Here is a 144,179-nt window from a genome sequence, read left to right as displayed (position 1 = left end):
AAGCTAGAAGCACAAGCATTTAGCTACACCCGCAATAACATCTGCTAAACACAAGGAATGTGAACAATGAAATTAGATTTTATTTGACCTCATTTTCAAATCAGGTGACCACATATGGGACCCGCGACCCATAGTGATCAGTAGTGACAACACCACACACAGAAATGGCCACAGTAATTCTATAGGGATTGAGCAGGCAATAATGTGTAGGCATTACGTAGTAATTCAATAGTTAACATGTTGGAATTGTGTTGGTTTTAGGTAATAGATACCCGAAAGCTCAGTAGTTACACAGTGGTCATTAAGGGAGAATTATGTACTGATTCGATTAGGAAATATGTGTTGTTCACCATTAGTGAAACATCCCAATTAGTAGTGATGAGTAGCAATTCTCTCTGTCTCTCTTTCTCAACACTGATGGACAGTTGCTTTTTGGCCTTCCTGTGACATCGGGTGCTGTAGGTGTCATGGAGGGCAGGTAGTGTGCCCCCGGTAATGCGTTGTGCAGACCGCACCACCCTCTGGAGAGCCTTGCAGTTGAGGGCGGTGCAGTTGCCGTATCAGGCTGTGATACAGCACAACAGGATGCCCTTGATTGTGCATCTGTAAAGGTTTGTCAGGGTTTTGAGTGACGTGACAAATTTCTTCAGCTTCCTGAGGTAGACGAGGTACTGTTGCGCCTTCTTCACCACACTGTCTGCGTGGGTGAACCATTTCAGTTTGTCTGTGATGTGTATGCCCAGGAACATAAAACTTTCCACCTTCTCAACTGCTGTCCCTTCGATGTGTATAGGTGGATGCTCCCTCTGCTGTTTCCTGAAGTCCACGATCATCTCCTTTGTTTTGTTGACATTGAGTGAGAGGTTGTTTTCCTGACACTACACTCTGAGTGCCCTCACGTCCTCCCTGTAGGCTGGCTCGTCATTGTTAGTGATCAAGCCCACTACTGTTGTGTCGTCTGCAAACTTGATAATTGAGTTGGAGGCGTGAATGGCCACGCAGTTGTGGGTGAACAGGGAGTACAGAACTAACATCAACAACATGCATGCCAGTCGTTCCTGGTTGAGAGTTGACGAGAGATTAACTGCTCCTCTTCGAGTTTTTATGAGCGATAAACCCCATTCAATACCAAGCTTCAAACCAGCTAAACAATTCCCAGCTAGCACATAACATTTTGAGAACCATATGTTTCTTAGAGTTTGGTTAGAACGTGGTTGCCCTATGGTTATTTTACATGCAACCTTCCCACAACTTTTTGGGAATGGTGCAGGAGAATTGCTTGGCTTTGGAACATTCTCAGCCCATTTTAAGGAACTTGACAAGTTTTCTTAGTATTTCATTACTTTAATTAACAGAAGGTTTCCTAAAAGTTCTAACATGGTTAAGTTTAATTTCAATGTTGGTAATGTTCTAGGAACGTTCTCCAACTTGTTTTACATTAGGAACATTCTTAAATAGTTCATTTAGAGCTTTTTATTCTCTATGTTGGTTAGGTCGGGGTGTGACTAGGGTGGGTCATCTAGGTAATTATATTTCTATGTTGGCCTGGTATGGTCCCCAATCAAAGGCAGCTGTTTACCGTTGTCTCTGATTGGGGATCATATTTAGGTAGCCATTTCCCCTTTGTGCTTTGTGGGATCTTGTTTTTGTGTAGTGCATGTGAGCACTGCATTTTCTTCACGTTTCGTTTATTTGTTTTGTTTTGAGTTTCACATAGTAATAAAAGATGTCGAACCAGATCACGCTGCGCTTTGGTCCAGTTATTATGACGATCGTGACAAACAGTGTTCTTCTGTGGGAATTTCAGTACTTCAGCATAACGTTTCCTACAGGTTTCCTTATGGTTCTATTTAAAATGTTGTTCTCGTTGTTCTGTAAACATTAAGAAAAGCTGAGAAAATGATGAAACACGTTGACGCACGTTTCTGATAATACTTCAGTTCGTCTGGGGCGCATATTTTATTTGGTTCAAATACTGTCTGCATGCATATCAGTGTCAAAGATAACACTTGCATTTTCTCAAGAGATGCTGAAAGAAATAATATTTCTCCACTTCTGTTTCCGAGCCAAAATTAACATTTGTTATTTTAATTTTACTGCAAGAAATGCATAATTCTGCAGGAGTTCATATTATATCGGCCTACAGTCAGTGTCCAGACTTCAGTTACTATTCCATTCAACCCATATTAATTTAAATTAGGAATATTCTGTTTATTCATGGAAACATGGACTCTCGTGAGCGATAGATCAAACGTGTATGTTAATAATTTATACTGAATAAGACCTTAAACAGGATATGAGCTGCTCTCCAGAATACTGTGTTCATGTCAATCTGGTCACTGACACACTCCACTGAGTCACAAAGCAGAGAGATGGGGAGCTTAGCCACAGAACTCTTCTGGAATAACCCTGAGAGAGAGGGAGAGAGAGAGAGAACTAGACTCTTTTGGTACTTTTCTCTGCATAAATTAATGGCATAAGTTGTGCACTCATCATTTATTTATATCACTGAGATAATAGTCTGATTTTAACTTGTTTTGTTTGTTCAAGGTGTGTTTGTATGAGTGTGTACAGTAAGTGTGTGTGTGTATACACTCAAATAAAACTCAGGAATCGGGGATGGATCGGGAACACCTTCAGAAAACCACCCACCAACATGACCAGACAAGTTCTATCCTGGAACCCACAGGGAAAAGGGAAACCAGGAAGACCCAGGAACAGCTGGAGAAGGTCTGTGGAGGCAGAATTTATACTGAAAAAATATATAAACGCAACATGCAACAATTTCAATGATTTTACTGAGTTACAGTTCATATAAGGAAATCATTCAATTGAAATATATTAAATAAACCCTAATCCATGGATTTCACATGACTGGGAATACAGGTCATGTGGGTCTGAGTATTAGTATGTGTTTGGGTTGGTATCACTGTTGACACTGTGGACAATCAGTCCAGTTGTCAAGCAGTAATTGCCTGATGATGACCTCAGCCTCACCCGACAGCAAGGCGTGACTGACACACACACAAGACCCCCTTACTGTCTCCCAAACACACGCAACACATGATCCCATGGTCCAGCCCTCCAGCAGAATGGAAGCCCAGGGCCCTCCGCTCCGTTATTCAATACCCCTAATCCCAGGGATTACACACCATCTAATCTACCCATCAAAAAACATTTGTGTCCCGGCATGGCTCACCAGGCCAGCCGAGCACACTCACACCGGCAGTCTCTCTCCACACACACACACACACACACGCACACACAAAAGGGCTGAAATGATGAATGTGGTATTTTCTTTGTCCCCTACTCTCTTTATGAGGGGGGTTGTTGGTAAATAATGAGAAACAAGTGGAACATGGAGAGATGCAGGGGGAGAGAGGTCCACGCAGAGATAGGTAGGGGAAAGAGGGACAAAGAGAGAGGGGGGCAGGGGGCAAAGAAAATGTGGGACAGGTGGATGGAGAGACAGAAAGAGCAGAGACGGAAGAGTGAGGCAGAGATTGAGGGAGAAATTGTGTAAAGATGAGAGAGAGAGAGACTATGTAGACATAATGACATTTGAAATGTCTTAATTATTTTGGAAATGTTGTGAGTGTAATGTTTACAGTTAATTTTTTATTGTTTATTTCAATTTTGTTGACCTATTTCACTTGCTTTGGCAATGTAAACATACGTTTCCCAATAAAACCCCTTACATTGACATTGAATTGAGAGAGAGACACACAAATACTAACTGCCACACTGATGAGGTCTGTAGGAATGCTGTCCAGCTGCCATCTGAATCCCACCCAATACCAGATAAAAAAAACTGCTCTGTTATTGTCCTGTTCTCGTTCTCTCGCTTCATCGTTCTGTACAGTTTGCACATTCCTCCTCTCCCTACTGTGGGTCCCGAGTCCCGGTAATGACGTGTGTGTGTGTGTGTGTGTGTGTGTGTGTGTGTGTGTGTGTGTGTGTGTGTGTGTGTGTGTGTGTGTGTGTGTGTGTGTGTGTGTGTGTGTGTGTGTGTGTGTGTGTGTGTGTGTGTGTGTGTGTGTGTGAAAAAAAGCATTCAACCTGCACACTTTGTATGACATGGACAGGAAACCGTTTTCATGATGTCTTGCACACATTCAAGGCCCCCAATACCAGAGGCAGCAAAGTGTCGCCACAGCACTATCGATCCTCCCCTTTGGAGGTTGTTGTTTTCTTTGAATGCTTCATTTGGTCGTTGGTAAACATTGGAATCCTGGGGAAAATGTTCTGTGGATTAATGAAACAAAATTAGAGCTCTTTGGCAGCACAGATCAGCGCTGTGTTTACAGACAACCAAGTGAAACATTCAGTGTAAAGAAGCCTCTCCCTACAATCAAACATGGGGGAGATTTGCTGCCTCCAATGTTCAAACCGGTGTCCAAAATCTGGGTCTTCATTGAAGGTTGTGAGTCTGCCAGCAGGACAATGACCCCAAACACACATCAAGAGGCACCCAGGAATGGTTCAAGAAGAAACGCTGAACTGTTCTGGAGTCCAGATCTGAATCACATCCAATACCTATAGCGAGATCTGAAAACAGCAGTTGGTGGAGGGCAAACCTTTAAACATTGAAGAATTAGAGCAATTTGCTACTGCAAAGTGGCCAAATTGCCAGTAGAAAGGTGCAGCAAGCTCACTGAGGGCTACAAGAAGCGTTTGTCAGCAGTTATCTTGGCCAAAGGCTGTGCAATCAAGTCTGCCTGCAACCTCCTCGCTGCCTGCCCCCAACCTACTCTCTGCCTGCCCCCAACCTACTCTCTGCTTGCCCCCAACCTACTCTCTGCTTGCCCCCAACCTACTCTCTGCTTGCCCCCAACCTCCTCGCTGCTTGCCCCCAACCTACTCTCTGCTTGCCCCCAACCTACTCTCTGCTTGCCCCCAACCTACTCTCTGCTCGCACAAGCTTTTTCAGTTCTGCCCACAAATGTTCTATGGAATTGAGGTCAGGGCTTTGTGATGGCCACTCCAATACCTTGACTTTGTTGTCCTTAAGCCATTTTGCCAACTTCGGAAGTATACTTGGGGTCATTGTCCATTTGGAAGACCCATTTGCGACCAAGCTTTATCTTCCTGACTGATGTCTTGAGATGTTGCTTCAATAAATCCACATAATTTTCCTCCCTCATGATGCCATCTATTTTGTGAAGTGCACCAGTCCCTCCTGCAGCAAAGCACCCCCACAACATAATCGGCTTGCAAGCCTTACCCTTGGTGTTTATACTTGTGTACTATTGTTTGTACAGATGAACGTGGTATCTTCAGGCGTTACAATTGTTTTTCTGAGGTCTTGGCTGATTTCTTTTGATTTTCCCATGATGTCAAGCAAAGATGCACTGAGTTTGAAGGTAGGCCTTGAAATACATCCACAGGTACACCTCCAATTGATTCAAATTATGTCAATTAGCCTATCAGAAGCCATGAGAAGCCATCAACTTAGTGTATGTAAACTTCTGACCCACTGGAATTGTGATACAGTGAATTATAAGTGAAATAATCTGTCTGTAAACAATTGTTAGAAAAATTACTTGTGTCATGCACAAAGTAGAAGTGCATGACCTAAAGTCCTAACCTACTTGCCGAAACTATAGTTTGTTAACAAGACATTTGTGGAGTGGTTGAAAAACGAGTTTTAATGACTCCAACATAAGTGTATGTAAACTTCAACTGTACGTCCTTCTTGTCTTCCATCCATCCAGCCATCCATCTGCTGATCTAACTGTCAGATTGATGTTAGCTGTCAGAGGGGTTAGTAGCAGGTCAGCAGTCTCCTGTGGGAATATGTAAAGTGGAACCTGTGGGCTGGAGGGATACAATGAAAGGAAAGAGTGATGCAGCAGGATATGGGAATGGAGTGTAAATGATGGGAGGGAAAGGGGGAGGGAAAGACACACACACAGAAAACCTAGTTGGATTGTGGATACAAAGGGTTAAATAGCAGTAAAACATCAGCATAGGATGTCTGGGAAACAATAGTCACCTTTTCCCATAATATTCCAAGTTGTGATCCCACAGGAGCTCCTGACACCACAGGTTCCCAGGCATGACCCTGAGCCGGACAGCAGTGCCAAGGCCAAGGTGACAACCGGCCTCTTCCCAGGGTCTTGCTCTGCTGCGTCTACCACTACCACCACTCCGAAATGTTCTGCTGCGGAATTCTAAACAGGAAATGGTATGTTCCATCCAGTGTTCTGCATGTGAATGTGTTTGTGTTTCTCTTTGTGTCTGCGTGTGCGTGTGTCTGTTGGGTTGGCACTCCTCCGAGTCATCTAGCTTGTTCTTACAGTAGCTGCCCACTACAAATCAACACGGAAGCAAAACATATAACACAGCTGACATTCTTATAGCAACACATTGTATAACACAACTGACATTCCTATAGCAACACATTGTATAACACAACTGACATTCTTATAGCAACACATTGTATAAAACAGCTGACATTCTTATAGCAACACATTGTAAAACACTCTAAATCATTATATCCTGACTCCCTATGGTCTTAAGGAAGAAGACAAACCAATGTTAACCAGTCTGTTACATAACAGGGGAGAGAGAGAACAGACTGAACAGGAAGATAAAAATAGCAAATAAACATCTAGCATAACAGATCTTGGACAAGCATTTCATTTGTTAATATGATTGTCTTTGACAGCCTGCGACTAGATGAGGAAGTGAACCAAACATATGACTGGGCAGGGGCGCAGCCATGGGTGGGCCTGGGAAGGCATGGGCCCACCCACTAGGGAGCCAGGTCCACCCACTGGGGAGCCAGGCCCAGCTAATCGTAATGAGTTTTTCCCAACAAAAGGGCTTTATTACAGACAGAAATACTCCTCAGCACCCCCCTCCCCCTCCTCAGACCATCCCGTAGGTGAAGAAGCCAGATGTGGAGGTCCTGAGCTGACATGGTTACACGTGGTCTGCGGTTTTGAGGCCGGTTGGATGTACTGCCTAATTCTCTAAAATTAAGTTGGTGGCGGCTTATGGTAGAGAAATTAACATTACATTCTCTGGCAACAGTTCTGTTGGACATTCCTGGAGTCAGCATGCCAATTGCATGCACCCTCAAAACTGGAGATGTCTGTGGCATTGTGTTGTGTGGAAAAACTGTACATTTTAGAGTGGCCGTTTATTGTCATTACCTGTGTAATGATCATGCTGTTTAATCAGCTTCTTGATATGCCATACCTGTCAGGTGGATGGATTATACTGTCAAAGGAGAAATGCTCACTAACAGGGGTGTAAACAAATTTAAGAGAAATAAGCTTTTTGTACATATGGAACATTTCCGGGATCTTTTTACTTCACCTCAAAAAACATGGGACCAACACTTTACATAATTTACACATATTTTTGCTCAGTATAGTTGAAAGTGGTTATGAGTAGATTAAATGAATTAAGAAGAGTTGATAAGGGAGGGGAAACGTAATCTGTAATACTATAGCTTTGTCAGTTTGTTTTGGCGAGATCTGTCCAGTTACAGCACTAGATTATGTTTAGTCTTCATAAAATAAAACCAACACCAGAAGTAAACACCTAGATCAAACAGACCAGTGTCATATTAATGGGCCGGCTCCTCTAGAAAACACACAAAGAACCTTTCCTCAGGTCACAAGTTTTCAAAAAACATATTATACATATTAACCATGTCCCATCCTCTACCCTCTGGTCACTTAATTAGAAGGTACACGTGTACGTGTGAATTGAAAATGTTTTGTTTTTTCATATACCTTAACTTCAGCTGAGAGCATGGTCCCAGCCAGGACCAGTCATTATCAACAGCCAAAGTGCAGATCAAAATATATTTTTTCACCTTGTCAGCTCTAGGATTTGAACTAGTGACCTTTTGTTTACTGGCCCAACGCTCTAACCGCTAGCCTAAATGCCGCTACTTCATTGCCTGTAGAACCCCTGGAAAAACAGACCCTTTCCTCTGACTTTGACCCGACACACACACACACACACACACACACACACACACACACACACACACACACACACACACACACACACACACACACAGAGAGAACACCCTGTGATGTGACTAAACAACCCACAGTTACCCAACAGCATTCATTAGCATTTGATAATTATGCTAAACAAGGTTCAGCGTGAACGACACAGAACAGCCACCCGTAATGAAGAATTCATATTCAGAGCCTCACTCTGTTTACGTGGCGACAGGGGACACAGGCTGCTCAGGGCATTGATATTCTTCACCATGGAGATGGTGCAACATAGGGACTAGGGATGAGGAGAGAGGATTTACAGTGCCTTCAGAAAGTATTCACAACCCTTGAATTTGTTTGTTTGTTGTGTGTTACAAAGTGGGATTAAAATGGATTTAAATTGTCATTTTTGGTCAACGATCTACACAAAATACTCTGTAATGTCAAAGTGAAAGAAAAATTCCAACATTTATAAAACATTTCTGAAAATAAAATGCTAATATATCTTCATTAGATAAGTATTCACCCCCTTGAGACAATACATGTTAGAAACACATTTGGCAGTGATTAGAGCTGTTCTTTAAAACATTATTCAAGCTCTGTCAAGTTCTGGCTAGAAAACCATTTTCAAGTCTTGTCATAGATTTTGAAACCCATTTAAGTCAAAACTGTAACTAGGCCACTCAGGAACATTCAATGTCGTCTTGGTATGCAACTGTAGATTTGTCCTTGTGATTTACAGTGAGGGGAAAAAAGTATATTTGATCCCCTGCTGATTTTGTACGTTTGCCCACTGACAAAGAAATGATCAGTCTATTATTTTAATGGTAGGTTTATTTGAACAGTGAGAGACAGAATAACAACAACAAAATCCAGAGAAACGCATGTCAAAAATTGTATAAATTGATTTGCATTTTAATGAGGGAAATAAGTATTTGACCCCTCTGCAAAACATGACTTAGCACTTGGTGGCAAAACCCTTGTTGGCAATCACAGAAGTCAGACGTTTCTTGTAGTCGGCCACCAGGTTTGCACACATCTAAGGAGGGATTTTGTCCCACTCCTCTTTGCAGATCTTCTCCAAGTCATTAAGGTTTTGAGGCTGACGTTTGGCCACTCGAACCTTCAGCTCCCCCCACAGATTTTCTATGGGATTAAGGTCTGGAGACTGGCTAGGCCACTCCAGGACCTTCATGTGCTTCTTCTTGAGCCACTCCTTTGTTGCCTTGGCCGTGTGTTTTGGGTCATTGTCATCCATGACCCATTTTCAATGCCCTGGCTGAGGGAAGGAGGTTCACACCCAAGATTTGATGGTACATGGCCCCGCCCATCGTCCCTTTGATGCGGTGAAGTTGTCCTGTCCCTTTTGCAGAAAAACACCCCCAAAGCATAATGTTTCCACCTCCATGTTTGACAGTGGAGATGAGGTTCTTGGGGTCATAGGCAGCATTCCTCCTCCTCCAAACACAGCGAGTTGAGTTGATGCCAAAGAGCTCCATTTTGGTCTCATCTGACCACAACACTTTCACCCAATTGTCCTCTGAATCATTCAGATGTTCATTGGCAAACTTCAGATGGCTTGTATATGTGCTTTCTTGAGCAGGGGGACCTTGCGGGCGCTGCAGGATTTCAGTCCTTCACGGCGTAGTGTGTTACCAATTGTTTTCTTGGTGACTATGGTCCCAGCTGTCTTGAGATCATTGACAAGATCCTCCTGTGTAGTTCTGGGCTGATTCCTCACCGTTCTCATGATCATTGCAACTCCACAAGGTGAGATGTTGCATGGAGCCCCAGGCCGAGGGAGAATGACAGTTATTTTGTGTTTCTTCCATTTGCAAATAATCGCACCAACTGTTGTCACCTTCTCACCAAGCTGCTTGGCGATGGTCTTGTAGCCCATTCTAGCCTTATGTAGGTCTACAATCTTGTCCCTGACATTCTTGGAGAGCTCTTTGGTCTTGGCCATGGTGGAGAGTTTGGAATCTGATTGATTGATTGCTTCTGTGGACAGATGTATTTTATACAGGTAACAAGCTGAGATTAGGAGCACTCCCTTTAAGAGTGTGCTCCTGATCTCAGCTCGTTATCTGTATAAAAGACACCTGGGAGCCAGAAATCTTTCTGATTGAAAGGGGGTCAAACACTTATTTCCCTCATTAAAATGCAAATCAATTTATAACATTTTTGACATGCGTTTTTCTGGATTTGTTTGTTGTTATTCTGTCTCTCACTGTTCAAATAACATCTACCATTAAAATTAGACTGATCATTTCTTTGTCAGTGGGCAAACATATGAAATCAGCAGGGGATCAAATACTTTTTTCCCTCACTGTAGGTAGTTGTCCTGCTGAAAGGTGAATTTGTAGCCAAACCCATGCTTGGAAATATGAAGAGTGGTACTCAGTGATTTGTTGTGTTGGATTTGCCCCAAAAATAACACTTTGTATTCTGGACAAAAAACAAATTGCTTTGCCACATTTATTTTGCAGTATTACTTTAGTACCTTGTTGCAAACAAGATGGATGTTTTGGAATATTTGTATTCTGTACAGACTTCCTTCTTTTCACTCTGTCATTTAGGTTAGTATTGTGGAGTAACTACAATGTTGTTGATCCATCCTCAGTTTTCATAACAGCCAATAAACTCTGTAACTGTTTTAAAGTCCCCATTGGTCTCATGGTAAAATCACAAAGCAGTTTCCTTCCTTTCTGGCAACTGTACACATGACAAGTGACACAGTAGCAAGGTCCCCATAGGTAGCCTCATACTGTGTCTGTGTGACATTAAATCCTGCTGATATTGGTGAAGGAAGGGGACAGCCTCCATGGCCTTTGAAGATGTCTCTATTTCTCCTATATTCGTATGGACACAAATACATTTGAGTAATTTAGCAGGCGCTCTTATCCAGAGCAACACGCAGTAGCGAGTGGAAGCATTTTCATACTTTTTTCGTACTGGTTCCCCGTGGGAATCAAACTAACAACCCTAGCTTTGCAAGCACCATACTCTACCAAATGAGCTACACAGGACCACACACACACACAGTGATATTGTATTCAATGTATACATTCAGAGAAAGTAGAACACAACAGTATACAGATCCAATGAAATGTGTTATGTTATAGTGAGCACAGCAGATTCATCATTGTATTACACGTTGTTACAGATTGAGCCTGGTGGCCTTGGTCCATAAATAAATCACAGTGAGGGCTGTATTTCTGCTCTAGCTGCATCAGGAGAGAGAGCGAGAGAGCGAGAGGCATGTGATGCACCACTGAAAGACCAGATAATGAGACAAAAGCCAGTCTACTGAGCCTCACCTTTATCAATTTAATGGGCTTTATTGGCATGGGAAGCATATGTTAACATTGCCAAAGCAAGAGAACTAGATAATAAACAAAAGTTAAATAAACAATACAAAACAGTAACAGTAAACATTATACTCACAAAAGTTCCAAAAGAGTTGTGGTATTTCACCCAATAGATATGGGAGTGTCACGAATATTACCTAAGGTGGCTCCCCTTCTTGTTCGGGTGGCGCTCGGCGGTCGTCGTCTTCGGTCTACTAGCTGCCACCGATCCTTTGTTCCGTGTTCGTTTGGTTTTGTCTATTTGGTTTCACCTGTTCATTGTTTGGTTGTTAAGATGGGGTTATTTAAGTTTGTTTAGCCCACTTCTGTTTGTGCGGGCTTGTTCTTCTGTATTTGTGAGAGGTGCTAGTGTTTTGTTGGGTTTTCTCGCTGCCCTGGTATTTTACCTAAGGGTACTTATTGTAGTAATAGTTACGCCTGTGTTGGGTATAACTATTTTGTTCTTTTTGATTTTGGACATTAAAGTGTGTTTTTTCCTGCATCCTTTGCTCTCTGCGCCTGACTCCTCACTCATTGAGCGTTACAGGAGTTTGTTTTCAAATTCTTTGTGGATCTGTGTAATCTGAGGGAAATATGGGTCTCTAATAGGGTCATACGTTTGGCATGAGGTTAGGAAGTTCAGCTCAGTTTCCACCTCATTTTGTGGGCAGTGTGCACATAGCCTGTGTTTCTCTTGAGAGCCAGGTCTGCCTACGGCGGCCTTTCTCAATAGCAAGGCTATGCTCACTGAGTCTGTACATAGTCAAAGCTTTCCTTAAGTTTGGGTCAGTCACAGTGGTCAGGTATTCTGCCACTGTGTACTCTCTCTTTAGGGCCAAATAGCATTCTAGTTTGCTCTGTTATTTGTTAATTATTTCCAATGTGTCTTGCAGGAATCAAGGTAAGACCCAGATACAGACACGTCAAGAAAACGAGAGACTGGAAAAAGCAGAAGCTGAAAACAAAAACGCTGGTTGACTTGACAAACAAGACGAACTGGCAACGGGCAAACAGAGAACACAGGTATCTAATTCTAATTCTTGTATAAATGTAACGGTCGTCGTCTGAAGGAGAAGAGGAGGACCAATACGCAGCCTGGTAAGTGTCCATATTTAATAGAACAAACTGAAAGCGACAAAAATAACAAAGTGAAATAACAAACCGAAACAGTTCCGTGTGGAAGACACAGGAAACAATCACCCACAACTCAAAAGTGAAACCAGGCTACCTAAGTATGGTTCTCAATCAGGGACAACGATTGACAGTTGCCTCTGATTGAGAACCATACCAGGCCAAACACAGAGTCCCAAATTATAGAAAAAGGAACATAGACTGCCCACCCCAACTCACGCCCTGACCATACTAAAACAAAGACAAAACAAAGGAACTAAGGTCAGAACGTGACAATAAAATGAATGAGTAAAGACGAAACTATTTGTGAAATGATGTAAGGTGATGTTAAACCTTTAATGAAAGACAATTGTATTCCCTTTAAAGTTTAACTAAGTCATTGGCTCGCCCCTGTGAGCAGAGACATGATCTGGCGTCATAGACCCGCCTTTAAAAAAAAAGAAGTTTTTTATTTATTTAATTTTACCCCCTTTTCTCCCCAATTTCGTGGTATCCAATTGTTAGTAGTTACTATCTTGTCTCATCGCTACAACTCCCGTACGGGCTCGGGAGAGACGAAGGTCGAAAGCCATGCACTAATTGCACTGTTTGTCTACATAACCTGGTTCAAGTATTCATGACATTGCCCTGAGGAAGACAGTGATGCCTAAAGTTTGGTAAATACCCATTAAATTGCTGGTAGTTTATATATGGAGTATGCAACTTGATTTATTTTGATAGTTAATATAGCACTGCGCCATGGTCTGTGTGGAAGATTAAGTTGATTATGTTCCCATTTTTATAGCAGTCAGCAAAAAGTGTCTCTTGATTTTCCAAAATGAGCTTATTTTTGTATTTTCGTGTCTTCTCAATTCTTACATCCAGAGGGTACTGTATTGTAATGACCTCTGAACCGCAGGAGGGGGCTTCAAAGGCCTCTGCATTTGGGTGGGGTCGGCTGTGAAACTCTCCTGACATTGTTGGTTTCAAGGGCTTTGACACCTCACTTCACACCTAATTAAAGTGTTATGTTCTGTCCTAGCAAGCTTGGTAGCCTTAACTTAGCATTCAGTCCTTATAAAGTAAAAAAAAAATGGTAATGTATTTTCTTCTTGGCTTTAAAAGTAGCTTCAGACTAAACATTACTCACTCAGTTCCAGGTTGGATGGTGTTTTCAGGTTTCTGTTTGTTTGCCAGAGAATTTGCTGTATAGCTTGGAAACAAGAAGCTTTGGTAGTAGGAATCCTTACAGGTAATTTTGTCCAAAATCAGGTTGTAGGTTTGGAGTTTTGGTTTGGAGTGAAGGTTGTCGTGGAGGGTAGTACCCTGTATTTGTCCTTGCCGAAAAATCTAAGTTTATATAACTCAAAATCTATCTTATTGTAAAAACATGCTAAACATCTCTCTCTGTGTGTGTGTGTGTGTGTGGACTGACCATTCATGCAAGCCGTAATCCTTGTGTATTCAAGCACACACACTTACCCAGCTGTTGGTCAGCACCATAGACTGCAGGGCCTGAGAATTACAGCCAGTGTAGGACATGAGGCGGGGAGGAAGGTGGAGCTGAACACACCATGCTGTGACACCTGTAGACCAGAAAATAACTTAGAGTAAAAACCTGGTTATTCTAACCACAATAAAGGATGGAGGTAAAAACGTGAGAATTAGCTTGAGAAGTGAGACAGAGGACAATATACAGAACGACTGCAGGGTTGCTACTTTGAAGAATCTCAAAAATAAAATAGATTTTGATTTGCTTAACACTTTTTTTTGGTTACTACATGATTCCATATGTGTTATTTCATAGTTTTGATGTTTTCACTATTATTCTACAATGTAGAAAATAGTAAAAATAGAGAAAAACCCTGGAATTAGTAGGTTTGTCTAAACTTTTGACTGGTATTGTACATTTTGATAAGGTGACAGGGATATCACAATAAAGTCAGACTTATTTCTATTGTGGTTCCTACATTCCATGGAGTAAGAACATGACAACATTAGGCTACATCGATACAGATACATTACATACAGATTTATAATTTTATTTTGTATTGCTCAATCATTAGCCGGCTTCTGACTTTCTTTTGAAATTAAATTCTGGTCGGCTTTGATTTGCTGGGGTAGTTTGTTCCACTCAACCGCGCCGGTATAATAGAATAGGGCAGATTGAGAGACAAATAACAAACAGCACTATTTATGGTCAGTGAATCCAAATACTTTAAATGACCATGAACTTAACATACTTGTTATCGGTAGCTTGTTTTGTAAACAAAAATCCCACCATCAGATTTCTAAATGGGCCATCTCTGTTGTCTCACCACTAATCCTAACCCAGGAAGCACCCATCATTAGGAGGCCACGATCAAGGGCAGGTGAAGTTTTGAATACTGAGCAGCAGCAGTGGTGTGCAAATATCGCCAGGTACTTCCTGCACAAGCTTGTCCTATCACCCCTTACACACCAGCTATTGTAGGTCTAGCTATGTAAACATGAAGCACAGTAGAGCTTTCTGAGGTAATGAATATGTAACCGGTGTGAAATGGCTAGCTATTTAGTGGTGCGAGCTAGTAGCGTTTCAATTGCACTGAAGCATGCACCAGAGCACCAGCATTTCTGGTTGACCGTGTGATAACGCTTTCGGTAGCCAATGTGAACAAAACCTTTAAACAGGTCAATATTCACAAAGCCGCTGGGTCAGACAGATTACCAGGACGTGTACTCAAAGCATGTGTGGACCAACTGTCAAGTGTCTTCTATGTGGTCACCTATGTGAGAATGCTGTTAATTGACAGCGTTCAACACCATAGTGCCCACGAAGCTCATCACTAAGCTAAGGACTCTGAGACTGGATCCTGGACTTCCTGTCAGCCCCCAGGTGGTAAGAGTAGGCAACAACATGTGTGCCATGCTGATCCTTAACACTGCGGCCCCTCAGGGGTGTGTACTTAGTCCCCTCCTGTATTCCCTGTTCACCCACGACTGCGTGGCAAAAGACATCTACAACACCATCATTAACTTTGCTGACGACACAACAGTGGTAGGCCTGATCACCGACAACGATGAGACGGCCTGTAGGGAGAAGGTCAGAGAACTGGCAGTGTGGTGCCAGAACAACAACCTCTCCCTCAATGTGAGCAAGACGAAAGAGCTGACCGTGGACCACAGGAAAAGGCGGGCCGAACATTGACAGGGCTGTAGTGGAGCAGGTCGAGAGTTTCAAGTTCCTTGGTGCCCACATCACCAACGAAAAATCATGGCCCAAACACACCAAGACTGTCATGAAGAGGGCACGACAAAACCTTTTCCCCCTCAGGAGACTGAAAAAATGTGTTATGGGTCCCCGGATCCTCAAAATCTTCTACAGCTGCACCATCGAGAGCATCCTGACCGGTTGCATCACCACCTTGTATGGCAACTGCTTGGCATCTGGGTGTAAGGCACTACAGAGGGTAGTGCGAACGGCCCAGTACATCAGTGGGGCCAAGCTTCCTGCTATCCAGCACTTATATTATAGGAGGTGTCAGAGGAAAGCCCATAAAATTGTCAGAGACTCCAGTCACCCAAGTTATAGACTGTTTTCTCTGCTACCGCACAGCAAGCGGTACCGGAGCGCCAAGTCAGGGACCAAAAGGCTCCTTAACAGCTTCTAACCCCAAGCCATTAGACTGCTGAACAATTCATAAAATCGCCACCGGACAATTTACATTGACCCCCCCCTCCCTTTTGTACACTGCTGCTACTTGCTGTTTGTTTGTTACCTATGCATAGTCACTTCGCCCCAACCTACATGTACAGATTATCTCAACTAGCCTGTACCCCCGCACACTGTCTCGGTACCGGTGCCCCCTGTACATAGCCTCATTATTCTTATTGTGTTACTTTTTATTTTAGTCTACTTGGTAAATATTTTCTTCTTCTTGAACTGCACTGTTGGTTAAGGGCTTGTAAGTAAGCATTTCACAGTAAAGTCTACACTGTTGGTTAAGGGCTTGCAAGTAAGCATTTCACAGTAAAGTCCACACTTGTTGTATTCGGCGCATGTGACAAATAAAGTTTGATTTGAATTGATGACTTCACTCGCTCTGACACAAGAGATCCGCATAACACGTTGAGCGCGATGAAACAACAGAAGCCTATTCATTTTCAATGTAGGAAGTGAAGTGGGTGGAGGGACCATTGGCCGATGCGAGCATGGGCGAGGGATGTGAACAGGGTGGTACCAAAGTTGGGGAAAGTTAAACTTTATGCAGATACTCTGCTACGTTGTGTCCTATCAAAGCTCAATATAGCTTCCAGCCCTTACTGGATTGGCTGCTGACACCTAGCACTATCTAGCCTGCTTGCTAGCACCAACATGTAGCGGAAGCAATTGTGGCTATCCGTATTTACTTAGTTAAAAGGATCTCGGCCGTCACCTTGAAAAATTTGTTCAAATCCTTACTTGCCGGTTCCTTCTCGACAATGCAACAACAATAAGAAATCATTCAAAAGAATACGAGCATAAAGTAAGTGTCTCAGTAGAATAGAATAAACACTTTAGCACAAGTATAATACAGGATGGCACAATATATTGTCCAATATTTAGCAAACAAAGTAATAATTAACGCAAAAATAGCCATAAAAAAGCAAAGTCGAGCAGGAACCAGCAAGCTGTGCGCCCTCCTAAGCGCCGCTGTAGCTACTAAAGGTCTTACTGTAGCCGACATTAGGAAGTGCTATATTGATGGCTCCGCTGTCAATCTGTCTCAGCTCACCTAGTAACAAACCAATGGTCGTTCAACATGATAGGCAACAGAGAAGAAATCAAGATATGCCAATGTAGGCCTAAAATTGTCTTGTGGTTTTGAGGGCAGGCAGGCATGTAGGAGTACATTAAATGCCATTTAAAAAATATATACACTACCGTTAAAAAGTTTGGGGTCAGCACATTTTTTGTCCATTAAAATAACATCAAATTGATCAGAAATACAGTGTAGACATTGTTAATGTTGTAAATGACTATTGTAGCTGGAAACTGCTGATTTTCTAAAATGGAATATCTACATAGGCATACAGAGGCCCATTTATCAGCAACCTTTCACTCCTGTGTTCCAATGGCACATTGTGTTAGCTAATCCAAGTTTATCATTTTAAAAGGCTAATTGATCATTAGAAAACCATTTTGCAATTATTTTAGCACAGCTGAAAACTGTTGATCTGATTAAAGAAGCAATAAATGTAAAGCTCGTCCTCTTCTTCTGAGGAGGAGTCGCAAGGATCGGACCAAAGCGCAGAACACTAAAACAAAAATAACAATGAGAATGATACGAAACGAAACAGTCCTGTCTGGTGACATACACAAAGACAGAAAATAAACACCCACGAAACACAAGTGGGAAAAGGCTACCTAAGTATGATTCTCAATCAGAGACAACTAACGACACCTGCCTCTGAGAACCATACCAGACCAAACGCAAAAACACAACATAGAAAACGGAACATAGACAACCCACCCAACTCACGCCCTGACCATACCAAAACAAAGACATAACAAAGGAACCAAGGTCAGAACTTGACAATAAAACTGCCCTTTATCTGGAGCATCAGCATTTGTGGGTTCGATTACAGGCTTAAAATGGCCAAAAACAAACCACTTTCTTCTGAAACTAGTTAGTCTATTTTTGTTCTGAGAAATTTAAGCTATTCCATGCAAGAAATTGCCAAGAAACTGAAGATCTGATACAACGCTGTGTACTAGTCCTTTCACAGAACAGCGCAAACTGACCCTAACCAGAATAGAAAGAGGAGTGGGAGGCCCTGGTGCACAAATGAGCAAGAGGACCAGTACATTAGTGTCTAGTTTGAGAAACAGACGCCTCACAAGTCCTCAACTGGCAGCTTCATTAAATAGTACCCGCAAAACACCAGTCTCAACGTGAATAGGCAACTCCGGGATGCTGGCCTTCTAGGCAGAGTTCCTCTGTCCAGTGTCTGTGTTCTTTTGCCCATCTTAATCTTTTCTTTTTATTGGCCAGTCTGAGATATGGCTTTTTCTTTGCAATTCTGCCTAGAAGGCCAGCATCCCGCGACCACAAAAAATGACAGAACCCGTGGGAAAAAGGGTGCGCGCTTCTTGAGCAACCATGAGCAAGCCTCCTATAGAATGCAGACATGCTAGAGCGGAGCTTCGAGAAGCCGCAGCCACTATATCTATGGCGGCACCAAAAACGAACAAACACAAAGTAAGCACTCTAAATAAATGCACAATCTGAAGGAAATAACTTAGAAAATGACATCAATAACTGGTAACGGCCAAATGAGGAGTATGTAATAGTCATAACCGAATCAGCACACAAGGCAGAGCAGGGCTTGTGCCATCACAGGGTGCGAATTCAAACCCAGACATGGGATACACTGGTGTGTTTCATTGATCCAGGGACTTGAACCTTATTCAGTTCGGTGGTCATATAGGCTGAAGTGCAGTCACAGCACTTGTGGCCTGAACTGTCTTGAAGTAATCTCACTTCAATGCATAGTCGAATGACCTTCCGACTTCCGCATCCCTCACCTCCATAATGCATACATGAGCAGTTCTGGAGTAGCAGGGGGGAGACGAGGGAGGCTCTGCTCAAGGCTGGAGGGGCTTTCTGGGCTCAAGGTGAAGTGGAAGTGGTGATGTGGAGGCACACACTGGTTCAAAGTTTAACTCTTTATTGACCCTATTTCTGACACACAGACCCCTTCTTCCAACCCCTCTTTCTCTCTCAGTGTGTGTGTGTGTGTGTGTGTGTGTTAAACTGTGGCCTTGGTCTAATGTATGTATCTAGGTCATATTTCTAAACCCCCTGTTTTAGGGTTAACTTCAGCCACAGGGTCAACACCAGAGGAATGCTATTGCACCATTACCTCTTAGCTACAGTTTCAGTTGGTTGACCTCTGAATGTACCGAGGGAATTATTAGCCTGCATGTGAATCTCTCTTTTGTGGAAAATTACAGGTAACAGTCAAAATAAAGGAAACACCAACATAATGTCTTAACAGGATGTTGGGCCACCACAAGCAGCCAGAACAGCTTCAATAACTGGGCTGAGTTCTGTTGACTGATGCACACTAACAGACACAGACAGACAGACAGACAGACAGACAGACAGACAGACAGACAGACAGACAGACAGACACTTTAAACCATCTATGCTCCTTTGAGACCCCCTTTTCCAAGTCACTGAAATCTCTTCTTCTAGCCATGGTAGCCATTTTTATACATGACCCTAAGCATGATGGGATGTTAGTTGTTTAATTAACTCAGGAACTACACCTTTGTGGAAGCATCTGCTTTTAATATACAGTGGGGCAAAAAAGTATTTAGTCAGCCACCAATTGTGCAAGTTCTCCCACTTAAAAAGATGAGAGAGGCCTGTAATGTTCATCTTAGGTAAACTTCAACTATGACAGACAAAATGAGAATAAAAAAAATCCAGAAAATCACATTGTAGGATTTTTAATTAATTTATTTGCAAATTATGGTGGAAAATAAGTATTTGGTCACCTACAAACAAGCAAGATTTCTGGCTCTCACAGACCTGTAACTTCTTCTCTAAGAGGCTCCTCTGTCCTCCACTCGTTACCTGTATTAATGGCACCTGTTTGAAGTTGTTATCAGTATAAAAGACACCTGTCCACAACCTCAAACAGTCACACTCAACTCCACTATGGCCAAGACCAAAGAGCCGTCAAAGGACACCAGAAACAAAATTGTAGACCTGCACCAGGCTGGGAAGACTGAATCTGCAATAGGTAAGCAGCTTGGTTTGAAGAAATCAACTGTGGGAGCAATTATTAGGAAATGGAAGACATACAAGACCACTGATAATCTCCCTCGATCTAGGGCTCCACGCAAGATCTCACCCCGTGGGGTCAAAAGAACGGTGAGCAAAAATTCCAGAACCACACGGGGGGACCTAGTGAATGACCTGCAGAGAGCTGGGACCAAAGTAACAAAGCATACCATCAGTAACACACTACGCCGCCAGGGACTCAAATCCTGCAGTGCCAGACGTGTCCCCCCTGCTTAAGCCAGTACATGTCCAGGCCCGTCTGAAGTTTGCTAGAGAGCATTTGGATGATCCAGAAGAAGATTGGGAGAATGTCATATGGTCAGATGAAACCAAAATATAACTTTTTGGTAAAAACTCAACTCGTCATGTTTGGAGGACAAAGAATGCTGAGTTGCATCCAAAGAACACCATACCTACTGTGAAGCATGGGGGTGGAAACATCATGCTTTGGGGCTGTTTTTCTGCAAAGGGACCAGGACGACTGATCCGTGTAAAGGAAAGAATGAATGGGGCCATGTATCGTGAGATTTTGAGTGAAAACCTCCTTCCAACAGCAAGGGCATTGAAGATGAAACGTGGCTGGGTCTTTCAGCATGACAATGATCCCAAACACACCGCCCGGGCAACGAAGGAGTGGCTTCGTAAGAAGCATTTCAAGGTCCTGCAGTGGCCTAGCCAGTCTCCAGATCTCAACCCCATAGAACATTTTGGGAGGGAGTTGAAAGTCTGTGTTGCCCAGCCCCTAAACATCACTGCTCTAGAGGAGATCTGCATGGAGGAATGGGCCAAAATACCAGCAACAGTGTGTGAAAACCTTGTGAAGACTTACAGAAAACGTTTGACCTCTGTCATTGCCAACAAAGGGTATATAACAAAGTAATGAGAAACTTTTGTTATTGACCAAATACTTATTTTCCACCATAATTTGCAAATAAATTAATTAAAAATCCTACAATGTGATTTTCTAGATTTTTTTTCTCATTTTGTCTGTCATAGTTGAAGTGTACCCATGATGAACATTACAGGCCTCTCTCATCTTTTTAAGTGGGAGAACTTGCACAATTGGTGGCTGACTAAATATTTTTTTGCCCCACTGTACTTTGTACCCCTCATTTACTCAAGTGCTTCCTTAATTTTTGGCAGTTACCACAGTGCCTTCAGAAAATATTCATACCCCTTATTGCACATTTTGTTGTGTTACAGCTTGAATTCAAAGTGGATTAAATATATTTTGTTTTTCACCCATCTACACACAATAGCCCATAACGGCAAAGTGAAAACATGTTTTTAGACATTTTTACACATTTATTGAAAATGAAATACAGAAATATATCTTATTTACATTAGTATTCACACCCCTGAGTTAAAACATGTTACGATCAGCTTTGGCAGCGATTACAGCTGTGAGTCTTTCTTGGCAAGTCTCTAAGAGTTTTGCACACATGGATTGTACAATATTTGCACATTACTCTTTCAAAACTCAAACTGGTTGTTAATCATTGCTAGGCAGTCATTTTCAAGTCTTGCCATATATTTTCAAGACGATTTAAGTCAAAACTGTAACCGCCCCTCAGGAACGTTCAATGTCACCTTGGTAAGCAACACCAGTGTATATTGGCCTTGTGTTTTAGATTATTGTCCTGCTGAAAGGTGAATTTTGTCTACCAGTAAATGCTGGAAAGCAGACTGAAACAGGTTTTCCTCTAGCATTTTGCCAGTGCTTAGCTCCATTCCATTTTTTTATCCTGAAAAAAAAAATCCCTAGTCCTTGACGATGACAAGCAGACCCTTAACAAGATGCAGCCACAACCATGCTTGAAAAGGTGAAAAGTGGTTGTCAGTGATACAGAATGTTGTGTTGGATTTGCCCCAAACATAATGCTTTGTATTCAGAATATAAAGTTGATTTCTTTGTCACATTTGTTGCAGTTTTACTTTAGTGCCTTGTGGCAAACAGGATGCATGTTATGGAATATTTTTCAACAGTACAGACTTCCTTCTTCCACTCTGTCATTTAGGTTAGTATTGTGGATTAACTACAATGTTGTTGATCCATCTTCAATTTTTCTCCTTTCACAGCCATTAAACTCTTAAAGTCACCATTGGTCTCATGGTGAAATCCCCGAGTGGTTTCCTTCCTCTCCGTCAACTGAGTTAGGAAGGACGCCTGTATCTTTGTAGTGACTGGGTGTATTGATACACCATCCAAATTGTACAGTGCCTTCAGAAAGTATTTCTTTACTTTTTCCACATTTTGTTGTGTTACAGCCTGAATTTAAAATGGATTAAATGTATTTATTTTTTGTCACAGGCCTACACGCAATACCCCATAATGTTAAAGTGGAATGATGTTTGAAGACATTTTTACAATTTAATAAAAATGAAAAGGTGGAGTCAATAAGTATTCAACCGCTTTCTTATGACAAGTCACTTAAGTTGCATGGGCTCACTCTGTGCAGCAATAGTCCATCGTCATGTCCAAATCATCCAAAAGCATTTCAAATTGATTGTGAAGCTCAACAAAGTCACATAGGTGATTTGAAAATGATGCGTGAAAATGTTTGTGCTACAAATGCGAAAACGTTAGCATGTGGAAACAGTAACAGGGAAACCAAACCAAAGCATGAATTGCTGTCCTATCTTGTCCATAGACTGGGTAAGATAAAAACCAGTGTCATTTTGTCATTTGGGTTAACTCTCCCTTTAATTTTCACACCCTTTCTGGGCTTTTAGACATCACACAAAAACAACGCTCCTAAAATAACGAGGGGTGATATACAACTAATCACTTATTTAAGAAAAGTAGAGAGTGATCATCTAGCCACATGTAGAGCAAACAGCTCCAACAAACTGTTTCCTCCATAGACACAGTTTGCTGTTGAAAGAAGAGCAGTGGGACTCTAAAAAGCTCATTAGAGATGTAGGATTTTAATTTGAGCCAGTTTACTGTGAACACTGAGGCTGTACCCACTTTAAATGACAGTTTTAACAGTGGCCTAGGAATGTAGGCCTACCATAATGTAGACCTACCAAAAACAATGGAGAGGACGTCCGCAGGGAGCTAGCATGTCAGGACACCACCCTCAGACTGGATGAACTCATTGACATGGCTATCCATCTCGACAACCTGCTGGCTGCCCACGGGCGTTCGGATCAGGTCCTGTCGTTTCCACTTCTCAGCCTACAGTAGCAGCCAATCTGTGGTGTTTAATGTAGGCGTACATTCCATGAGACTTGTTTTATTAACATCCAGGACTTGACATGAGTCTGTTGATCCACTTGTCCTTCACACAAGGAGGTGACTGAAAATGTTTTTGTGTTGTTTGATGCAAGAAACCACTTTACAAAATAAAATTCATATTTTTTCCCATACCATTATTACAGAGAATCAGACACGTTATGCTATCCTCTGCCTATTGGCTACTTGGCTTATTCAAGCCTGTCTCAAAATACAACAATGCCCCTCTTCAAGACAAAAAAAAAGCTCTTTACTTGATTCACTTTTCAAAGAAGTCTGGAAATGTACAGGTTTTGTGCTCTTATAGGAAGCAATCACTCCCCTATTGCTGGCTACAAATTATCTATAACTATTTGCATATAGGCCTACTGCAGCTCTGATTGGTTATGCCGCACTGATCTGTGTAGAGTGCAGGCTGAGTCTTGTACAATAGAATCCTACTCCGATGCGTTCTGCCTACAACAAAATCTCTTGCATAGTTTGTTTTGATTCGGTATGCTGCAATACAAGTGGCTAATATTGCATTGATTCGATCACAATTGCCATAGTAAAGGGAAACATTGATAGTGTTAACTAACAGGGTAAACTCTAGAAAGTTGAGTGCTTCTCTCTGTGGGCTGATAGTTCTTCTGTGCAGCAATCCCAGGTGAGCTTCGCAGCAGTCCTGGGGCTACTGCGTGCCCGTGTGCAGTTTAGAGAGAACATTGGCCAATGGGCTGATGATGATAATTATTATTGTAGACTAAATAACCGGTCGATATGGTTCTCTGGGGTCGTTCCGGGTCTAATACATCTCAATCACCATTTTACCACTTCATAAGGGCATTGAAGAGAATGATTGTGTCATCTAGGAGGGTGTGTTAGAGGTGTGCTGATTTTATGTTGACGATACTGTGCAGTTTTATCCTGAAGTACAGTATTGAGTGTGAGCTGTGGTTCTGTTGTACTCCCAGTATATTGCAGCCTTTTCAGAGATGGGTGTAGGTGGGGGGGGGGGGGTATTGGTTGGGGGATGATCGTTCATAACATTTTCTCTCTGCACGTGGCCCGAATCTTAGGGGATGACCTCTGACCCTTTCCGAGAATCACTCAAGGAAAACATACCCCTACTGTGTGTGAGTAAAAGGAAGAGAGTTGGTTAGCCCGTACGTAGCCTGTTGGGTAAACGTGTGGACAGTTTTCACATCAGGGCCTGTATTCACAAAGCTTCTCTGAAAATATCTTAGAAACCCTGTTGAAACCTGTTTTAAAGCTAGAACCCTTAATTGGAACAATAACAAAGTGGACACCCTGCCTTTGTTTTAGTAAAACATCTGAGGGATGGGCCTGGAGAAATGGAACCACTCTCAAACTCATGGACAGAGCTCTGGATGGAGAAATGTAACCACTCTCAAACTCATGGACAGAGCTCTGGATGGAGAAATGGAACCACTCTCAAACTCATGGACAGAGCTCTGGATGGAGAAATGGAACCACTCTCAAACTCATGGACAGAGCTCTGGATGGAGAAATGGAACCACTCTCAAATTCATGGACAGAGCTCTGGATGGAGAAATGTAACCACTCTCAAACTCATGGACAGAGCTCTGGATGGAGAAATGTAACCACTCTCAAATTCATGGACAGAGCTCTGGATGGAGAAATGGAACCACTCTTAAATTCATGGACAGAGCTCTGGATGGAGAAATGGAACCACTCTCAAACTCATGGACAGAGCTCTGGATGGAGAAATGTAACCACTCTCAAATTCATGGACAGAGCTCTGGATGGAGAAATGTAACCACTCTCAAATTCATAGACAGAGCTCTGGATGGAGAAATGTAACCACTCTCAAATTCATGGACAGAGCTCTGGATGCAAGGACTTACCATTCATGATATAAAAAAGTATAGTTATAACCATTTTTGAGTGTTTGTTTTTCAGTGTTTGTTTACATTTACATTGTTTACAAACACTGGAGTAAATTAAGATTATATTTTGTGTTCTGATGAGGTGTGACAGTTGAACTAAGATCATTAAACATTTAGAAGTTATATTCTTCAAGAATCAATGGGTATACAGTATATAATTAATTAAAGTCCAAAAAGATTTGAGCTTTAAAACAAAGAATTATTAAGGATGATTATGGTTAAGACAGTCTGAGCAAGGGTTAAAATATACTCAGTTGGTAATCACAACAGTTTGAGGTAGCACAAAAGGAAAAATGTAGTGACTCAGTGACATTGATGGATTTTGATTAAGCTGAACCGGGGTGCACTGGGCTCTGGCCCGTGACATGTATGAGCAAAAGCATTGAATGTTTCCATGAATTAAACATACACTACTGTTCAAAAGTTTGGGGGTCACTTAGACATTTTTTGTCCATTAAAATATCATAAAATTGATCAGAAATACAGTGCAGACATTGTTAATGTTGTAAATGACTATTGTAGCTGGAAACGGCTGATTTCTTTATGGAATATCTACATAGAAGTACAGAGACCCATTATCAGCAACCATCACTCCTGTGTTCCAATGACACGTTGTGTTATCAAGTTTATCAAGTTTATCATTTTAATCAGCAGTTTCCAGCTACAATAGTCATTTACAACATTAACAATGTCTACACTGTATTTCTGATCAATTTTATGATAATTTAATGGACAAAAAAAATATGTTTTCTTTCAAAAACAAGGACATTTCTAATTTACCCCAAACTTTTGTACGGTAGTGTATGTTTGAATTTTCAAACTACTTTTCATAGGGAAGATGTAACACGTTTTATCAAAAGCAATCACTTTTGCATGTAAAAACACAGAATCCTTTTCATTACTCCACGTGCTTAACCTATGTCACTTTTGTTTTCAGCCGACTTCACTGTCGGCCAAGAAAGGCACCCGGTTCTTGCCCGGGAGGAAGGCTAAGGCCGGTTTTGTGATAGTGATGATTTGTCAGCACAGATGGTTTGTTTACATAACAGGTTATGATAATAGGGGGGTAAAGTTGGTCTGACATTGGATTGCATATGGGGTTAGTTAGGGATGTCAATAAATTACAATATTTTCATGTTGCACATCTTTCAGTTGTCTGATTAAATGCTTTCAATATTTGTATATGAATTTCTACAATTTATAGTTGGCTAGAGGTTTTTAAGTCATTTTAATGTGGAGCTATTGACATTTTAAAATATTGTCCCCTGTACATTGTGTAATTTACTGATGGTCCCTAACGAGCCCCATAAGGATATCGAATGTCAAACCAAATTGACTATGGGCATTACGATCTGTTCACATGCAGCTGTGCTCCGAATGAATGATGACTTAGGTGCTGCCAGATGTGGACAGGATTGAAATAAACCCATTAGTGAACTACATGTAGTTCAACTAGTAATGAAACTACATTTTGCAGTAGCTTTGTGGTAGTTCAACTAAATTCCAATCTTGGTGGTGTTTTCAGTATTTAATGTTGTTTTTGTTGCCATGCAGTGGTGTAGCTAGCTACTGGAACTACACACTACTTTTGGGGGGGAAAAAACAAAACAAATATGGGTGAAGTAGGCAATCATTTCCTTTCTTTTTTGTCATCAGACCTGTTTTAATTCTCATTTGAAACGTAGTTATTGTGTTTAATAGGATAAATTACACATTCGGTTGACATCTGACAACAGAGTAATATGTTCTTGCGATTTGTATTCTATAGCATTTCAGATTTAGATTGGATAATTATTAACAAAGTAGTTTGGATAGTGAACTACAGTACTATTTCAAAGTAACTTTAGTTAAGTAAACTTCATTTTTTCTTAATAGTAGCTTTAGTGTAGTTTAACTTCTTTCACTTGGTAGCTTGGTAAACTATATTTTCAGAGCAGCTTCCCTATCATCACGTTTTCAAAACAAGTTGCTTTTTAGGGGACAGTCACTCTTTAAGGGAATACTATGAAATATGCCACATTCACATGCTATCAGAGCTTTTGGACGCTCCTAGTTCCTAATGGGAAATTTCACTTGAATGACCGTTCAAGTTGGAATTGCAAGTTGGAGACTCAGAGAAAAGGTTATTACCCAAGTTGTAGAGTTTCAGACCTTTTCAAACAAAAGATGACGACAAATCAGTTTTTGACAACTCTGACCTTTAGGCTTTCAATATGGATAATATAGCTAGTGGTATGACCAAATTGTGATCGTTAAGCAAGCTAGCAAACTGTATTATTAGCAATGTTACACAAGCTTATCAAGCTAGCTAAAATCGTATTGTTTTAATAATTTCTCCAACTCCAAAAGCACTTTAACACATTGATTTATATACAAACTCAGGGTTTCCCAACCCACTCCTAGACCCCCCCAAACATTTCTAATTTTTGTTTTAACCCTAAACTGGAACACCTGATTCAATTAATTAACTAATCATAAAGCCTTTGACTAATTGAATCAGGTGTGCCAGTTTAGGATTAAAACAAAAGTGGGACATCTCTGGGGGGGGGGGGGAGTCAACCCTAATTCATGACTGATTGAAACCACCGTGCCTCCATCTTGGAACTCCTACACCATTGTAAAACATATTTTGGAAGCTATACAAATCCTTTTATTAATATCTACATTTGTTTTTTCCACATTTTATATTACATACACATTAATGCATACTTTTCAATTATATTGTTAGCCAAATACATGGAATTATGTCCTTGAAACATTTACTTGAAATACTGTTGAATTCCATCCATTCCTTTCGAGGACTGCTCCTATTTGGGAGTGCCAATATGGCCAACCAGTGCCTTCAAAGTCTCTCAATGGCCAATACACAGTGCTTGAATTGGGCAGGAGCTCACTGGAGCTAAGTACCGGCACCTCAAATGCTCTACTGCTTGAGCTCCTGTTCCTCACATACTGCTTTTTTTGTTACGGTATTTTGCCTGTAACAAAAAAAATAAGCAACATTTATGACCCCCTTACAAACAGGCAAATTTTTACCACATTCTTCCTTGCATATTCTTATTTGTTTGTCATGTGTTGCTGCCATGCTATGTTTTTACCTTAGGTCTCTCTTTATGTTACCTTTATTTAACCAGGCAAGTCAGTTAAGAACAATTTCTTATTTCCAATGACGGCCTAGGAACAGTGGGTTAACTGCCTTGTTCAGGGGCAGAACGACAGATTTGTTAACTTTGTCAGCTTGGGGATTAGATCTTGCAACCTTTCGGTTACTAGTCCAACGCTCTACCCACTAGGCTGCCTGTTGTGTTGTGTTGTCTCGCTTGTCGTGATGTGTGTTTTGTCCTATATTTTTATTTAATTTATTTGTATTTTTAATCCCATCATTTTTAATCCCATCCTCGGCAGGAGGCCTTTTGCCTTTTGGTAGACCGTCATTGTAAATAACAATTTATTCTTAACTGACTTGCCTAGTTAAATAAATGTTAAATAAATGTTAAATCAATGTTAAATAAATGTTAAATAAATGTTAAATAAATTAAAATATATGCCTTTTATACCTCCCGTGCGCAAAAAATTGCATATACACCTGAATATAAACAGTACCAGCATCTATTTCAGTCCAAGTCAAGCACTGCCAATACATACTATAAGCAATCCAGGGCTTATAGAGATCATTGTTTGAACACAATCATGTCGAACTTCCCAGTTCAATCAAATTTATTTATTAAGCCCTTCTTACATCAGCTGATGTCACAAAGTGCTGTACAGACACCCAGCCTAAAACCTGATTTCAAGCAATGCAGGTGTAGAAGCAGTTTCCCACAAGCATTTGAAGCCAGCAACACACTACAAGTGATTGTCAAAAGATGAATATGTTTACTATTAGCACTATATTAGCACACTCCTCTTCACTCCTCAGCAGCTCTAACTAGCTTTGGCACAGCAGCTAGGCATCAAGCCACTTGCGATAATGTTGAGAAAAAAAAAATGTTTCATAGGTTTATCATTTTTAATGATCACAATCAAAAGTTAATAAAGATGCCCAATTTATATGCATTTCCAATTTAGGAATATTTTTTTAATAATGTGATATTTAGCTCCAAAAGGATAACTTGAAATAACATGATGTAAATTAAGTAAGCTCTTTCCTGCAGTCAAATGACTTGACCATTTTATTACTACCAAGAAACACTCTGTGTGACCCTGATATAGCCCACTGCAGTAAAAAGTTATAAATAAAAAAATTATTTTATTAGCTTAGTGGTTGTAAGTAGGCTATTTAGGCATATCGTGTGAAATTGGCCTTGTGAAATAATCGTCAAAAGTTTAAGAGACACTGTTGAATGACCAATGTTCTATTCTGAGCTGCTTTGTGGATATGACCCCTGACCTCAAGGGGACAAGGCACGTTAGAACCATGGGAAGCCCTTTAGAAAACCTGTTCATATGCAGTGAGGACCATTTGCTCGTAGACCATAGCCAAATAACCACTACTTTAAAAGAAAATAGGCAGGGAGCAGAGAGAGAGAGCTTGGAGAAAGGGGAGATGAGAAGAGACATTGGGAACAGATATCATTTCAATGTGTAGTTTTCATTTAATTTTGGTTAGTTGTCAACTAACGTGCATTCAGTGTGAAATCAACCAAACATTTCACCATGTCATGGGATTTAGGTATTAAGTTGGGTGGAAATAAATATGAAATTCCCCTACGTTAATAACCTTTTCAAACCCAATCAGTTTTCCCCGTTGTTTCAACGCCATCATATTTCATGTTTTTGTTGAAATTACATGGAAACAACACCGATTCAACCCGTCTTTGCCCATTGGGAGGATTGAGGTAGAGGAAAGAGAGCATGCAAGTTGGCTACTTTTAATTCATCTAATGACGACACGTCTGCTCTTATGTTAATATAAGCACCTACATCTGAGTGAGGCATTAAAATGTCTGGTCGCCATGGCGATTACTGAGATAGAGAGCCAAATTACTGGTGCATAGTAGAATTAAGCACCACTTACACTCATTTTGGTAAAAGCTTCAGTAAGTGTACCAACAACAAAAAAAGAACAGGGATTTAGCTGAATTGTGTGAGCCAAATAGAACATCAACTTTGTGTGTGTGTGTGTGTGTGTGTGTGTGTGTGTGTGTGTGTGTTTGCCCTTTTGGCTTACGCCCATTAGAGAGAGAAGACAGAGATGGAGGAACAAACGTAAAGGGACTCTGTGTACCTCTAAAGAGGCCTAACACTCATGTCTTGCACCCGGCTGGGTGCATCGGGGGTAACTGGGGCCTCGCATCAGCCTTAAAGGTAAAGAGTGGAGGCAGACTTGAGGGGTGTACTAGCAGAGTGGTTTGAGGAGTTAGCGAGGTAACTTTGGTCAACCGAGATCCAACTCTGGATAACCGGTACCATGAAAGTGGCTCACCTTTTAGTCAGGTTAATTTATATGGCTATGAATGCTTCAGAACTGGCCTGCTCCGGGGTAGGCTACTCAAGGTTAACTACATTTATCCTGAATGAAGTATCTGAGCTGCGAGTTGAGAATCAATGAAATCAGATTCCCTCCCACTCGCAAACTTTGCTTCATCACCGTTTTCATTTGAGGAAGACGACCGATTTAAATATTTTATTAATCATATTTAGCAGTGACAGAATCTATTGACGTTATACAATTATTTTATTGATAGAATTAGGGAAAAGGGTGCTGTGTGCATTGATAAGAACACAAAAGCACATTACTGATATATAATAAAAGAAAGACAGCACTTCTTATTTCAGCATTTTCTCAATGAAGAGTTCGGCGTTCGACTAGCCACGCGCAGTTACAAGCCTGCTAGAGTTAGGTTAGCGGCAGGCGAAGGAGCAATATCCACAGTTGTAGTACGGATGAAGCCTGAGCTGGAATGTGAAGCGAACTGAAGCTAGCTAATTTCAGAAAAGCCTGGGCAAATCTAGCTTCAGAAAGTATTCACACCGCTTCACTTTTCCCACATTTTGTTGTGTTACAGCCTGAATTTAAAATGGATTCAATTGAGATGTCTTTGTCACTGGCCTACACACAATACCCCAAAATGTCAAAGTGAAAATATGTTTAATTTAAATTTGTACATATTAATAAAAAATGAAAAGCTGAAGAGTCAATAAGTATATAAAATCAAATCAAATTGTATTGGTCACATGCACATGTTTAGCAGATGTTATTGAGAGTGTAGCAAAATGCTTATTTAATAACCCTTTGTTATGGCAAGCCTAAATAAGTTCAGGAGAAAAGATGGTCTTAACAAGTCACATAATAAGTTGCATGGACTCACTCTGTGTGCAATATAATTGTTTAACATGATTTTTGAATGAATACCTAATCTCTGTACCCCATGCATACAATTACTTATACGGTCCCTTAGTCGAGCATTGAATTCCAGACACAGATTTAACCACAAATACCAGGGAGGTTTTACAATGTCTCGCAAAGAACAGGTTTCAAAAGAAAAGTTGACACTGAATATCCCTCTGAATATGGTGAAGTTATTAATTACACTTTGGATGGTGTATCAATAAACCCAGTCACTACAGCGATACAGGCGTCCTTCCTACCTCAGTTGCCGGAGAGGAAGGAAACCTCTCAGGGATTTCATCATGATGAAGACAATGGTGACTTTAAAACAGTTACAGAGTTTAATGGCCGTGATAGGAGAAAAGTGAGGATGGATCAACAACTTTGTAGTTGCTCCACAATATTAATCTAATTGACAGAGTGAAAAGAAGGAAGCCAGTACAGATAGAAATATTCCAAAACGTGCATCCTGCAACAAGGCACTAAAATAATACTGCAGAAACTGTGACAAAGCAATACATGTTATGTCCTGCATACGAAGCGTTATGTTTGGGGCAAATCCAACACATCACTGAGTACCACTCTCAACATTTTCATGCATAGTGGTGGCTGCATCATCTTACGGGTATGCTTGTAATCGTTACGAACTAGGGAGTATTTCAGGATTCAAAAAAAAAACGGAATGGAGCTAAGCACAGGCAATATCTTAGAGGAAAACCTGCTTCAGTTTGCTCTCCACCAGATACTGGGAAATTAATTCACCTTTCAGCAGGTCAACCTAAAATACAAAGCCAAATCTACACTGGAGTTGCTTTCCAAGTTAACCTACATCTGCTTGAAAATCCATGGTAAGACTTGAAAATGGTTGTCTAGCAATGATCAACAACCAATTTGACAGAGCTTGAAGAATTTAGAAAATAATAAATGGGCAAATATTGTACAATCCAAGTGTGCAAAGCTCTTAGAGACTCACCCAGAAAGACTCACAGCTGTAATCACTGACAAATGTGATTTTAACATGTATTAACTCAGGGGTGTGAAAACTAATGTAAATGAGATTTATGTATTTCATTCACAATAAATGTGCATATTTCTCAACAACAACAAGATTTCCCTTAGTCATTACGGGGTATTGGGTGTAGATGGGTGAGAAAAAACATATTTAATCAATTTGGAATTCAGGCTGTAACACAACAAATGTGGAATACCCCTTCGGATCAATAATTTAGCCAGCTAACTTTGATACATAGCCAGAAATAATTGTGGATTTTCCGGTTCATTAAGAAAGCAAAATTTAGATATGTGTTTTTGGTTGTTGAGTCAATTAGAGAATGCCCATTTCAAGCTTATCTTTCGAAAAAATGTAAAGTTACATCACGATATTTAGGCTAGTTAGCTGGCTAACTCCTTGATCCTGCTTTGTACTATACCCCTCAGGTCACAGTAGTTATAGTATCAACAGACAAATCAGGGATTGTTTATCTTTAGCCTGTATCCCCATGCTATTCACATGACTACTGGGCTTCTCATGCTGCTCACGTCCACTCGGACCCCTGCTACCAATCACAATGGACTATTACTATGTCCTAAGTCATCTATAGATTTGTCAATAAACTTTACCCAATACCTGGGAAAGACCATATAAGTTCTGACTCTGGGTAAATGGAGGACTAGTCTAGCAGGCTGATAGTCTACACAGTATCTCAGGTCAGGGGGATAAGGGGAGGTCTTGACACCCCCCCCTCCCCCAGTCACAGTTCCACTTTTAGTTCCTCTGTAAAAACCCATTCACCTCTCAGTCACTCAGGCAGTGAGGAATGCACACTCCACTCCAGCTTCACTGGTAAGTGAGATGCTTGGTAAATGTTAATACAGTCATTATTAGGCATACAAATTGATTGTGAGCTTAGAGATGTATGAGCTTGGAAGACCGTTCGTTCCAACTGAGCACTGAAGAAAATAAGGAATGTGCATGGTGAGGATGATTTTATTTAAACAGAAACCTGAAAGACCAGCCTTGCTTGGAACTATAATATTTAGTTCAGTGGAAAGGAAGGGAGGTTCCATAACAAAGAACCAGCTATGAAAGAGGAACACTCAATTCAGGAACAAACTGGTATCTGTCATCACACTGTCATCAGGGCACTCAGTCACACTGACTTTTGGACTATAGAAGATAAAGCTTTACTTATTAAATAGTACAAATATGAATAGAATATCTGAAATATTTCACTAAATATAAAAGTGGACGGAAGAAGAAGAGTCTGAGACTTCTGTGACAGAGCCACAATGGTTTAACAGCTACACCATTAAAATGGACACTGTTAAATTAATGAACACGTTGATGGAGCAACAGACACCATTGTGCCACGGACACAGTTTCGCTAGCCAGTTAACAGACACATTCGAATTGTGTCGCTGCTGATTGAATCACCAGGGCGGAAAATAGGATAGGATGAACTGTAATGTTCAATGATTATTATTATGTCTACAAAATGGTAAATGGTTATTTTGTCTAAAATCAATAGTTTTCGACAAGACTTTGGCTCAGTGAAGTGGACACAATGTTTTCAGTTTGGGTCTATTAACTTTAATGGTACAGTGCTTCAATGGCCTAGAGTCCTATGTAAAACTTCCACCTGTGAGATATTTTGGGTTCAAAGTTGACATAAGGTACTATACAATTGAGAAAAATCTATATGACCTGGCAGCACTTCTTGCACTATAATATTTATCTCTCTGACCCTCTGGACCCTTTCAGCAAACACAATTTGAACACAGAAAAAATGATGTCATTCCTACTCTGGAGCAATGAACAGAGAAAGATACACAATCCCACTGCCTCACATTCGCCCTCACATTCGTCAAGGTCATACGGTGCATTAGTCATGAGTGAGAGTTTGTCACAGTTTATCAGTTTGTTATCAGAACACCATGTGACTTGGCTCTTATGACACCATTCTCATATTCCATTCCATTAATCCAGGCACAAACCAGTTTAAAAAAACCTAGACCCCAGTTCTAGAATACATTAGCTCATTCTGGTCATTTAACATTACATTCCCCCTATTTTTTTCCTAACCCTACCACCCCTCCCCTGATTGGAGTAAACTAACATTTATCTTCGAGCACATATATAGTACACTCTGATCTTAACTCCAACCCTTAGATGTCCACAGACTAATCCATCGTTCATAGTACACTACCATTTTACAATTTCCTTTTGCAATACATCCTTTTATTTAACTGTGGATTCTTACGAGGGTCGTGAACCTCTCTATTTGTACCAATTCTACCAAGATTGCCCTAAAAATTTATATTTTACCTAAGAGTATAATCATATTTCCCATTAATTGATCAAGATTTTTCAGATCTCCTAACAGTGCTGTTTGTCAGTCCATCTGAACACAGACTGTTATGACTTCACAACCCCTCCTGGACCTGACTCCAAAATACCATGTGTTGTCCTGTGTGGCTCAGTTGGAAGAGAATGGTGCTTGAAATGCCAGGGTTGTGGGTTCAATTCACATGAGGGGGACCCAAACAAAAATCTATGCAGTCACTCTGGAAAAGTGACTACTAAATTGTAACAGTGAACCACTGAAGGACAGTACCAAAAAAGATGATCTCTTTCCTTGTGGCAGTCTGCACAGGGTTTACTGTTCAATGCCCCATATATTGATAATTATTTTTGTGGCAGGAATTGTATATAATAGTTTAAATTGAAAATAATTGTTTTGTATATCAGTTCATAAACCCAATGCTACAGTATTGGGACATCAACAATCTGTTCCCAATTATCTTAGTTCCCAAACCTCTCAAACTTGAGTTAAACTGAAACATTTAATGATTTATACTAGTCATTTTAATCCATGCATGGTTTTTCATTGGAGGCAGGCAAACCAATACATTCCTTTCTCTTTTGAGTAATTGCCTCTTCCATTTTTGTGGCTGAACTGCAATGAGTTGGTTATACTTTTGCATTAAGCATACCTCTCTATAGACCTTTGTTAATTGCTTGTGTTACATAATTTTACAGTCTTTATTTACAATTCATAAACAAGATACCTTACTTATACTTTTTTTAGCCATATAATTTGCTCAAATATTTGTTTAGCCTCTTCTGGAGGATGGCATTGGACTTGTAACCAAATCTATGTGGCTTCATTTAAAAGGGGGGGGATAATTTAAAACAAGGTTCCATTGTCAATTCATCCGAAATGATTGGTTTTAAGATGTATAACAACAAAAAGCCCCCTTTTGAACATTGGATGTGCCTCTCTTAGTAGCCTGCTGGAAAACCAGTTTGGATTTTGATATCATTTTGGTATAATGAAGGCTTTAAGAGAGAGGTTTAATGCCTTAATAGTTCATATTTTTAACCCTCCAAACTCATGTTTGTTATATAAATAAAATGCAATATTTTTCTCTCATGATTTGAAAAAAAGGATTCTTCTGGAGTCGGTAGAAAAGGTTTCTCAAACTTGGTCCTTCGCACCCCAAGGGGTGCACAGCTGGTTCAAAACATCAAGCTTTGATCATTTGAATCTGCTTGTAGTGTCAGGGGTCCCGAGGACAGAATTTGTGAAACGCTGAGGTAGTGCATCTCAGTGCATTAGAACAAATTATTATTTACAATGACGGGACTCCCAATCACGGCCGGATGTGATACAGCCTGGAATCAAACCAGGGACTGTAGTGACACCTTTAGCACTGAGATGCAGTGCCCTAGACCGCTGCAACACTCGGGAGCCCAATATAATGTCCCATGTTTGCAATTAAAAAATATATATATTACCAGTTGGAAAAAAACATTTTGCATAATGCAATATACTCTGCAAGGGTGATTGATACAGCAGCACCGTGCTATCACTAGAGATGAGAACTTTGTGACTAACTTAGTGACTAGTGACTCACTACTTGATCGAAAGGCCCACCCACCTCAGAATGTATTGATTAAATGCCAAGACACATGTTGCGTCCAGGGCCAGGCTGCCCGCCACTGTGCCTGGTGTTCAGATCAGGGTATGTCTTCCGCTGCAGTAAGTCTTAATCAGAAAATGCCAGCAGCACAGCCATCAGCACCTGCCACGTGCCAGAACGAGACATAGCTGAAATATTCATACGGCTCTTGTCAAGGCTCATATGTGAAGCCCCACTGAACCTTTTGGGGGCCACTGAGATCTGGTGTTGCTGGTGTTGCTGCCGGAGAGAGAGGAGGGGAGCTGCGTTGCTTGATTATGCTACAGGCAGTCTAAAGTAACATTCCAATTCTCCACTAAAGTGCAGGTTCACATTCCCTAGAAGATTTAAAAAGCATTGGGTATATGATAGACAAGACTCTATGTACAGTACATCAATGCCAGGTCGCAGTTGTAAATGAGAACTTGTTCTCAACTGGCCTACCTGGTTAAATAAAGGTCAAATATTTTTTTTAAACTGCAAACCTTTAATTAATCACAGAGGGTGAACGAGTACACACTTCAAGGAGGGGGGAGGGTTGGAATTTAACCTATGGCTGTAGGATAGGATTAGGTGTGCTTGCGTGTGCAGGAGAAAGTGAATAGTGCTTATAGTGGGTCTGAGACTGATTCAAGCTGAGGCTGCTGGCTGGGCTTGTTCAGCTGTTGTCAGCACACCTCTCCCTGACTGAGGCCATGTGATGTCACCACTGGCTCTCAGCCTCTCTCTGGGGAGACAAAGTGCTGCCAAGGAAACCTCATTCACCTCCATCAAAACTTGAAAAGTGTCCTCTGCTGTAGCAGTACTTTTGATCTGCTGTGAGGGGAATCTTTAAGGTGGCGAAGGAAACAAGTTACAGTGCCTTGCGAAAGTATTCGGCCCCCTTGAACTTTGCGACCTTTTGCCACATTTCAGGCTTCAAACATAAAGATATAAAACTGTATTTTTTTGTGAAGAATCAACAACAAGTGGGACACAATCTTGAAGTGGAACGACATTTATTGGATATTTCAAACTTTTTTAACAAATCAAAAACTGAAAAATTGGGCGTGCAAAATTATTCAGCCCCCTTAAGTTAATACTTTGTAGCGCCACCTTTTGCTGCGATTACAGCTGTAAGTCGCTTGGGGTATGTCTCTATCAGTTTTGCACATCGAGAGACTGAAATTTTTTCCCAAGCAACACAGCGCATCACCCTGAACACACCATCCCCACTGTCAAACATGGTGGTGGCAGCATCATGGTTTGGGCCTGCTTTTCTTCAGCAGGGACAGGGAAGATGGTTAAAATTGATGGGAAGATGGATGGAGCCAAATACAGGACCATTCTGGAAGAAAACCTGATGGAGTCTGCAAAAGACCTGAGACAGCGACGCAGATTTGTCTTCCAACAAGACAATGATCCAAAACATAAAGCAAAATCTACAATGGAATGGTTCAAAAATAAACATATCCAGGTGTTAGAATGGCCAAGTCAAAGTCCAGACCTGAATCCAATCGAGAATCTGTGGAAAGAACTGAAAACTGCTGTTCACAAATGCTCTCCATCCAACCTCACTGAGCTCGAGCTGTTTTGCAAGTAGGAATGGGAAAAAATGTCAGTCTCTCGATGTGCAAAACTGATAGAGACATACCCCAAGCGACTTACAGCTGTAATCGCAGCAAAAGGTGGCGCTACAAAGTATTAACTTAAGGGGGCTGAATAATTTTGCACGCCCAATTTTTCAGTTTTTGATTTGTTAAAAAAGTTTGAAATATCCAATAAATGTCGTTCCACTTCATGATTGTGTCCCACTTGTTGTTGATTCTTCACAAAAAAATACAGTTTTATATCTTTATGTTTGAAGCCTGAAATGTGGCAAAAGGTCGCAAAGTTCAAGGGGGCCGAATACTTTCGCAAGGCACTGTATCTGCAAGTAATGACACTCACCTCAGGAGTATGTGTGTGTGTGTATATATATATATATATATATATATATATATATATATATATATATATATATATATATATATATATACACACACACAGCACCAGTCTAAAGTTTGAACACATCTACTTATTCAAGGGCTTCTCTTTATTTGTACTATTTTCTACATTGTAGAATAATAGTGAAGACATCAAAACTATGAAATATCACATATGGAATCATGTAGTACCGCAAAAAATATAAAAACAAATCCAAAATGTTGATTCTTCAAAGTAGCTACCCTTTGCCTTGATGACAGCATTGCACACTCTTGGCATTCTCTCAACCAGCTTGCATCAACTGGAATGCATGTGCCTTGTTAAAAGTTCATTTGTGGAATTTCTTTCCCACTTAATGCATTTGAGCCACAAGGTAGGAGTGGTATACAGAAGATAAGAAGATAAATTACAGCTGCCTCTGATTGGGAACCACACTCGGCCAGAAACAAAGAAATAAAGAACATAGAATGCCCACCCAAATCAGTCCCACTTGTTGTTGATTCTTCACAAAAAAATACAGTTTTATATCTTTATGTTTGAAGCCTGAAATGTGGCAAAAGGTCGCAAAGTTCAAGGTGAGGAATCCGGCCGCAAAACTTGAACCTATAGGGGAGGGTCTGGGTGGGCATCTATCCGCGGTGGCGGCTCTGGTGCGGGACGTAGACCCCGCTCCACCTCTGGCTCACCCCACTTTGGTGGCGCCTCTGGTGCGGGGACCCTCGTCGCTGGAGGCTCCGGACCGGGGACCGTCGCTGGAGGCTCCGGACCGGGGACCGTCTCTGGAGGCTTCGTGCCATGGAGCTTCACTGGAGGCTTTGTGCCATGGATCATCACTGGAGGCTTTGTGCCATGGATCATCACTGGAGGCTTTGTGCCATGGATCATCACTGGAGGCTTTGTGCCATGGATCATCACTGGAGGCTTCGTGCCATGGATCATCACTGGAGGCTTCGTGCCATGGATCATCACTGGAGGCTTCGTGCCATGGACCACCACTGGAGGCTTCGTGCCATGGATCACCACTGGAGGCTTCGTGCCATGGATCATCACTGGAGGCTTCGTGCCATGGATCATCACTGGAGGCTTCGTGCCATGGATCACCACTGGAGGCTTCGTGCCATGGATCACCACTGGAGGCTTCGTGCCATGGATCACCACTGGAGGCTTCGTGCCATGGATCACCACTGGAGGCTTCGTGCCATGGATCATCACTGGAGGCTTCGTTCGTGGAGCAGGTACAACCCGTCCTGGCTGGATACCCACTTCAGCCCTGCACGTTCGAGGCGCTGACGGTGCCTGCCCGGTCACTCTCTCCCCACGGCAAGCACGGGGAGTTGGCTCAGGTCTATCACCTGACTTCCTGCCAATCTCCTAGTGTGCCTCCCCCCAAAAAATGATGTGGCTGCCTCTCGTGCACACCTCGTTCAGGCAACTCCTTGTAGCGTCGCCGTTCCGGCTTTGCTGCTTCCAGCTCCTCCTTAGGACGGCGATATTCACCAGCCTGTGCCCAGGGTCCCTTGCCTTCCAGTATCTCCTCCCATGTCCATTCCTCCAGGAAACGCTGATTGGTCTTTTTGTGGTGGGATCTTCTGTAACGGGTGTCGTCGGAAGGATGAGACCAAGGCACAGCGTTCTTTGAGTTCCACATAATTTATTAACGAAGTGAAACTTTAGAAAAGACAAAAGAATACAACGACCGAACAGCTTCGTTGTGCAAACTACCTGCACACAAACAAAAAACAAGATCCCACACAGGAGGGAAAGGGCTGCCTAAGTATGATCCCCAATCAGAGACAACGATAGACAGCTGCCTCTGATTGGGAACCACACTCGACCAGAAACAAAGAAATAAAGAACATAGAATGCCCACCCAAATCCCACCCTGACCAAACCAAAAGAGAGACCTAAAAAGGCTCTCTAAGGTCAGGGCATGACACATTAACTGTTCAGAGGAGACTGCATGAATCAGGCCTTCATAGTCGAATTGCTGCAAAGAAACCACAACTACAAGACACCAATAATAAGAAGAGACTTGATTGGGCCAAGAAACAAGAGCAATGGACATTAGATTGGTGGAAGTCTGTCCTTTGATCTGATGAGTCCAAATTAGAGATTTTTGGTTCCAATCGCCGTGTCTTTATGAGACACAGAGTAGGTGAACGGATGATGTCCGCATGTGTGGTTCCCACCGTGAAACATGGAGGAGGAGGTGTGATGGTGCTTTGCTGGTGACACTGTCTGTGATTTATTTAGAATTCAAGATGCACTTAAACAGCATGGCTACCACAGCATTCTGCAGCGATACACCATCCCGTCTGGTTTGCGCTTAGTGCGACTATCATTTGTTTTTCAACAGGACAATGACCCAAAACACACCTCCAGGCTGTGTAAGGGCTATTTGACCATGAAGGAGAGTGATGGAGTGCTGCATCAGATGGCTTGGCTTCCAACAATCACCCAACCTCAACCCAATTGAGATGGTTTGAGATGAGTTGGACCACAGAGTGAAGGAAAAGCAGCCAACAAGTGTTCAGCATATGTGGGAACTCCTTCAAGACTGTTAATAAAATCATTCCTCATGAAGCTGGTTGAGAGAATAAGAGTGTGCAAAGCTGTCATCAAGGCAAAGGGTGGCTACTTTGAAGAATCTAAAATATATTTTCATTTGTTTAACACTTTTTTGGTTACTACATTATTCCACATATGTTATTTCATAGTTTTAATGTCTTCACTATTATTCTACAATGTAGAAAATAGTAAAAATAAAGAAAAACCATTGAATGAGAAGTGTGTGTCCAAACTTTTGATTGGTATTGAATATGGTTCTTAATTTCAAACCACATTCAAACCTTTGAAAATAGTTAAAAACTAAGTTCAACTAAGAAATTCTAAATATACATGTTCTCTATCATGATTGTGTGGCAGGTTTGTTTTGTTTTGCTTTGAGCATCCTGGCAGGTGTCTTCACTGACATTTTCAACATGTCCCTGAATGAGTCTGTAATACCAACATGTTTCAAGCAGACCACCATAGTCCCTGTGCCCAAGAACACGAAGGCAACCTGCCTAAATGACTACAGACCCGTAGCACTCACGTCCGTAGCCATATGAAGAGCATTGAAAGGCTGGTAATGGTTCACATCAACACCATTATCCCAGAAACCCTAAACCCACTCCAATTTGCATACCGCCAAAACAGATCCACAGATGATGCAATCTCTATTGCACTCCACACTGCCCTTTCCCACCTGGACAAAAGGAACACCTATGTGAGAATGCTATTCATTGACTACAGCTCAGCCTTCAACACCATAGTACCCTCAAAGTTCATCACTAAGCGAAGGATCCTGGGACTAAACACCTCCCTCTGCAACTGGATCCTGGACTTCTTGACGGGCCGCCCCCAGGTGGTGAAGGTAGGTAGCAACACATCTGCCACGCTGATCCACAACACTGGAGCCCCTCATGGGTGTGTGCTCAGTCCCCTCCTGTACTTCCTGTTTACCCACGACTGCATGGCCAGGCACGACTCCAACACCATCATTAAGTTTGCAGACGACACAACAGTGGTAGGCCTGATCACTGATAACGACGAGACAGCCTATAGGGAGGAGGTCAGAGACCTGGCCGGGTGGTGCCAGAATAACAACCTATCCCTCAACGTAACCAAGACTAAGAAAATGATTGTGGACTACAGGAAAAGGAGGACCGAGCACACCCCCATTCTCATCGACGGGCTGTAGTGGAGCAGGTTGAGAGGTTCAAGTTCCTTGGTTTCCACATCAACAACAAACTAGATTGGTCCAAACACACCAAGACAGTTGTGAAGAGGGCACAACAAAGCCTATTCCCCGGCAGGTAACTAAAAAGATTTGGCATGGGTCCTCAGATCCTCAAAAAGTTCTATAGGTGCAACACTGCATCACAGCTTGGTATGGCAATTGCTCGGCCTCCGACCGCAAGGCACTACAGAGGTTACATCACTGGGGCTAAGCTGCCTGCCATCCAGGACCTCTACACCAGGCGGTGTCAGTGGAAGGCCCTAAAAATTGTCAAAGACCCCGGCCACCCCAGTCATAGACTGCTCTCTCAACTACCACATGGCAAGCGGTACCGGAGTGCCAAGTCTAGGACAAAAAGGCTTCTCAACAGTTTTTACCCCCAAACCATAAGACTCCTGAACAGGTAATCAAATGGCTACCTGGACTATTTACATTGTGTACCCCCCCCCCCCCCCCCCCCAACCCCTCTTTTACACTGCTGCTACTCTCTGTTTATCATATATGCATAATCACTTTAACTATAGATTCATGTACATACTATCTCAATTGGCGCGACCAACCAGTGCCCCCGCACATTGGCTAACCGGGCTATCTGCATTGTGTCCCGCCACCCACCACCCGCCAACCCCTCTTTTATGCTACTTCTACTCTCTGTTCATCATATATGCATCGTCACTTTAACAATATGTACATACTACCTCAATCAGGCCGAATAAACGGTGCCGGTATATAGCCTCGCTACTGTATGTAGCCTCGCTACTGTATATAGCCTCGCTACTGTATGTAGCCTCGCTACTGTATGTAGCCTCGCTACTGTTATTTTTCACTGTTTTTTACTGTTGTTTTTATATATTACTTACCTATTGTTCACCTAATACCTTTTTTTGCACTGTTGGTTAGAGCCTGTAAGTTATAGTGAAATGCTAAGGTTGTATTCAGCGCACGTGACAAATAAACTTTGATTTGATTTGACGATGAGTTTGGGTCTTCTGTCTTGTAAATGTCAAGTGTGTCCCTCCCTGCCAAAGTCAGGACATTATGCATACACACAAAAGGGTAAGGAACCAGGTGATATCTTATGCAGGCGGACATTGTTTGTCAGCGATAAACAGAGAACGCTGAGCAGACTGCCTAGCAACAGGTCCTCCATTTCAAAGCCTCTGTAAAGAGCATGACCAAATCAAACACACATTGGCTGAGTCCTGAATAAGACCGTTTTAATACACTATAGGCTCTCACTCAGTCAGGAATGTGACATCTCCCTACGTTGGTAATAGCCAGCGTGACAATGACGATGTCCCCATGCCTAAATACCAACCTGCACCAACCACCACTGTTCTGTTTTGCCATGATCCCTTGATTCATCCCACTCAGACACCATACACCACTGTTTTGACAAATTTGATCTGTGTGTTGACTACCCACCTGGGTTTGGTTGTTAGGCTAGCCCTCTGGTCTTACATACAAAGGACAGGCAGAGCTCTTCTACAGTAGGGCTTTGGCTCAAATCTATTGTGCCATTACTGTCACTGAATCAGTGGGCGGGAGGAGCCAGGTTACAGAACGCTGCAGGGCTGGCACAGACTAACTAGCATGAGGCTCATGTGGCTACAGTTTGTGATCCCTTAATCTGATCTAATCACTGTAGAGTACAGTAGACTAGTATAAGGTCTTAGCAACCATGCAGGGATCTATCTGAAGGTATGCCTTCCTGATGATGATGATGTCTGTAGGGGATAGCGGCTCTCAGGGACAGGATCTCCTATCATCTCATGATGCCTCATCAGGAGAGGAACAACAAGGTACTCATAGGAGAGTCGGGCTCAGGTCTAGCAGATCTAGCCTATATCTAGTCAGTATACAAGACTAATCCCCATCGGTAGGCAGTATACAGTAGGCTTGTCCCGATTTGTGATGATGCTGTAACACAATTACATTGAAGAAGAAAAAACGACCGTTGTCTGTCACGAATGTTGAATCAAAATAGACTTGAACTTACTCTGCTGGTTGTCTGTCTGGTTGGTCCTTCAGCTGGTCTAAATTTGAGACAAAATATCCACAGTATTATTAAACCAACTTCAAAACGTTGGTCTCTGTGAGTGACAATCAAGTAAATTGCTCATGACTTAAGCACAGAAGTACTTGTACGCAATGTATGCATACTTACGGATGTCGTGCAGGCGTTTACATGGTTTTGCGCATGTCCCAGGTGACCTTTAAACGGCAGTACCAGCGATCTAAAAAGTGTGTAATAATACTTCCCTGTGCATATTTTGTCTAAAATCTGACCAGCTGAAGGACCTAACGCACATACAACCCCGTAGAGTAAGTTCAAATGTATTTTTATTCAACATCTGGCTTGTAAGTAAGCTTTCCACGTTTTTGCAGTGCTTTGTTTGATAGTATACCAATAATTGGTATAATAGCCTGATTTATAAGGCAAGCAATAGGCCTGCTATCAAATCAGTCCAAATCAGTAGCAGTATGTCCTATGACTTAATCAAAGTCTAAAGTAAAATTATTAAATTAAATTATACTTTCCGGCAGATACAGAAGAAGTTGGGAGAAATATAGGCCTGTTTTAGACATCTATCTATTCATTGCACAACTACTTGCCGCCCCGCCTGGATGTACGTACTTTTTCGCAGGCGGGCCTAGACGTTGCAACGTCACCGGCAGGGTGGCACTTGACAGTGTTTTTTTGAACGCGTTAGAGCAACCCAGACACTGCTCATTCAACTTGCCTGTGCTTCAGTCACATTGGAGAGCCAGAGGGACAGAGCGAGAGGGACCTGAGAAAACTGAACCGTGCCAACTGCATCGTATTTGCTGTACCCACACAGACAACTCTGAATTTACATTAAATATGTCTATCACCATCTGCTGTCAAAAGCCCCAGGTAAGCAATTATTTCTGCAAAATATAGCTAGAGGATTGTCATTGTAGGCTACATCGTGTACTGTACGTAGGCTACATCGTGTACTGTACGTAGGCTACTGGAGGAAATGGTTGCAAACGACGTGGTCATGGCTAACAGGGATCCAGCTTTTGTAAAATGAACGTCAGATTTGACTTTTTATAGCAGGTTAGGATTTACGCAGCAGGTTAGGCGAAGGTGGTTTACTTGGTTTTATACGCTGACCTCTGTGAGGTCGTTGTTCTAGATCTAAAATAGAGTCTTTACTTGACTGTCGATGTTTTAACCTGAATCGGCGATGGTTGTTACATTGTTGTTACATTGCATCTTCCCGCCTTATAGCGGGAGAACGCGGAACGGATGGACACGAGCGTGTCGTTGGTAACACAGCGGTTAGTGCAATGACAATTTATCAGAAATACATCCGTTGTTATTATGCTGCACCGCATACCAATTGTTTGTCTTTCTTGCAAAAACCTGCCATCTGTACATATTGATTTGTGAATTCGCTTGTCCGGACACGTTCTCACTGGCTGGCAAAATGGGGGGGGGGGGGGGGGGCTCTGCAAAGTTTACCGGGCAGACCTACCACAAAAGAGCTAATGTTAACTAGTATCGTTCCGTTTTCCTCTTTTGTAATACACACTAGTCGCATCGTGTTATTTTTTTTTGTGTGCGTAGTTAGTAGTGTAAAGTCAAGCTGATGAGATTTTGGCTCCACTGACCTACATTCGGATAGTAGGGGACCGGTGGGTAGACAAAGACAGGCTAGTCATAATGCCGGGGGCTGTGGTCTGCTCTCTCTCTCTATGGCGGGCACAATATGATGCAAGCATGCGCCAATGTGCGTTATGCGCGCGCCCAGACCAATGCGCGCGAGCCAGCCAATAGAACTGCTTCAGAATGGACCTATCATCTCAGAGGGACGGTTGTTACGCTCTCTGGGACTGCCCACCGACTGTTGGCAGCGTGGCAACACATGGGTACAATTTGTCCTTTTCCGCTTTCGAGATTGATACATTGTACCACTATTTTATTCCCTGTTGCTCTTGTCATTATTTAAAGGAAAGGTTCTCCCATTTTGAATGGTATATTGTTTTTGTGCATCTCTGAGTGATGTTCTATCGATTCCCTGGGTCATTTCATGTTTTCTTGTGTATCTGGGTTATTGTGGTTCAAGCAAGCAGAAATCCGTCCGGTATGACGCAAAAAACGTTTTAAAATAATGTCAGATTTAAATACTGGCTGATGTCATAACTCCAGGAGAATGTCTCCTCTCAAACGAGCCATTGATCATATTTTTGTGATATTCCTACCCCGAGCAATGTATAATTTAAAGGAGGGTCTAGCACATGTGTCCTATTTGTCTGCCTCTTTAGGCTAGGGTGCATTGCATGGTGCAGTTGCCAAATATATTATAGAGAGGAGATGGGAATCCAATGAATGAAGGAACGTATAACGCAGCACCCAGCAGTGTCGACCAATCGTGTTCACGATGTCATGCTTCTTCACCCGGTTGCTAAGCTAACAGTCACGCAATCCCTTCTCAAAGTCAGTGTATACGTGGAAAAAAATGGCCTATTTTCCTCAGAAGTACGTAATGTCACCATTCCAAAGCTATACGATATTACAGATTTCTTGGGGTTTTGAGCTAGCGCCCCATAGACTCCCATTCACTCCTTTTAGGAGAGCGCTCCTTGTTCCATGATCGCCCAGAATGCACCACGTGGCCCATTCACGTAGAATGGACACGGTTTCCCATCTCAAAAGTATTTCTGAGGTTGCGAACAGGGTGAGATGGTAGATTCCTAGATTGATACCGTGGTTTTATGCGATTTACGTAGCTAGCCAGACAAAAGAGAGCATTGCATATTGTAGATTTTGTATTTGACTTGAGCTGCAACAGATTTCCACAACGATTTTCCATGTTGTTACTAACCTTAGTATATAGTCAAAATGAAACATTTGTTCACAAAAAAATATTGTTCTCACATAGTGTTATGTAAGAGTGTAAATTAAAGGAATGAGTTGTTTGGGGTGGAATTTTCCTTTAATGCCACAGATTGAAAATAAATTTGCATTTACCTATCAATTTTTGGATTTGTTGGTATTTTGGGCCATTAATGAGTATTTCCAAAAAGCTAATATAAAAATGTCAAACTTAATGAAAATGTATATTTAGTTTAGTTTATCATACTACTGTCATCAATATTACAATAAATATTAACCACTTTAAAATGAACATACATCAATAATTTCAAAGCTCATTACATAAAATTGTCCATTTTAAAAGCCGATTTTATAGTGTTACAAAGTGGACTATATTTAGTAACTTACTTTAAAGATGGTGATGGGGTCTAAATGGGCATTATTCTAAATTCAGTGTAGTTGTCTTTAACTGCCATTTCTTAGATATGTTCTCCAGACTTGCTCAGAGGGAATTGTTGATACGTTGTATAAAAAAAACAAAAATTCATTTTTACGTACATGTCTTTAGTATTTTACAGATAGAAAGAAGAAAAAAGTATTTATCTGCAATCTGCTGTGGACAAGTCTGGTCTTGGAGTATCTTAACAAAATGAAACCAAAATATTTAAGACTGACTTCATCCAATGTCCAGAAAAATTGATTTATGTGATATGCAAATATGTGCATATTTAATGATCTTACCTAATTTTCATATTTTTATACCATTTTTCAAAAACATTGTAATACAAAAAAGTTGTACATTTGTGTCTACATTCAACTGGTAAAACGTTATTGTGATATAATTTTCAGGGACATTTTTTTCCCCCTATGAGGGTGTGTTGCCTGGCCTTAAAGATACTCCAGTCTCTCTAGCACCTCACATCGCAATAGGTGGTCTAAGTATCTTCATGACATCCATGATATCCAATGCTCTGGTTTCTGTGAAAATAAAACCTCAAGGATTGATTTTTACACCCCGGCTTAGCTTGCTGTATTTGTAATTTATATAATGGGTGGAAATACTAGAATGTGAAAACGTGGGCGTGGCAATCTGCAATACTAGCCTACTGCTCGGGATGTCATTATGTTCCACTGTGGCCTGGCTTTAGCATTCTGGGGACTTCTAATTGTTGTCTGTTTTCTGCACCATTGTGATTTAACAGTCAGATGGAAACCGAGAGAAAAAACGTTTAGAAAACTAGTAACCCTCTATGGCAGTATCTCTTTCTTTCTCTACCAGCCTGTCTGTCTGTACCTCAATCTAACTGTTCTCGCTCGTCTCTCCCAGTCGGTCTCGCTTATCGACACCCTCCTTGTCTTCCCAAAGATTCGGCCTGGTGTGATCAAGTCGTCCCCTTGACTGCTGTGATTTCCCAAAACGAACAGTCTAGTTCATGTGAAAGTGCTTACCAGTGTCTACTCTTATTAATGTATATTTCCTCTAGTCTCTACACTCTCCTTACTACAGTCTCCAGTTAGTGTACTGTACTCTAGCAGGGGCATGAAGGTTGAGTTTATCGTTCAGCCTCTGTGCCCAACCAACACAATGTATAGAGCCAGCTGGACAGAAGATTGATCTGTATTCTACTCCTGGTCACCTTATCTTAAAGGTTAAAACAAATGTCTAAAGGGAAGGAACAGGGCTAGCTAATTTTGCTTATCATTCACGCATAATCAACCCCTGAAATGTAGACAGACTAACAGGGTTGGCATGCTGAATGTTTGTGGTCTATAACTCACTGTGCTTTATGAAGACTTTATACAATACCAGTAAAAAGTTTGGACACACCTACACATTCAAGGGGTTTTCTTTATTTATACTATTTTCTACATTGTAGAATAATAGTGAAGACATCAAAAGTATGAAATTACACATATGGAATCATGTAGTAACCAAAAAAGTGCTAAACAAATTAAATATATTTTACATTTGAGATTCTTCAACCCTTTGCCTTGAAGACAGATTTTCAGACTCTTGGCATTCTCTCAACCAGCTTCACCTGGAATGCTTTTCCAAAAGTCTTGAAGGAGCTCTCACATATTTTGAGCACTTGTTGGCTGCTTTTCCTTCACTTTGCGGTCCAACTCATCCCAAACCATCTCAATTGGGTTGAGGTCACGTGATTATGGAGGCCAGGTCATCTGATGCAGCACTCCATCACTCTCCTTGGTCAAATAGCTCTTACATAGCCTGGAGGTGTGTTGGGTCATTGTCCTGTTGAAAAACAAATTATAGTCCCACTAAGAGCAATCCAGCGGGGTTGGCGTATTGCTGCAGAATACTGTGGTAGCCATGCTGGTTAAGTGCCTTGCATTCTAAATAAATCACAGACAGTGTCACCAGCAAATCACCATCACACCTCCTCCTCCATGCTTCACGGTTGGAACCACATACGCGGAGATCATCCGTTCACCTACTCTGCGTCTCACAAAGAGACGGCGGTTGGAACCAAAAATCGCAGATTTGGACTCATCAGACCAAAGGACAGATGTGGCAGTCCTCATGAGAGCCAGTTTCATCATACTTGATGGTTTTTGCGACTGCACTTGAAGAAACTTTAAAAGTTCTTGAAATGTTACTGATTGACAGAACTTCGTGATGGACTGTCATTTCTCTTGCTTATTTTAGCTGTAATATGAATTTGGTCTCTTACCAAATAGGGCTATCTTCTGTATACCACCCCTTCCTTGTCACAACACAACTGATTGGCTCAAACGTATTAAGAAGGAAATAAATTCCACAAATGAACTTTTAACAAGGCCCACGTGTTCATTCCAGGTGACTACCTCATGAAGCTGGTTGAGAGAATGCCAAGAGTGTGCACAGCTGTCATCAAGGCAAAGGGTAGCTACTTTGAAGAATCTTACGTATAAAATGTATTTTGACTTGTACAGCACTTTTTTGGGTTACTACGTGATTCCGTATCTGTTATTTCATAGTTTTGGTGTCTTCACTATTATTCTACAATGTAGAAAATAGTAAAAATAAAGAAAAACCCTTGAATTAGTTTGTGTGTCCAAACTCTTGACTGGTACTGTATGTCGACCCCCCCCCCCCCCCCCCCCCCCCCCCCCAGAATGTTTATCGGAATCCTGGGAGTGATTGAGAAAGAAAGGTGGAGAGCTGTGGAAGGAGAAGAGAGCGAGGTGGGGAAGTGAGGTATAGGGGGAGAAAGAGGAGAGTGATTTAGGAGAATGAGGCAGGCAGGAGATAGGGAGGGATCAGAGGGCGGGGGAGTGAATGGAGAGAAGAGAGTGGGAGGAGGAGGGAATAAAGGGGAGGGGACAGGAAAGGAGCAGAGAGGCTGTGGTGCATTCAGGAGTCTCCTGACAGATGTTGCACAACTGTTGGTGGGCCGACCAACCCACATCTGTACAGACGGGGGGCTGTGCCCTCACTGACCTACAACACACACTGTACATACTGTAAACTGGTGTACAAACAGACCCTTGATTCAACTATTGCTAACTTGCTCAGACACGGACATATACACACACACACACATTCCATTTTATAACCAGTCTGGCTCACTCTTGTCACTTCATTCTGCATGCAAGCTATGGCACATCCACCATTCTAACACACAAACACACACACACACACACCGAGAGTTGGTGGGAGACACCACCAGGTTAAAAAACATACAAGATGTTCTGGACCGTGCCTCACAATGGTGTAAGTCATGTGACATGCTGTTATTTTCCACAGCAATGCAATGCACCAGATGTAGACTGTGCCTCAGTCTGGTGCAAGTCATGTGACATGCTGTTCTTTTCCACAGCAATGCAATGCATTTTTCATAGTTTCTTTTCTTCCTCGCCCTGTACTCCTGACATGCAAGCACCACCCCAACATCAACATATGTGAAAATTGCACGTGTCTACAAAACAGTAGAAACAGTAGTAAAAAAAATATATATAAAGGAAGATGTGTTTCCAATGACATTATCGACCAATTGGTAGGCAATACCGACTCAGATTTGGTTGAAGTCACATGATGCACACCAATGATGTCATTGGAAATCCTCATATTCTCTCTTTTACCACAAGACATGGCACTGTATGTGAAAATTGTTATTTCTCAAAGTATTCAAACCCCTTGACTTTTTTCAAATTTTGTTATGTTACAGCCTTATTTTAAAATTGATTTAAATTGTTGATTAGATAGACATAGGCTAGTGCTTTTGCTTTTCGTTACACAAAAGGTAAATGTGGACAGTTCTCCTAACATCGTCAATGTGCACCTCTGAATTTGATAAGAAGGACGCGCATTGTTGCATCCCTGGTGTGTCGGTCTTTCCTAGAAGCCTACTTCAGAGCTGCGATGCCCTTGAGAATTGAGATATCTGAGAGAGACGTGAGTAAGAGGTGCTTCGGAGCAGGGCGACTGGCATCCGGGGGGAAGGGAATTATAATTACTATATTCAGCCCATAGGCGCAGCTGCCAATTTGACTGCAAGGCATGGATTTTGTTTAGGGGGAATCGACGGCCATGGAGGGAAATTCAAGGCCTGGCGACAAGGTTCGAGACACTATTTTTTTTTCAGTGCCAAGTAAGGCCACAGAGATGGTAGCCTATGATTAAAACAGTAAGCCATTTCAGCTAACATATCCAGGGAATGCATATTGACCTTTATGCTATATTATATATTAAGAAGTGAGAAATGCATTATACAGTTGAAATCGGAAGTTTACATACACTTAGTTTGGAGTCATTAAAACCACTCCACAAATTTCTTGTTAACAAACTATAGTTTTGACAAGTCGGTTAGGACATCTACTTTGTGCATGACACAAGTAAATTTTACACCGATTGTTTACAGACAGATTATTTCACTTATAATTCACTGTGTCACAATTCCAGTGGTTCAGAAGTTTACATGCACTAAGCTGACTGTGCCTTTAAACAGCGTGGAAAATTCCAGAAAATGATGTCATGGCTTTAGAAGCTTCTGATAGGCTAATTGGCATAATTTGAGTCAATTGGAGGTGTACCTGTGGATGTATTTCAAGGCCTACCTCCAAACTCAGTGCCTCTTTGCTTGACATCATGGGAAAATCAAAATTAATCAGCCAAGACCTCAAATTGTAGACCTCCACTAGTCTGGCTCATCCTTGGGAGCAATTTCCAAACGCCTGAAGGTACCATGTTCATCTGTACAAACAATAGTACGCAAATATAAACACCATGGGACCATGCAGCCGTCATACTGCTAAGGAGGGAGACGCGTTCTGTCTCCTAGAGATGAACGTACTTTGGTGCAAAAAGTGCAAATCAATCCCAGAACAACAGCAAAGGACCTTGTGAAGATGCTGTAGGAAACGGGTACAAAAGTACCGATAGTAAAACAAGTTCTATATCGACATAACCTGAAAGGCTGGTCAGCAAGGAAGAAGCCACTGCTCCAAAACCGCCATAAAAAGCCAGACTATGGTTTGCAACTGCACACGGGGACAAAGATTGTACTTTTTGGAGAAATGTCCTCTGGTCTGATGGCCATAATGACCATCATATGTTTGGAGGAAAAAAGGGGAGGCTTGCAAGCTGAAGAACACCATCCCAACCGTGAAGCACTGGGGTGGCAGCATCATGTTGTGGGGGTGCTTTTCTGCAGGAGGGACTGGTGCACTTCACAAAATAGATGGCATCATGAGGATGGAAAATGATGTGGATATATTGAAGCAACATCTCAAGATATCAGTCAGGAAGATAAAGCTTGGTCGCAAATGGGTCTTCCAAATGGACAGTAACCCCAGGCATACTTCCAAAGTTGTGGCAAAATGGCTTAAGGACAACAAAGTCAAGGTATTGGAGTGGCCATCACAAAATCCTGACCTCAATTTTATTGAAAATTTGTGGGCAGAACTGAAAAAGCGTGTTCGAGCAAGGAGGCCTACAAATCTGACTCAGTTACACCAGCTCTGTCAGGAGGAATGCCCCAAAATTCACCCAATTTATTGTGGGAAGCTTGGGGAAGGCTACCCGCAACGTTTGACCCAAGTTAAACAATTTAAAGGCAATGCTACCAGATACTAATTGAGTGTATGTAAACTTCTGACCCACTGGGAATGTGATGTAAGGAATAAAAGCTGAAATAAATAATTATCTCTACTATTATTCTGAAATTTCACATAATTCAAATAAAGTGGTGATCCTAACTGACCTAAGACAGGGAATTTTTACTTGGATTAAATGTCAGGAATTGTGAAAAACTGAGTTTAAATGTATTTGACTAAGGTGTATGTAAACTTCCGACTTCAACTGTATACTCACAGAACGCTGTGACTCTCCTCTCTGTAACTAGAACAATAGTAGTTGCTTTGAAAACAACTGTATTTTTCCCACAATTGCATTCTGAGGAATGTTTGTGCTTCTCAGAATGCATCTCTCTCACCTCTGTGCACACAGTGGGGAGAGGGAGTGAGAGTGGATCGCTCACACAGCAGCAGACAGGGAAACAGGGACAGGCAGATACTTTCATAGCAGGAATCATCATAATGCATAGGCTATTACTGTCGAACAAATAATGGTTTTAGAACGATCTACAGGAACGTACCGACATGTGCATAATGCTTCAGGAAGAGGAAGGTCTTTCTTAGTAGCTCTAAAACGCCATCATGAAATCTGTTTATTTGACCTGATTCCATTTAGTTCTTCCCCAAATTCAGTTTTCTCCAGTTTTGTTTTTCCAGGTTTTAGTTTTTCCTAGTTTGTTTTTCAGGTTTTCGCTTTCAATCACCACATTTGTAATAGGAAAACCACAAAGTTAGATGTTCTAAGTCTACAACAATTCTTAAACCACACCAGGAGACCACTTTTGAGGTCTGGGGCAGTCACCCTTTAATTCAAGTGCACACCCGCCAGAAACGGTTTGGTTAGCGATGTTTCTGTGGCGCTCATTTGATTGCAGAGTTTGTGAAACAAATGGCTACTGGATTGATGTAAATAATCATGATATCATTCTGCCAGGTAGACATGAGCTACTTTGTAGTTAGCATTTCATTGAGAAGGTTTTTGGAAAGCCTTTCCATCAATCAGAAAATGGTTGTCATTGCATTAGCATCATCGCTAAAGGCTACACAAAGTAGCAGACAAACGTGAAAACCACACAGACAGGGCATTTCGTTGCCTCTTCGGAAAGTTTAAGGAAAATATGAATCACTGATGCGTTTTGTTCATGTCTTCTGATAATCTTGGGTAAATTAAAGGTCCAATGCAGCTGGTTTTATCTCCATCAAAACAGGCAGACATTTTAAGTGGTCTTTTTAAAAACTCTTACACTAAAAGGGCATGATCAATTTCACAGTATTATTCCATCCTCCTCATAGTGTTGAAATATATATAAAACACAGAAAAATCACGCTTTTTCCTGCACTGGGCCTTTAATGAATGTTCTAATAAAGTTCAATACTTTTAGTTGATTTTCATTTTGGAATATTGTTGAATTCCTTTTTAATGTCTGAATTCTGTGATTCCGTCCTCGTTTTATAGGGCGCTAGGCAAGTGATAGCAGATATTGCTGGTAATCAGCTAACCAAGTGGACCACACAGCCACAGGCAGACACAGGTCATAAAGCTGATCCAACCAGGTCTTCCCAGTACGATCATCTATCATTTACCTCCCTGTGCTCTGTTGCCAAGAAACCAACAGATTAAGCCTGTTGTTTTTTTTTGCCCTATGGTTTAGTTACACTCAAAAGCGGCTTTGTTGAATGAAGGCCCAGTGTGATAGGAGAGTCGGATAGGATTCACCACAAGGCTGACTGGCTACTTCTATAAATCTCAGGTCTAAGATTAGATTCTGGGACTGGGAGCTCAGCTCAGCTCCATCCGTCTAGCCAGAGCAGAGAAGCGCAGAATAAGGCGTTTATGTTTAACATAAAGGATTATTCCATTCCCCCGAGTGTGATCGTTTTAAGCCCTATCGACTCAAATGGCCATGGCTGGCTTGTGGCTACACCGCCGATGTCGACCCAGAGGCTTTTACGGCTTTTCTTCGGTCTGCCATGATAGTGGGAATCAATGGTGCATCTTCACTGATAACTGGTGTCACATACAACTGTTGTCTGCTGTGGTGGTTCCTGGAGAGGAGGAAAGTCTCACACACAACCAGCTGAGGCTTCAGAAAAGGCTTTCACACATGGTCTTAATGGCGGTTTTAAGTGTGAAGTGGTGGTTCCTGAAGAGGTGGACAGTCAGACACACAACACTCAACGCGACTTGTTGAGCACCATAGTTGTCAGCACCAGTGACAGCAGTTAGGTTAGATTGGCTATAACATTACAGTTAGGTTGGCTATAACATTACAGTTAGGTTGGCTATAACATTACAGTTAGGTTGGCTATAACATTACAGTTAGGTTGGCCATAACATTACACTTAGGTTGGCTATAACATTACAGTTGGGTTGGCCATAACATTACACTTGGGTTGGCTATAACATTACAGTTAGGTTGGCTATAACATTACACTTAGGTTGGCTATAACATTACACTTAGGTTGGCTATAACATTACACTTAGGTTGGCTATAACATTACACTTAGGTTGGCTATAACATTACAGTTAGGTTGGCTATAACATTACAGTTAGGTTGGCTATAACATTACAGTTAGGTTGGCTATAACATTACAGTTAGGTTGGCCATAACATTACACTTAGGTTGGCTATAACATTACAGTTGGGTTGGCCATAACATTACACTTGGGTTGGCTATAACATTACAGTTAGGTTGGCTATAACATTACACTTAGGTTGGCTATAACATTACACTTAGGTTGGCTATAACATTACACTTAGGTTGGCTATAACATTACACTTAGGTTGGCTATAACATTACACTTAGGTTGGCTATAACATTACAGTTAGGTTGGCTATAACATTACAGTTAGGTTGGCCATAACATTACAGTTAGGTTGGCCATAACATTACAGTTAGGTTGGCCATAACATTACAGTTAGGTTGGCTATAACATTACAGTTAGGTTGGCTATAACATTGCATGCACTCCGTTAAAATAGAAAGTGCAGTTCCATGTTGCCTAATGAATCTCACATACCCCACACATATCCAGATTCCCTGGAATGGTGACTGGTTCTTCCTAATATGGGCATTTTGACATATTTTTTTGACTGTTCCGAGTACTCACATGATTTTTATTTCTCTTTAGGCCTGTGCCGACTGCACAACAATGATAAATGTATCATTACCATTACAGATAACAGATCCTAATAGCTAAAATGGCCCATATACACTGAGTGTAGGAAACATTAGGGACTCTTTCTATGACATAGACTGACCAGGTGAATCCAGGTGAAAGCTGTGATCCCTCATTGATGTCACTTGTTAAATCCACTTCAGTCAGTGTAGATGAAGGGGAGGAGACAGGTTAAATAAGTATTTTTAAGACTTGAGACATGGATGGTGTATGTGTGCCATTCAGAGGGTGAATGCAGCAACACAAAATATTTAAGTCACTTTGAAGGGGGTATGCTAATAGGTGTCTTGCGCACCGGTTTGAGTGTGTCAAGAACTGCAACGCTACTGGGTTGTTCGAGCTCAACAGTTTCCTGTGTATCATGAATGGTCCACCACCCAAAGGACATCCAGCTAACTTGACACAACTGTGGGAAGCATTGGGGTCAACATGGGCCAGCATCCCTGTGGAACGCTTTCGACACCTTGTGGAGTCCATGCCCCCAATGAACTGAGGCTGTTCTGGTGGTAAAAGGGTGTGTTCCCAATGTTTTGTACACTCAGTGAATATTCAGTCAATTAAAAAGCAAGTGCCATTGGAGATTAATTTATTGAAATCATAACATCGCTGGGTTATATTTTATCGTAGAACACAATCTTTAAAAAGACAGTAACCTCAGCAGTGGCTTGTAGAAGCCTTTTGCTGCATAGCCTTGTTTTGGTCATTTAGCAGACGAGATGCTGACGCTGATTTCCAGAGCCCTTATCGCACTCAAGACACCTATTTTATAGTAGGCTACGCAGACGCGAGTGTGGGTGCAATGATTGAATAATATGTATGTGTACATTTATTTTGCAACGCGAGTGGTGTGGTCAGCATGTAAGCAAAACATTGACTGGACACAATTATTCTAAAACTGAAGCTTGTTGTTGGAACACATATTTTTCTACTTCAATAAACCAGTCCATTTTGAGTTTGTGATAAAACTGTTGTCATTTGGCAAGGAAGGTAGCTTGTGTGTGCACTCAGCACTAGCACTCATGACCAGCCCTCGTTCTCCCTTCTCCTGCTGTTGTGTGTGGTTTCAATTAGAGGTTGACCGATTAATCTTAATGGCCGATTTAATTAGGGCCGATTTCAAATTTTCATAGCAATCGGTATTTTTGGACACCACAATTTGCCGATTAAAAAAAATATATATATTTTTTCACCTTTATTTAACTAGGCAAGTCAGTTAAGAACACGTTCTTATTTTCAATGACGGCCTTATTTTCAATGCCTTTCTTTAAAATCAATACACAAGTATATATTTTTAAACCTGCATATTTAGTTAATATTGCTTGCTAACATTGATTTATTATAATTAGGGCAAATGTGTCCATTTATTCCTAACAAAGGCCGTAATTAATTTGCCAGAATTGTACATAATTATGACTTAACATTGAAGGTTGTACAATGTAACAGCAATATTTAAACTTAGGGATGCCATACGTTAGATAAAATACGGAACGGTTCCGTATTTCACCGAAAGAATAAACGTTTTGTTTTCGAAATTATAGTTTCCGGGTTCTACCATTTATTTTAATGACCAAAGTCTCGTATTTCTGTGTGTTTATTATGTTATAATTAAGTCTATGATTTGATAGAGCAGTCTGACTGAGTGATGGTATGCACCAGCAGGCTCGTAAGCATTCATTCAAACAGCACTTTCGTGTGTTTGTCAGCAGCTCTTCGCAATGCTTCAAGCATTACGCTGTTTATGACTTCAAGCCTATCAACTCCCGAGATTAAGCTGGTGTAACCGATGTGAAATGGCTAGCTAGTTAGCGGGATGCGCGCTAATAGAGTTTCAATCGGTGACGTCACTCGCTCTGAGACTTGAAGTAGTTGTTCCCCTTGCTCTGCATGGGTAACGCTGCTTCGAGGGTGGCTGTTGTCATTGTGTTCCTGGTTCGAGCCCAGGTAGGAGCGAGGAGAGGGACGGAAGCTATACTGTTACACTGGCAATACTAAAGTGCCTATAAGAACATCCAATAGTCAAAGGTTAATGAAATACAAATGATATAGAGAGAAATAGTCCTATAATTCCCATAATAACTACAACCTAAAACTTCTTACCTTGGAATATTGAAGACTCATGTTAAAAGGAACCACCAGCTTTCATATGTTCTCATGTTCTGAGCAAGGAACTTAAACGTTAGCTTTTTTACATGGCACATATTGCACTTTTACTTTCTTCTCCAACACTGTGTTTTTGCATTATTTAAACCAAATTGAACATGTTTCAATATTTATTTGAGGCTAAATTGATTTTATTGATGTATTATATTAAGTTAAAATAAGTGTTAATTCAGTGTTGTTGTAATTGTCATTCTTACAAATACATTTTTACAAATCGTCCGATTAATCGGTATCGGCTTTTTGGGGTCCTCCAATAATCGGTATTAGCGTTGAAAAATCATAATCGGTCGACCTCTAATTTTAATATGTAGCAGCTTCTACGCTCCCTCCCCTTCCACGTCTCCACTGTGATAAAACCATTAGAATTCCTGTGATCTATCGTCTAGGACACCCAGGACCGAGTTTGGGAAACCCTTGATTAATTCATACTGAGAGGTGGAATAACAGCTTGGTAGTCCGCCTCAGCTGTATGTCTCCAGTCCACTCAATAGCATAGCTGTTGTAATGCAAAGGCATGAACACCCGACAAATGCGTGTAGATGTCTATTTCACCAGCCACATTGGCGGGTGGTCACTTGGCAGGGCTCTACAATCAGAGCGTTATATTTGTGAATAATAGTATGTGAGTTAAGGTTAGAAGAGTGCTACATGTTGTATGTTGTTTTCAAAGTATTTCTGCTGTTTTGTTTCATGGCTGCTAATCGCACAAAGAAATATGAATCTTATATCCCACCTCGCGCAGAAGCACTGCCTAGTGGGAAGCTGTGCGCAATGAATGAAGTGCTGATGGATTTATTTTTGGAGGAGCTGTAAACAGGCATTAAAGTTGGTCTAATTTACTCAAAAGTCTACAAAGTGAGACATTGTCCTCATGTTTCTTGGCTATGCACATTGTTTTTGTTCACAAGCTCTGTTGTGTTTCAACATTAGTTTGGGTCTGCTGCTTCAACTGATAGTGACAGGCCATAGTCAGATGCCAAATCTCACACACAGTGACAGGGTTCCAGTGGCACGGTTACCACGGTAACCTCCCGCCCTTAAAGGGGCAGCTGAAAATGTTTTCATCTGATATTTTGATTAAAAGACTCAGGTCACTAAAAATTAAATGTAGCGATATACCACGGTACGTCTTACTAATACATTTCTTGTTTTCGAAACATTACAAAGCATCCGTTGTTTTTTTTCTGTAAGCGTGGCCCAAAAATATTTTGTCTGGTAAAAAAAAAAATCTGAGTGGCTGGTGGACCCAAAAGTAAATTTTAGGCCCTGCATAAAATGGAGGACAGTTAATGGTTTGGGTTGTGGTCTTGTGGGTGTGGCCTTAATGATGGATTTTGATTGGTGAGGGTCCTGCAGCGGGAGTTTGTGGATCCGAAGGCGTGCCAGCTAGGTGAGAACTGTAACAGGGTCAAGACATGTCTTAAGACATTGGGTATGCTTGGAAGAGGGCTAGTTTGAGTCTGATTAGGAGCTGGTGGCTGGGCTGGTTGGCACGTAGTAGAGGGGGCAGGGCAGGGATCTGAGGGGCAGTTTGAGACTGATTAGGAGCTGGTGGCTGGGCTGGGCTGGTGGGCACGTAGTAGAGGGGGCATGGCAGGGATCTGAGGGGGCAGGCCTTACTACAAAAGGCCACATGCCTGGAAAAGACTTGAGAGAGGGACACTGAAGGAGTGGGAAAGGGGAGGGAGGGGCTTAATGCTACTGAGGGACTATTTTAGTGACTGGACTGTCAGTGTGCTGCTTGACTGCGAGGGTCAGTCTGCCTGCCTAGTGGAGATGCCATGAGGCCGGTTTCAACACGTGGGTTGACTTCAGACCTTCGTGCTCTGATCATACTTTATTTTTGAATTCAAGTAATTAAATGTTAGTTTAATTTCAAGCCAGTGGTTGCTATTCTATCTCTCTGTGTGCACTGCAGTTTTGTGTAATCTAGTTGACAAATGTATTCTCGGTCCTCCTCTCTCTCCTCCTGTCCCTCTTCTCTTGTCCCTACTCTCTCTCCTCTCTCTCTCTCTCTCTCTCCTGTCTCTCTTCTCTTGTCCCTACTCTCTCTCCTCTTGTCTCTCCTCTCTTTCTTTCCTCTCTCTCTCCTCCTGTCCCTCCTCTTCTCTTGTCCCTACTCTCTCTCCTCTCTCTCTCTCTCTCTCTCTCTCTCTCTTGTCTCTCCTCTCTTTCTTTCCTCTCTCTCCTCTCCTGTCCCTCCTCTCTCTCTCCTCTGTTGTCACTACTCTCTCTTCTCCAGGTTATAATGCACGACCAACACAGAAAAAGTTTGACTCTATAGCCAACGGGATCCTGAGGACTTGATTACAGTCGCTTCAAGCCTGATAGTTTGCATCGGTGCGGCTCCCCCCGGCTCACACCCCTCTGGACGACTGGCATTGCCCCCACCCCTCCTCCTCCGCTGGTAGAGAAGACTTGGGTTCCCTTGTGGTCTCTGTCTACTTTGTCTTTGTCTTCTCTCCCATCGTCCCCTGTTGGTCTACTGGTACCAGTAACAGTCCCCGGAGTTACGTCATTCTGTATTAGGTAAGGCAATTATTACTAATGCATGAGGCAGATTACACACACACAATGCACATGTGCCTAATCCAAATCCTCATTGTGATTATGAATTAATTAAACAAGTTATTATGAACAATGCCAGCATCGTTGGTCGTTGTGGGGGGAGGGTGTAAGGGGAGACTCAGGGGATTGATGGGTGGGCAACATTGCTGGGTGGGATGGGAAGGGGTGGGAGGCATACTTTAGGGGGAAAGAAAATGACAAAACAAAATAAAAAAAAGTTGGTCACAATAAAACTAAATGTAGATGTTACTGTGATGTCCTCCTCCCCTCCTCCTCCATCCCTCACTCGTCAGGCTCTGCCCCCAACATTAAGCAGTAAAGATGATTTCCAACGGTTATCTGATCTTTGAAGATGAGACTTTCCTGGATTCCACTGTGGCCAAAATGAACGCCCTGAGAAAGAGCGGACAGTTCTGTGACGTGCGACTGCAGGTACGTGAAGATCTCTCTCTGTCTTTTCATCCTCCTTGGCAAAGGCTCACATGAAAACGAGATCTAAATGTCAATGTGACTTTCTGGTTAAATGAAGGATATTCAAATAAAAAATGCAAATCATAATCAGAGCACCTGTGACACCTGTGAGTGTGAAGGAGAGGGAGAGTGGGAGTGTGAAGGGGAGGGAGAGTGAAGGGGAGGGAGAGTGAAGGGGAGGGGGAGTGTGAAGGAGCGGGAGAGTGAAGGAGAGGAGAGGGGGAGTGTGAAGGAGAGGGAGAGTGAAGGAGAGGAGAGGGGGAGTGTGAGGGAGAGTGAAGGAGAGGAGAGGGGGAGTGTGAAGGAGCGGGAGAGTGAAGGAGAGGAGAGGGGGAGTGTGAAGGAGCGGGAGAGTGAAGGGGAGGGGGAGTGTGAAGGAGCGGGAGAGTGAAGGAGAGGAGAGGGGGAGTGTGAAGGGGAGGGGGAGTGTGAAGGAGAGGAGGAGTGTGAAGGAGAGGAGAGGGGGAGTGTGAAGGAGCGGGAGAGTGAAGGGGAGGGGGAGTGTGAAGGAGCGGGAGAGTGAAGGAGAGGAGAGGGGGAGTGTGAAGGAGAGGGAGAGTGAAGGAGAGGAGAGGGGGAGTGTGAAGGAGAGGGAGAGTGAAGGAGAGGAGAGGGGGAGTGTGAAGGAGCGGGAGAGTGAAGGAGAGGAGAGGGGGAGTGTGAAGGAGAGGGAGAGTGAAGGGGAGGGGGAGTGTGAAGGAGCGGGAGAGTGAAGGAGAGGAGAGGGGGAGTGTGAAGGGGAGGGGGTGTGTGAAGGAGAGGAGGAGTGTGAAGGAGAGGAGAGGGGGAGTGTGAAGGAGCGGGAGAGTGAAGGAGAGGAGAGGGGGAGTGTGAAGGAGCGGGAGAGTGAAGGAGAGGAGAGGGGGAGTGTGAAGGAGCGGGAGAGTGAAGGAGAGGAGAGGGGGAGTGTGAAGGAGCGGGAGAGTGAAGGGGAGGGGGAGTGTGAAGGAGAGGAGAGGGGGAGTGTGAAGGGGAGGGGGAGTGTGAAGGAGAGGAGGAGTGTGAAGGAGAGGAGAGGGGGAGTGTGAAGGAGCGGGAGAGTGAAGGAGAGGAGAGGGGGAGTGTGAAGGAGAGGGAGAGTGAAGGAGAGGAGAGGGGGAGTGTGAAGGAGCGGGAGAGTGAAGGAGAGGAGAGGGGGAGTGTGAAGGGGAGGAGAGGGGGAGTGTGAAGGAGCGGGAGAGTGAAGGGGAGGGGGAGTGTGAAGGAGCGGGAGAGTGAAGGAGAGGAGAGGGGGAGTGTGAAGGGGAGGGGGAGTGTGAAGGAGAGGAGGAGTGTGAAGGAGAGGAGAGGGGGAGTGTGAAGGAGCGGGAGAGTGAAGGGGAGGGGGAGTGTGAAGGAGCGGGAGAGTGAAGGAGAGGAGAGGGGGAGTGTGAAGGGGAGGGGGAGTGTGAAGGAGAGGAGGAGTGTGAAGGAGAGGAGAGGGGGAGTGTGAAGGAGCGGGAGAGTGAAGGAGAGGAGAGGGGGAGTGTGAAGGAGCGGGAGAGTGAAGGAGAGGAGAGGGGGAGTGTGAAGGAGCGGGAGAGTGAAGGAGAGGAGAGGGGGAGTGTGAAGGGGAGGGGGAGTGTGAAGGAGAGGAGAGGGGGAGTGTGAAGGAGCGGGAGAGTGAAGGAGAGGAGAGGGGGAGTGTGAAGGAGCGGGAGAGTGAAGGAGAGGAGAGGGGGAGTGTGGAGGAGCGGGAGAGTGAAGGAGAGGAGAGGGGGAGTGTGAAGGAGCGGGAGAGTGAAGGGGAGGGGGAGTGTGAAGGAGCGGGAGAGTGAAGGAGAGGAGAGGGGGAGTGTGAAGGGGAGGGGGAGTGTGAAGGAGAGGAGAGGGGGAGTGTGAAGGAGCGGGAGAGTGAAGGAGAGGAGAGGGGGAGTGTGAAGGAGCGGGAGAGTGAAGGAGAGGAGAGGGGGAGTGTGAAGGAGCGGGAGAGTGAAGGAGAGGAGAGGGGGAGTGTGAAGGGGAGGAGAGGGGGAGTGTGAAGGAGCGGGAGAGTGAAGGGGAGGGGGAGTGTGAAGGAGCGGGAGAGTGAAGGAGAGGAGAGGGGGAGTGTGAAGGGGAGGGGGAGTGTGAAGGAGAGGAGGAGTGTGAAGGAGAGGAGAGGGGGAGTGTGAAGGAGCGGGAGAGTGAAGGGGAGGGGGAGTGTGAAGGGGAGGGGGAGTGTGAAGGAGAGGAGGAGTGTGAAGGAGAGGAGAGGGGGAGTGTGAAGGAGCGGGAGAGTGAAGGAGAGGAGAGGGGGAGTGTGAAGGAGCGGGAGAGTGAAGGAGAGGAGAGGGGGAGTGTGAAGGAGCGGGAGAGTGAAGGAGAGGAGAGGGGGAGTGTGAAGGGGAGGGGGAGTGTGAAGGAGAGGAGGAGTGTGAAGGAGAGGAGAGGGGGAGTGTGAAGGAGCGGGAGAGTGAAGGAGAGGAGAGGGGGAGTGTGAAGGAGCGGGAGAGTGAAGGAGAGGAGAGGGGGAGTGTGGAGGAGCGGGAGAGTGAAGGAGAGGAGAGGGGGAGTGTGGTGGGGAGGGGGAGTGTGGAGGAGAGGAGAGGGGGAGTGTGAAGGAGCGGGAGAGTGAAGGAGAGGAGAGGGGGAGTGTGAAGGAGAGGAGAGGGGGAGTGTGAAGGAGCGGGAGAGTGAAGGAGAGGAGAGGGGGAGTGTGAAGGAGCGGGAGAGTGAAGGAGAGGAGAGGGGGAGTGTGAAGGGGAGTGGGAGTAGGAGGATGTGACATACAGAGCCGGAGGTTTTTTTCTAGATTAGAGCTCTTGACAACTTGTACTCCTTTGCTAGGCAAAACCGGTTGTCCTAAAGCCAATCACATGTTTGATCCTATAGGTTAATCCACCATCCTCAAAGCTAGATATTTCCCTGTCAGTAAAGCTAGTGTGATGTGTAAAAAGAAACAATGAAAATTTAGATGGAGTAATTAAGATCAAATCTCATTGGACAGGAGTTCAATATTTAGTATCCAGTTTCCTGTTGATGTCATAATGATGTTGTAGTACTTTTCTTCAGGAGCGAGCGATCGGGTTACATTACTATCCTCTCTCTCAATCCCTCTCTTGCTCTTATTTTGTGGCTCTTATTGGGGCAATTCCACTCCAGAAGACCCACAAATATGTCTGGTATCTCAGATTGTTCTGGAAATTATCACATAGAAATTTCATTGAGAGGAAGGATGTTTTTATCTGCTTTTTTACATTTGTTTCACAAACCATTTCTGAGAAAATCATGATAAAGCTATGAGAGCTTTGAGATAACTCTGTAATGAAAAGCGCTATACAAATGATTAGAGCTGTACAAAGCATTATTATTATTATTATTATAAGAGGCCATTTTAGGCCCTTTCTTAGACCTGTACATGCCTCCTGTAAGACCCTGTGATGTGTGAAGTGTACATGCCTCCTGTAAGACCCTGTGATGTGTGAAGTGTACATGATGCAGACAACATGTTATAGTGTGCTTTAACATGAGGAGTCATTATACACCTTATAGTGTGCTTTAACATGAGGAGTCATTATACACCTTATAGTGTGCTTTAACATGAGGAGTCATTCTACTCCTTATAATGTGCTTTAACATGAGGAGTCATTCTACTCCTTATAGTGTGCTTTAACATGTGGAGTCATTCTACTCCTTATAGTGTGCTTTAACATGAGGAGTCATTCTACTCCTTATAGTGTGCTTTAACATGAGGAGTCATTATACACCTTATAGTGTGCTTTAACATGAGGAGTCATTATACACCTTATAGTGTGTTTTAACATGAGGAGTCATTCTACTCCTTATAGTGTGTTTTAACATGAGGAGTCATTCTACTCCTTATAGTGTGCTTTAACATGAGGAGTCATTCTACTCCTTATAGTGTGTTTTAACATGTGGAGTCATTCTACTCCTTATGTATGTCCAGATTCTGAAGAGGAAAAAAATCACATTTGTTTGTTTAACATAACAATATGAATATATCAAAAGTACCCTTTTTTGATTTAGTAAATTTTTAGACATTGTTTTAAACAATATTCTTTAAAAGGACATCAGGTTTCCAGTGTGTGTGTGTGTGTTCTGCTAGTTCTGAAGTTATTCTCTCTTCTGACTACTCATGTCACTCATCCTCTTTGAGTGGGCCTTTCCACCATTTCCTGCCCCATTTGTCTCTGTCTTCATTTGTCCCCACTAGGGCAGAAAACATGCATACAACTCACTCTGTTGTATGCATGGGCATTAGGCTATAGTTTAAACCATGTATTACATTTTTTATAACGGATACTCTTTAACTATCTTGTGTCGCAATTTTAAAAACCGTAGCCTATATTCCCTTCTCTCCATTCGATAGGCTATGAATGTGACTGAAGGTTACCCTTCATCATTTTAAGCATGGCTTTTTCCCGATCAAACAATGAATGTTACGGCGTTTCCAATCTAATGACACGTTTAAGCTTATTAAGAAGAAAAGGACCCATGCGGGCTGGGAAAATCCCTCAAATGCAAGATTGAAAACCAAATGGCCAATAACCTGGCCTCCTAATGGCCAATAACCTGGCCTCCTAATGGCCAATAACCTGGCCTCCCAATGGCCAATAACCTGGCCTCCTAATGGCCAATAACCTGGCCTCCTAATGGCCAATAACCTGGCCTCCCAATGGCCAATAACCTGGCCTCCTAATGGCCAATAACCTGGCCTCCTAATGGCCAATAACCTGGCCTCCTAATGGCCATTAACCTGGCCTCCCAATGGCCATTAACCTGGCCTCCCAATGGCCAATAACCTGGCCTCCCAATGGCCAATAACCTGGCCTCCTAATGACCAATAACCTGGCCTCCTAATGGCCAATAACCTGGCCTCCTAATGGCCAATAACCTGGCCTCCTAATGGCCAATAACCTGGCCTCCTAACCTGGCCTCCATCATGATGTAGTCCTATAACCCAGCTCACTATGTTAAGACAGCCTGTTCCATCATGATGTAGTCCTATAACCTAGCTCACTACGTTAAGACAGCCTGTTCCATCATGATGTAGTCCTATAACCCAGCTCACTATGTTAAGACAGCCTGTTCCATCATGATGTAGTCCTATAACCCAGCTCACTACATTAAGACAGCCTGTTCCATCATGATGTAGTCCTATAACCCAGCTCACTACGTTAAAACAGCCTGTTCCATCATGATGTAGTCCTATAACCCAGCTCACTATGTTAAGACAGCCTGTTCCATCATGATGTAGTCCTATAACCCAGCTCACTACGTTAAAACAGTATTTTCCTCAGACAGTCACTGCTCCGTCATGTGCACACCAGACAAATACACACAAACCTGTTCTGTTCCTCTACCAGAAAAGAACATTACAAAATATTTGACACTGCCTGCACTTAGCCTCTGCCCAGGCTTTCAACAACATTATCTTTCGCCCAGTTGCATAGGGGCAATAGGGGCGGCAGCGTCATATATCACAATGTTTTATGGGTACATAATCACGATAGGACTACATCGCCAAACCCTAGTCCCCACACTCATCTGTCTCTTCAAATCCACTGTCTCCCTGACACTCACACTTTCTCTTTTTCAAATGTGTTTCTGTTTCATTGACATAACCTCTAAAGAAGGATCTGTATAGTTTGACCCCTGACCTTTTGTCCTTTGTAGGTGTGTGGTCATGAGTTGATGGCCCACCGTGCTGTGCTGGCCTGCTGTAGCCCCTATCTGTTTGAGATCTTCAACAGCGACATCGAGGCTCACGGCGTGTCCCACGTCACCTTCGAAGACCTGGACCCAGAGGCTGTGGAGATCCTGCTCAACTACGCCTACACTGCCCAGTAAGTACCGTGACCTCTGACCCCTACACTATGCCTACACTGCCCAGTGAGTATACATCTTCTAATACACATTGTGCAATGAGCAGAGTCATAGGCTTTGTTAAGAATTTCCAGGACTTTCACTGCTCTGCTGACCCAGGAGACCTTTCACTATGCTCCTCACCTGTCTGACTGACTAATGGTTGTCTGCTGTCTGACAGGTTGAAGGCGGATAAGGCATTGGTTAAGGAGGTCTACTCTGCAGCCAAAAGGCTCAAGATGGAACGAGTCAAGCAGGTAGGATCTTTCTCTTGTTTCAACTACTGATACTCCATATTGTACGTTTTTAATGCAGTCCCAATGGTCAGAGTTTCACACTTCTCTCTGATTGGTCAGATCTGTGGCGACTACCTGCTGTCTAAGATGGATTCCCAGACCGCCATCTCCTTCCGTAACTTTGCAAGCTGCATGGGAGATGGCCGCATGCTGGCCAAGATCGACGCCTACATCCAGGAACACCTGCTGGAGGTCTCAGAGCAAGAGGACTTCCTCAAACTGCCCCGCCTCAAGGTGAGCCGTCCCCAGCAAACTTTCTAAACCCAGTCTACAGGGTCCACCTGTCGGCCCATGTACAGTATGTGATCCATTCTAACTCCAGGAACAGTCCACTAATCAGCAATCTGCTATTCATTAGAAACCAGGTGTGCTGGTGTTGGGATACATCAAATATATGGAAGCACTGGTGGGCCCTGAGGACTTGATTGAGAAAGCACAGGAAAAGCCTGTACGGTAGCTAACTTCGTAGGTCTTGAGGAACTCCTCTAAGCACCACATTTGAGCTTTTTAACTTGGACTTTAGAATATTGACATTTATGCAGTTGTACTTTCTTTAGATTCTTACATGGCAAAGCGTCCTAAAATGAATATGAGAAGATATGTTATGATGCTGGGTTGAGCAGTTGAACTGGGCGATTTTTGTTTTGGAGCTCTTCACAGTATTTTAAGACATCTTTTTGCATATCTATCAGTACATTTTGGCTAATGTCTAGAAGAAAACTTTCCCGCGCTACACGTAGGCTACTTGTGTAGGCCTATTCACTGCTAATCACGCTCCGTGGACCTATCAAAACTAGAGGTCGACCGATTATGATTTCTCAACGCCGATACCGATTATTGGAGGACCCCCCCCCAAAAAACCACTACCGATTAATCGGCCGATTTTTATTTGTAAAAATGTATTTGTAAGAATGACAATTACAACAATACTGAATGAATTATTTTATTTTAACTTAATATAATGCATGAATAAAATCAATTTAGTCTCAAATAAATAATGAAACATGTTGAATTTGGTTGAAATACTGCAAAAACAAAGTGTTGGAGAAGAAAGTAAAAGTAAAAGTTTCAGTAAACGTTTCAGTTCCTTGCTCAGAACATGATGTGGTTCCTTTTAACATGAGTCTTCAATATTCCCAGGTAAGAAGTTTTAGGTTGTAGTTATTATAGGAATTATAGGACTATAGACCTTTGACTATTGGATGTTCTTATAGGTACTTTAGTATTGCCAGCCTCATCTCGGGAGTTGATAGTCTTGAAGTCATAAACAGCGCAATGCTTGAAACACAGCGAAGAGCTGCTGGCAAACGCAGGAAAGTGCTGTTTGATTGAATGCTTACTGCTGCCTACCGCCGCTCAGTCAGACAGCTCTATCAAATATCAAATCATAGACTTAATTATAATACAATAAACACACAGAAATAAGAGCCTTAGGTCATTTTTTATTTTACCTTTATTTAACCAGGAAAGTCAGTTAAGAACAAATTCTTATTTTCAATGACGGTCTAGGAACAGTGCCTGTTCAGGGGCAGAACAACAGATTTGCACCTTGTCAGCTCGGGGGTTTGAACTTGCAAATACTAACTACTACTAGTCCAACGCTCTAACCACTAGGCCACCCTGCCGCCCCATTAATATGGTCAAATCCGGAAACTATCAGTTCGAAAACAAAACGTTTATTCTTTTAAGGAAATACAGAACCGATCCGTATTTTATCTAACGGGCGACATCCATCAGTCTAAATATTCCTGTTACATTGTACAACCTTCAATGTAATGTCATAACTATGTACAATTCTGGAAAATTAATTACGGTCTTTGTTGGGAAGAAATGGTCTTCACACAGTTCGCAACGAGCCAGGCGGCCCGAACTGCTGCATATACCCTGACTCTGCTTGCATTGAACGCAAGAGAAGGGACACAATTTCCCTAGTTAATATTGCCTGCTAACATTAATTTATTTTAACTAAATATGCAGGTTTAAAAAAACATATACTTGTGTATTGATTTTAAGAAAGGCATTAATGTTTATGGTTAGGTACACATTGGTGCAACGACAGTGCTTTTTTCACGAATGCGCTTGTTAAATCATCACCCGTTTGGTGAAGTGGGATGGCGAAGTAGGATGCGATTCGATAATAAATTAACAGGCACCACGTTAATTATATGCAATGCAGGACAAGCTAGATAAACTAGTAATATCATCAACCATGTGTAGTTAACTAGTGATTATGTTAAGATTGATTTTTATAAGATAAGTTTAATGCTAGCTAGCACCTTACCTTGGCTCCTTGCTGCACTCACGTAACAGGTGGCCTGCCTCGCCGTCTCCTCGTGGAGTGCAATGTAATCAGCCATAATCTGCGTCCAAAAATGCAGATTTCCGATTGTTATGAAAACTTGAAATTGGCCCTAATTAATCGGCCATGCCGATTAATCGGTCGACCTCTAATCAAAACCATATTCTAATAAAAACCATACTACCGCCTACTCCGGATGTAAGGTGGTGGCATGAACTCAATATTAAGAGGTGAGAAATAAATGATATACTCACAGAAAGCTGTTAAACTATTTTTCCCTCAATCAGAATGCATCTCTCTTCTCAGAATGCATCTCTCCCACCTCAGTGCACACAGTGGGGAGAGGGAGTGAGAGTGGATCGCTCACACAGCAGCAGACAGGGAAACAGGGACAGGCAGATACTTTCATAGCAGGAATCATCATAATGCATAGGCTATTACTGTCGACCAAATAATGGTTTTAGAACAATCTACAGGAACGTTGTGTAGCAAAATTACCGACGTGCACAAAATGCTTTAGTAAGAGGAAGGTGATGTCGGCAGGGTGGGAAATGAACTTTTTGGTCCACCAGCCACTGTGGCAGGTAAATAATAAATACTAACATTTTAAAATCTACCAGCCACTCTGATATTTTACCACCAAAATGTTTTTTGAGACCATAAAAACAACAGATGAGCATGCTTTCTGTTTTTCTAAATTACTGTATGTATTACTAGTAAGAAGTAATGGGGTACATTTTTGTGACCTGCGTCTTTTAACCAATACATGTTCAAATAAATCATTTAAATCCAATAGTAAAAACAGATGGAGTTCTACAAATGAACATGAAGATTCAACAAAGTTCCTGCCCTGCCACAAAAGGCTGAATGATACAGCTCATTTATTCATATAGTTCAGAGCTCTGCACTGACATGTTTTACAAGGAGTACATGATGTGCTCCTAAGTAGAAATGTAGAGGCACAAATACATCGAGGAGAACAGAATATTTGAGTGTTTTAATTATAAGAAATAAACGTTTTTTTAGGAGTGATCCATGCTCAGTCAAGCACAATCATTAGTTGAGACAAATGTTCAGCGGCCGCTTTGAGGGACTGGCCGTTACCGTGGTAACTTGGGCACTCACTTGTCTGTGATGAAAAAAATCTGACTGATGTCTTCCCAGCAGCAGACCGTTGCGGCAAACTCAATCTAACATTGACAACAACCTAACGTTAGGTTGTGAACTAAACAATATAATTGGCCAAGAAACACAAGGCCAAGTCAGACTTTTTAGTAGCCTTTCTTAATAATTCCACTAACTTCTACATGTGGCCTTTGGATTTAAAAAAAAAACGGTTCCCAAATGCTCTGTGTGATCACCTGCCAACGTGGCTGGAGAAATAGACCTTCTTACCCACCAATGACAAAATCTACTCACATTTGACGGGTGGCGGGTGTTAATGTCCAACCCTCAATGTCGGTGTTGGTCATTTTCGGTTTTATCGTCCCTGCTCTATTGAGCAGCCCTGCTACAGTAGTTATACTGGTCTTTATCTTGTCTAGGAGTCATCAACTGATTGCTCCGTTGGAGGACAAACATGAATAAATAATCTTAGTGGAAATTGTTCATCCTCTGAATCTCACCCAATATGTACAATTATTTAATGTCTTGGTGGACATTTGTATCTAAATCATTAGCTCCCATTTTTGCTTTTACACAGAAACAGTATTTGATCCTGGCTCAAAATGCGTTAATTTAGATTATCTGTGATGAAGCATCGGTTAATGTGGGTTTAACGCAGCTTGTTACTCAGGGCTTTCAAATACAGTTAGTTGCATTATTGTTAGGGCTGGCACAATCACTGTGTAACCAGCGGTTATGGATGAAGACAGCCATGAAAATAAAATAACCGTAACAAGCAAGGTGTTGTAGTGTAAGGGTTGTCGTCGGTGGAAGAAGGATCGGACCAAAGCGCAGCGTGGTAAGTGTTCATGATGTAATATTTAATGAAACGAACTGAACACTGAAATACTTAACAATAAAGTGAACGAACGAAAACCGAAACAGTACCGTGTGGACCAAACACTCACACGGAAAACAAACACCCACCAACCAAAAGTGAAACCCAGGCTACCTAAGTATGATTCTCAATCAGGGACAACAATTGACAACAGGCCTGGAACCTCTAACCCTGCCAATTTGACTGGTAAACTCATGGGTACACTCGCAATGGCTGCCTGATATTGTGATGCAATAATTTCCATGGTAATGTAGAATGTTCATTCAAATGATGTTATTTTTGTAATGTCAGTTGAGTTGAATCACCAAATCACAGCACAGATTGATGGGTACACTTCTTGCTTTTACTTCCTGCTTTGCTCCTATGGGTACAATCGCAATGGGCGCCAGTCCACCCATTATGGCATCATTGACTTGAATGGGGATTTCCCGTTCTATCTATTCTATTTCTATGGCACACATGCGGCCAGGAGCGGAGGAGGATAGAAAATGTGCGTCTTAAAACAACAAAAACAGTTATTACGGTGACTGCTGTCATTTGTCTGGCCAATAACAGTCTTTGAAAATTCCATTGACTGTCACAACCCTAGATAGTGTATTACCTTCGGTGCTGCAGAATGTACTTTGGAATTCCCAGTTCCTGGTTTTGATTGGTCTCTAGTTTGAGGTGAAACACAACATTTTTTTGTAACAGCTAGACTATGATGGTTCAATAATGATTCAGTGTCTTGTGATTTGAGGTATGAACAAAGCACACCCTAGCCATGGTTGATCCTAGATGGCTTTTTCTAACCTATTTTTGACTGGTCTCCTCTTGTGTCTGTCTACAGTTAGAAGTAATGCTGGAAGACAGCCTGAGCCTGCCCAGCAACGGCAAGCTCTACAATAAGGTGCTCAACTGGGTCCAGCGCAGTTTGTGGGAGAACGGAGGTCAACTGGATAGACTGATGGAGGAGGTCAGTACTGTAGCAGGAGTTTAGCTTGCACTAATCCACCCCATAACCCTCCCCGCCTTCCCTCCCTCTCTCGTTTTCCTTTAGCAAGTCGTTAAAGGCATCCGCATGCTTCAGGTCGGCTGGCTCTGAGCACCGCTAGGCGAACCGAACGATTGTGCTCTCATACTCCCTTAAAAGACCTTCACTTGAAAAACGAGAAAAAAGTGTCAATAGTACTGTTTGTCCATTTTGAGACCCCATAGCCAGTATACACTCGAGGAGATCTTTGTCTCGCAATGTTGCACCTGACTGGGATGTTTGGTGTTTCTCAAGTGAAAGAATGTGCATGAGGATGGGTTATCTCTCGTTAAATGACAACAGACACTTTATTGAAGAATCCCTACTATTGACCAATCGCCAACAAGGGGACGTAGACTTCGGCTTCCGACTTCGACTAGCCTCGGGAGAGAGAGAGAGAAAAAATGGTGTGCCCGAACAGCCCAAGTCCAACACGAACAAAATGTCACAAAATGTTGTCCTAATATATGCACAACCTGTTTGGAACTGGGAAGCATGCGGACGACTTAAGGCACTGATCCAAACCCAACGTCATGGCACGCTGTGTTAGGACTGTTTGGTGCTTCTTTTTTCTCCTTTTCTTTCCTAATGTTTAGTTCTGCAGTACAGTGTACCTGGCCATACATCAAACTAGAGGTGAGCAGAGATAGACCTGTGTTGCTGTTCTGTTTTAGTGATCAGTTGGATCCACCTACAGTGTCTTGACTTTTGCTCTATTCTCTTTTGCATTGAAAGATGTGAGCAGGGCCCTCACTCTGTTCTGTCCCACTGATCCCCTTCTCTTTCTGAGCAGGTGTGTGCGTGTGTGTGTCAGCGAGCGCTCCAGTACTAACGAATGTTCCTCCCCGTTGATTTGTCTCTCCTCCAGGTTTATTAACAGCAGCAGGAGAGCAGACTGAAGAGCCAAGACTGAGCCGCCAGGGTAATGAGTCAGGGAGAAACAGAGAGAACAGAGGGAGGATAGGAGGAGCCCCCCTCTTTCTCTTTCTACAGCCAAAGCAACACTGCTCCCATCTGTCTACACACACACACACACACACACACAGGCCTACTTAGCTTACACATATTTACATTTTGTAAAGTATGCATACAACCTAATTTACTTACATTCCACTGACATCCAGTGGAGAGCACTCACAGAAACCCATACCCACTCACAGAAACCCATACCCACTCACAGAAACCCATACCCACTCACAGAAACCCATATCCACTCACAGAAACCCATATCCACTCACAGAAACCCATATCCACTCACAGAAACCCATATCCACTCACAGAAACCCATACCCACTCACAGAAACCCATACCCACTCACAGAAACCCATATCCACTCACAGAAACCCACACCCACTCACAGAAACCCACATCCACTCACAGAAACCCACATCCACTCACAGAAACCCATACACACTCACAGAATCCCACACCCACTCACAGAAACCCATATCCACTCACAGAAACCCATATCCACTCACAGAAACCCATATCCACTCACAGAAACCCATACACACTCACAGAATCCCACATCCACTCACAGAATCCCACACCCACTCACAGAAACCCATATCCACTCACTGAAACCCACAGAATCCCATACCCACTCACAGAATCCCATACCCACTCACAGAAACCCATATCCACTCACAGAAACCCATACCCACTCACAGAAACCCATATCCACTCACAGAAACCCATATCCACTCACTGAAACCCACAGAAACCCATACCCACTCACAGAAACTCATATCCACTGAAAATACCATCTGCATAGCACATAACCATGATTACACCCCCCCCCCCCCCCCCCATACTCGGTACTCCCTTCATAATTCACTATTCGATGAAGAGTTTAATATGAACCCATTTTTAGAACCAAGAGATGTCCTTTAAGTAGGCAAGGGCATTTTAACCATGGCCGTAAAGAAGCTTTTGGAATGGTTCTCTGCTCAAGCATATTCTATTCTATCTCAATGCCCACTGTCATTTTGTTTGGAAACGTCTCTAATTTCGTGTTTTATTTATGAACTATTTGTATGAAACAATAATGTATGTAAAAGCTTTGTCTATCACGTAATCATAACTCATGGATTTACATCAGAAGCTGCAGTGCCTTTTTCCATGCAATTATAATGACCAACTTCCTCAGCCAACTGTGAGCGGGTTTTCCAAGCGTTGAGGTCATGAGGACTGAAGACGTTTCCAGATGCTTCATCTTTACCAACTCCCCCCTCCTCCTTTTTTAGATGTTATGAAGGGAAGGGTCTGCACAGGAGCAGCACCTGCAGATGTTGTGTATGTCCCTGCATTCACTGTAACCACCTGCGTTCCTTCAACTGTGTGTCCATGTTGATAAAGAAGCCTGGGCTCCTACCGGTGACGACAGACCAACCGGAACCTTCCTCACCCAAACAAACCCTCCTCCCCCTCCCTCCTGTGTTGCCCGGGGTGCTGCTTTGCTGTGTGTTGCCATGGAGACAGCCTGCCACATGGGTGTTGTGTCGCTGTGTGTCTTGCAGGTGCAAACGCTGTACTATTCAGCCGACCACAAGCTGCTCGATGGCGCTCTCATCATTGAGGAACATGGGGTGTTTGGTGTTGGTGCAGAGGACCACATCCAGTTTGTGCAGGTACACAACCCGCCCCTATACTGGGCTAACTCTGTGCCACTTGGCCCAACCTGGCCTCTATCCACCTTATGTAGCCTGGCAACAAGGGCACAGCCGGTTAGTGTGTAAAACCTAGGAACACTACACCTGCTTGCGTAGCTCCGTTGCACACTAGACTGGTTCTCAGATCAATTGAGTCTAGTCTTTTGGAGATTGGGTTCTGATCGCAAAATGTTTTGTGTGTTTTGAGTATGTAGCTGCTTCTTCGTTGGTCAAGTCTACCCTGTGTCTGTGCCGTCTTTCAGCTTGTTTAGATGCTTTAAATGGGTTGCAGACTGGTTTGAACTGTTTCTGGGGGACTACTCGGCACTGCTAAAAGACTGTTTGGGTGTAGTTCTAGGCCGGTTCAAAGCCAGGATTAGTCCATTTCAGGCCCGATTGTAGAGCGTGTGCTCTGCGGCCAACTGGTGTTGTAGCCGGTAGGAGATGTTGTGAATCTTCCCTCTGGCTGGGTTTCTGTACTGTAGCTGCGTTGGTTGTGCTGTTGCAGAAAAAGCCCCTTCGTGAGAACAGCAACACCCAGAGACAGCTGAGCTCCAGCTCCTCCGGCAGCACCTCGCCCCCCGGATCCTCCTCCAACACACCCTGCAGGAGAGAGTGGAAGTATATTGCCTCCGAGAAGACCACCAGTAAGTGTATCTGTGTGTGTGTGTGTGTGTCGGATGTTTGAAGACTTAACGGAGGAGTGGGTGTGTGTGTGTGTGTCGGATGTTTGAAGACTTAACGGAGGAGTGTGTGTATGTGTGTGTGTGTCGGATGTTTGAAGACTTAACGGAGGAGTGTGTGTGTGTGTGTGTGTCGGATGTTTGAAGACTTAACAGAGGAGTGGGTGTGTTAACTCAAAATGACAACAACTAGATTCCAGTTTAACAGAGTTTCCTTCAGCGTATTTCCACAGTACATAGTCGCCATCATGCTCAGGTCAGGTCCATCTCCAGTGAGACTACGGTGCAGGTGTACTAATATCAGAGTGATAGCACCTTAATAACAGAAATATAAGGATACTTAAAACATTAACTTAGCAGGTGTATAACATAATGTGTATGAATAGCATAATATCTTTTAAGATAAGAACTTTGTTTTTTAATTTAGTTATTACCATCACCTCCACTCATGGCACTCTCCCCCCCCTCTCTCTCTTTCCCCTTCCTCTCTCTCTCTCCCCCTCCTCTCTCTCCCATCTCCCTCCCTCTCTCTCTCACCCTTCTTTCTCTCCCCCTCCTCTCTCTCCCATCTCCCTCCCTCTCTCTCTCACCCTTCTTTCTCTCCCCCTCTTCTCGCTCTCTCTCCCCCTCTTCTATCTCTCTCCCCCTCCCCTCTCTCTCCCCTCCTCTCTCTCCACAGACAACACTTACCTGTGTCTGGCCGTGCTGGATGGAGTGTTGTGTGTGATCTTCCTGCATGGCCGTAGCTCTCCCCAGAGCTCTCCCTCTGCCACACCCTGTCTGATGAAGAGCCTCAGCTTCGAGGCCCAGCCTGAGGAGCTGGAGGAACACCCGCTGACCACCATGCACTATGCCCGCTCTGGCCTGGGCACTGCCACCCTGCACGGCAGGCTCATCGCTGCAGGTACGGAGATTTTAACCATTGTCAATTGAACCTTTTATTTATACAGGTTATTCTCATTAAGATACAATCTCTTCACAGCAAGATAGAGCTATTAGTTAACCAGCCACTGAGCCTCTATCTGGAGACTGGTACTGACCGGTCCCCAGTCTCGGATCTTTCAAATCAGCCCTGTCCTGTCACACAACTAATGTCACCATGTCATCTACAGTGCATTCGGAAAGTATTCAGACCCCTTGACTTTTCCACATTTTGTTATGTTGCAGCCTTATTCTAAAATTGTTTAAATTGTTTTTTTCCCTCATCAATCAACACACAATATCCCATGATGACGAAGCAAAAACAGATTTTTTAGAAATGTTTGCTATAATAATATGTTTTTATGAAGAAAAAAAATATATACAAAAAACGGATATAACATTTACATAAGTATTCAGACCCTTTACTCAGTACATTGTTGAAGCATCTTTTGCAGCAATTACAGGCTCAAGTCTTCTTGGGTATGATGCTACAAGCTTGGCACACCTGTATTTGGGGACTCCCATTCTTCACTGCAGATCCTCTCAAGCTCTGTCAGGTTGGATGGGCAGCACAGGTATTTTCCGGTCTCTCCAGAGATGTTAGATCGGGTTCAAGTCCAGGCTCTGGCAGGGCCACTCAAGGATATTCAGAGACTTGTTCCGAAGTCACTCCTGCGTTGTCTTGGATGTGTGCTTAGGGTCGTTGTCCTTTTGGAAGGTGAACTTTTGCCCCAGTCTGAGGTCCTGAGCGCTCTGGAGCAGGTTTTCATCAAGGATCTCCCTGTACTTTGCTCCATTCATCTTTCCCTCAATCCTGACTAGTCTCCCAGTCCCTGCTGCTGAAAAACATTCCCACGGCATGATGCTGCCACCACAATGCTTCATCGTAGCAATGGTGCCAGGTTTCCTCCAGACGTGACGCTTGGCATTCAGGCCAAAGAGTTCAATCTTGGTTTCATCAGACCAGATAATCTTGTTTCTCATCGTCTGAGTACTTTAGGTGCCTTTTGGCAAACTCCAAGCGGGCTATCATGTGCCTTTTACTGAGGAGTGGCTTCCGTCTGGCCACTCTACCATAAAGGTCTGATTGGTGGAGTGCTGCACAGATGGTTGTCCTTCTCCACAGAGGAACTCTGGAGCTCTGTCAGAGTGACCATCGGGTTCTTGGTCACCTCCCTGACCAATGCCCTTCTTCCCCGATTTCTCAGTTTGGCCGGGCGGCCAGTTCTAGGAAGAGTCTTTGTGGTTCCAAACTTATTCCATTTAAGAATGATGGAGGCCACTGTGTTCTTGGGGATGCTGCTGAATTTTTGGGGTACCCTTCCCTAGATCTGCGCCTCGACACAATCCTGTCTCGGAGCTCTACGGGCAATTCCTTCAACCTCATGGCTTGGTTTTTGCTCTGACAACGGTGGGACCTTTATATACACAGCGGTGTGCCTTTCCAAATCATGTTTAATCAGTTTAATTTACCACAGGTGGACTCCAGTCAAGTTGTATACACATATGTTTGCTCTGTAGGCTCATATAAAGGCTTCTGTAGGCCCAGACTGACCTGGTGTCTTCTGTTTGAGCTGTATGCTCATATTAAGGGTTCTGTAGGCCCAGGCTGACCCGGTGTCCTCTGTTTGAGCTGTATGCTCATATTAAGGGTTCTGTAGGCCCAGACTGACCTGGTGTCCTCTGTGTGAGCTGTATGCTCATATTAAGGGTTCTGTAGGCCCAGGCTGACCTGGTGTCCTCTGTTTGAGCTGTATGCTCATATTAAGGGTTCTGTAGGCCCAGACTGACCTGGTGTCCTCTGTGTGAGCTGTATGCTCATATTAAGGGTTCTGTAGGCCCAGACTGACCTGGTGTCCTCTGTGTGAGCTGTATGCTCATATTAAGGCTTCTGTAGGCCCAGACTGACCTGGTGTCCTCTGTTTGAGCTGTATGCTCATATTAAGGGTTCTGTAGGCCCAGACTGACCTGGTGTCCTCTGTGTGAGCTGTATGCTCATATAAAGGCTTCTGTAGGCCCAGACTGACCTGGTGTCCTCTGTGTGAGCTGTATGCTCATATTAAGGGTTCTGTAGGCCCAGACTGACCTGGTGTCCTCTGTTTGAGCTGTATGCTCATATTAAGGGTTCTGTAGGCCCAGACTGACCTGGTGTCCTCTGTGTGAGCTGTATGCTCATATTAAGGGTTCTGTAGGCCCAGACTGACCTGGTGTCCTCTGTGTGAGCTGTATGCTCATATTAAGGGTTCTGTAGGCCCAGACTGACCTGGTGTCCTCTGTGTGAGCTGTATGCTCATATTAAGGGTTCTGTAGGCCCAGACTGACCTGGTGTCCTCTGTTTGAGCTGTATGCTCATATTAAGGGTTCTGTAGGCCCAGACTGACCTGGTGTCCTCTGTGTTAGCTGTATGCTCATATAAAGGCTTCTGTAGGCCCAGACTGACCTGGTGTCCTCTGTGTGAGCTGTATGCTCATATTAAGGGTTCTGTAGGCCCAGACTGACCTGGTGTCCTCTGTGTGAGCTGTATGCTCATATTAAGGGTTCTGTAGGCCCAGACTGACCTGGTGTCCTCTGTTTGAGCTGTATGCTCATATTAAGGGTTCTGTAGGCCCAGACTGACCTGGTGTCCTCTGTGTGAGCTGTATGCTCATATTAAGGGTTCTGTAGGCCCAGACTGACCTGGTGTCCTCTGTTTGAGCTGTATGTTCATATTAAGGGTTCTGTAGGCCCAGACTGACCTGGTGTCCTCTGTGTGAGCTGTATGCTCATATTAAGGGTTCTGTAGGCCCAGACTGACCTGGTGTCCTCTGTTTGAGCTGTATGCTCATATTAAGGGTTCTGTAGGCCCAGACTGACCTGGTGTCCTCTGTGTTAGCTGTATGCTCATATAAAGGCTTCTGTAGGCCCAGACTGACCTGGTGTCCTCTGTGTGAGCTGTATGCTCATATAAAGGCTTCTGTAGGCCCAGACTGACCTGGTGTCTTCTGTGTGAGCTGTATGCTCATATTAAGGGTTCTGTAGGCCCAGGCTGACCTGGTGTCCTCTGTGTATTTTCCGTCTCCAGGAGGGTATAACCGAGAGGAGTGCCTGAGGACGGTGGAGTGTTACGACCCCAAAGACGACCGCTGGACCTTCACCGCTCCCATGCGGACTCCCAGGGCTCGCTTCCAGATGGCAGTGCTTATGGTACGACCCTGACCGTTGACCCCTAATTTCACAGGACTGACAGGTGCTTGTCTGACTTAAACCTGACCCTCTGTCTCCTCTCATCTCTCATAGGGTCAGCTGTACGTGATGGGCGGCTCCAACGGCCACTCGGACGAGCTGAGCTGTGGGGAGACTTACGATCCGCACACTGACACGTGGGCTCAGGTGCCAGAGCTCCGAACCAACCGCTGCAACGCAGGTGTCTGCTCATTGAACAACAAGCTGTTTGTGGTGGGAGGGTCGGACCCCTGTGGGCAGAAAGGCCTGAAGAACTGTGACGCTTTTGACCCTGTGACCAAGACCTGGAACAACTGTGCTCCCCTCAACATCAGTAAGCACCTATACCACACATATACTACGGAGCTATAGGAGGACGGGCTCATTGTAATGGCTGGAATGGAATACATGGAACGGTGTGAAACACATGGAAAGCACGTTTTACTCCGGTCCGTATTCTCCATTCCGGCCATTACAATGAACCCGTCCTCTTACAGCTCCTCCCACCAGCCTCCTCTGCTTTACACAGACTGTACCTATATCTCTCATAGTGTACACAGAGGAAAAGGTTCCAGGTAACGGACTTCTTTGTCTTGTCACCAGGATGGAAGCCTTTACTAATGGTGCTTGTCATTTATTGCGTGTACTGTGTCAGTGAAGAACTGGAACAGTTTGGCGTTAACTCTGTTCACCTAGGGAGGCACCAGGCTGCGGTGTGTGAGCTAGATGGCTTCATGTACGTGATTGGAGGTGCTGAGTCGTGGAACTGCCTGAACACAGTGGAGCGTTACAACCCCGAGAACAACACCTGGACCCTGATCTCCCCCATGAACGTGGCCCGCAGGGGGGCTGGGGTGGCCGTCTACGCTGGTAAGACACTTCATTCTGGTTCTATGGTCTGCTCTAAACTGGGGATTACCGTGTATAGGGTCATGGGTTCACTGGGGTGGGGATACAGTACAATTTGGCAGAAATTTCCAAATCATTGCTCAGATTTGTGCTGACCCTTCTCTCTCCTTGTCGCTATCTCCTTCTCTTCCCGTCTCTAGGGAAGCTTTTCGTGGTTGGTGGGTTTGATGGCTCCCATGCCCTGCGCTGTGTTGAGGTGTACGACCCAGCCTGCAATGAGTGGAGGATGCTCGGTAGCATGACCGTGGCACGCAGCAATGCGGGTGTAGCCGTGCTGGGTGATTTCATCTGTGCCATGGGCGGCTTCGACGGAAACAACTTCCTGAACACGCTGGAGGTTTACGACCCCGAGACGGATGAGTGGAGCGACTGCGCCGATGCCCTCTCCTCCTCCGCCTGAGGGTTAAGGGTCAGAGGTCAATGGGGGGGGGGGGGTACCTTTCCCAAACTAACAGGCTTAGTGACATAATCGTGTTTCGTGATGTTCCGTAGGTGAGTGGGAGGAAGGGGACAGGGGAACCATTTTGGCAGGGGGTCTTCAGTGAAGACTGGAGTATTTTGGGGGGGGGGGGGTTGCCGAAAGCAACATTAAGCCTTTGCATACAATATTTTTCGTGCTGTATATATTTTCCTTTTCGTCTTAAGAATGCCAACATTTAATACACTTTTAGTGCAATTTAGTTTGTAGTTTCTTTTGAAAGGTTGTATTGTTTTCTGAGAAGAAGCTACTGTTGTGATCATCTCAACACTACCTTGGACCTACTGGTCAGGATGGGTGATGGTACTGGAAAACTTTGGGTTGACTTGATTTAGAAGGTGATTCTGAACAGTTGTGTCCATTTTAAACTGTCATTTTAACTCCCACACACATTTAAAGATATGCAGTTTGAAGCCTTATTCAGAGAAAGAGGGTCACTCCCATCATGGCTTTGTCATTTAAACTAAAGCTGGATTTTGCTTTTCCAATCTTTAATGGTGGCCTTTTTTACATATTTTTATACACTGCTGATTTACCAATAGAAGAAGTAGCTGCCGCACATGACAACTGAGTCATCAAATGAAACCAGTGTCAGTTTAGTAACAACGCGAACACACACACACACACAACCAACCATGCTTCTGTGCTTGTTCTAACCATGTATTTTGTTACTGCGTTTTGACTAATTCACTATTTGTAGAGATGCTGTTTTCTTTATTTCCTGTGTGGTGTTTTAAAAGGGGTTCAGACATTTGGCTTTTGGCCTTTTCTGTTTTGAGTTTAGAAGGTCCTGTATCACATTTGTAACACGCTGATATTCCTTAACTAATAAACCATTTCAACCTGACGGCGCGTGCTCTTGTACTTTTCTTTTTCCAATGAATACAGTACTAGAGCTGACTCAGGTTTGACTGGGGTGCGTTCAGCATGACGGAAAGGTGTGCAACGCTGAATTCAACGGAAACGGTACTGAACGACCAGTTGGGGGGAAAATGATTTATGGTGGCCTAGAGAGCAATTACCGTATGGTGTGTTGCACGAGTTTTGTGATTTCAAATAGTCGCACCCATATTGTTCAGGCCACACCCACCAAACGGGATCAAACGTACCTCAAAGGCTGTTGCAGAATGGTGTGCACCGTTTTAGGGGAATGTGCCGTTCCGTACAAACCGTCACACAACGTAGCAAACATTGAAGCAAAACGGAACACACACCTTGTTTGTTAGAGCTGTGACTGTCAAACATTCTGTCTTTTAGGCAGTGTAGCGATGGGTCACATACACCACCCTGTTCTAATGAAAGAACCACCTGATTATACTTCTACTCTATAAACTTTTCATCAATTGTGCGTTGCAAGTCACTACTTAATCCCCCAGGACACAATTACACAAACAAATATATATTGGCATTCAGACAAATTGCAAAATGTGTTGACAAAAAAAATCTAAGTTTAGTTGACTTCCACTCAATGTCAAAATGTATTAAATCAAGTAAGCAAAAAAACTGTTTTACTCAACTTGGAAATTCATAAACCTGTAGTCAAATTTACGGAAGCAACAAGTTGTGTTGATTAGAAATGAAGTTCAACAACAACTTGTCTTGTCTATACTTACAGTGTGTAACTAAGTTGAATCAATAAAGATTGTGTATAATCAAATTAGAAATTCACAACCCAAAAAATCTAATCAATTGGAAACAACATAACTGCTGTTCAGATGACTTCAACTTAGTTTTGTGGGGTGGAGCTATTAGAATAATAGGATTGTGTCGAGGCACAGATCTTGGGAAGGGTACCAAAACATTTCTGCAGCATTGAAGGTCACCATGCTTTGCAACTGTGCATTTTTAACATGTACATTTTGGTCATTTAGGAGACCCTTTTATCCAGAGAGACTTCAGTTATTGCATTCAACAAAGGTAGATAAACATCCACATTTAACAAGTAAAAAGGTAATGTAACCGTTTCTGAAAATGTCATTGTAGATGTTGGATGGGTTGACATTACTTGACGTTAGTATATTGCCAGTTTTGAAACTGGTGGAAAAGCTCACATGTTCAAGAGACTAAATTGAGTGCTTTCAGAAAGTATTCATACCCCTTGACATTTCCACATTATGTTGTGTTACAGCCTGAATTCAAATGAATGACATACTGTTTTCTCACCCATCTACACGCAATACCCTATTATAACAAAGTGAAAACATGTTTTTAGATTTATTTGTAAATTTATAGTAATTGAAATACAGAAATATCTCATTTACAGTCCCTTCGGAAAGTATTCAGACTCCTTGACTTTTTCCACCTTTCGTTACGTTACAGCCTTATTCTAAAATAGATTAAATATTTGTTTTTTTCTTCAGATATCTACACACAATACCCCATAATGACATCACAATACCCCATAATGACATCACAATACCCCATAATGACATCACAATACCCCATAATGACATCACAATACCCCATAATGACAAAGCCAAAACTTTTTTTGAATTTATATGAATGTATTAAAAACAGAAATACCTTATTTACATAAGTATTCAGACCCTTTGCTATGAGACTTGCAATTGAGCTCCGGTGCATCCTGTTTCCATTGATCATCCTTGAGATGTTTCTACACCTTGGAGTCCACCTGTGGTAAATTCAATTGATTGGACATGATTTGGAAAGGCACACACCTGTCTTTATAAGGTACCACAGTTGACAGTGCATGCCAGAGCAAAAACCAAGCCATGAGGTCGAAGGAATTGTCCGTAGAGCTCCAAGACAGGATTGTGTTGAGGCACAGATCTTGGGAAGGGTACCAAAACATTTCTTCAGCATTGAAGGTCCCCAAGAACACAGTGGCCTCCATCATTCTTAAATAAAACAAGTTTGGAACCACCAAGACTTCCTAGAGCTGGCGCCTGGGCAATCGGGGGAGAAGGGCCTTGTTCAGGGAGATGGGAGAAACTTACAGAAGGACAACCATCTCTGCAGCACTCCACCATGGCAGAGAGGGGAGGCAGAAATATTTTGGTACCCTTCCCCAGATCTGTGCCTCGACACAATCCTGTCTCGGAGCTCTACGGACAATTCCTTCGACCTCATGGCTTAGTTTTTGCTCTGACATGCATTGTCAACTGTGGGACCTTATATAGACAGGTGTGGGCCTTTCCAAATCATGTCCAATCAATTGAATTTACCACAGGTGTACTCCAATCAAGTTGTAGAAACATCAAGGATGATCAATGGAAACAGGCTGCACCTGAGCTCAATTTCGAGACTCATAGCAAAGGGTCTGAATACTTATGTACATAATGTATTTCTGTTTTTAATACTTTTGCAAAAATGTCTAAAAACCTGTTTTCACTCTGTCATTATGGGATATTGTGTGTAGATTGGGATTTTTTAAGATTTAATACATTTTAGAATAAGGCTGTAATGTAACAAAATGTGGAAAAAGTCAAGGGGTCTGAATACTTTCTGAAGGCACTGTATGTAAAGTAGATATTTCTGTATTTCTAAAAACACATTTCACTGTCATTATGGGGTATTGTGTGTAGATGGGTGAGAGAAAAACATCGATTGAATCCATTTTGAATTCAGGCCGTATCACAACAAATGTGGAATAAATCGAGGGGTCTGAATACTTTCTGAAGGCACTCTACTTAACCTGAAAGTAAGTTAGATTCATAGAAAATATAACACATTCTGTGTTAGTATAACTCTACATTTAAAGTTGATATAACTAAAGTTGAAATTGATTCAACTATGAATAATAGTAGGTTATACTGACAAATGGTGAAGTTGACTTAACTACCTTTTATTAGTCAATGTACATTTGATGTAAGTTAGAAAGGCTTGAATTTTAAAGTTGATAGAGCTTGAATAAGCCCATGTAACTTTATGACTAGAAATAATCAATTGAAACAAATCATTTTTAACAGTATACTATTACCAAATATAGCATTTCTCTCGCTCTCTCGCCCCTCCTCTTTCTCCCACCATCTCTTCTCTCTGCACGAGCAGGAACTTCTGGCAGGTGACTAGCAGCATGGTCTCTCTGCACAAGTCTAAGCTTCTCTACCACTTAGTTTCCACTGGGACATGAATATCTACCTACCTACTTCACTAAGAGGGCTTTTTCTGTTCCCATTACAGTCTAATTTGGGAGAGATTAGACTAAGTTTATTGTACCTGCAGAAGGAGGGAGAGAAGCATAGGGAGTCTGGTCACATGATCTCTAAAGGGTTGGTGGGTGAACCAAGCACCTGAGTTGCACTTGTGCTCCTTGAATGACCCTGTCCTTAGACATTAGGAGAATCTCAATTGCATACTCCTCGCGTCCTCTCGCGTCCTCCTCCTTCTCAAAACCCATTGGAGGAGAAGGTCAGAGGGGAGGGACCTCTGGCTTTCTCATCCAATGGGTTTTGAGGAGGCGAGGAGAGGAGGCGAGTAGTATGCAATTGCGATTCTTCCATTGGGTACCTAACACCTGTCCGTCAAAGACCACTAATTCCTTCCTTCTCCACTGCACGTTCTGTTCATTCACTAACCCCTCCTCCCCCCTCTGTAGGTAATTCACAAAATGGCCTCTTGTAATCTCAACAGTCAGGCAATAAACCTGCCAATCACGTCACAACCTGGCTGGGGGAAGTAAGCCAATCACGTCACAACCTGGCTGGGGGAAGTAGGCAACTGAGTGAGCCAGAAGGGTTGGGGTCGAGGGCAGCACTTCCTGCTGAACTGAGAGGTCATGGCCTTTGGCCAGGCCATGTGAAACAATGACCTACCCATAGGAATAGAATTCTAATTCTATGGACCTACCTAAGTGACAATTAATTTGACTATTCCCCCCATCACATCTTTATTGGGGGAACCAGAGAATAGAAGGCATTCAACAGTGTCAGGGTACCGGTACTTATTTGTGTCTGTCTATATTATTTTTTTGTCCCCTGCACCAGGAAAATGGCTGGATGCCTAGGCTACAGCAGACACTACTTTTTAACTAGAAAACACTGCATGATGATAAACCTGTTGTTTTTCTTTACCTGTTGATGTGAACAGAGAAGGCTGTATTGAACTGATCCCAAGGTGTGGTGCCCTTCCTTTCCTGAGAGTTATGAGACGGAGAAAGGGAAGTATTCATCCTCTGGGGTGTGCATCTTTGTGAAGGCGAAAAAAACGAAACATAGTTTGCGACAAATAATACCATTGTAATTGAGTAGAGTGAAACCCTTTTCACAGTGAATCAGATACTGTCAGACATACTGTCAGAGACAGAGGAGAGACATAGGAGAGATAGGCTACGCACCCATAGGGATAATATGGGCTTTAAACCAGGTTTTAATTTGTTCGGCCATGTTCGGCTATGCACTTTAAAAGAAAGTTTGCGGAGGCTGCATTCACGGTAAACACTGCATATGTAGGCTCAATTGGAAATGACCTTTAAATGTCAAGCACGGTATAGCGCGCAGATCGGAATGAATCGAGGCCTTAACTAGGGTTAGGGTCACACATGATTTATCATATCAAAGGTTTGTAATAAAACAGCCTTAAATAAGGTTCACTAACTGTGAGATTAGACCAATCCTCAACGTTGGACCTATCATCTAATCTACAGGATGTCAAGTAATCTGTGGTTTCTGAGGCACGGGGAGAATCTCGTGTCCTCTCCTCACCTGCTCTTGTAAAAGGTCAAAGGTCATTGAGGAACGTACGGTTAATCCCATTTACAGGGGGTGGAATCCCCAAATAAATGTGTGAAATTATAAAAACTAATTTAGCGATACGTTTTATAGACAGGCCTATATGGATACGTAGAGTACCCATTTTCCTCCCCAATTTCCTGGTTTCCAATTGGTAGTTACAGTCTTGTCTCATTGCTGCAACTCCTGTATGGACTCGGGAGAGGCGAAGGTCGAGAGCCAAGAGTCCTCCGAAACACGACCCAACCAAGCCGCACTGCTTCTTGACACAATGCCCGCTTAACCTGGTAGCCAGCCACACCAGTGTGACGGAGGAAACACCGTACACCTGGCAACCGTGTCAGCGTGCATGCAACCCGGCCAGCCACAGTAGTCGCTAGAGCCCGTAGGAGCCTTAGACCACCGCGCCACCTGGGAGGCACAGAGTGTTTTTAAATGGTTACATGCTTTTCTCCTCGAAGAAAAACAACAGCTGATTGAAAAGGGGGTGTGGCGAATTTTAAAAACACTTCCCCGCTAGCTGCCGAGGGGAGCTTAAGACGTTTTCCGAATAACAAATTGACACGCTCTTCAACCACTTATCGGTTGAGAATCTCCCAAGAAGTTCAGTGCAGCACTGCAGTTTCACTTTGACCCAAACAAACACCCCCCCTGTATGACATGTAGGAGCTCTGCTTCACACTGCAGTTTCACTTTGACCCCCTCCAAACAAACACCCCCCTGTATGACATGTAGGCGCTCTGCTTCACACTGCAGTTTCACTTTGACACAAACAAACACCCCCCCTGTATGACATGTAGGCGCTCTGCTTCACACTGCAGAGTGTAATCTCAGCCATCACAACTGATGTCATGGCCATTGGACTCATACTCCCCTCAGCTGGGTCAGCTGCAGCACACTGTTCCACACTGTGCTTTATAGTTGTGTGTAATGTGACAATAACGCAACTCAAGTCAGATTCAATTCAAAAACTTTAATGCATCGTATAACAAGAGTTAGAATAAATTGTACATTGTTGTTCAAACAAAAATATGTGCTTTAATTTAACTATTTACATCTTTACAAATGAACACATCCAAGATAAATATCAACAGGCCTGAGACGGTCATATCATAAGCCTACAGCAAAGCCATGATGCCATAACAGACAGCATAGTTCATGTCACGTTGAACCGTCTGACTCCCTGTGTAAGTCACAGCCTGGGAGAGCTTTGACAGCCAATAACCATTCATTACATCACCTGGCGTACCACTTATGGTGCAAAAGGAATATTAAGATGATGTCATGGTTACCCCATGTGTCTCCCGGTCGGCTGCGATAGAGCCTGGACTCGAACCCAGAATCTCTAGTGATGCGGTGCCTTAGACCACTGCGCCACTCAGGGGGCCCTAGAACTTGATCTTAACTGACTTGCCTAGTTAAACAAAGGTAAATAAAGAAAATGAAAACAATACTGAATGCTGAGGAATATGGAGATGATGTTGGCTCAATCATGGATGTGAGCAGTCATGTCTTTTTGAATAGAATGTGGGTTTATCGTGTAGGTCCTCGTTAAAAACAGCACAGCAAGCTGAAAGTGAAAACCCACACTACAATCTAAGGTCATAGGTCATAGTAACAGTGAGAGTAGCATGATGACAGAGTTTAAACACATCAGAAAAAACTGCCATTCTGTATGTGTAAACATTCCAATCCAGTAGCTAGGTTTCCATCCAATTTGCAACAGATTTTCATGTGAATATTCATCAATCTGCATTAAATAATATAGGCATTTTCCCAGCCGAGACGTTTCCATTAGTCTGTGCGTGATGACATGACGCACATAATAATAAGGTTTGTGGTTAAAGTCCCATGTAGCGAATGAAAAATACAAGTTCAATGGGGTTCCATCACATTTTCAACTCTACTGATGGTTTTGTCACAAAATGTGCCCACTCTGGTCTTGACACGTGCTCTCTTAGCCAACTGCTCTCAGACACAGTGCTGGAAGGCTACTTGCATTATGAGATTATTATGGAGCCACATTGATCATCATGTCACCAGAGTATTGGAAAGAAGCATCAAGCTCATCACGGGCACTTTCACAACCCTGTGAAGTTCATCATAACTTGTTTAGTCTGTAGCCTAATAAACTGCATGGTTTCCTGAGTCCTAGTGGGAGCATCACACATCATATTATCGCGGGACTCCCAAGCTTACTTCCATATGATGGTTATTATATCAATATTTGCGCATTAAGGCATTTCCACACGAATTTCTCTTATAATTAATTTTACAGACACAAAAACATCCCACCATGTCGAACGAACAAATTCTCTGTCGGGATTCATACAATTTTACCGGCATATCCTGTTTCCATCAGACCGGTAATGACTTTTTCAGAAATCAGGTCATTCATCCGCATTAAATGCTTGGATGGAAACCTGGTCTGTGTGAGGATAACAACATATTTGGAAGATCCATATCTCCACTAACACACTGTTGTGTAGAGATGGTGAAGAGATGGAGGCCCAAAATGGCTACTGTAGGAAGCACCAGAAACAGCAAAATGGCATCCTATTCCCTATATAGTGCACTACTTTAGACCAGAGCCCTATTCCCTATATAGTGCACTACTTTAGACCAGAACCCTATTCCCTATATAGTACACTACTATAGACCAGAGCCCTTTTCCCTATATAGTACACTACTTTAGACCATAGCCCTATTGGGCATTTGGGAAGCAGCCACACCAACATCCACACACAAGAAACTAAATTAAGTCAGAAAAGGTGTTGAATGAAATAGGTCAGCTCCATATGAAAACAGTGGCTTCAAGTAAAGTTGTTGAGTTGTGATATGATGCAATTTGAGGCCTCTGGTAGGATGTTTTAGTCCAAACTTCCTGGTTGTGGTCCAATCAGGGCCAGGTGCTTGGTGTGACCTGCCGGGACGTGGCCTCAGCGCAGCGCTCTAGACTGATGTTCAGCTCTGCCAACTGGGTCCCCCCCACACACAGCTTCTCCCTGTGAACACACACACACACACACACGTTAGAACTAGAACACACAAACACAGGCCTGATCCAAAACACGCACAGGTCAGAACTAGAACACAAACACAGGCCTGATCCAAAACACACACAGGTCAGAACTAGAACACACAAACACAGGCCTGATCCAAAACACACACAGGTCAGAACTAGAACACACAAACACAGGCCTGATCCAAAACACACACAGGTCAGAACTAGAACACACAAACACAGGCCTGATCCAAAACACACACAGGTCAGAACTAGAACACACAAACACAGGCCTGATCCAAAACACACACAGGTCAGAACTAGAACACACAAACACAGGCCTGATCCAAAACACACACAGGTCAGAACTAGAACACACAAACACAGGCCTGATCCAAAACACACACAGGTCAGAACTAGAACACACAAACACAGGACGGATCCAAAACACACACAGGTCAGAACTAGAACACACAAACACAGGCCTGATCCAAAACACACACAGATCAGAACTAGAACACACAAACACAGGCCTGATCCAAAACACACACAGGTCAGAACTAGAACACAGGCCTGATCCAAAACACACACAGGTCAGAACTAGAACACACAAACACAGGCCTGATCCAAAACACACACAGGTCAGAACTAGAACACACAAACACAGGCCTGATCCAAAACACACACAGGTCAGAACTAGAACACACAAACACAGGCCTGATCCAAAACACACACAGGTCAGAACTAGAACACACAAACACAGGCCTGATCCAAAACACACACAGGTCAGAACTAGAACACACTAACACAGGCCTGATCCAAAACACACACAGGTCAGAACTAGAACACACAAACACAGGCCTGATCCAAAACACACACAGGTCAGAACTAGAACACACAAACACAGGCCTGATCCAAAACACACACAGGTCAGAACTAGAACACACAAACACAGGCCTGATCCAAAACACACACAGGTCAGAACTAGAACACACTAACACAGGCCTGATCCAAAACACACACAGGTCAGAACTAGAACACACAAACACAGGCCTGATCCAAAACACACACAGGTCAGAACTAGAACACACAAACACAGGCCTGATCCAAAACACACACAGGTCAGAACTAGAACACACAAACACAGGCCTGATCCAAAACACACACAGGTCAGAACTAGAACACACAAACACAGGCCTGATCCAAAACACACACAGGTCAGAACTAGAACACACAAACACAGGCCTGATCCAAAACACACACAGGTCAGAACTAGAACACACAAACACAGGCCTGATCCAAAACACACACAGGTCAGAACTAGAACACACAAACACAGGACGGATCCAAAACACACACAGGTCAGAACTAGAACACACAAACACAGGACGGATCCAAAACACACACAGGTCAGAACTAGAACACACAAACACAGGCCTGATCCAAAACACACACAGATCAGAACTAGAACACACAAACACAGGCCTAATCCAAAACACACACAGGTCAGAACTAGAACACAGGCCTGATCCAAAACACACACAGGTCAGAACTAGAACACACAAACACAGGCCTGATCCAAAACACACACAGGTCAGAACTAGAACACACAAACACAGGCCTGATCCAAAACACACACAGGTCAGAACTAGAACACACAAACACAGGACGGATCCAAAACACACACAGGTCATACAAAGAAAGAGAAAAAGAAAGAAAGGGGACAAGGGGAAAGAAAGACCAAGGGAGAGAAGAGAGAGAGAATAGAAAAGAGAGAGAGAGGGAATAGAAGAGAGAGAGGGAATAATAAAGAGAGAGGGGAAATAGAGGAGAGAGATGGAATAGGAGAGAGATGGAATAGGAGAGAGAGGGATTAGAAGAGAGAGAGAGATGGAATAGGAGAGAGAGAGGGAATAGAAGAGAGAGAGAGATGGAATAGGAGAGAGATGGAATAGGAGAGAGAGGGATTAGAAGAGAGAGAGAGATGGAATAGGAGAGAGAGGGATTAGAAGAGAGAGAGAGATGGAATAGGAGAGAGAGGGATTAGAAGAGAGAGAGAGATGGAATAGGAGAGAGAGGGATTAGAAGAGAGAGAGGGAGATGGAATAGGAGAGAGAGGGAATAGAAGAGAGAGAGAGATGGAATAGGAGAGAGAGAGGGAATAGAAGAGAGAGAGAGATGGAATAGGAGAGAGAGGGATTAGAAGAGAGAGAGGGAGATGGAATAGGAGAGAGAGAGGGAATAGAAGAGAGAGAGAGATGGAATAGGAGAGAGAGAGAGAGTGAATAGAGGAGAGGGAATAGAAGAGAGAGAGAATAGAAGAGAAGAGAGGAGAGAGAGACTAGAAAAAAAGCCAAAAGTCTTCTCCTGCTTTGTTGATTTCGAAAAAGCTTTTGACTCAATTTGGCATGAGGGTCTGCTATACAAATAGATTGAAAGTGGTTTTGGAGGAAAAACATTCAACATTATAAAATCCATGTACACAAACAACAAATGTGCGGTTAAAATTGAAAAAAAAACACACACATTTCTTTCCACAGGGCCGTGGGGTGAGACAGGGATGCAGCCTGAGCCCCACCCTCTTCAACATACATATCAACTAATTGGCGACGACACTGGAAGTCTGCAGCACCCGGCCTCAACCTACTAGAATCTGAAGTTAAATGTCTACTGTTTGCTGATGATCTGGTGCTTCTGTCCCCAACCAAGGAGGGCCTACAGCAGCACCCACCAAGGAGGGCCTACAGCAGCACATAGATCTTCTGCACAGATTCTGTCAGACCTGGGCCCCTTAAGTGAATCTCAGTAAGACAAAAATAATGGTGTTCCAAAAAAGGTCCAGTTGCCCGGACCACAAATACAAATTCCATCTAGACACCGTTGCCCTGGAGCACACAGAAAACTATACATACCTCGGCTGAGAATGATCTGACAGACAAGGCAAGAAGGGCCATCTACACCATCAAAGGAAAGAAAATTCAACATACCACTTAGGATCTGGCTAAAAATAGTTTAATCAGTTATAGAACCCATTATGGTTGTGAGGTCTGGGGTCCGCTCACCAACCAAGAATTCACAAAATGGGATAAACACCAAATTGAGACTCTGCATGCAGAATTCTGCAAAAATATCCTCAGTGTACAACGTAAAACACCAAATAATGCACGCAGAGCAGAATTAGGCCGATACCCACTAATTATCAAAATCCAGAAAAGAGCTGTTAAATTCTACAGCCACATAAAAGGAAGCGATTCCCAAACCTTCCATAACAAAGCCATCACCTACAGAGAGATGAACCTGGAGAAGAGTCCCCTAAGCAAGCTGGTCCTGGGGCTCTGTTCACAAACACAAACACACCCCACAGAGCCCCAGGACAGCAGCAAAATTAGACCCAACCAAATCATGAGAAAACAAAAAGATAATTACTTGACACATTGGAAAGAATTAACAAAAAAACAGAGCAAACTAGAATGCTATTTGGCCCTAAACAGAGAATACACAGTGGCAGAATACCTGACCACTGTGACTGACCCAAACTTAAGGAAAGCTTTGACTATGTACAGACTCAGTGAGCATAGCCTTGCTATTGAGAAAGGCCGCCGTAGGCAGACATGGCTCTCAAGAGAAGACAGGCTATGTGCTCACTGCCCACAAAATGAGGTGGAAACTGAGCTGCACTTCCAAACCTCCTGCCCAATGTATGACCATATTAGAGAGACATATTTCCCTCAGATTACACAGACCCACAAAGAATTTGAAAACAAATACATTTTTGATAAACTCCCATATCTATTGGGTGAAATACCACAGTGTGCCATCACAGCAGCAAGATTTGTGACATATTGCCACAAGAAAAGGGAAACGAGTGAAGAACAAACACCATTATAAATACAACCCATATTTATGTTTATTTATTTTCCCTTTTGTACTTTAACTATTTGCACATCGTTACAACCCTGTGTATAGCCAAATGACACTTGAAATGTCTTTATTCCTTTGCACTTTTGTGAGTGTAATGTTTACTGTTAATTTTGTTATTGTTTATTTCACTTTTGTTTATTATCTACTTCACTTGCTTTGGCAATGTAAACATATATTTACCATGCCAATAAATCCCTTTGAATTGAATTGATTGACACAGAGGGAATAGAGTAGCCAGAGAGAGAGAATAGAGGAGATAAAGAGGAAAGAGAGCGCGAGAGAGAGAGAGAATAGGAGAGAGAGACAGAGTGAGAGGGAGAAAGAGAGAGAGGAAAGAGAGAGCGAGAGAGAGAATAGGAGAGAGAGAGAGAGAGTGAGAGGGAGAAAGAGAGAGATGAAAGAGAGAGAATAGGAGAGAGAGAGACAGAGTGAGAGGGAGAAAGAGAGAGAGGAAAGAGAGAGCGAGAGAGAGAATAGGAGAGAGAGAGAGAGTGAGAGGGAGAAAGAGAGAGATGAAAGAGAGAGAATAGGAGAGAGAGAGTGAGAGGGAGAAAGAGAGAGAGGAAAGAGAGAATAGGAGAGAGAGAGAGAGTGAGAAAGAGAGAGAGGAAATAGAGAGCGAGAGAGAGAGAGAATAGGAGAGAGAGAGGGAGAGAGAGATAGAGTGAGAAAGAGAGAGAGGAAAGAGAGAGCGAGAGAGAGAGAGAGAGAGAGAATAGGAGAGAGAGAGAGAGAGTGAGAGGGAGAAAGAGAGCAATGCCACTATCCAGAATGTGTCCCTTCCTGTGAAATTAATGGAGTAGTCCAGTGACTCCTGCCCCAAGGCACGGTAGAACACAATGGAGTAGTCCAGTGACTCCTGCCCCAAGGCATGGTAGAACACAATGGAGTAGTCCAGTGACTCCTGCCCCAAGGCATGGTAGAACACAATGGAGTAGTCCAGTGACTCCTGCCCCAAGGCATGGTAGAACACAATGGAGTAGTCCAGTGACTCCTGTCCCACGGCATGGTAGAACACAATGGAGTAGTCCAGTGACTCCTGCCCCAAGGCATGGTAGAACACAATGGAGTAGTCCAGTGACTCCTGCCCCAAGGCATGGTAGAACACAATGGAGTAGTCCAGTGACTCCTGCCCCAAGGCATGGTAGAACACAATGGAGTAGTCCAGTGACTCCTGCCCCAAGGCATGGTAGAACACAATGGAGTAGTCTAGTGACTCCTGCCCCAAGGCATGGTAGAACACAATGGAGTAGTCCAGTGACTCCTGCCCCAAGGCATGGTAGAACACAATGGAGTAGTCTAGTGACTCCTGCCCCAAGGCATGGTAGAACACAATGGAGTAGTCCAGTGACTCCTGCCCCAAGGCACGGTAGAACACAATGGAGTAGTCTAGTGACTCCTGCCCCAAGGCACGGTAGAACACAATGGAGTAGTCCAGTGACTCCTGCCCCAAGGCACGGTAGAACACAATGGAGTAGTCTAGTGACTCCTGCCCCAAGGCATGGTAGAACACAATGGAGTAGTCTAGTGACTCCTGCCCCAAGGCACGGTAGAACACAATGGAGTAGTCCAGTGACTCCTGCCCCAAGGCATGGTAGAACACAATGGAGTAGTCCAGTGACTCCTGCCCCAAGGCATGGTAGAACACAATGGAGTAGTCCAGTGACTCCTGCCCCAAGGCACGGTAGAACACAATGGAGTAGTCCAGTGACTCCTGCCCCAAGGCATGGTAGAACACAATGGAGTAGTCCAGTGACTCCTGCCCCAAGGCACGGTAGAACACAATGGAGTAGTCCAGTGACTCCTGTCCCAAGGCATGGTAGAACACAATGGAGTAGTCCAGTGACTCCTGCCCCAAGGCACGGTAGAACACAATGGAGTAGTCCAGTGACTCCTGCCCCAAGGCACGGTAGAACACAATGGAGTAGTCTAGTGACTCCTGCTCCAAGGCATGGTAGAACACAATGGAGTAGTCTAGTGACTCCTGCCCCAAGGCATGGTAGAACACAATGGAGTAGTCCAGTGACTCCTGCCCCAAGGCATGGTAGAACACAATGGAGTAGTCCAGTGACTCCTGCCCCAAGGCACGGTAGAACACAATGGAGTAGTCCAGTGACTCCTGCCCCAAGGCACGGTAGAACACAACGGAGTAGTCCAGTGACTCCTGCCCCAAGGCATGGTAGAACACAATGGAGTAGTCCAGTGACTCCTGCCCCAAGGCACGGTAGAACACAATGGAGTAGTCCAGTGACTCCTGTCCCAAGGCATGGTAGAACACAATGGAGTAGTCCAGTGACTCCTGCCCCAAGGCACGGTAGAACACAATGGAGTAGTCCAGTGACTCCTGCCCCAAGGCACGGTAGAACACAATGGAGTAGTCTAGTGACTCCTGCCCCAAGGCATGGTAGAACACAATGGAGTAGTCCAGTGACTCCTGCCCCAAGGCACGGTAGAACACAATGGAGTAGTCCAGTGACTCCTGCCCCAAGGCACGGTAGAACACAATGGAGTAGTCTAGTGACTCCTGCCCCAAGGCATGGTAGAACACAATGGAGTAGTCCAGTGACTCCTGCCCCAAGGCATGGTAGAACACAATGGAGTAGTCCAGTGACTCCTGCCCCAAGGCACGGTAGAACACAATGGAGTAGTCCAGTGACTCCTGCCCCAAGGCATGGTAGAACACAATGGAGTAATCCAGTGACTCCTGCCCCAAGGCATGGTAGAACACAATGGAGTAGTCCAGTGACTCCTGCCCCAAGGCATGGTAGAACACAATGGAGTAGTCCAGTGACTCCTGCCCCAAGGCACGGTAGAACACAATGGAGTAGTCCAGTGACTCCTGCCCCAAGGCACGGTAGAACACAATGGAGTAGTCCAGTGACTCCTGCCCCAAGGCACGGTAGAACACAATGGAGTAGTCCAGTGACTCCTTCCCCAAGGCACGGTAGAACACAATGGAGTAGTCTAGTGACTCCTGCCCCAAGGCACGGTAGAACACAATGGAGTAGTCCAGTGACTCCTGCCCCAAGGCACGGTAGAACACAACGGGAGACTATGCCCTCTTTAGATGGCTGAGCGAGCGAGCGCACGCACACACACACCGAGAACATTTAGAACACCACAATGTGAACCAAAAGCACATGACTGTTCTCCATGGGGTTACCTCATATCACACTTGCGGTTTTGTCAGCATTTGACCAGCTCAGTGTCTTATTGTGATGTTGTTCTCTTCAAATGAGAGTATTGGTCTGACGTGTACACAGCACGTCTCTAACTGCAGGACCAATGGAATCCATGTGCACATGCACACAAAGTGGCCCTCTATGTCGTCTCCCATTAGAGACACTGAGGACGCTTGTTGCTCGTTCGTTTCCTCCTCTCTCCTCTTTGTTCCCATCGGGACGTTACATAACAGGGAAAGAAAGAGAGGAATCTGCCCCCTCCTCTGTGCTGTGGTGTTTATGTAATCGTAGAGAGATGGCAGGTTTCAGTACGGACCGATGGCTCTGCCCTCCTTTCTAAGCTTCTCCCACGTGGCACTGGGCTGCCTGTCACATCAGATGTGGATTCACGCTTCAGTTAGTCTGAAACACCTCTCCATCTCTGTGTCTCTCAGGGATGTATGGGGTACAGGGAGGAGATGTTTGAAGAATACACAGTAAAAAGTGTTTTTTTATCGTGAGAAAGACCTCAGCTGGATTTTTAGGCATGAAAGGCATGTCACAATTGACACATTTTTCTAATATTTTTCATAAACATATTTGATCATCATCTGCGCTCCTCTCATTTTAATTCCAGTACTTGAATTTCAAAGTGCCAAATTCAAGTACTTTAAGCACCTCAAGAACTTTGTGTGAACCCTGTAATGTTTCAGAGGTATATTTAAGTCTTCTGTGGAAATGAATCAGCCAAGCCCCCATGTTTTTAGTTTTAATCAAACAAATGGTCTGACTCCCACTGTAATAATCAGCAGAACAGGAACACACAGCAGAAATCTATTAATAATAATAACATCATTTGTGTCAATGTAATGAGGCAGTATAATAATGATTTAGTGGTAATTCAGGAATAATTTCCTCTTCTCTGTTCACAACCCCTACTGGTTATTATGGAAACAGTGTCATAACCTTTCAAATACAGGAGAAGCAGTTCAGAAAGGAGATATTTTTCCATTCAGCAGGTGGGAAAATAGCCTTTGCTTTGGAAGTGAGTACAAGTACTACTGGTTCATATGTTAATAAGAAACTGCACCATACTCATTTACAATGTACACAAATGCCCTCTAAAAAGGTCACTTATAAAACAAACGGAATGGAACTGAATTGCCTCACAAAGGATGGTAGAACTCTTGACTCGGAAGTGGTTATTTTCCCCTCTGAATTCTGACAGCTCACCCTCAGCTGGAGGCTGTCTGGCTGGGCAACACACACAACACCCTCCGGTGTTTCTGTCTGTGTGACTGACTGAGCTGTTGATCTCTAACGTGTGTGTTGATGACATAACCTCCATGTAGCCAGTGGTGGCTGGTGACTGACTGTAATAAGACGGCAGTGTTTAAGGTTATGTCTGAGGGAATTAATTATGTAAGAGAACAGAAAGACAGGTTAAACTCTATGCCGGAAAACACACAGAGGCACACACACACACACAAACACAGAGGCAAACGCACACACACAATAAATGCTAACTGTGTGTGGACAGTGAACAAGGTGAGATGAAGGGCAGTGGTGGAAGTTCTAGTCAGGCGTGTGACGTCACCTAATCCCCTGCCAGACGGCGCTCCCCTCTGTGTTAGTAAAGCCACTGACCCTACAGCACGATGACAGCCCTACTGGGCCATGACAGCCACACACACACCTTTCCCCATGACTGACGTGTGTGTAGACAAGGCTCTGAAGACCAAATGAATGCGTGTGGAGTGGACATTGGACAGTGTGAGTTTGTGTGTAACATATGTATAACAAGACAGACTGTGTGTATGGAAAGGTGACCGACAGGCTGATAGGTAAGGGAGGTTGATGACCGACTTCCCGGAGAGCTGTTTTTTCATACAGACAGCGCCTTCAGAAAGTAGTCACACCCTTTGACTTTTTCCACATTTGGTTGTTACAGACTGATTTTAAAATTGAATTACATTGCTTTGTCACTGGCCTACACACAATAATACCCCATAATGTCAAAGTGGATTTTTTATTTTATTTTATTTATTTTTTACAAAATGTTTCCAAATGTATTAAAAATTAGTCAATAAGTATTCAACCCCTTTGTTTTAGCCTAAATAAGTTCAGGAGTACACATTTGCTTAACAAGTCACAATAAGTTGCATGGACTCTGTGTGCAATAATAGTGTTTAACATGATTTTTTTAATGACTACCTCATCTCTGTACCCCACACATACACATAATTGTAAGGTGCCGTAGTCGAGCAGTGATTCAACCACACAGACCAGGGAGGTTTTTCAATGCCTCGCAAATAAGGGCAACTATTGGTAGATGGGTAAAAGTCCAAATAAAGCAGACATTGAATATCCCTTTGAGCATGGTGAAGCTATTAACCACACTTTGGATAGTGAATCAGTACACCCGGTCACAACAAAGATACAGGCGCTGTTCCTAACTCAGTTGCCAGAGAGGAAGGAAACCGCTCAGGGATTTCACCATGAGGCCAATGGTGACTTTAAAACAGTTATAGAGTTTAATGGCTGTGATAGGAGAAAACTGAGGATGGATCAACAACATTGTAGATACTCCACAATACAAACCTAAATGACAGAGTGAAAAGATGACTATACATAAGAAAAAAATGCATCCAGGCACTAAAGTAATACTGCAAAAAATGTGGCAAAGCAATTCACTTTTTGTCCTGAATACAAAGTGTTGTATTTGACTTGCCCCAAACATATTACTGAGTACCACTCTCCATATTTTCAAGCATAGTGGTGGAAGCATCATGTTATGTGTATGCTTGTAATTGTTAAGGACTGGGGAGTTTCTCAGGATAAAAAAGGAACGGAGCTAAGCACAGGCCAAATCCTAGAAGAAAAAACTTGGTTCAGTCTGCTTTCCACAAGACACTGGGAGATTAATTCACTATACGTAATGTGTGTAAACCAAATAGAAACTTGTTAACACAAACTTGCTAACACTCTCTAAAACAGAAAATACACCACATGACCAAAAGTACCTGCTCGTCAAACCAAAATCATGGGCATTAACATGGAGTTGGTCCCCCCCTTTGCTGATATAACAGCCTCCACTCTTCTGGGAAGACTTTCCACTGTTGGAACATTGCTGCGGGGTCTTGCTTCCATTCAGCCACAAGAACATTAGAGAGTTGGGCACTGATGTTGGGCGATTAGGCCTGGCTCGAAGTCGGCGTTCCAATTCATCCCAAAAGTGTTCGATGTTGTTGAGGTCAGGCCGCTGTGCAGGCCAGTCAAGTTCTTCCACACCGATCTCGACAAAGCATTTCTGTATGGACCTTGCTTTGTGCACTGTCATGCTGAAACAGGAAAGGGCCTTCCCTAAACTGTTGCCACAAAGTTGGACGCACAGAATCATCTAGTATGCTGTATCTCTAGGATTTCCCTTCACTGGAACTTAGGGACCTAGCCCGAACCATGAAAAACCTCCACCAAACTTTACAGTTGGCACTAGGAATTGGGGCAGGTAGCGTTGTCCTGGCATCCACCAAAGGCAGATTCGTCCATCGAACTGCCAGATGGTGAAGTGTGATTCATCACACCAGATAAATTGTTTCCATTGCTCCAGAGTCCAATGGCGGTGAGCTTTACACCACTCCAACCGACGCTTGGCATTACACATGGTGATCTTAGGCTTGTGTGCGGCTGCTCAGCCATGGAAACCCATGTCATGAAGCTCCTGACAAACAGTTATTGAGCTGACGTTGCTTTCAGAGGCAATTACAACTCGGTAGTGAGTGTTGCAACCGAGGAGAGACAATTTTTTACACGCAACACGGCGGTCCCGTTCTGCGGTCCCGTTCTGTGAGCTTGTGTGGTCTACCACTTCGCGACTGAGCCGTTGTTGCTTCTAAATGTTTACACTTCACAACAACAGCACTTACAGTTGACCTTTGGATCTCTAGAAGGGCAGAAATTTGGACAAACTGACTTGTTGGAAAGAGGAGTGGAATCCTATAACGATGCCACGTTGAAAGTAACAGAGCTCTTCACTAAGGCCATTCCACTGCCAATGTTTGTCTGTGGAGATTGCATGGCTGTGTGCTGGATTTTACACACCTGTCAGCAATGGGTGTGGCTGAAATAGCCAAATCCACATATTTATGTATATATAGTGTATATGCATGACCAGATTTGCATGCAAATCCCCTTCTCTATTCTAACCAATATGGTGATGCCTCTAAAAAAAGACCAAGAATCTGCAAATCCAATACAATGTCATATTTCCTATTGAATAAGCAATAACCTTATAGATTTATTTGACAATTTAAAAACATAATACAACCACACGTGGATAATGCATTTAAAGTTATCGAGTATGACACAAAAACGTTTGATAACGTTTTGACTGTTCAAGTGCACAGTCCCCATTAGCAGACACCAATGGCGACAGCTAGTCTTATTGGGGTCTGACACATAACAAACAATACATTACACACAAAATACCTTACATTTAACAACATTATCATGTATTGTGTGTATCTATCAGTTACATGTCAGTGAATTCACACAAAAAGTAGGTCACATGGGGGAGAGGTGCTTTATTTTGGTTTTTAAAACCAGGTTTGCTTTTCACTTGCTATATATGAGATGGAAGGGAGTTCCATGAAATCATGGCTCTGTATAATACTGTACATTTCCTTGAATTTGTTCTGGACCTGGGGACTGTGAAAAGACCCCTGGTGGCATGTCTGGACAGGTAAGTGTGTGTGTCAGTACGGTGTGTAAGTTGACTATGTAAACAATTGAGTTTCCAACACATCAAAAATAAAATTAAAATAAAAAGGGATTTAGTCAATCTAGTATTGATATCAGCCCTCTGACTACAACGAAGAGCAAAATGTGCCGCTCTGTTCGGTGCCAGCTGCAGCTTAACTAGTCCCTTCTTTGCAGCACTTGACCATATGACCGGACAATAATCAAGATAAGATAAAACTAGAGCCTGTAGGACTTGCTTTGTGGAGTGTGGTGTCAAAAAAGCAGAGCATTTCTTTATCACAGACAGACCTCTCCTCATCTTTACAACCATTGAATCTATATGTTTTGACCATGAGAGTTTACAATCTAAGGTAACACCAAGTAACTTAGTCTCCTCAATGTGTTCAACAGCCACACTATTTATTACCATATTCAGCTGAGGTCTAGAATTTAGGGAATGATTTGTACCAAATACAATACTCTTAGTTTTAGAAATGTTTAGGACCAGCTTATTACTGGCCACCCATTCTAAAACTAACTGCAACTCTTTGTTTGTTTAGGGTTGCAGTGACTTGACTAGCTGTGGTTGCTGATGCGTAAAGGCTTGAATCATCAGCATACATGGTCACACAGGCTATGTCTAATACCAGTGGAAAGGTCATTGGTAAAAATAGAGAAGAGTAGAGGACCAAGAGAGCTGCCCTGCTGTACACCACACTTTACATGTTTAACAGAGAAGCTTCCATTAAAAGAAAACCCTGTGTTCTATTAAATAGATGGCTCTGAATCCACGATACAGCAGAGGTTAAAAAACCATAACACATAAGTTTTTTCAACAATAGGTTATGGTCAACACTATCAAAGGCTGCACTGACAGTACAGCTCCCACAATCTTATCAATTTCTTTCAACCAATTATCTGTCATTTATGACAATGCAGTACATGTTGAGTGCTCTCCTCTATAAGCATGCTGAAAGACTGTTGTTAGCATTGTATTTAGTCAAACACGTTTTTTTCCCAGCCGTTTTCTAAGAGCTGACAGCAAGCTGATAGGTTGGCTGTTAGATTCAAGTAATAGTGGTGCGCGGATCAGCTGTTTGTTCACCCACCTGAAATTGATAATAACCCATCTGCATGATTATATGTGATAAAAATGAAAATCTGAGGCCCGCACTCAACCCTAACCAGCAAATATATATATATTTTTGTTGTTGCTTGATTTAGATACGTTTCGGTTTATAATTGCCAACATTTTGGTAGGCTATTTCTTAGTCAACTTGTCTATAATTAGATGTCATAAGATGCTGCCCTAGAAGATTGAATGAACCCTTGCTCGACAGAATAGTAATAGAATGCTTTAATCTAGTTGACATCAGTAAAGTTCTCTGTCATCTTCCACAGAGCAAAGATGTTTCGGGACTGGGGAGAAAATACAATAACTCAACACCAAAGAAAATGTCCAAACGACATCAGTTCGACCGGTTGTTAGGAAAAAGAAAACTGTGAAAATGACCCAACATGTTTCTGTTAAGATTTCAGTTCGGCTTCAATACATATTTTATGTGGTTGAAATAATATCAACTTTTATGACGAAGACTGCACCTCTACAGATGGTATCTAACTGAACATTGCATTCTCTCAAAATACAGAAATACATAAATCATATTTCTCTACTCCTGTTCAAGTCCAAATGTTGCCTACATTTGGTGAATCATTTTACTGCAAGAAATTCTTAATTCTGCAGGAGTTATTATTAAGGCCTGCCATCAGTGTCCAAATTTCAGTTTTCATTTAACCCTTCTAAACAGTAGGCTACAGTTCCCTTGACATGCCATAGGCCTATTCGAAGTCCCGTCTTGTGACTGTCGAAATTGTATAGCTCCTCACAATCATCACACATAACACTGCTATCATCCTCTTTTACCACTTCAACAGATCTTTCCAATCATTACTTTTCTGGCCCTTCTCTTTATTTTCAACCCTCCCTTTGCAACTTTTAAAATAAAGAGTGATTTTTTTGGACTCCTGAACAGCTAATCAAAAAGGCTACCCAGACCTCTCTTGCGCGCTGCTGCTACTCACTGTTTATAATCTATGCATAGTCATTAGTCACTTTAACTCTACCTACATGTACATAGAGTTGAAGTCGGAAGTTAACATACACTTAGGTTGGAGTCATTAAAACTCATTTTTCAACCACTCCACAAAATTCTTGTTAACAAACTATACCACCATGCATACCACTGCTGGCTTGCTTCTGAAGCTAAGCAGGGTTGGTCCTGGTCAGTTCCTGGATGGGAGAATAGATGCTGCTGGAAGTGGTGTTGGAGGGCCAGGAGGAGGCACTCTTTCCTCTGGTCTAAAAACAATATCCCAATGCCCCAGGGCAGAGATTGGGGACACTGCCCTGTGTAGGGTGCTGTCTTTCGGATGGGACGTTAAACGGGTGCCCTGACTCTCTGAGGTCATTAAAGATCCCATGGCACTTATCATAAGAGTAGGGGTGATAACCCTGGTGTCCTGGCTAAATTCCTAATCTGGCCCTCAAACCATCACGGTCACCTAATAATCCCCAGTTTACAATTGGCTCATTCATCCCCCTCTTCTCCCCTGTAACTATTCCCCAGGTCGTTGCTGTAAATGAGAACTTACCTGGTAAAATAACAGATACATTTTTTTTTAAATGTAAAAAAATGTTTTGGCAAGTCGGTTAGGACATTATTGTGTGCATGACAAGTAATTTTGCCAAAAATTGTTTACAGACATACACATGTGCCTTTCAACAGCTTGGAAAATTCCAGAAAATGATGTCATGGCTTTAGAAGCTTCTGATAGGCTAACTGACACAATTTGAGTCAATTGGAGGTGTACCTGTGGATGTATTTCAAGGCCTACCTTCAAACTCAGTGCCTCTTTGCTTGACATCATAACAAAATCAAAAGAAATCAGCCAAGACCTCAGAAAAAACATTGTAGACCTCCAAAAGTCTGGTTGATCCTTGGGAGCAATTTCCAAACGCCTGAAGGTACCACGTTCATCTGTACAAACAATAGTACGCAATGGGACCACACAGCTGTCATACCGCTCAGGAAGGAGACACGTTCTGTCTCCTAGAGATGAACGTACTTTGGTGCAAAAAGTGCAAATCAATCCCAGAACAGCAGCAAAAGATGTGAAGATTCTGGAGGAAACAGGTACAAAAGTATCTAGATCCACAGTAAAACGAGTCCTATATTGACATAACCTGAAAGGCCGCTCAGCAAGGAAGAAGCCACTTCTCCAAAACCGCCATAAAAAAGCCAGACTACGATTTGCAACTGCACATGAGGAAGTATGTACTTTTTGGAGAAATGTCCTCTGGTCTAATGAAAAAAAAAACAACTGTTTGGCCATAATGACCATCGTTATGTTTGGAGGAAAAAGGGGGAGGATTGCAAGCCGAACTGTTAAGCACAGGGGTGGCATGTTGTGGGGGTGCTTCGCTGCAGGAGGAACTGGTGCACTTCACAAAATAGATGGCATGAGGAAGGAACATTATGTGGCGATATTGAAGTAACATCTCAAGACATCAGTCAGGAAGATAAAGCTTGGTCGCAAATGGGTCTTCCAAATGGACAATGACCCCAAGCATACTTCCAAATTTGTGGCAAAATAGCTTAAGGACAACAAAGTCAAGATATTGGCGTGGCCATCACAAAGCCCTGACCTCAATCCTATAGAAAATGTGTGGGCAGAACTGAAAAAGCGTGTGCGAACAAAGAGGCCTACAAACCTGACTCAGTTACACCAGCTCTGTCAGGAGGAATGGGCCAAAATTCACCCAACTTATTGTGGGAGGCTTGACCCAAGTTAAACTATTTAAAGGCAATGCAACCAAATACTAACTGAGTGTATGTAAACTTCTGACCCACTGGGAATGTGATGAAAGAAATAAAAGCTGAAATAAATCACTACTATTATTCTGACATTTCACATTATTAAAATAAAGTGGTGATCCTAACTGACCTAAGACAGGGAATTTCTACTAAGATTAAATGTCAGGAATTGTGGAAAAACTGAGTTTAAATGTATTTGGCCTAGGTGTATGTAAGCTTCTGACTTCAACTGTATTAGCTCAATTACCTCGACTAACCTCGACTCTGTACCGGTACCCCTTGTTATTTGACTGCTGCTGTTTAATTCTCTCTTTAATTATCTGTTACTTTTACCCCCTTTTCTCCCCAATTTCGTGGTATCCAATTGTTAGTAATTACTATCTTGTCTCATCGCTACAACTCCCGTACGGGCTCAGGAGAGACGAAGGTCGAAAGCCATGCGTCCTCCGAAACACAACCCAACCAAGCCGCACTGCTTCTTAACACAGCGCGCCTCCAACCCGGAAGCCAGCCACACCAATGTGTCGGAGGAGACACCGTGCACCTGGCTACCTTGGTTAGCACGCACTGCGCCCGGCCCGCCACAGGAGTCGCTGGTGCGCGATGAGATAAGGATATCCCTACCGGCCAAACCCTCCCTAACCCGGACGACGCTAGGCCAATTGTGCGTTACCCCACGGACCTCCTGGTCACGGCCGGCTGCGACAGAGCCTGGGAGCGAACCCAGAGTCTCTGGTGGCACAGCTAGAGCTGCAATGCAGTGCCCTAGAGCACTGCGCCACCTGGGAGGCCCCTATTTTCTACTTAACACTTTTTTTTCTTAACTTCTTAAAGCATTGTTGAGTAAGGGATTGTAAGTAAGCATTTCACTGTAAGGTCTACACCGGTTGTATTTGGCACATGTGACAAATACAAATTGATTTGTCTTGAGTTAAACTTCGGCAATGTCTTTTTGCCTCCGTGGATTGACGTTAACTTTTTCTGCCAGTTCCCAAAAGCATTATTTGGCAATTGGCTGTGTAGGCTATTTAGGGCCTTACAGTTAAGCCCTAAAGTGGAAGCTTAAGAAAAACCTCATTGTAGCCTATATAAATTGCACAATAAATATACATTACCAGTCAAAAGATTGAACAAGTACTCATTCAAGGGTTTCTTTATTTTTAATATTTTCTACATTGTAGAATAACAGTGAAGACATCAAAACTATGAAAATAACACATGGATTCATGTGGTAACCAAAAAAAGTGTTAAACAAATCCAAAATGTTTCATATTTCACAGTCTTCAAAGTAACCACCCTTTGCCTCGATGACAGCTTTGCACACTCTTGGCATTCTCTCAACCAGCTTCATGAGGTAGTCACCTGGAATGCATTTCAGGGCTCTCTAGAGGGTGGTGCTGTCTGCACAAAGCATCAGCGGGGGCAAACTGCCTGCCCTCCTACAGCACCCAATGTCACAGGAAGGCCAAAAAGATCATCAAGGACAACAACCACCCAAGCCACTGCCTGTCACCCCGCTATCATCCAGAAGGCGAGGTCAGTACAAGCTGGGACCGAGAGACTGAAAAACAGCTTCTATCTCAAGGCTATCAGACTGTTAAAGAGCCATCACTAGCACAGAGTGTCTGCAGCCTACATACACAGACTTTAAATCATTGGCCACTTTCATAAAAGGAACACTAGTCACTTTAATAATGTTTACATATCTTGCATTACTCATCTCATATGTATATATGCTGTGTCCTATACTATCTACTGTAGCTCAGTCTATGCTGCTCGGACATTGCCTGTCAATTTTTAAAATATATTCTTAATTCCAATCCTTTACTTAGTGTGTATTAGGTATTTGTTGTAATATCTAAAAAGGTCACTAGAAGCACACAAGCATTTTGCTAAACCCACAATAACATCTGCTAAACATGTGTGTGTAACAAATCAAATTTGATTTGAAGGTGCGCCTTGTTAAAAGTTAATTTGTTGAATGTCTTTCCTTCTTAATGCATTTGAGCCAATCAGTTGGGTTGTGACAAGGTAGGGGTGGTATACAGAAGATAGCCCTATTTATATTATGGCAAAAATAGCTCAAATAAGCAAAGAGAAACGACAGGCCTTCATTACTTTATAAGAACTTTGAAAGTTTCTTCAAGTGCAGTTGCAAAAACCCTCAAGCGCTTTGATGAAACTGGCTCTCATGAGGACCGCCACAGGATAGGAAGACCCAGAGTGACCTCCGCTGCAGAGGATAAGTGCATTAGAGTTACTAGCCTCAGAAATTTCACCCCAAATAAATACTTCAGAGTTCAAGTAACTGATATATCTCAACATCAACTGTTCAGAAGAGACTGCGTGACTCAGGCCTTAAGGCCTAATTGCTGCAAAGAAACCACTTTTAAAAGGAAACCAATAAGAAGAAGAGACTTGCTTGGGCCAAGAAACACAAGCCAAGAAACACAAGCAATGGACATTAGACAAGAGGAAATCTGTCGTTTGGTCTGATGAGTCCACTTGTTAGATACTGCGCATTAAGACATTTTTGGTTCCAAACGCCGTGTCTGTGAACGGATGATATCCGCATGTGTGGTTCCCAATGAGAAGCATGGAGGAGGTGTGATGGTGCTTTGCTGGTGACACTGTCTGATTTATTTATATAATTCAAGGCACTCTTAACCAGCATGGCTACCACAGAATTCTGCAGAGATACATCATCCCATCTGGTTTGCGCTTATTTTATTTTACCTTTATTTAACTAGTCAGTTGACCCAACACACATCCAGGCTGTGTAAGGGCTATGTGACCAAGAAGGAGAGTGATGGAGCGCTGCATGAGTTGACCTGGCCTCCACAATCACCCGACCTCAACCCAATTGAGATGGTTTGGGATGAGTTGGACAGCAGAGTGAAGGAAAAGCAGCCAACAAGTGATCAGCATACGTGGGAACTCCTTTACGACTGTTGGAAAAACAAACCAGGTGAAGCTGGTTGAGAGAATGCCAAGAGTGTGCAAAGCTGTCATCAAGGCAAAGAGTGACTACTTTGAGGAATCTAAAATATATTAGATAACACGTTTTTGGATACTACATGATTCCATATGTGTTATATCATAGTTAATGTCTTCACTATTATTCTACAATGTAGAAAATAGTAACTAGTAACTGACTGGTACTGTACATTTATTGATCTTTTAATCTATTGTTTCTGTTTATTCAACCCGCCCGTAACCCAACCGCCCTTCAGCCACACAACATTTAAAATGACCCTAAAGCCGTCCACCCTGCAGATATAACCGTGAGGACTACGGGTTATGAGTCAACCCGTGCATCACTAACAAGTAAATGCCGCTTTGCCATTCTTGGGTAGCGGAATGACTTTGGCTTCCATCCAGGTCTGAGGACAAACACTTTCCTCTAGGCTCAGATTAAAGCAACACCTCCCCCATAAGCATCCCTGTCTCTTTTGTACAGTCGTATGAAAAAGTTTGGGCACCCCTGACAATTTCCATGATTTCCATTTATAAATAATTGGGTGTCTGGGTCAGCAATTTCATTTTGATCTATCAAATAACTGATGGACACAGTAATAGTTCAGTAGTGAAATGAGGTTTATTGGATTAACAGAAAATGTGCAATATGCATCAAAACAAAATTAGACAGGTGCATAAATTTGGGCACCCCAACAGAAAAATCACATCAATATTTAGTAGAGCCTCCTTTTGCTAAAATAACAGCCTCTAGACGCTTCCCATAGCCTCTAATGAGTGTCTGGATTCTGGATTAAGGTATTTTGGACCATTCCTCCTTACAAAACATCTCCAGTTCTGTTAGGTTTGATGGTTGCCGAGCATGGACAGCCCGCTTCAAATCATTCCACAGATTCTCAATGATATTCAGGTCTGGGGACTGGGATGGCCATTCCAGAACATTGTACTTGTTCCTCTGCATAAATGCCTGGGTAGATTTTGAGCAGTGTTTTGGGTCGTTGTCTTGTTGAAATATCCAGCCCCGGCGTAACTTCAACTTTGTGACTGATTCTTCAACATTATTCCCAAGAATCTGCTGATATTGAGTGGAATCCATGCGACCCTCAACTTTAACAAGAATCCCAGTACCGACACTGGCCACACAGCATGATGGAACTCCCACCAAATTTGACTGTGGGTAGCAAGTGTTTTTCTTGGAAAGCTGTGTTCTTTTGCCGCCATGCATAACGTCCATTGTTATGACCAAATAACTCAATCTTTGTTTCATCAGTCCACAGCACCTTATCCCAAATTGAAGCTGGCTTGTCCAAATGTGCGTTGGCAAACCGCAAGCGACTCGGTTTGTGGCGAGTGTGCAGAAAAGGCTTCTTCCGCATCACTCTCCCATACAGCTTCTCCTTGTGCAAAGTGCGCTGAATTGTTGAACGATGCACAGTGACACCATCTGCAGCAAGATGATGTTGTAGGTCTTTGGAGGTGGCCTGTGGGCTGTTTTTGACCGTTCTCACCATCCTTCGCCTTTCCGATATTTTACTTGGCCTGCCACTTCTGGCCTTAACAAGAACTGTGCTTGTGGTCTTCCTGACAGCTTAAATCTCTGCGATAGCTTTTTGTAGCCTTCCTCTAAACCATAATGTTGAACAAACTTTGTTTTCAGGTCATTTGAGAGTTGTTTTGAGGCCCCATGTTGCCACTCTTCAGAGGCGAGTCAAAGAGAACAACAACTTGCAATTGGCCACCTTAAATACCTTTTCTCATGATTGGATGCACTTGTCTATGAAGTTCAAGGCTTAATGAGCTCACCAAACCAATTGTGTGTTCCAATTAATCAGTGCTAAGTAGTTAAAGGTATTAAAATCAACAGAATGACAAGGGTGCCCACATTTTTGCATAGCCTATTTTTCACATCTGATTTAATTTCATTCAACTTAATATTGCTACACTAAAAATCTTTGTCTGGACAATACCCCAGTACTCAGCTTTTATTAGAAAATGAATGGCATGCCACTGTGATCATTTTCTGTGACGACAGAGTAAATTATTTTGCAGCCTCAGAGGGGTGCCCAAACTTTTTCATCCGACTGTAGATGTTATATCCTTGTATTGCTACTGCTGTATCAAAGGAATTATCTAAATGAGTCTCAGAAATTGCTAATTTATTAATGTTGTTATCTGATGTTAGCAAGTTATTGATTTCATGAACTTTATTTCTAAGGCTACATATATATTAATGTGCTTTTTTTTGTTGCCCTTTCCTGGGTAGCTCATCAGAGATAGCCATAATCACATTTTACAGTCGTAAGAATTTCAGAAAAAGAGTCGCTGGCACGGCGACTAGAATGGCTGGCACGGCGACTAGAATGGCTGGCACGGCGACTAGAATGGCTGGCATGGCAATCAGGGTTGTGATAGTTCCACTGGGAGGGAGGTGATTGTGATGTCACAATGAGGTGAAACTAGACTCCCAGCCCCATGCATCAGCTACCATCGAAAAAAAATTATGAATAAAAATTATTACGACATAATGGGTAGACTGGCAGCCATTTTGGGTGTACCCATGCCAGGTTAAGTTAAGTTAAAGCAGGAAGCGAGCCTTTCAATCTGTGATGTGATTTGTTGAGTCAACTCAACTGACATTTCAAAAAATACATTGCATGAGCCATATCAGTTAGCATCATTTGAATGAACATTCTACATTACCATGGCAACCCAGCATCAGTTGACAGAACATTCCAAAATACCATGGAAAGCAATTGGGAGTTCACCGGTCAATTTTCAGGGTTGGAGCTTCCAAGCCCATTCAATTCATTCTTATTTCTAAATTGCATTCGGAAAGTATTCAGACCCCTTGACACATTTTGTTACGTTACAGCCTTATTCTAAAATTGATTCATCATTCAATAAAATGATTACATTTTTTTTATCCTCCTCAATCTACACACAATACCCCATATATGGCAAAGCAAAAACAGGTTTGTAGAATTGTTTTGCCAATTTATAAAAAATAAAATAAATACCTTATGTACATAAGTATTCAGACCCTTTGCTATGAGACTCGAAATTGAGCTCAGGTGCATCCTGTTTCCATTGATCATCCTTGAGATGTTTCTACAACTTGATTGAAGTCCACCTGTGGAAATTTCAATTGATTGGACATGATTTGGAAAGGCACACACCTGTCTACATAAGATCCCACAGTTGACAGTGTGTGTCAGAGCAAAAACCAAGTCATGGGGTTGAAGGAATTGTCCGTAGAGCTCCGAGACAGGATTGTGTCGAGGCACAGATCTGGGGAAGGGTACCAAAACATTTCTGCAGCATTGAATGTCCCAAGAACATACATCATTCTTAAATCATTCACATCCATCATTCTTAAATGGAAGAAGTTTGGAACCACCAAGACTCTTCCTAGAGCTGGCCACTAGGTCAAACTGAGCAATCGGGTGAAAAGGGCCTTGGTCAGGGAGGTGACCCTACTTAATGGTAGAGTGGCCAGACGGAATCCACTCCTCTGTAAAAGTTACAACAGTTTTTTTTATTTCACCTTTATTTAACCAGGTAAGCTAGTTGAGAAGAAGTTCTCATTTACAACTGTGACCTGACAGCCGCATGGAGTTTGCCAAAAGGCCCCTAAAAAATGACTCACAGACCATAAGGAGCACGATTCTCTGGTCTGATGAAGCCAAGATTGAACTACATGGCCCGGATGCCAAGCGTCACGTCTGGAGGAATGCTGGCACCACCCCTGTGGGGATGTTTTTCAGCGGCAGGGACTGGGAGACTAGTCAGGATCGAGGGAAAGATGAACGGAGCAAAGTACAGAGAAATCTTTAATGAAACCTGCTCCAGAGCGCTCAGGACCTCTGGTGCGAAGGCTCACCTTCCAAAAGAACAACGACCCTAAGCACACAGCCAAGACAACGCAGGAGTGGCTTTGGGACAAGTCTCTGAATGTCCGTGAGTGGCCCAGCCAGAACCCGGACTTGAACTCCATCGAACATCTCTGGAGACCTGAAAATAGCTGTGCAGCGACACTCTCCATCCAACCTGACAGAGCTTGAGAGGATCTGCAGAGAAGAATGGGACAAACACCCCAAATACAGGTCTGTCAAGCTTGTAGAGTCATCCCCAAGAAGACTCGAGGCTGTAATTACTGCCAAAGGTGCTTTGGCAGTAATTATGGGGTATTATGTGTGGATTAATGAGAAAAGCCCCAATGTAATCCATTTTAGAATAGGGCTATAACGTAACAAAATGTGTAAAAAGTCAAGGGGTCTGAATACTTTCTGAATGCACTACATGTCAGAGACCTGCCTAGGCATGCTATCATCAAAGACACTTACTACACATGAGTGGGCTAGACCAGTGGTTCCCAAACAGGGGTCCTAGGCCTAGCTAAACGGGGTACTTGAGAAGACTGGTAAAATGCACACGAGGGAGTACTTCAGGGGTACTCCGAGCAGAGCAAAATTCAGTTTGTGGTACAGTAACCAAAAAAGGTTGGGAACAACTGGACTAGACCACCCTGGTTTCTAGCTGGATATCCTGTTAACTAGAACATTTATCCTCACTGAGAGGTCATTCTCCACTCTCCCAGGTGTATTGGTGTTATTGTGGGAGGTCATTCTCCACTCTCCCAGGTGTATTGGTGTTATTGTGAGAGGTCATTCTCCACTCTCCCAGGTGTATTGGTGTTATTGTGGGAGGTCATTCTCCACTCTCCCAGGTGTATTGGTGTTATTGTGGGAGGTCATTCTCCACTCTCCCAGGTGTATTGGTGTTATTGTGGGAGGTCATTCTCCACTCTCCCAGGTGTATTGGTGCGACAAAGCCAATTGTGCGTATGTGAGTGTAGTTGTGTATGTTTGTGTCTCCACCCACCTGTACTCGTGCTGTGAGAGACAGTCCAACAGGTCTTTGGCAGTGAACCTGGGCTCCATGGCAGCAATCTAAAGCACAAGTCACTTACAGTATTAAGATTCAGCCCAATCAGCTGGGCAATACATGTGATGTAACATTGCAATCCTATTAACATTTAGAATGAATTAATCCTACAATGTCCATGTGGATGACAAACCTTCATTCACCCTACCAAAACACTGGGAGCTGGACAGATGAAACATGAATGATCTCAGATGAGGTGTGACCACCGGACAGAGGTTACTAGGAGTTAGAAATACTAACCTCACTGGAGTGGATGAAGGAGAGGAGAGCCTGGGCATCTTCTATACAGCTGTCTGTTGACAGAACCCTACAAAACAGCCAGGGTCTGATTAGTGGAGGGACACACCACACACTGTCATTAAGTAAGTAACAGAGGAAATGAACTAAGGATAGAAGGGGTAATTCAAATACTTCTAGACTGTATAGTGTGAATATGGAGAGAGAGAGAGAGAAAGACGGACAAAGAGAGATGGAGCGAAAGAGAGATGGAGAGAGAAAGGTTGCCATGAGAAAAGGGTAACCAGTGGAGCACAAACACCATTCTAAATACAACCTATATCTTTCTGTTTATTTATTTTCCCTTTTGAACTTCAACTATTTGCACATTGTTACGACATTAACAATAATATAACATTTGAAATGTCTATGTTCTTTTAAAAACTGTTGTAATGTTTACTGTATATGTTTTGTTTATTTCCCTTTTCTTTGTCTATTTCACTTGCTTTGGAAACATGTGTCCCATGCCAATACAGCACCTTTTGAATTGAGAGAGATAGAGATGGTGGAGGGAGAGGAAGGAAAGTCATTTCAGCAGGCTAAATCTGTCTGCATTATACATATTTTCTCCCGTCAGGGACTTGGGGGGGTTATGGGCTGTGATGATGCGTCACTGCTAGCTACTGTAAGAGCTACTGTCTGTCTGTCTCCTAGGTAACCACATAGGAGCAGCTTCAACACACACCTCACCCAAACTTCCTACAGATGGGCATACATGAAAGTCATCTTCGTTTTTGGGCCTGTCTGTTCCATTTCTAACCAACCACCTATTCTGCCTAATGTGTACAGTACAGAAATACCCTGGCCTTTATTCAAATCAACATTATGTGCAGCAGGAAAGAAACAGACTTTCGGGGACTCAGAGAGCCCTGAACAAACTGGAACTACATCACAAACACACGGTTCTAACAATGAACTAAGCCTTAACATGCTTTTGGGAAATTGGGCCCTGATCTGTATTCAGAAATCAGGTAGGTAGTGAAGAGGTGTTTAGGTAGGTAGTGAAGAGGCATCCTGGAAGACGTGTGATAGATGCCTCATTGTGTGAGAAGTTTTACAAAAACTATAGTAATAAAATAAACTGTATTATTAGAACATAATGTGAGTAACTTATAATATTCGGATATTACAACTGTAATGTACAGTAGGCTGTGTGTGCTAATGAGAGTTTGAGTGAGGTGTTAGACAAATGTAATGATTAATGAGCTCTAAAACACCAATCTGGGCCTTGTTTCCCAAAAACATCTTAAAAGAGCCCCTGAACACACCGATTTGCACGTACGGTGCATTCGGAAAGTATTCAGACACCTTGACTTTTTCCACATTTTGTTACACGCAGTACTTTATTGAAGCACCTTTGGCAGCGATTACAGCATCGAGTCTTCTTGGGTATGACTCTACAAGCTTGGCACACCTGTATCTAGGGAGTTTATCCCATTTTTCTTTGCAGATCCTCTCAAGCTCTGTCAGGTTGGATGGGGAGCATAGTTGCACAGCTGTTTTCAGGTCTCTCCAGACATGTTCGATCGGGTTCAAGTCTGGGCTCTGGCTGGGCCACTCAAGGACATTCAGAGACTTGTCCCAGAAGCCACTCCTGCATCGTTTTGACTGTGAGCTTAGGGTCGTTGTCCTGTTGGAAGTTGAACCGTCATCCCAGTCTGAGGTCCTGAGTGCTTATTTATTTTAGACAGGTCTACAGAAGCATGATATGAAGAAAAGCTAGTTTTATTTCAGAAGAACAGAACAGCATCCTCTGAGTTGTCCTTATGTTAGGCCCTGATCTGGCTATGCCATATTACTGTGGGCTACACTAGTTAATTTAGCAGACAAGAACGCCATGGAATTCGAAGCAAATACTTGATATTATTTTATAGTATGAATAATAGAATTGAACATAACTGAATAAAATAGAAAGGATATTTTCTCCAAACGATTTGAGGGAGTGTGCACATGCAGCTATTCTGTGTTGAGCGGTTAACAAAGAAATAGGTACTACTATATGCTTAATTTAGAGTCAATGTAACTTTAGTTGTTTTACAAATGTTGGGCTATATATGTTTTGATTTTTAATACATTGTAAGGCTGCATGAAGCGACTAATTATGTTTTTTTTTTTTAAACAAATAGCTTGAAAGTCAGGAGCTCTGCTTTGTTTTTTGCGCAGGCTGTATACACTTCCTGTCTCTCATTCACAATTTGACAATTCAAATTGAATGGTGGTATCTCCTTTGTGTGGCCATAATGCACCCTAAAGAGATCCATGCCTTTTGCAGCCAGTGGCCGTTGTTCCCGTCTCCCAGAGTGCAGCGTTCTCCGAAGCACCTCTCACTCACATGGCTCTCCATCACGTGATCGGGTATTTCTCACAGGCTACAAGTGAAGACAGACACTTTGAGGATGCAACTGCATGCATATTGAAGATATTGAAAGAACTATCCACAGTTACTTTGTCAGCCAACAAGATTAGGCCTAACGAACAGCAAAAGCACTAGCCTGTCAATCTACTATCCCCATAGTACAAAAGTTTACCTAATCTATTCTGTGTGAGAAATAAATATTCCAAACATGGTCTGGGACAGTTGTGGGATGCGATAGATCCCAAACTAATACAACCACTAGCATTAAACAAACTATTTTACATAATTGATCAGAACGTTTAGCTTAAAATGTGATAAACTATTAGGCTATTTCTTCACATTATAAGCGCAGCAACGCGCACACGGCAGTAAGCTATAAGTGCAAATGTTCCATTAGCGGGAAAACACCATTATCAAAAGTGACCGCAAATGCGATTATGTATGTAATGTTTTTATTATAAAAAGGTGCATTATAAATGGTGAAGATGGATCTTCCCCAAACTCGAAACTCACTCGCTGCTTCTATATGCCAGTTAGGCTCTACACCACTTGTAAAGCGGATTAATGCGCTTCATTTTAAGACGTTATTTGGCCACAAATTGTGATATAAACCTTATCAAAACATATAGGCCTATGGGCAAGGCTACATGAGGTGTGCGACTATGATTAAAAAATAATATATCATTCAAAGCGATAGGATAATGTTGACACCAATCAGACTATTCTTGAATGAATCTTGTCTTTACATATAATAAATAATATATGTGTCAATTTTTTTATATTTAGAATGAACAATTATCATGCACCTGTCTCGAAACAGGGGCAGGGGAAAAATACATGTCATCTATACACTTAAATAACGAATGGAGGACGCTTTCCCCACGGTTCATTTTCATGCCAGCCAGGTAGGCTATACTCCTGTTATAAATATAAGCAATGTGCTTAATATTAGGAAAGTTCAGAATTAAATATAGTAGGCCTAGCCTATAGAAAGCCTATGGGGCCTCCTATTTTTATTAGAGGCCATCACTCTTTTCTCACGCAATTGCATAGCCTATAGAAAGGTTGCACAACATGAGCTCATGGGCACTCATGAAGTGTTTGATTAGAATTTCAATGACATTTGCATTGATGTCAGAGTGATTAGAGGGACAATAGAGTGCCGAGTACCAGGCAGTTAGCAAACTAATGACCAGCAACCTGCATCAGAGCTTGGAGAAGCCTAATTACCGTGGCTAAACAATCACATGGAATTTGACTGCCTTCATGACCACTGGTAATACAGTCACAGCAAGAGCTCAATTTTTGACCACCGACAACGAAGTTGATTACAAATACAAAGTTGCCAATGTCTTTGCAATCGTTACAAACAAGCAAAGGATAAACAGATGCTTCAAATGAAAAGATGACTGCATTGAAAGATAAACAGCCTACCTAGAGTATAGACTACATAGGCCTATATTATTTCAATGATATTGAAATACATGTTATGTTCATTGAATTTAGTTTAAAAAAAAGATATATAATAATGCTATTTGTGATTTTTGCCTCAATATATTTGTTGATGTGTAGCCTAATGTGTGTAATGATGTTCCAAATCTTGATTCAGTGCATTATTATAGGGTAAGAATTACAATAAGCCACGTCAATATTTGCAGCCATGGGTGACAATATCGCTCTAGGAGCTGATCCGTCATCAGTATTGTGAAATAATTCTAACGTTAAGGAAAGATTTAAAATGGAGAAAGCTGACCCGAGTTAAATAAAGGTTAAATACATGAACACACCACTGGTTGGGTTCAAACTGAAACTACAATGAGGCAGAATGTTCATAGTTACTGTTGAAAGAGACAAATGTCACAGCGTTCCTGACTGAGGAGACACCATACACCAACCAAACCGGACCCCCGTTAAAGGCTGTGTCTGTGTGCACAGCAGCATGCCTTACTTTCAATCCTATTCCCCAAATTCCCCAATTCTTGATGAAGGAGAAGCTAGCCAATGTAGTGGAAAACAAGGCGAGGCCATTTGGCTCTCCAGGAGAAAGCCAAACTCTTTAAAACTAATAGAAACATCACAATGAGCCATCAACCATAACATGAACGATTTCAGTGACCCCGTGACTGCTGGGATGTGACCGCTGCTTTTTTAATAACGTCATCACCATAGCAACCGCCAGTGACGTAATGTGAAAGTGTTACTGATTGCCGATTGTCTGCAGCCTCGCTATTATCTTCCCCTGGCCTGAATGGCAGTGAGTCTAGCAGAGAGGAGAGTGTGACACCAGACGGACAAGTCAAGACAGGAGCTCTACTGTGACGACATCACGCTTGTCCCATTTCTGGGCAATATGCAATCGCTCCTTCAAAACACATCCCATTGAATATGGTAAGGCTAAGTTTGGGGTGGTAGTGGTCACCAGTCCTGGTCCTAAGAGTTACAAGGTTTGCAGGTGTTTAAGGTGAGAGATATGTCAGGTATCTCACCTGGTAAAGGCATGTAGCAGTTGTCTGACAGCAGTAGATAGTCTGTGCAGACAGACAGGAGAGAACTACTGTACTGTCAGAATGGAGGGAGTACAGTATGGTATAACTGACCTGGTGAAGGCATGTAGCAGTTGTCTGACAGCAGTAGATAGTCTGTGCAGACAGACAGGAGAGAACTACTGTACTGTCAGAATGGAGGGAGTACAGTATGGTATAACTGACCTGGTGAAGGCATGTAGCAGTTGTCTGACAGCAGTAGATAGTCTGTGCAGACAGACAGGAGAGAACTACTGTACTGTCAGAATGGAGGGAGTACAGTATGGTATAACTGACCTGGTGAAGGCATGTAGCAGTTGTCTGACAGCAGTAGATAGTCTGTGCAGACAGACAGGAGAGAACTACTGTACTGTCAGAATGGAGGGAGTACAGTATGGTATAACTGACCTGGTGAAGGCATGTAGCAGTTGTCTGACAGCAGTAGATAGTCTGTGCAGACAGACAGGAGAGAACTACTGTACTGTCAGAATGGAGGGAGTACAGTATGGTATAACTGACCTGGTGAAGGCATGTAGCAGTTGTCTGACAGCAGTGGATAGTCTGTGCAGACAGACAGGAGAGAACTACTGTACTGTCAGAATGGAGGGAGTACAGTATGGTATAACTGACCTGGTGAAGGCATGTAGCAGTTGTCTGACAGCAGTAGATAGTCTGTGCAGACAGGAGATGGCGTCCTGGGGAAGGGGAGGACCCTCTACTGGCTGGTTGGTTTCTATGGCGCCCGGGTCAAAGCGGAGAGCGGCGAAAACAGCAGAGCTGAACAAAGCACAATGACCTCTTATACTAACATACCTTTTAACAGGCACAGTCTTTAGAATGCATGTTAGAAATACTAGTATTTAGGACCCTGCCTTCCCAACTATGGGCTCATCTCCACAGGTCCTAAACATGAACTCCGTATCATCTGCTCACCTGATCCCACACACATTGTTCCAGATGTTCTCAAACATCACCCACACTTCCTGGTGTGACACTCGAGCAGGCGTGGTCTGTTTCTCCTCCTCCTCCTCCTCCGCCATGAGGGTGTCACCGTCACTGGTGTGGGTCTCCTCTGAGACTTTCTCTGGCTACATACCAAGATCAACTTTAAGTTACATTTATTTGCCATTTGTAAACAAGCACAAACATTGGAATGTCTCTTTAGACGAGAGCTTAACGGTAAAACTGTAAAAGATTTTAAGAAACACACAAGAATACTATACATATAAGTTTGAACAACTTTGGACAACTTGGGTCCAAAACATAAAGAAAAGGGATTTGCCACCGTGTGACGTTGCAGTCCTGAATGAGCTCCAGGCAGCGTACCTGAGGGAGTATCCTCTGCAGCAGGGTGTTCAGGGAGGCGAGGGCCGGTCGGACACGCCCATCGTAGTCTGACCTGCAGCCGAAGGCCTGCAGCAGCTCTCTAGCCTCATACAGAGCCAGCACTGTAGAGCTATGCTCTACTGATTTACCTAAGGAGAGAGACCAGAACGTCAGAGTACACACACACTTTGTACACACATAACCAGACACACACGATCACATGTAGTCACGCACGCACATACGTCAATGAGAAACACAGAAGCCAATTGTAAGCAACCCCACAGTTTGTCCTGACAGTACAGTAGTTATTTAACCAGAGCCAGTTTGTCCTGACAGTACAGTAGTTATTTAACCAGAGCCAGTTTGTCCTGACAGTACAGTAGTTATTTAACCAGAGCCAGTTTGTCCTGACAGTACAGTAGTTATTTAACCAGAGCCAGTTTGTCCTGACAGTACAGTAGTTATTTAACCAGAGCCAGTTTGTCCTGAGAGTACAGTAGTTATTTAACCAGAGCCAGTTTGTCCTGACAGTACAGTAGTTATTTAACCAGAGCCAGTATATGTAATGGAGAATAGGAAGACTTGTAGGAATTAAAGGTTTGTGTGTGTCTGTTAATACCTATGTCACTTCCCTTCCGTGCACATCCACCTACACACACACACACATGCACAAACACTAAACACAAACAGTAACACACTGCAGTAGTTTCCACTTCTGGATTCTTTGATAGATACCGTTCATCCCTCCCTTCCTCTCAACTCTCTAAGAGTCCTGGCTGGTCCACCCAAGATTAGAATAGGAAGGGGTCATGCTAGAGAGAGTATGATGAACAGGGGAACACACACTCACACTACAGCTGCTGATGTAATACGACAAACAGAGCCATGGCAACACTGAGCAGCATGTTTAGTATGGCTACTGCAGTTAACCACTCAGTCAGCATTTTGCTTCTGACACACTTCTCTGCAGAGCCTTATTCTGAATATAGTTCTGTAGAGCAGTAGGAGCGCTGGTGTAGGCAGTATAGCACTGTGCTTTAGCCAGGGAGAACTCTATTTGCAGCAGAGTTCACTGGGCCCATTTTAAGGGATATCACTATTTATTTTTAGCATGCAAATGTACTAGTTTCCATCAAAGTGTTCAAAGTACACACAACATTTTATAGTGTTTTTTCCCCATTATTTATAGTTTATTTGGACAATGTATAACAAAAACATAAGTCTCAGAAACTGAGAAAAGATGTGTTGCACTAGATAACATCTCATTTACATTTGTAGTTCCCAAAGAGGGATATTGATTGCATTTTGAGAGTGCTGGAATCTGACAGTGATGTCATGGTTTCTCACCTGAGAAGAAGTAGTTGTGAAGGTTTTCCAGGGATTGCTGCAGATTTCGAGGGACGATGTTGCCAAAAACAGAGATCCAGTGTTTCTTGAAACACTGCAGAAGGTCTTCAAGTGTCCAGGGCGGTTTCAGATATACAATCTATCATTTCCAAACAAAAATGTAGGTTACAAAATGATAACCAACATCTGACCACTTTACGTAGTTCAAGCTTCCACTCTGTATATACACTCTCATCCATGTCTCTGGACGCTGAGGAAATTTTTTTTTGGGGGGGGGCTCTATTCCCAAGCATTTTGAGATAGAATGTTCATGTTAGGTGACAGAGAATGTCATCTTTTATTTGACAGTATTTCCATATATATCCTTACACACAATGACTACATCTTGTGACTATAAAAACTTGCACTTGTTTTGGAATATGTTTTGCCCAATAGGAATATATTGTTGAATGTCTTTTGCCATTTTAGAGTCACTTTTATTGCTAAATTGTTGGGACCACAGCAAAAAATATGACACCCACCCCCTCACTACCCTTACTATTACAGCTGAACAAAGTCAGAGGGGAAACACTGAGCACAATTCCACATCTACCAATCTGCTGATTCCTTTCAGAGGCCAAGGCTGCATCCCGATTCTCCACACTTTTCCTGAAGTGCACACTTGCACCCTCCCTATCATGGATTGAAAAGCATGGGACTGGGGTAGGCAACGGCTGGAGGGAGTTTCCATCATAGTAAAAATCGATGGCAGGGATTGTACAAAAGGTGGAGAATCTGGATACAGCCGATTGGCTGATTTGGAATTGACCAGAAGATTGTGGAGTTTACCTCTGTCCACAGTTCTTCATAGGCTGCCTTCATCTCAATCTCCAGCACCTGAGACAGCGCCTCTTTCAGACAGTCCTCCAGTACTGACACACAGCTGCTCAGCTCCCGGGCCTCTTCTGCAGCCTTCTTTCTCTTCTCTTCCATTTCTCTCTCTTTCCCTCCATCACTCCTGCTCTGTTCATTCTGCTGCCGGCCTGGGAAGAGGCTGGGTTTCTGGTGGTCACGGGTCTGGCTCGGGGTGCAGGTGAGGGTTTGTGTCTGTGTGCTGACAGGGGTCAGGTTGTGGACACCAGGCGTTTTGAGCCTGTCTACCTCCTCCAACAGGTCAGCCTTACCGAAGGCCTTCACCCCACTCAGCAAGGCCTTACTACACAGGTTCTTATCATTACTGTGGACACATACACAATCAAAATCAACCAGACAGAAAGATATTGCTATAAATGCACATCACACACAGTGAGACAGAGTGAGTAAGTGTGAGAGTGTGTGTGTGTGACCAGACAGTGTGAGGCCTCTTGTAAAGGAAGTCTTTGTGAAATGAAGAAGTGAATACTGATGACAAGCAGTATCGCTTTCAAACAGCACCATATCACATACAGAACTATCTCCAGACAGGCACGCACACACACTGTCAAACCTTTCCTGCGTGTATCTGCAGAGGAAAGACAGGCAGACACACTGCAGCAGGGGGGTGGGAGTGGACTCACGTGCAAAGGATGAGAGCACCCTCTGGGTAAAGACTCTGGTATTGCAGGCAGCACTGCAGCACTCTGTCGTCATTATTCTCAGCATTGAGTCCCTCTGTCAGAGAGAGCGAGAGAGATAAATATATATTTTTCGATATGTATAATTTGACAATGTAAGAAATAACTTGCCATGTCAATAAAGTCAATTAAATTGAGAGAGAGAGAACAGGAGACATGCGTCATGACCATCAGCTCAGCACTGAAGACAGAGAGGTGAACCTGCTAGTTACTGCCGACAGGTAAAACAGAGTTTTGGCAGAGGTTCTGCAGAAAGGGAGAGATTCTACTAGCGCGACTCTGCTCGTCATTGAAACAAGTAGTTTTCTGATGCTGCATGCACCGAGTTGAAATAGCACTGTGCTGCTATTGCCAGCAGGTGGCAGTCCAGAGGAACTATTGTTCAGTCCGTGCCAATGGAGGGAATACATAGGACTCACGGCTGCTCTGAGAGGCCTGCTGCATGGACTGGCCCCAGAGTCGAGGCTCCTGGCTCTTCAGGCAGGTGTAGATGTAATGAACGGCAGGTGTGGCCAGGTGGGCTACAGAGCTGGACAGCCTCTTCCTGTTCTTCAGAGAGTCTAGCTCCTGTAGTACCACCCAGGGTACGAGCACTGTGGGGAGACCTAGAGCTGAGGGAGAGGAGGGAGAGGTGGGGGAGGACAGATGAAGTAGGAGAGATTAGGAAAAGTGGTGGAGAACAAAGAGAAGTGGGGAAGGAGGAGGAAGAGGAGAGGTTTGGGAGGATGGCAGGAGAGGTGGTAGGGAAGAGAAGAAAAGGAGGAGAGGGGAGATGGAGGGGGAATAGGGGAAGGTTGAGGAAGAAGGGAGGAGGAGAAGGTTGAGAAAGAAGGGAGGAGGAGAGGGGAGATGGAGGGGGAATAGGGGAAGGTTGAGGAAGAAGGGAGGAGGAGAGGGGAGATGGAGGGGGAATAGGGGAAGGTTGAGGAAGAAGGGAGGAGGAGAGGGGAGACGGAGGGGGAATAGGGGAAGGTTGAGGAAGAAGGGAGGAGGAGAGGGGAGACGGAGGGGGAATAGGGGAAGGTTGAGGAGGCGCAGGGAGATGAAGGAGAGAGTTGATCAAAAGGAGAAGTGTGTTCTATGAGTGATTGGGGTAGCGATATTTATTTAATCTAGTCATTTTTTAAACAGTGTCCCTTCCACACACCTCCAAGGCCGTGTGACCTCATCTTCTTGACAAAGTCTAGGTGACTGAGAAGGATGTTGGTGTCCAGGACAATGATCAGATCCTGCTGAAGATCCTCCTCTTTACCTACACAGGTGTGCAGAGAACAGGGTTTTAATACTGAGTCCGTCTCCAATGGCCTTATGTGCATACTGAGGAGGAAGGCACTGACGGGACAAACCTAATGTCTTAAACACCTTCTATTAAAACACTTGGGTCACGGCATAGTGCCTCTGTGTAATTGTTTGGCTTGTATGTGTGGAGGGGTTGTTAGTGGTGGTTCTCTCACTGAGTGTGAATGTGATGCCCTCCTCTGATGGGTCGATGTCCATGCTGGTGAGTTCTCCATAGATCTCCACCACATTCAGCTCCAGCCTCTTCTCACTGCGGGCCAGATGGAGCTCCTCCACCAGCTGCATCTAACACAGACACACACACACTGAATGCAAGCTTACGGACACACCTATATCAATAATTGGTCATGATGTTGAGAAACCTACCTCTTGGTCATTATCATAGACTTCTATATAATCTTCAGGGGAAGTTGTTCTGTTACAGGGTGGTGATGTCATCCCCTGAGCTGACTTGGGCCGTAATTCTTTAGAACCTTTGGAAGATTCTGGAACCGTTTCACATTTGTGCTGCTTGTTTCTGTTCACAGCAGCAGACACACCGTCTTTGGAGTTCAGAGATTTGGACACACTCCTTGGTGTCCAAAGCTTGGACGCACTTCCTGTCTGGTGAGAAAGCCTAGAAGCAGGAGACACCACCTTCACTCTAGCACTGATGGGCTTATTGTCGTTATCATCCTCCTGGTCACCCCCCCAGATGGCTCTATTAACTGGCAGTGGCACAAGTTTGGACTTCTTTGGGATCTTAAAATTGAGAGGCGGCTGAGGTTTGGGTAGCGGCATCTGTACCTCGGCACACGTGGACTTAGATGTTGATGATGTTTTGGACAGATCAGAGACATTCCTCTGCTTTTGGGTGGTAGGCCTATGTCTTGCTGTGTTTGAGATTTTCTCAAAGGTAGCGTTTTTAGTAGAGGTGGAGGACTGCTTTGTGGTGGTGGTGTTATTAGAGGGAAGACTATAGGATTTTGCTCCACTCTTGTCTCGTTTAGCCTTTAAAACATCCTCCTTTTCTTCTTCAGATCTCCTCTTCACTAGCTTCCTCCTCTTCTCCCTCATCTCTTCAGCCAGTGAAAGGGACAGTTGAGGGTCCTGGTAGCTCCTACCTTGGGAGGTGTGGTCCTTCCCAATGCCATGCTTCTCCTCAGGCCTGGATCTCCTTTTCACCAGCGTCTTCCTCTGCTCCTTCAGCTGGGCCATGAGGGACCTGGGACTGGTCGTCAGTCTGCTCGAGGCTGTTTTGGAGGGGCTCTTGTCAGATGGCTTACTGGAGCTTCCCTGGAACGTAAGGATCTTCTCCACATTTTGGGACCTGGTCTTACTCGCGCTCAGACTGCTGACTGGTTTGGAAGACACCCTGTCTGCGGTCTTGACCCCGGTGGTAGCCGACCCATGCTGGCTGGGGCAACTCTTCCTCACAGAGCTGTCCTGAGGAGGGGTTCCAAGAGGACAGGCGTTTTTTCCCTCGGCTGCACCCTGCGAAGTTGTTTTCTCCAGTCTGTAGAGAGCTTTTTTGAACTCCCGGTCTTTCTCATGACTGCTCCCTGCTGCACTGTTCCCTGGGGTGGAGTGGCTAACTCTTTTCTCTCTCCCCCGTTTCTCCTCTGCAGAACAGCTGCCATGGTGCGTCCCCTCTGCACGACTGCGTTTCTTGGTGCCCTTTTCCTTCTGTGACGAATGCTTGATTAAAGACAAAACGAATAAACAAAAAACACTTTTAGCCTTGGTTAACACTCCTAGCAAGAGATGTAAGAGAAGTCTCTGAGGTCACAATAAATGTCAGCAAACTCCTCACCTCACTGGAGGAAAAATATAACTTATTTGTCTCCTTCTCCTTCTTCTGCTTCTTCTTCTTCTTGGACTTCTTTGACATCTTGGTAGAAAATCTCTGTTAAATAAGAGAAACCTATACAGCAAATGAACAAAATAGCAGCTGAGATGTTCTCTTCTTATAACAGAATCCTTCATTCAAAGAAAAATACAAGACATGTCATCTCTGAATCCAACTTCCAATGGAGACTGGAGTCAATGTTTTGACCTCACAGAGATACTTCAAGTTCTCTCATTGGCTCGCTACTTACGCAATGTTCCCCTGAAACTCGCAGTGATACAATACAGTCTGAATGTAATTTGTAGGGAAGCATGGAGAAGAAACATGAGGCTAAGTGCTCAAATAGAGTTAAGTGAATGTAGCTAAATTAATACATACCCAGTAAAATCAAGGTTATTGAATATTCACTTCAATGTATATAACTAAGTCAGCTATCTTAGAATGAACTGGCAGTTACAGCAGAGTTCCACAGTTACTAACGTTAGGAGAGCCTATCTAGGTTAGCGAGCTAGCAATTGTTCCAAATCAACATCATCACGTGTGATATACCCACGACACTCATAATGAACTTACTGAATGTGTGCACAACACTGGTTTTATCAAAATGTGAGAAACTTCCATTGACAAATGCATTTAAATGAGATAATAAGACGGTTTGCTAAAGCCCTACAATCACGCTTACCTTGGGCTACTGAGTAGACCACTGTCAGAAAACATCCGTACACGTCAGATTGAACGGAAACAGAGGTTCTGGAGGATCATGGGATGTGTAGTTTCTAGACTTACATATTTGACGGTTCAGAAATGTGAATTTTTATATAGTGGACAAAGGTTAATATAAAAGATAGTAGATTCTTCATAATATATGTATCATGTTTTGTTTAAAGGGATAATCAGTTGAAACAATAGCAAATCGAACCTACCACTCTGTTTCGGTTAAAAGTTGAGGGATGGGGCTGTAGAAATGCAATCGCTCTCATATTCATAGGCCAAGCTGTGGTTGCAAGAACTGACCATCCATTATATTAGTATTATTGTTTAACCATGTTTTGAGGCTATACAGTGTTTGTTAACATTTACTTTGTTTACCAACATTGGAGTTAAACAATGTCAATATTTTGAGTTGTGATGGGGTAAGACCGTTAAACTATGCTAATTAGGCATATATAAGTTATATATTTTTTAAATCTATAGGTACATATCATTAATGTATATCCAAAATTGTATGTAGCAACTGCTGATTGCCCCTTTAAGGACAATCGAGTGATTGCGTAGAAAGTTAATGTATATATTTAACCCAGATATCTTAGATGTTTTCATTTTTGTTATCCTATTCTATAATTATTATCTCATTATTTCTTGCAAAAATGTTGTCTTCAAATAATAAAAAGTGATTAAAATGAAGGTTTACGCAATTTGCGTAGGGGGAGTAAAAAGCATAGCCTGCGTATTTCTCTCTACTTTAGTAAAATGGCGGAGCTCAAGGAAGCAGACGCCGAACAACTACACCAGGAGGACGTCGATATAAAAGGTTCGAAAACTACGACTGTCTATATTTTAGTGAAAACTAAAGACAATATTAATTTATACACAATACAATATACATGCAGCATCCTTATTATGAGGAAAATATGCATTGATTTCGACTTTTTAACTGCTGAAGTAAATGAGGGCCTCACCACGGAGCTCCACCATGGGACCTAGTAGTAAATAATCTTGATAACAGGAAATAAGCTGCCGTGAAAAACGTAGCTATTACAAATAACGTACATTTATCGAACTGTCTTCACATTGTATTGATTAAATACTTCGATCAACATTTGTCCTCGTTTTATATTTTACGTAGCAATGGTCTGGTCACGGAGCTCCGCAATAGGACCGTAGGGGTTGCAGCGGTTCACAATTTCGAACCCAACCTACGTACATCATCGCACCGCACATTTAATTCTGACAATCTATATTGCCCCCCCCCCCCCTTCCCAAAGACAATTAAAAAATACGAAGGAAAATCATAGGAAATATTTTAGTCCAGTGCATGTATCTCATTTAGAAAACAAGTAACCTTTTAACATTGATGTTGTCTAGGAGGCTATGAGCATCACTAAGTTCTGTGACTCAACAAATCTTGGGAAAAACACATAATTCATTATTTCCCACTATAAATATTTGAAATTACTGTCTATGAATCATTTGGGGTATGATTTTCTGATCTAGTCCAGTCTAAACTTGTCCATTAGGTGGTGGAGTCTCAGACACACTGGTCCCAGAAGAGAGAGAGCCTGCTGAGGATGATGCATCTTCAGCCAGTAGTACTGTGGGGAAGACTGAGGCACTGGCAGGGGACAATGATGCCAAACCATCAACCACAATCAGCGGTAATAAAAGCACCATTCACTGTATATAGACCCAGAAATGAGTCCAGTACCCATACATTATTTGAATGCATTCGGTTGCCTTTGATTCTAGATGATGAGTATGACCACGAGAATAGGATTTTGTTTAACGATCCTTTCAATACTAATGTTACAGATAGACACATCTCTATCCAGACCAAACTAGAGGGCCTGGAGGTGCTTACCGACCTAAACGGAGGCAAGATAATCTTTCTTAAAAAGTATATAAATAGTCTTCCCTCCTATGCTTTTATATTTACTAGTTCCAATCTCATTGCTCTATCTCTGTTTTCCACAGCTGGGAGGAAGGCGTGTCCACTATGCCCTGAGGAGAAGTTTAAGGCCTGCTACAGCCACAAGCTACGACGCCACCTCCAGAACCTCCACTGGAAGGTCTATGTGGAGTTTGAAGGTACCATCATCACCATACAAAGATTATATTGCTATACTGTCTACTACAGTATGCATGTACACACACACACACACACACACACAGGAACTGATGTTGTTGTCTTCCCACCTGCTGAGTCTCTGCCGTTAGCACATGGCTTGGTCAACTCAGCGCTATGTAGGTGTTAACAGGTTCTTGGATAGTGAGAGGATCAGTACTTACCAAGTTCCATATGAATGGTAGTCAGAGCTATCCCACTGGGCACATATGTCAATTTAATGTCTATTCCACATAATTTAAGTGAACCAAGTACGATGTATTTTATATTTATACTATTTAGGAGACTCTCTTATCCAGAGCAATTAGGGTTAAGGTGCCTTGCTGAAGGGCACATCTTTTTCACCTAGTTGGCTCTGAGATTCGAACCAGCGACCTTTTGGTTACTGGCCCAACACTCTTAACTGCTAGACTATCTGCCGGATGTGAGCAGAAATGCTTTAGGAAAGTCATTGAGTGTAGTACGATGTTCCCTGATGATGACCTACAATAACCTCTGACCCCCCCCCTCACCCACAGGTCAGAAGATGTGCATCTGTCACCTGCCCTGCAGACAGCTGAGGCCCAGCCCCAGCCCCAATGGAGACCAGGTGAGACTCTGTCCATCACACCTGATAACCAACGCCAGAAATGACTGAGGGCCACTTGTCTCCACAATGTCTTTATTTTTTCTTTCCAAATCAACTCTAATTGCATGAAAGTTACTGTACGAAGCATGGTACTATGGTAAGTGTGTGTGTGTGTGTGTTACTGTATGAAGCATGGTACTATCATGAACGTGTGTGTATGTGTTCTCCCCCAGGCTCCAGGCAGGCTGGTGGCACATTACCACTGTGTAGTGTGTTCAGTCACCATCGCCCGCAAGACGGACATGATCAGTCACCTGAAACGCCACGTCAACAAGGGAGAGACTGAGGCCAGCTACTCAGGCAGCTCTGATGTGCCCTTTGAGGAGTCAGGTGAACTCTCACCAACCTTCAGCAAAACACCAAACCAAAGTTTCTGTATAGCACTTTGATGATAAATACATTTGATTGATTGATTTATACTAGGGGCAGCAGGTAGCCTAGTGGTTAGAGTGTTGGGCCTGTAACCGAGAGGTTGGTAGATCAAATCCCCGAGCTGACAAGGTAAAAATCTGTCACTCTGCCCCTGAACAAGGCAGTTCACCCATTGTTCCTATGCCGTCATTGTAAATACGAATTTGTTCTTTACTGACTTGGCTAGTTAAATGTAAATACTCAACCTTGACCAAAACACAACCCTTCAGTAGTAAAGTACAGTAGGAAATGCAGATTGAAAATATATTCTCTCGCCTTTTTTTCTCATTGGTTTACAGCTCCGTCTGGACAGGCCTATGAGATAATGAAAGAGCTGGGGACCAATGTTCAGCTCATGCCCAACCATACGACCCCACAGAAGACTGACACCTACTTCAACCGCAAGATGAAGACCAACAGGTCAAACAATATCCTCTTCAACAATGTTACATTTCATTTGGTTTCGTAAAAGAACAGTGACTGACTGAAAGTGTTGGTGTGTGTGTGTGTGTGTGTGTGTGTGTGTGTGTGTGTGTGTGTGTGTTACAGGCAGCTAGTATTCTGTTCCCTGGCGGTCCTGGCTGAGGAGAGGAACCCGTTGGAGAGTCTGGATGCGTTTGGAGCCACAGGCATTATGGGACTCCAGTGGGCCAAGCACCTGCGGAACGCCGTCAAGGTGACCATAACCGACATCAATGAAGTGTGTGTCAAGATGATCCGCGAGAACTGCAACCTCAACCACATCCGGGTGGAGGGGTCGCGGGGGTCATCCCGGGTCCCTGACGGGGGGGCGGGGGATGTGGACGGGGTGCCCATCGCTACCGTGGAGGTCGCCAAGATGGATGCCAACGTTATCATGCACCTGAGGTCTTTTGACTACATGTGAGTGGGGGGAGCTAGGGAGGGACCGTCTTATTGATGGGGGGGGGGGGGGGGGGGGGGGGGGGGGGGGGGGGTGGGAGGAGATGGGGAGGGAACGGCTTATTGATGGCGGGGTGGGAGGAGATGGGGAGGGAACGTCTTATTGATGGGGGGGTGAGAGGAGATGGGGAGGGAACGTCTTATTGATGGGGGGGTGGGAGGAGATGGGGAGGGAATGTCTTATTGATGGGGGGGTGGGAGGAGATGGGGAGGGAACGTCTTATTGATGGGGGGGTGAGAGGAGATGGGGAGGGAACGTCTTATTGATGGGGGGGTGGGAGGAGATGGGGAGGAAACGTCTTATTGATGGGGGGGTGGGAGGAGATGGGGAGGGAACGTCTTATTGATGGGGGGGTGAGAGGAGATGGGGAGGGAACGTCTTATTGATGGGGGGGTGGGAGGAGATGGGGAGGGAACGTCTTATTGATGGAGGGGTGGGAGGAGTTAGGGAGGGAAAGTCTTAATGATGGGGGGGAGGAGTTAGGGAGGGAACGTCTTATTGATGGGGAGGGAACGTCTTATTGATAGGGGGTGGGAGGAGTTAGGGAGGGAACGTCTTATTGATGGGGGGTGGGAGGAGTTAGGGAGGGAACGTCTTATTGATGGGGGGTGGGAGGAGTTAGTTAGGGAGGGAACGTCTTATTGATGGAGGGGTGGGAGGAGTTAGTTAGGGAGGGAACGTCTTATTGATGGAGGGGTGGGAGGAGTTAGATAGGGAGGGAACGTCTTATTGATGGAGGGGTGGGAGGAGTTAGTTAGGGAGGGAACGTCTTATTGATGGGGGGTGGGAGGAGTTAGGGAGGGAACGTCTTATTGATGGGGGTGGGAGGAGTTAGTTAGGGAGGGAACGTCTTATTGATGGGGGGTGGGAGGAGTTAGGGAGGGAACGTCTTATTGATGGAGGGGGGAGGAGATGGGGAGGGAACGTCTTATTGATGGAGGGGTGGGAGGAGTTAGTTAGGGAGGGAACGTCTTATTGATGGGGGGTGGGAGGAGATAGGGAGGGAACGTTTTATTGATGGGGGGTGGGAGGAGATGGGGAGGGAACGGCTTATTGATGGCGGGGTGGGAGGAGATGGGGAGGGAACGTCTTATTGATGGGGGGGTGAGAGGAGATGGGGAGGGAACGTCTTATTGATGGGGGGGTGGGAGGAGATGGGGAGGGAATGTCTTATTGATGGGGGGGTGGGAGGAGATGGGGAGGGAACGTCTTATTGATGGGGGGGTGAGAGGAGATGGGGAGGGAACGTCTTATTGATGGGGGGGTGGGAGGAGATGGGGAGGAAACGTCTTATTGATGGGGGGGTGGGAGGAGATGGGGAGGGAACGTCTTATTGATGGGGGGGGAACGTCTTATTGATGGGGGGGTGGGAGGAGATGGGGAGGGAACGTCTTATTGATGGAGGGGTGGGAGGAGTTAGGGAGGGAAAGTCTTAATGATGGGGGGGAGGAGTTAGGGAGGGAACGTCTTATTGATGGGGAGGGAACGTCTTATTGATAGGGGGTGGGAGGAGTTAGGGAGGGAACGTGCTATTGATGGGGGGTGGGAGGAGTTAGGGAGGGAACGTCTTATTGATGGGGGGTGGGAGGAGTTAGTTAGGGAGGGAACGTCTTATTGATGGAGGGGTGGGAGGAGTTAGTTAGGGAGGGAACGTCTTATTGATGGAGGGGTGGGAGGAGTTAGTTAGGGAGGGAACGTCTTATTGATGGAGGGGTGGGAGGAGTTAGTTAGGGAGGGAACGTCTTATTGATGGGGGGTGGGAGGAGTTAGGGAGGGAACGTCTTATTGATGGGGGTGGGAGGAGTTAGTTAGGGAGGGAACGTCTTATTGATGGGGGGTGGGAGGAGTTAGGGAGGGAACGTCTTATTGATGGAGGTGGGAGGAGATGGGGAGGGAACGTCTTATTGATGGAGGGGTGGGAGGAGTTAGTTAGGGAGGGAACGTCTTATTGATGGGGGGTGGGAGGAGATAGGGAGGGAACGTTTTATTGATGGGGGGTGGGAGGAGATGGGGAGGGAACGTCTTATTGATGGGGGGGTGGGAGGAGATGGGGAGGGAACGTGCTATTGATGGGGGAGTGGGAGGAGATGGGGAGGGAACGTAGGCTCTGTGTGTAGTTAATCCAACCCTCTCTGCCTAGTCATCGCCATTTTATCTGCTGTTGTTGTGTTAGCTGATTAGCTGTTGTTGTCTCACCTGCTGTTTTAGCTAGCTCTCCCAATCAACACCTGCGATTACTTAATGCCTCACTGTATGTCTCTCTCAAATGTCAATATGCCTTGTATACTGTTGTTCAGGTTAGTTATCATTGTTTTAGTTTACAATGGAGCCCCTAGTTCCACTCTTCATACCTCTGATACCTCCTTTGTCCCACCTCTCACACATGCGGTACTACCTTACCCATTACAACCAGAATGTCCAGAGATACAACCTCTTATCATCACCCAGTGCCTGGGCTTACCTCCGCTGTACCCACACCCCACCATACCCCTGTCTACGCATTATGCCCTGAATATATTCTACCACGCCCAGAAATCTGCTCCTTTTATTCTTTGTCCCCAACGCTCTAGGCGACCAGTTTTGATAGCCTTTAGCCGCACCCTCATACTACTACTCCTCTGTTCCGCGGGTGATGTGGAGGTAAACCCAGGCCCTGCATGTCCCCAGGCACCCTCATTTGACTTTTGTGATCGAAAAAGACTTGGTTTCATGCATGTCAACATCAGAAGCCTCCTCCCTAAGTTTGTTTTACTCACTGCTTTAGCATACTCTGCCAACCCTGATGGGTTGGGAGGAGATGGGGAGGGAACGTTTTATTGATGAGGGGGTGGGAGGAGATGGGGAGGGAACGTCTTATTGATGGGGGGGTGGGAGGAGATGGGGAGGGAACGTCTTACTGATGGGGGGGTGGGAGGAGATGGGGAGGGAACGTCTTATTGATGGGGGGGTGGGAGGAGATGGGAGGGAACGTCTTATTGATGGGGGGTGGGAGGAGATGGGGAGGGAACGTCTTATTGATGGGGGTGTGGGAGGAGATGGGGAGGGAACGTCTTATTGATGGGGGTGTGGGAGGAGATGGGGAGGGAACGTCTTATTGATGGGGGTGTGGCAGGAGATGGGGAGGGAACGTCTTATTGATGGGGGGGTGGCAGGAGATGGGGAGGGAACGTCTTATTGATGGGGTGGGTGGGAGGAGATAGGGAAGGAACGTCTTATTGATGGAGGTGCAGCTCTGTAGCGAGAAACATCACCTCCTTTCTTTCTCCTTTTTCTCCTCTATCTTTTGACTTGACATTTTGTCAAACAATCACTCAGTCTCGAAGGCTTCAGAGCCTTATCATTCAATAACCCTATTTACAGTATATGATGGCCAGCAGTGGTTCTATAGACGCTTCACATTATCCATCAAGCCGAGCACAAACCAACCTCTGTTTCCATGGTGACCCCCTCAGACACCTGGACCCGTTCGGCACGGCTGTCAATTATCTGGACTCTGCTTTCCGGAACATCCGGAACCTGGGCATCATCTCTGTGACGTCCACGGACACGGGCTCCCTCTACTCTAAGTCCCTGAACGTCACGATGCGCCACTATGGCTCGAATATAGTCCGCACAGAGTACTACAAGGAGCTGGCTGCACGCATGGTGCTGGCCACTGTAGCCAGGTAGGTGAAATACTACAAGGAGCTGGCTGCATGCATGGTGCTGGTCACTGTAGCCAGGTAGGTGAAATACTACAAGGAGCTGGCTGCATGCATGGTGCTGGCCACTGTAGCCAGGTAGGTGAAATACTACAAGGAGCTGGCTGCATGCATGGTGCTGGTCACTGTAGCCAGGTAGGTGAAATACTACAAGGAGCTGGCTGCATGCATGGTGCTGGTCACTGTAGCCAGGTAGGTGAAATACTACAAGGAGCTGGCTGCATGCATGGTGCTGGTCACTGAAGCCAGGTAGGTGAAATACTACAAGGAGCTGGCTGCATGCATGGTGCTGGTCACTGAAGCCAGGTAGGTGAAATACTACAAGGAGCTGGCTGCATGCATGGTGCTGGCCACTGTATTTACCACTGAATTGCTGTGTGTGACTGTGTGTAACATTTTCATTGTGTATGTCTTTGTTTAACTTGTGTGTTTTTCTTTGGGGTGGCTTTGAGATGCTGTTGGCAGTGAAAGTGTAACGTGTGTGTGTGTGGGATGTATGCTTCAGTGTGTGTGTGTGTTTCAGTGTGTAGTATTTCATGCATCTGTCTCATGCGTGTATTGCTTTCAGGGCGGCGGCACGCTGTAATAAGGGCATAGAAGTGTTGCTGGCGGTGGCTGTGGAACACTTTGTCCTGGTGGTCGTCAGAGTCCTCAGGGGTCCCACCCAGGCCGACGAGTCAGCCAAGAGGATCAGACAGCTCATCCACTGCCAGTGGTGTGAGGAGAGGGTGTTCCTCAAACAGGGGAGCATGGTGGAGGGTAAGAAGGTTAAGTAGAGTAGAGGGTAAGTCTGGAAATGGTTCAGGGGTTTCTGATAGGGAGAGAGGACGGTACATGTGGAGGGGAATTTGAAATCACTCTGTAGTTACGATTTTCACTTTTCCCCCTACAGAAAACCTGTACAGACAACTGCCCTGCAACTGTCATGGAAGCATGCCTGGCAAGACAGCGGTGGAGCTGGGACCGCTATGGTATAACTTTTTGCATATATTGGGTGATATACAATATTTGAACCAGTGAAGTAGTTCTGGCAAGCCTCCATCTTTAAGGGTTTAACTGTAACCTACGTATGTGTTTCCCTCCCAGGTCTGGTCCTCTGTTTAACTCCGGGTTCCTGAGGAGGATGTTGTTTGCAGCGGTGCAGCACAGTATGGAGGATATTCAGCCTCTGGTCAAGACTCTGATCTGTGAGTCAGAGTGCACAACTCTCAAGTCCTCTGTTCACGGGCCCACTGCACTCATCAACCAAGGTAATCTCCAGGGTCGTGGGTGTGTCTATGTGGAGGGGGCGGTTGGTGAAGTGATTCTATTGACATGTTGCATGTTTACTCTCCAGTGGAATGTGGTGTAGTCATCAAGGTACAGAAGGTGGAGGAGTCAGGCACCGCTGACCACTCAGGTAACAAGACACACATTCTGTAATAAAGAGAGGGGCCTTCACCTGTCTACAACATTAGCTCCTTCTCCTGTCTACAACATTAACTCCTTCACCTGTCTACAACATTAGCTCTTTTCAGACTGGATGCCATGTTGATGTAATGTTACTTTAACACAGGGAAGAGAAAGACAGGAGATGAGCCAGGTAACGTGGTGAAGAAGCTGAAATCAGACGGGTCTCTGGAGCACCCAGCGTTCTACTACGGTATTCACCGCCACAGCATCAGAGGCATGAACATGCCCAAGTGAGTGAACCTTAACACTATGTCACAACTTTGACAAAGATTTCCTGAGGTCAAAACGCATCAGTTTCCAGGGGGGGGGGGGGGGGGTTTAAATCCGGTTTAGTGGATATATTATGTTATTACAGTCTTATTACACAAAATATCTCAATGTAAATGCATGTTCTATCTCCTCTCATCAATCCATCTCCCTCTCTCCAGGTTGAATAGATTCCTGCAGTACTTGACGGAGGCGGGCTTCAGAGTGAGCCGCACCCACTTTGACCCAACAGGGGTGCGGACCGACGCCACGCTAGACCAGTTCAAGTCGGTGCTCACCAAATACAGCGTGCCCACCTACACCAACACCACGGCAACCCAAAACCCAGAGGAGACGGTACGGGCTATGGAGTGACCCACCCTGGGGAGAATCAAGGCCTCATCACCTCTTCTCTCCCTCTCAGAGGTGACATATGTCTCAAATGCCACCCTATTCCCTATATAGTACACTACCTTAGACCAGGGCCCATAACCCTATTCCCTATATAGTACACTACCTTAGACCAGGGCCCATAACCCTATTCCCTATGTAGTGCACTACTTTGGACCAGGGCCCATAGTAGTACACTATAGGTAATAGGGTGGCATTTTCTCTGTGCAGGGACACTGGTTGTAAAGAGTGGCTCACTCTGCACTGATTTGTATTTTCCTCTTGGTTTCATTCATCACTGGTACTTTGTAAATGTTCTCTAAGAAGTCACAATGCTTCTAGATTAATAGAGTTCTGCTTTTCCAATAGAGCTGAAATATTGGTTAAATGCAGACAGATAATAGCTTCTATTCTGCTCATTTACTCATATTTATTATTCTTGTGAATAATTCCTTTACAATTTTATTTTCTGAGTTCATTGTAAAGTTCATGGTGGCCGTTTTCATCTTTTAATAGTTTTTTTATGTACATTTTTACTCTGGGTAAAAGGTAATAAAATATTGTTGCAAAGCCTGAAGCCCAACTGTGTAAATGTGTGTTTTAAGTTATGGACATTCACATTCCTCCCAGTGATTCCCCTGATTTACATTATTTTTTACTGAGACAGGTTCTGACATGTTTTGGGACTTCTGCAGGAGTCAACCTTGTAGCTGTGTCCTTACCATAATCCCAGCATCTACAGCCATGTGAACACAGTACAGTCACTCTCTGAAGCTTTTCTGAGAGGAGGAACTGTCTGGAAGGTGTTATTTAGATGGTGCTGAATTTCACCCTGGATATCATCAGTGAAACACTCACACGTGTGTGTGTGTGTGTGTGTTTCACTGGTGAAATTATAAGCTGCCCTTTGGAAATGGAGTCATTCCCTTTGGCTCTAAGACCTCAGGTCACACCAAGGAGAAATACTGTATCCAAAATGGCCACTGAATTTACAATGGATTCAATTTAGACTTTGTGTCACTGGCCTACACACAACACCCATATTGTCAAAGTGGATTTTTTGGGGAAATGTTTAGAAATTAATTAAAAATGAAAAGCTGAAATGTATTCAACCCCTTTGTTATGGCAAGCCTAAATATACTACATGACCAAAAGTATATGGACACCTGCTCGTCGAACATCTCATTCCAAAATCATGGGCATTAATATGGAGTTGGTCCCCCGTTTGCTGCTCTAACAGCCTCAACAAGACTTTCCACTCGATGTTGGAACACTGCTGCTGGGACATGCTTCCATTCAGCCACAAGAGCATTAATGAGGTCGGGCACTTATGTTGGGGCGATTAGGCCTGGCTCGCAGTCGGCATTCCAATTCATACCAAAGGTGTTTGATGGGGTTGAGGTCGGGGCTCTGTGCAGGCCAGTCAGATTCTTCCACACCGATCTCGACAAACCATTTCTGTATGGACCTTGCTTTCTGCACGGGGGCATTGTCATGCTGAAACAGGAAAGGGCCGTCCCCAAACTGTTGCCACAAAACTAGAAGCACAGAATCATCTAGAATGTCATTGTATGCTGTAGAGTTAAGATTTCCCTTCACTGGAACTAAGGGGCCAAGCCCGAACCATGAAAAACAGTCCCAGACCATTATTCCTCATCCACCAAACTTTATAGTCGGCACTATGCATTCAGGCAGGTAGCGTTCTCCTGGTATCCGCCAAGTCCAGATTCGTCCATTGGACGGTGAAGTGGTGAAGTGTGATTCATCACTCCAGAGAACGCCTTTCCACTTTTTCAGAGTCCGATGGCAGAGAGCTTTACACCACTCCAGCCAATGCTTGGCATTGCGCATGGGGATCTTAGGCTTGTGTGTGGCTGTTTGTCTATGGAGATTGCATGGCGGTGTGCTTGATTTTTTTACACCTGTCAGCAACGGGTGTGGCTGAAATAGCCGAATCCACTAATTGGAAGGGGTGGCCACATACTTTTGTATATATAGTGTAAGTTCAGGAGTAAAAATGTGCTTATTAAGTGGCATGGACTCACTCTGTGTGCAATAATAATAATGTGTAACATGATCTCTGTACCCCACACATACAATTATCCCTCAGTCGACCAGTGAATTTCAAACCCAAAGACCAAGGACGTTTTCCAATGCCTCGCAAAGAAGAGTACGTATTGGTACATGGGTAAAAAAAGAAAGAAAAAGCAGACATTGAATATCCCTTTGAGCATGGTGAAGTTATTAATGACACTTTGGATGGTGTATCAATACACCCAGTCACTACAAAGATACAGGCGTCCTTCCTAACTCAGTTGCCGGAGAGGAAGGAAACCGCTCAGGGATTTCACCACGAGACCAATCGGTATTTAAAACAGTTTAATGGCTGCGATAGGAGAAAACTGAGGATGGATCAACAACATTTTAGTTACTTCACAATAATTAACAGAGTTAAAAGAAGGAAGCCTGTACACCCTGTCCAACGGCAGAACAGAACAGCTACGTCCAGTAAGATGAGGGGTGGGGGTGTGTGTCTATTTGTCAATAACAGCTGGTGTGCGATGTCTAATATTAAGGTAGTCTCGAGGTATTGCTCGCCTAAGGTAGAGTACCTCATCTATATTTTTCGTAGCCGTCTATTTACTGCACTCAACAAGCTGTATAGGGCCATAAACAAACAAGAAAATGCTCATCCAGAAGCGGCGCTCCTAGTGGCCGGGGACTTTAATGCAGGCAAACTTAAATCATTTTAACTCACTTCTACCAGCATGTCACATGTGCAACCAGAGGAAAAAAACTCTAGACCACCTTTACTCCACACACAGAGATGCATACAAAGCTCTCCCTGGCCCTCCATTTGGAAAATCTGACCATAATTATATCCTCCTGGTTCCTGCTTACAAGCAAAAACTAAAGCAGGAAGTACCAGTGACTCGCTCAATACGGAAGAGGTCAGATGACGAGGATGCTACGCTACAGGAGTGTTTTGCAGCACAGACAGGAATATGTTCCGGTATTCATCCAATGGCATTCACAAGTATATCACCTCAGTCACCGGCTTCATCAATAAATACATCTATGAAACGACGTCCCCACAGTGACCGTACGTACATATCCCAACCAGAAGCCATGGATTACAGGCAACCTCTGCACCGACCTAAAGGCTAGAGCTGCAGCTTTCAAGGAGCAGGGCATTAATCCGGACACTTATAAGAAATCCCACTATGCCCTCAGACGAACGATCAAACAGGAAAAGCGTCAATACAGGACTAAGATGGAATCCTACTGCACCTGCGCTGATGTTCGGCAGATGTGGCCCGGGCTTGCAAACTATTACTGATTACAAAGGGAAACTCAGCCGCGAGCTGCCCAGTGATGTGAGCCTACCAGACGGGCTAAATGCTTTATATGCTCACTTCGAGGCAAGCAACACTGAAGCGTGCATGAGAGCACCAGCTGTTCCGGACAACTGTGTGAACACGCTGCCGATGTGAGCAAGACCTTTAAACAGGTCAACATTCACAAGGCCGCTGGGCCAGATGGATTACCAGGACATGTACTCAGAGCATGCGTGGACCAACTGGCAAGTGTCTTCACTAACATTTTCAACCTCTCCCTGACCGAGTCTGTAATACCTACATGTTTCAAGCAGACCACCATAGTCCCTGTGCCCAAGAAACCTGCCTAAATGACTACCGCCCCGTAGCACTCACGTCGGTAGCCATGAAGTGCTTTGAAAGGCTGGTCATGGCTCACATCAACACCATCCTCCCAGAAACCCTAGACCCTAGTTCGCATACTGCCCCAACAGATCCACAGATGATGCAATCTCAATCGCACTCCACACTGCCCTTTCCCACCTGGACAAAAGGAACACCTATGTGATAATGCTGTTCAATGACTACAGCTCAGCGTTCAACACCATAGTGCCCACAAAGCTCATCGCTAAGCTAAGGAATTTGGGACTTAACACCTCCCTCTGTAACTGGATCCTGGAATTCCTGACGGGCTGCCCCCAGGTGGTAAGAGTAGGCACCAACACATCTGCCACGCTCATCCTCAACACAGGGGCACCTCAGGGGTGCGTGCTTAGTCCCCTCCTGTACTCCCTGTTCACCCACGACTGCATGGCCAAGCACGACTCCAACACCATCATTAAGTTTGCTGACGACACAACGGTGGTAGGCCTGATCACCGACAACGATGAGACAGCCTATAGGGTACGTCAGAGACCTGGCAGTGTGGTGCCAGGACAACAACCTCTCCCTCAACGTGAGCAAGACAAAGGAGATAATTGTGGACTACAGGAAAAGGAGGGCCGAACACGCCCCCATTCACATCGATGAGGCTGTGGTGGAGCGGGTTGAGAGTTTCAAGTTAATTTGTGTCCACATTCCCAACAAACTATCATGGTCCAAACACACCAAGAAAGTTGTGAAGAGGGCACGACAACACCTTTTCCACCTGAGGAGACTGAAAAGATTTGGCATGGGTCCCCAGATCATCTAAAAGTTCTACAGCTGCACCATCAAGAGCATCCTGGCCGGTTGCATCAATGCCTGGTATGGCAACTGCTCGGCATCTGACTGCAAGGTGCTACAGAGGATAGTGCGTGCAGCCCGGTACAAGCGATATCGGAGCACCAAGTCTAGGTCCAAAAGGCTCCTTAACAGCTTCTATCTCCAAGCCAAAAGACTGCTGAACAATTAATCAAATGGCCATCCAGATTATTTGCATTGACCCCCCCCCCTTTGTTTTTACATTGCTGCTACTCGCTATTTATTATCTATGCATAGTCACTTCACCCCGACCTACATGTACAAATTACCTCGACTAACCTGTACCCCCGCACACTGCCGCGGTACCGGTACCCCCTGTATATAGCCTCATAATTTTTTTTATCTTATTGTGTTATTTATTTATTACTTTATTACTTAAGTTTATTTAGTAAATATTTTCTTAACTATATTTTCTTTAAACTACATAGTTGGTTAAGGGCTTGTAAGTAAACATTTCACTGTAAGTTATACACCTGTTGTATTCGGCGCATATGACAAATAAAATGGCATTTGATTTGAGTACAAAATATTCCAAAACGTGCATTCTGTCTGTAACAAGGCACAAATGTAATACTGCAAAGAATGTGGCCAACCAAATAACTTTTTTTTCCTTTTTAGTAAATCCAATACAACACATTACCAAGTGTAACAGTATAACTAACTTTAGACCGTCCCCTCGCCCATACCCGGGCGCGAACCAGGGACCCTCTGCACACATCAACAACAGTCACCCACGAAGCATCGTTACCCATCGCTCCACAAAAGCCGCGGTCCTTGCAGAGCAAGGGGAACCACTACTTCAAGGTCTCAGAGCAAGTGACCTCACCGATTTGAAACACTATTTAGCGCGCACCACCGCTAACTAAGCTAGCGTTTCACATCTGTTACACAAGTACCACCCTACATATTTTCAAGCATAGTGTAGTGGTGGCAGCATGGTGTTATGGGTATGCTTGTATCGTTAAGGACATGGGAGTTTTTCCAGGATAAAAAATAAACAGAATGGAGCTTAGCAAAGCCAAATCCTGGATCAGTCTGCTTTCTACCAGACACTGGGAGATGAATTCACATTTCAGTAGGACGATAACCTAAAACACAAGGCCAGGGATAAAACTGGAGTTGCTTACCAAGATGCCATTGTATGTTCCTGAGAGGCCTAGTTACAATTTCGACTTATATCGGCTTGAAAATCTATGGCAAGACTTAAAATGGCTGTCTAGCAATGATCAACAACCAACTTGACAGAGCTTGAAGAACTTTAAAATTAATAATGTGCAAATATTGTACAATACAGGTGTGCAAAGCTCTTACAGACTCACCCAGAAAGACTCACAGGAGTAATCGCTGCCAAAGGTGATTCTAACCTGCATTGAAGCAGTGGTGTGAATACTTATGTAAATGAGATATTTCTGTATTTAATTTTCAATAAATGTGGAAATATTTCTAAAAACATGTTTTCACTTTGTCATTATGGCATATTGTGTGTAGATGCAGGGGAGAAATCCACTTTGAAATCAAATCAAATTTATTTGTCACATACACATGGTTAGCAGATGTTAATGCGAGTGTAGCAAAATGCTTGTGCTTCTAGTTCCGACAATGCAGTAATAATCAACAAGTAATCTAACTAACAATTCCAAAACTACTACCTTATACACACAAGTGTAAAGGGATAAAGAGTATGTACATAAAGATACAGTGCCTTGCGAAAGTATTCGGCCCCCTTGAACTTTGCAACCTTTTGCCACATTTCAGGCTTCAAACATAAAGATATAAAACTGTATTTTTTTGTGAAGAATCAACAACAAGTGGGACACAATCATGAAGTGGAACGACATTTATTGGATATTTCAAACTTTTTTAACAAATCAAAAACTGAGAAATTGGGCGTGCAAAATTATTCAGCCCCTTTACTTTCAGTGCAGCAGTGAGGATCTCTGAATGATCCAATGTTGACCTAAATGACTAATGATGATAAATACAATCCACCTGTGTGTAATCAAGTCTCCGTATAAATGCACCTGCACTGTGATAGTCTCAGAGGTCCGTTAAAAGCGCAGAGAGCATCATGAAGAACAAGGAACACACCAGGCAGGTTCGAGATACTGTTGTGAAGAAGTTTAAAGCCAGATTTGGATACAAAAAGATTTCCCAAGCTTTAAACATCCCAAGGAGCACTGTGCAAGCGATAATATTGAAATGGAAG

General features: G+C 43.6%; 3 protein-coding genes across 8 annotated transcripts; 2 read left to right on the top strand and 1 right to left on the bottom strand.

The window, feature by feature from the left end:
- The first annotated feature begins 33,506 nt into the window (after positions 1 to 33,506).
- Positions 33,507 to 82,812, top strand: LOC139409504 (influenza virus NS1A binding protein a). 2 transcript variants are annotated; one of them, XM_071154758.1, is made up of 14 exons: positions 33,507 to 33,563; positions 60,930 to 61,216; positions 61,549 to 61,687; positions 67,325 to 67,494; positions 67,695 to 67,770; positions 67,870 to 68,043; positions 72,940 to 73,065; positions 75,642 to 75,752; positions 76,282 to 76,420; positions 77,136 to 77,360; positions 80,439 to 80,560; positions 80,654 to 80,912; positions 81,275 to 81,448; positions 81,628 to 82,812. In XM_071154758.1, the coding sequence occupies exons 3-14, from the start codon at positions 61,577 to 61,579 to the stop codon at positions 81,885 to 81,887; spliced, it is 1,947 nt and encodes a 648-aa protein (XP_071010859.1). In that variant the 5' UTR covers positions 33,507 to 33,563; positions 60,930 to 61,216; positions 61,549 to 61,576; the 3' UTR covers positions 81,888 to 82,812. The 2 variants fall into 2 exon arrangements, with proteins under 2 accessions (XP_071010859.1, XP_071010858.1); XM_071154757.1 differs by lacking the exon at positions 33,507 to 33,563 and adding an exon at positions 45,114 to 45,327.
- A 5,801-nt stretch (positions 82,813 to 88,613) lies between these two features.
- Positions 88,614 to 127,555, bottom strand: LOC139409503 (SWT1 RNA endoribonuclease homolog). 4 transcript variants are annotated; one of them, XM_071154756.1, is made up of 15 exons: positions 127,505 to 127,555; positions 126,787 to 126,897; positions 125,361 to 126,671; positions 125,150 to 125,273; positions 124,843 to 124,947; positions 124,115 to 124,306; positions 123,639 to 123,732; positions 122,932 to 123,319; positions 122,104 to 122,242; positions 120,757 to 120,905; positions 120,364 to 120,518; positions 120,061 to 120,207; positions 114,517 to 114,583; positions 114,214 to 114,281; positions 88,614 to 90,660 (listed from the first exon to the last, which is right to left on the bottom strand). In XM_071154756.1, exons 2-15 carry the CDS (start codon positions 126,862 to 126,864, stop codon positions 90,555 to 90,557), a joined length of 3,123 nt encoding a protein of 1,040 aa, XP_071010857.1. In that variant the 5' UTR covers positions 126,865 to 126,897; positions 127,505 to 127,555; the 3' UTR covers positions 88,614 to 90,554. The 4 variants fall into 4 exon arrangements, with proteins under 4 accessions (XP_071010857.1, XP_071010854.1, XP_071010856.1 ...); XM_071154753.1 differs by having other exon boundaries at positions 125,150 to 125,279; positions 126,787 to 126,879; positions 127,505 to 127,552; XM_071154755.1 differs by having other exon boundaries at positions 126,787 to 126,879; positions 127,505 to 127,552.
- A 732-nt stretch (positions 127,556 to 128,287) lies between these two features.
- Positions 128,288 to 137,991, top strand: LOC139409502 (tRNA methyltransferase 1-like). 2 transcript variants are annotated; one of them, XR_011634407.1, is made up of 16 exons: positions 128,288 to 128,353; positions 129,060 to 129,197; positions 129,352 to 129,414; positions 129,514 to 129,627; positions 130,183 to 130,253; positions 130,466 to 130,622; positions 131,003 to 131,123; positions 131,253 to 131,585; positions 135,078 to 135,290; positions 135,895 to 136,085; positions 136,219 to 136,297; positions 136,413 to 136,576; positions 136,663 to 136,725; positions 136,882 to 137,008; positions 137,207 to 137,450; positions 137,625 to 137,991. XR_011634407.1 is itself a non-coding variant. In XM_071154751.1 (15 exons), the coding sequence occupies exons 1-15, from the start codon at positions 128,293 to 128,295 to the stop codon at positions 137,397 to 137,399; spliced, it is 2,088 nt and encodes a 695-aa protein (XP_071010852.1). In that variant the 5' UTR covers positions 128,288 to 128,292; the 3' UTR covers positions 137,400 to 137,991. The 2 variants fall into 2 exon arrangements, 1 of the variants encoding a protein (XP_071010852.1); XM_071154751.1 differs by having other exon boundaries at positions 137,207 to 137,991.
- Positions 137,992 to 144,179: the final 6,188 nt, after the last annotated feature.

Source organism: Oncorhynchus clarkii, chromosome 5 (assembly GCF_045791955.1).
Source record: "Oncorhynchus clarkii lewisi isolate Uvic-CL-2024 chromosome 5, UVic_Ocla_1.0, whole genome shotgun sequence".
In the NCBI taxonomy this organism is placed as follows: domain Eukaryota; kingdom Metazoa; phylum Chordata; class Actinopteri; order Salmoniformes; family Salmonidae; genus Oncorhynchus; species Oncorhynchus clarkii.
The sequence above is the reverse complement of the archived record's forward strand: the minus strand, read 5'-3'. Positions and strand labels throughout refer to the sequence as shown.

Coding starts and splice junctions, on each gene's coding strand:
- LOC139409502 (XM_071154751.1), top strand. CDS start 128,293: ATGGCGGAGCTCAAGGAAGCAGACGCCGAACAACTACACCAGGAGGAC. Junction 130,623..131,002: donor TGTGCCCTTTGAGGAGTCAG/GTGAACTCTCAC, acceptor ATTGGTTTACAG/CTCCGTCTGGACAGGCCTAT. Junction 135,291..135,894: donor GTGCTGGCCACTGTAGCCAG/GTAGGTGAAATA, acceptor TATTGCTTTCAG/GGCGGCGGCACGCTGTAATA.
- LOC139409504 (XM_071154758.1), top strand. CDS start 61,577: ATGATTTCCAACGGTTATCTGATCTTTGAAGATGAGACTTTCCTGGAT. Junction 61,688..67,324: donor TCTGTGACGTGCGACTGCAG/GTACGTGAAGAT, acceptor TGTCCTTTGTAG/GTGTGTGGTCATGAGTTGAT. Junction 77,361..80,438: donor CGGCAGGCTCATCGCTGCAG/GTACGGAGATTT, acceptor TTCCGTCTCCAG/GAGGGTATAACCGAGAGGAG.
- LOC139409503 (XM_071154753.1), bottom strand. CDS start 126,864: ATGTCAAAGAAGTCCAAGAAGAAGAAGAAGCAGAAGAAGGAGAAGGAG. Junction 120,906..122,103: donor TCACAACTACTTCTTCTCAG/GTGAGAAACCAT, acceptor CTCTCTCCTTAG/GTAAATCAGTAGAGCATAGC. Junction 114,584..120,060: donor CTGCTACATGCCTTCACCAG/GTCAGTTATACC, acceptor GCTGTTTTGTAG/GGTTCTGTCAACAGACAGCT.